Genomic DNA, 144,179 nt, shown 5'->3' with positions numbered 1-144,179 from the left:
CAATAGTTATAGGGAATGTCATGACATTTAAACTTATGTTAGAAAAGAAGTCTCAGGAGCTTGGGTGGCTCAGTCGGTTAAGTGTCCAACTCTTGATTTTGGCTCAGTTTGTGATCTCAGTGTTGTGAGATCAAGCCTCATATTGGGCTCTGTGCTGAGCATGGAGCCTGCTTAAAATTCTCTCTCTTCCTCTCCCTCTGCCCCTCCCCACCTCTCCCTCCCTACAAAAGAAGAAGAAGGAGGAGGAGGAAGAGCAGGAGGAGGAGAAGGGGGAAGGGAGAGGGGGAGGAGAAGAAGAAAAGAAGTCCCAAATGAATGATTTAGAATGAGGTGAATGAATTAAATTTAGAGAAGCTGAGGGAAGAAAGAGTAAGGAGAAGAATAGAAATTAATGAAATTGAAAACAGAAATAAATGAAGAAAATCAAGGACACCAAAAATGTTTCTTTGAAAAGCTTAATCGAATTGATATAAAACCCTCGTTAGACTTACCAGGAAAAAAAGAGAGAAGTCACAAATTCCCAATATTGTGAATGAATCAGGTGACACAACCACTAGGAATCCTCCAAACATTAAAAGGATACAGGAATATTATGAATAATTGTATGTGAAATTCTAGAAAGGCAAACCTGTAGTGACAGAAAGCATATGAGTGTTGACTATGAGTGGGCACAGAGGACTTTCTGGAGTGATGGAAATGCTTTATATCATGATTGTGGTGGTTACATGACTCCATCCATACATCTGCCAAAACCCATGAAAAAGCACACCTAAAATCAAAGATTCTTTCTGCATACAAAATAGGCCTCAATAAGTCCGATTTTTAAAGATTAAAAAATAAAGTAATGCAAACAGGGACTTCTGGGCAAAGGTGATGGATCAAACATATGTATTTTCTTTCACTTTCTCCAAAACCACACTCAAACAACAGAATGACTTGTTACATGCATATATCTACCCGACAAAGAGAACTGGAGAAGAGATGACCAGAATAGCACAACATTAGGTGGAAAAACAAGTGGACACTTGGTAACTGCTTTAGGAGACCAAAGAAAGTGTCACCCTAAACAAAAAGTAAAGAAAGCCAAGATGCAACTAGATTTATATATAAAATGGGCTGCACTAACTTCTGTTAGAGGATAGAAAGGTCAGACTTAAAAATAGGACTATTGGCTAAACATCTATTCAAGAAGCATGGAGAAGGGGGCACCTGGGTGGCTCAGTTGGTTAAGTGACTGCCTTTGGCTCGGGTCAAGATTCCAGGGTCCTCGGATGGAGCCCCGCATCAGTCTTCCTGCTTAGCAGACAGACTACTTCTCTCTCTACTCTGCCTGCTGCTCTGCTTACTTGTGCTCTCTCTCTACCTCTCTGTCAAATAAATAAATAAAATCTTTAAAAAAAAAAAAAAAGAAGAAGAAGAAGAAGCATGAAGAAGGCCAGAGTCTCACCCTGACCCCATGCAGTTGGTCTGTCTCTTCTTCCTTGTCAACAGAAAACTGGATGTTTATTCTGTGGAGAAAATAAAACACAGTCTTTGGACTCGAGGACTCCAGAACTGAGGGTAAGAAATTACCATATCTATTTATTTAACTAGTTACCACTATCAGGAACACATTTATTGATTATCTACTGTATAGCAAGGGCTGTACTAGAAACACTGGCAATAAAAGCAAACAAAAATACTAAAAATTGTCTATCATCACAAGAAGCTCCTAGTTTGGTGGGAAAGACAGAAATCCTGACAGTCCATTGTGAAATAGCAGGTTGAAAGCTATGAATGGACAGCACAATCTGTTAGGGCCCATAGAAAGGATACGGATCCCAAACTGAAGGGCCAGAGACCTGATGATCATTGTCGCTTATGCCCCCTCTAGTCTGCTTTAGGAAACCTGTTCCACGGAGAGCCACCAGAAGGGGCATAGCACCACCCCTTTAGTCATGACTGATTTGATCAGAAAATGCCTCACAAGAAATCTGGCCCATCCGCTGATTCTGCCGTGACTGAGGTTGTCTCTGATTTGAGCTGTGAGGTTTTCTGTAGTTGAGAATTTTGCATCAGGCATAGCTGAAAAATCATGATGTAGAAAGAGCAGCTAACCTGTGTGCAAGCTGAGTCGTCAGGGGAATCTGTTCTCTCCAAGGGAAGCGGAGTCCAGAGGGAACATGATGGGACCTCTGGATTTTCAGCACCCCAGCTCAGCTCTACTTTATGTACTATCTTCGGATTTTACCTATTGTTGAGTTCTTAAAGGAATTCCCCTCCTTTTTTGCCTTTAGTTGTTTGTGTGTGTGTGTGTGTGTGTGTGTGTGTGTGTGTGTGTGTTTGTTTTGTTTTGTTTTTTCTTTTTGCCTCCAGTGGATATCTTTCCTTAGGTACAAAAAGACTAGAAGTGGGATCATGGGAGACCTCCTGAAGAAAAGGATGCCCCGGCAAATCTTGAAGAACTGTTAGGGGTTAAGTCAGGCTAAGAATAGGGAGAATGGGATCCTAGGATGAAGGAGAAGCCCATACAAAGACTCACAGACCTGAGAAAGTGTGGCTCTTTCCAGAAACTGCACCACAAGTAGTTGGGTACCGTGCAGGCATGACAACTGGAGAGAAAGAGACAAGAAATGTGCAGTTGGCATCTAGGTGCTGAATGGATAAAGTGACGAAGTAAACTCTTGGCCTCATTCATGTCCTCATTTCTGCAACTCAGAGAAGATAAATAAGATGACTGGAAAGTTTGGCAAGGCAATTAAAAGACAATGAGTTGTGGTGTTCTGGTTCCAGGAGAAAAATTTACAGCAGTGTGGTTATGTGTAAATATCCTACTTAGAAAATTAATTCGGGGAGAAAACTTTCAAAATATCTTCTTTTTTTCATGAGCTCTAAGAGAGTTCATTTTAATAAATTAAATGTAAGATGAATGGAATGGTAATTATTCACAGGTCTCAAACTTTCCATGTGAATCTAAAACAAAATAATTCTGAGTCTTTGCTATCAATTGAGAATTGAAATTAAGATTAATGTTCTTATAACAGAAAAACTAATTACCCAGAAATCTCCATATTTTTGAGATTATCATACTTCTTTATAAAGAAAAATCAAGGTCCTAAACTTGCAGAATTTTTTTTTAAATTTATTTGAGAGAAAGAATGAGAAACAGCATGAGAGGGGAGAGGGTCAGAGGGAGAAGCAGGCTTCCCGCTGAGCCAGGAGCCCAATGGGATCCCGGGACTCTGGGATCATGATCTGAGCTGAAGGCAGTCACTTAACCAACTAAGCCACCCAGGTGCCCCTAAACTTATTAAAGCATGCAAATTAAAGTGGAAAAATTTGAATTTTCAGGGAAAAAATTATGAATAATTAATTCTGTTTACTCCTGGCCATATATTTCTTGATCATAGAAGTCCTTCTAGAGTTAATAAAACATATACTAAAGATTTAACTGGGGACGCCTGGGTGGCTCAGTTGGTTAAGCCGCTGCCTTCGGCTCAGGTCATGATCCCAGGGTCCTGGGATCGAGTCCTACATCGGGCTCCTTGTTCAGTGGGGAGCCTGCTTCTCTCTCTGCCTCTGCCTGCCTCTCTGCCTGCTTGTGTTCTCCCTCCCTCTCTCTCTGACAAATAAAATCTTTAAAAAAAAAAAAAAAAAAAAAGATTTAACTGTTTTAGGGGAGCCTGGATGGCTCAGTCAGTTAAGCATCTGCCTTGAGCCCAAATCATGATCTTGGGGTCCTGGGTTGGAGCCCCACATCTTTGGGCTCCCTGCTCAGTGGGGAGCCTGCTTCTCCCTCTCCTTCTGCCCCTCCCCCTGCTTTGCTCTCTGGCTCTTTCTCTCTCTCTATCAAATAAAATCTTTTAAAAAATTTAACTGTTTTAGTAAAATTAAATAAAATTAAGGTGAAGATACACTTTAATATGCATAACTTTTAAATAGAAAAAATACTTTACGTATTTTTACATCTGAAGATTTGCCGATCTATTCTTTATTATAATGCATTCACATGCACATACACATATGTTTATCTTTCTATGTCTATACATCCATCCACCGCACAACTATAGGAAACAATTCGACAGTAGGAAACAACATATTTGAAGGAACATGTAACTTTCAGTTTCTGAAGCCGTAATCAGGTCTTTGACGAACTGAAATACTCAACAAATTTATTTCATCTGGCATGGAAAATAACTAATAATATTAACTTATTTTATTGCTTGTCGCTGTGTACTGATCATGGTACTGGAGACTTATGTCATTTATGCTTTTTTTCACCCCTTTTTTACTCATTTATTTATTCATTTACTTATTTATTTATTCCTTTATTCACTTAATATTTATTGAATTCCTACCATAAACCAAGTGTTAGTATAGGCTCGGTCTACAACGGTAAAAGAACATCAATCTTCTGAAGGAGTTTAAGAGTATAATGAAGGGAGATAGATGTTAATCAAATAAGTGTTGAGAATTATATTTAAAAATTGTAATAAACACTATGATGAAAAGGTACAAGGGGCTAGAAGGTAGATACTAGAGTATCTGAACTAATCTGTGGTAGTGGAAAGATGTGGCCAAAGGAATTCCTGAGAAAATGATGCTCGGACCAAAACTTGAAACATAAGTAGGGCTTAAACAGGAAGTGAAAATGAGACCACGGACCCAGATGATTTTGAAACATGCTTACACTGGTTTTGTAACATCTGTATAGAGGAAGAATGAGATAAATGGACCACGAGCTGTAAACTGGAGACCTCTCAGGTATCCGTTCTTTATCTGCCAATTATATGGGTTCCTTTTTATACATGAGAATAATTTAAGATTTCAACATCCCCCCAACATTGCCAGAAATAGTTTTGGGATCCAGATGGGGAGACACTGGAATTAACAAGTGAAAAAAAAAAAAAACTTGAAAGGAATAATAACAATAATACACCTTGGAAATGTGATTCGAATATATGCATTTTGAAAATAGGGAGAGAAATAGTAAATTAGATGAAATATACATTTGAAAATTGATTCAAATATGTATTTTGAAAATAAGGGAGTCACATAAATGAGAAAAATTATACATCCAAAAGGAGATTCAAAAAGAAAGCAAGTCACAGAATGAGGTTGAGAAAAGAAATCCATAAAGATATTTTTTGTTTTGATTCACCTTGAGTTCTGAAGCACTACAAATAACAAGTGGTCTCTAGGAGGTTGTAAGAAGAAATTAAACGTCCTGTGCTTTTTTTGCCTCCATCACATAAAGTTATACTTTCAGAGCTATTTCATAGGAATGAATGGTTGGCAAATTAAAAAAAAAAAAAAAAAGTAATGTGAAGATTTATTTTGGCTTTTTTTACACTTTGCTCAGAATAGAGATATTTGAACTTTGGAAGTCGCAAATTGTAAACTGTATCAAAATTTTATTTTAGTAAATGATTATCCTTCTTTCAAAATAGGAGGCTGTAGACTCTGTGGATCACAGTGTTAGGTCTTTGGCAGTTGGCTTCCCAGCTCAAAGAGGAGACTGCCATGTGAGCAGAATAGGCTGGCCCTCCTCTCCAGCAGTTGCTCTATTGTAAACACAAGTGAAGTAATCCCAAGAAGAGGCAAAAAGGACTTTAAAGATTCACTCAGGCATGCTCTTCTGCTCTCTGGAACTAAGCCACGATTGAGATTGTCTAGAAAACAGCTGTTGATGACAGACCCATCTGGTAAGCAGCTGAGACACGAAGTTGCTTTTTCTGAGCAAAGGCTTAAAGCCAATGGGATCTCTAACAGGCATTGATACAAACAGGCACCTTGTAGAGCCTTGTTGCTATGTGACTCTATGACAGGGAGAAAATAAATGATGATAAATAAAAAAATAATACTTGTGGGGCTGATGGGGTTTAGGGCAGGCTGCCCCAGAATACGCTATTTGGGCATATTATTTGAAATAAAGTTACTTAAGAAACAGCCAGTACAAGAAGAAGGCTCTGACTCTCTTTTCTGACTCTCTGAAAGCAGGAAATAAATCTCCCAGGTGAAAGACACCTTCCCTGCACCAGGATATAGAGACATCCTTATTGCTAGAGAGCGGGAATTCAAAGCCAAGTAAACTTTTTGTAAACAAACTCTGCTTAGTTTCCTCACTAATGAGTATTCAAATCTAAGTTTCCTTGCCCTGCCAGTTCTTCACAAATGTATTCTTTCTTTGTCTAAAAGGTATAAAAGCTTTCTTCATTGATCACATCTTTGGATCTCTTATTCTTATGGGGCTCAGTATATGCAAAATTCAAGGTGTTTTTCTCCCATTAATCTGTGCTATGTTAATATAAGTACTGGACCAGCCGAAAGAACCAAGAGGGGTTGGAGGAAACTGTCTGCTCCCTAACAGTCCTTTCACAGTGGGCAGGATACTTATGACATGCTCCAGGGTTATAACTGAAAGATCCTAGGGCCTCTGGCTAGCACCAGCAGAAAGTAAGAATTCTTACCACATCTGCCTCCCAGGTCTCTGCAGGGTTCCATGGAAGCAAAAGTGATGAAATCCCTTTTGCCCTTTTTCTAAATTTAGATTATCAGAAGAAAATATTTGTGGAACTAGTTCCTGAGGTATAATGACTCTGGTAAAGATTTTAGATGAGTGCTGTCATTTTGTATTGATCTTTTCCTTCCAGACATGGCTACGATTTCTCTGTGTTCCTATTATGTCATTCATCATAAGGAGGAAAAATCAAAGGATAAAACTCAGGTAGAGACCCTATAAGCCTGTTGTTTGAGCTGGCCTCACAGACTGATGAGTTTACAGTTCTCATCAGACCAATGTCTGTTTATGAAAATGTTGCTGTGGGTTCCCTGTGTAAAAACGGGATGAGACTTTTCCTTTTGTCTTATTCTATGTCTTGAGCATGTGCTTTATGACCAATGAGAATATTCTTTCTGGTCTCCACCATTCGGAAGATGGACTCAGTAGGGTTCACTTTGGTGGTCATTTGAATGGACCAGGTTTCCAAGACACAAAATTACAAACAGCATTCCCTTTGTCTAGCCATGCCAGCTCTCAGGGGAATTGTCATGACAGGTCCCAGTCCATAAGGGGCCTTTGTCATCTCAACATTTGTTGTCTGCTAGTACTAAAAAGTCTCATTTCTATAGCACCTGCCTAATGTCACAGATGAGCGGGTCTGTGACTGGAGAGGCATCTCACGTTCCAATAAGAGACCAAAAACAGCATTTTCACTGCACCATCCTTATTGCCTATGTAATGAAGTCCTTTGCTTTCTTAGACTGTCAGGATCTGTGAGGGCTGCTTCTCTTGTATTCTCTTATAGGATTTTGGTAAAGCCATAAAAAAAGCTTATTGGTTTAAGTCACTCTTTGGATTAGTGTAAGAGTCTATTCATCAATGATTAAAAATGGATCCTTTGAATTGGAAAAACTACTATATTTTAGAGAACCTAATCAATTATCTTATTGGTACCTATGGAAAGACCAAATTAAAAAGTGAACACAAAATATATGATGGCTAACCTTAGGGACTCCATTAACAAGATAAAAGAATAGAAATTAAACTTAAAATTAAAGTCCACGTCCAACGTAAATTCCTCTTCTTAAAATCTCACCCCATCTCTTCAGACTCTCTTAACTCAAACTCCTCCACTTTCCCCAGAAAATCTCTTAACCCCTCAGCAGCTTGTTTTAACTTCACTTTCTCTACAAGATTTCCAGAGTACTCCAGCCAAATATATAGGCCAAGGTCTACAGGTCACTTATGTAAATGCTAAAGCCAGGAAATAAATTCAGAAACAAACAGGATGAGTAATAAGGTTCATTTTGTTAGGCTTTATAACCAGACATTGTCAGCTTCAGGTCTTCCTAAGCAATGTCTTTTGTGACTGTATCTAAAATGCTCTCCCAAAGAATTCATATTCTCTAGACAAGAGAACATAGACGTCTTTTTGATTTCAATCTTAATTGGAAATTTTTCAACTGACTGAAAAAGGCAAATTCAAAATACAGTGGTAGAGTGGGTAAATCAACTTCTAAGCACTATAATGGCAAAGCCTACCTAATTCTTTGAAGATAACTTATGGAAAGACAGATTTTTTTAAAAGTTAAAATCAATGATTTTTAATTTATGAATGGACTCTTCAGAAAAACAAAAGCATGACTCTAAGCAATCAGCATCCACTCAGATCTTTTCTTATTTGCCTTCAGACATTTGCAGATATTATAAAGAAACCAAGATATTGAAAACAAAATTGTTCTGTACTTAAGAAAAAGAAGAGGGATGCCTGGGTGGCTCATTCTGTTAAGAGCCTGACTTTAGCTTGGATCATGATCCCAGGATGCTGGGATAGAGTCCCAGGTCAGACTCCCTGCTCAGTGGGGAGCCTGCTTCTCCCTCTGCCTGCCTCTCCCCTGCTTGCGCTCTCTCCCTCTCTCTGACAAATAAATACAATCTGGAAAAAAAAAAGTTTTCAGTTTTTTACCATTACATAGTTAAGAAAAGAGAGAGAGAGAGAGAAAAAGGAAAAGTGGGAAAATTTAAATAATAATTATTTCAGGTTTCTGGTAATAGACAAATATATCTCAAAACTCTGAGGAAAGAACTTACATTGTTTTTCTGTTCCTTGAAGTTATAGATTTCATCATCATGCCTTTAACATGTAAATACAGCCCACTAACACCTGAGACTAAGGGGTCTGGGGAGCTGGAGTGTGGGTGGAAGGGTTTTGGGTAGGGGAGAAAGAGGACTTTAAAAAAAATACAAATGCTGAAAAGGCTCCTTTGCCCAAACACTAGACCACAGCTTCCTTAAGATTGCTTCCAGTGACAAATAGAAATCTGAAGTCTTCTCCACAAATAGTAAAAAGCTTTAGCTATCTGAATGGATACACTTACTCCAGCTATTTTTCCATCGGTAAACTAGCAAATTTTATATTGTTATACCTGTTTCATGACTAAATATTTCAAATTAGGGTGCCTGGGTGGCTCAGTGGGTTAAGCCGCTGCCTTCGGCTCAGGTCATGATCTCAGGGTCCTGGGATCGAGTCCCACATCGGGCTCTCTGCTCAGCAGGGAGCCTGCTTCCCTTCCTCTCTCTCTGCCTGCCTCTCTGCCTACTTGTGATCTCTCTCTGTCAAATAAATAAATAAAATCTTTAAAAAAAATACTTCAAATCAAAGCTATAGGATCTCTATTTATGTTTGTCTATATGTATGTCTATAGTATGTACATTACAAATATGGTATTTTTCTACCTCTGGATGGCACTGCCAAAGTTAATTCATAAAAGAGCTGTTTAACTGGCTTAAAATTAAGTGCTTATAAATTATTTATAATTCTCAGAAAAAAAAAAAAAGAAAGAAACTAACCCTACTGCTTTTCAAAATCACATGCCCTGGGAAAATATTTGATATTAAAGGAAGTTTAAGTTTGTTGGTTGAGTGATTATGGACATGTCTTTAGAGTTCTCAGCGTTCAACATAATGCTTTTATTCTACCTCAGTTTACTAAAAGTTAAGTAAACTCATGTTATCTCTGTTACAAAATTTGTCAGCAAGAAAAAAGCAAACCTAAGATACTTGCTAACTGCTTTAATTTCTCAAGAAATTCTCATGAGGAATCTAAGTATGATTGTTAAGAACACATGAGTTAAATAAATGCCAAGTGAAAGTTTTTAAAAAGTGAACTTTTCAGCAATGATTGCATTATGAAATGTCTACTCATAGTTTTCTGAATCTACTTGGTAACTTCCAGAACTTCAACCCTTAAGATTTTGCTAAGTTAAATTAAATTATGGGGACTTACTGAGTGTCTAGATCATTTCCAAGTAAGATGAATACTGAAATATTAATTGCTGAACAAGTCTAAGTTTACCTACTTTTGACCTCCTTTTACAAAGGAACTAAAGTGATTTGGGTGTATTAGTGAATATGTCTTGTGTTATGTTAAATAAATTGTGCTATAAGGAAATGAATGCTTCTAGAAATTATGAAATGTATTTATGTCTTGTGTTATGTTAAATAAATTGTGCTATAAGGAAATGAATGCTTCTAGAAATTATGAAATGTATTTATAATTTTGGCAATCTAAGAATACTGATGTAATAGCTCATAATTGTTTACTTTTAAATTTTCACTAGAAATTAAGGTTTCTAAGGCTTTCAAATTCTACTTAATATAATTAAGGCTACTAGAAATAAGGGAAATAACTCTATATGCAAGAAAAGTAGGATATATGTTTTTAGAAATCAAATATACAAGGAATAAAGATGCATTTCTGTTGAAGGGGGAAAAAAAGTAATTTTGTCCTAAAAGAAAGCTGATTATTTCAGAACAGGAAAGATAACAAGGGACAAATTAAAATAAACATAGATAGTTGTACAAGGTTTATGAAAAAGGAATCTTGGGCAAAGAATTTTATATGTGATCGAATTAGATACGATTGAATTAATTTGTTTTAAGGGTTTTTAAAAAATAAGCTTGAATATCAATAGTGTACCTATGTCAAATCAGAACTGAACTTTCTTTCATCTCCTAAACAGACAAATAAGTCCGCTTGGACTATTGGTCTGCTCCTCATAAAAGTTTATGCTCCTCCTAAGAGATAATAAAATGTTTTTCTTCACCTTTTAAGAAAACAAGAGTTCTATGTTTTCCCAAAACAATTTCCTGTATTTATCAGGTCTTTGATTACTAAAGAAAACCTAGTCCTCTTGATATTCAAAGAGCTAAGTTTTGCTTGGAACTATGTAAGCTTCTCCTTCTTCTTCTTTTTTTTTTTTTTTTTAGATTTTATTTATTTATTTGAGGGGGGGAGAGAGAGAAAAAGAGGCAGAGAGAAAGAACACGAGCAGGAGGAGGAAGAAGCAGACTCTGTGCTGAGCTGAGCGGAGAGCACGAAATGAAGCTCTATCACCAGACCCCAGGATCACAACCCAAGCTGACGGCAGACAACCGACTGAAGTTCCCAGGCACCCTGAGAACTATGTAACCTTCTATATTTGCCTATGAGGTCTGTAATTGGTTAAATAGATAACTAGGGATTGTTTCACAGTGACCTATGATTCTAAAGCCTTTTGATATTTTTGACAAACTTCCCCCAAATCAAATTCTAAATAGTCTTTTGACCTCAAACTTAGAGAATTTTAAGAGGATCCCTGGGGCATCTCAGAAGATTTATTCTCTCTTCTTCTAAGTGAGAAATGTCACACAAGTTAGGCTTACTTAGTATGTTAAATTACATGGGAAGCATTGTCAAATAAGTGATGATAACCCTTCTTAGGTTATATGGTATAAGTGAATGTAAATAATATGAGTGCTCTAAAAATTATAGGAAATTCCTAGAATTCTGATATGTCCTAGTATAATGTTATCAATCATAATTATATAATGTTATATATTATATAATGTTATCAATCATAATTCCAGATATTATTATCTTAAAATGTTGTGTGTCACAGGAATAAATAATCTTGTCATTGTAATGAACTGCATTGTAATGAACTCTCATCAGATATTTAATTGTGGCTATTTTAAGTCTATTTTTTTTAACTTTTAGGCTGTTATTGTTTTATTCAGATGCTTTTACAAAAGCTTCCTGCAAATTTGTTTCATCTTCAGAGAAATTCGTGTGAAGGAATCTGACAAATACTCTAGAACACAGTCTACTGATAACTTTTCAGACCCTATCACTGAACTAAATAAGAATTTATAGATGCCTCACTGGGGAAACTGATGGCTTCCTAAAACTTCTGACAAAAGACAGATCAACAAGAGTTAATTAAATGGGACTGACTGAACTGAGGAGGATGATTATAATTTTTATGATTTTTCCTTTGAAACATTGCTAATTTCTTAATGTTTTTGTCTTCCAGATCTAAGAAAACTTTTTGTCTTTTTTTTTTTTTAGATTTTATTTATTTATTTGACAGACAGAGATCACAAGTAGGCAGAGTGGCAGGCAGAGAAAGAGAGGCGGGGGGGGGGGTGGAGGAAGCAGGCTCCCTGCTGAGCTTAGAGCCAGATGTTGGGCTCGATGTGGGAATCGATGTGGGGCTCTATCCCAGTATCCTGAGATCATAACCTGAGCCGAAGGCAGAGGCTTTAACCCACTGAGCCACCCAGGCGCCCCCTTTCTGTCTTTTTCTTAAGCTTCCTAAGATTTAGACCAAAGAGAAAACATTTATCTTTTCTTCCCTACCTGATCCCTCCAAATTTGGCAACTGTCAGTGAATATTTTTCATATGTTTATGGCAATATAATTATTTGCATAAGTTCAATAAAAATCCACATTTCACATACTTTGTCATTGTTTTCATTGCATCATTTCTGTGATGTGTCAAAGACATCCTAAGTACTTATGTGGCCATCTGTTTTGTGGAATCCCAGAGTAGTCACAAGATCTACTAAAAAAAATACTTCTTTCTCAGATTCCAACATGTTGGGTAAATCTGTCTCCTAAATATATTTACTCACACAACTTCCTCCATTGATTGCAGATATTATTAGAGGATTCTTGTTTGAAGAGTCGAGATTCTCTTTTGCTGATGAGAAGGGAAAGGGGAGCAGGAAGAAAGGAAAGCACACTACTGAGTTGTGCCTGATATCCATCGATCCCCACTGGACTGCACCAAAATATAATTTGTTGAAGGGTCTGCTGCTGTTTGTAAAGGTAGTTGAAGAAGTATCATTTTGTGGTGAGAAAAGGCTTTGGAATCAGAACACTTTGGTGGGAGTCCTGGTTTCTCTATTTAATGGTTGGAGGACCTAGCCAAGTTACCTAACTTCTTTCTGCTTTGGTTTCCACATTTGAAAAATTGGGATAATAATACTATCTGTTCTGCCCATCTCAGAAAGGCTATTTGAAATACAATGAAGATCATGGACATGAAAGCACTTCGTAGGGACGCCTGGGTGGCTCAGTGGGCTAAAGCCTCTGCCTTCGGCTCAGGTCATGATCCCAGGGTCCTGGGATTGAGCCCCACATCTGGCTCCCCGCTGAGTGATCTCTGTCTGTCAAATAAATAAATAAAATCTTAAAAAAAAAATAACACTTTGTAAATTTTAAGGGACCATTAGTGTTGGTGCTGATGTTCCTGTTATAATTACTGTGGAGTAGTTGCAAACTGAAGCCAAACCATTTATTCCTAAAGGGTGAATTTGCCATTTTGGGGTGGTGATTCATTTACCCAAAAATTCCTAGGATTTCATTTTTTAGTTTCAAATTAAGTATTGGTAAGCCTAACTTGTAGATGGTACATACTTAAAATTAATGCTCATTTTTAATTTCATGCCATGACTACTGAAAAAAAGATTCCTTCCCTGAAGAAAGCTTTATAGGTTCTAACCACAGAGGCAAACAGGTTTTTTTCTTAATTGCTCCAAAGGACAATCTATCCTGAAGTGATAATTGTGTAAATTTGAAGATCTGTGTGAGGATCCAAAGTAAATGTCTAAATATACAGAACTCAATGCAAGAGAATAACCTTTTATTTCAAAATAAAATTTGAGTTTAAAAATAAAAGTCGGTGTGCTTTTTTAGAAGATCTATGATAAGATAAACAGACCCGCCCTCCCTTTCCCCAACCCTGACTATAATGACCTTCATTTCTAAAGAAATCAATAAGACTTCTTTGTTGCTTACTATAACTTCTTTTTGACCCCATCCTGACCTATTTTTACTCCCTTTACACCTCTTATTCCAAGGTGACATCAGCTTTCAGGTAAAAAGCAATATTCAAATATATTTTCATATGGAAGATTCCGAATGTTCCTTGATTCTTGCCCTACTTTCAATATCCCCTGTGTTTTTCTTTCCAGGGATATATTATTATTGTATGCTATACATAAGATAGTTTGTATATAATACAATAATTTTGCTGATGTTAAATTACTCTTTGGCTAATAGTAGAAATAAGTATTTGAAAGACATACTATTTTTTAAGTATTTTGTTTTTCTTTTCTTTTTTATTGAAGTATAATTGACATATAATATTATATTAGTTTTAGGTGTTCAATGTCATGATTCAACATTTATAGACACTACAAAAATGATCACCATAATAAGTCTAATTACCATTTGTCACCCTACAGAGTTAATACAATATTATTGTACATATTCCCTGTGCTGGACATTCCATTCCCATGATTTTATTTTATAACTGAAAATTTGTACCTCTTGATCCTCTTTACCTATCTTGCCCACCCCCCAACCTCTTCTCCTCTGGCAGTCATCAGTCTGTTCTCTGTATCTGTGAGTCTGGTTTTGTTTTATTTTGTTTATTCATTCCTTTTATTTAATAGTTTCCACATTTAAGTGAAACCATATAATATTTGTCTTCCTTTATCTGACTTATTTCACTTAGCATAGTACCCTCTGGATCCATCCATGTTGTCAATAATGGTAAAATTTCATTATTTCCCTTCCTTTCCTTTTCTTTCTTTCTTTCTTTCTTTCTTTCTTTCTTTCTTTCTTTCAGAGAGAGAAAGAGTGCACATGTCCCATGAGAGGGGGGCGGAGGGGCAGAGGAAGAGCTAGAGAGAGATTCATAAGCCGGCTCCACACAGGGCTCAATCTCATGACCCTGATATTATGACCTGAGCTGAAATCAAAGTCAGACGCTTAACTGACTGAGCCACTCAAGTGCCCCCAAGATCTTCTTTTATAATCAGATTTGTTGTTTTTCTTTTTATCGAATTGTATGAGTTCTTCATAGTTTTTGGATATTAGCTCCTTATCCAATATATGATTTGCAAATATTTTCTCCCATTCAGTAGGTTGCCTTTCATTTTGCTGATAGGTTCCTTTGCTGTGTAAAGCTTTTTTAGTTATAGTCCCATTTGTTTAGTGTCACTTTTGTTGCCCTCGTCTGTGGAGTCAGGTCCAAAAAAATATCACTAACACCCTTGTCAAGAAGCTTACAGCCTGTATTTGCTTCTAGGAGTTTTATGTTTTCAGGTCTCACATTCAAGTATTGAATCCATTTTGAACTAATTTTTGTGTATGGTGTAAGAAAATGATTTAGTTTCATTCTTTTGTATGTAGTGGTTTAGTTTTCCCAACACCAGTTATTGAAGAAACCGTCTTTTTCACATCATGTATTTTCCCCGGCTTTGTCATAGATGAATTGATCATATATGTGTAGGTTTATTTCTGAGCTCTCAGTTCTGAAAAACAGCCCTTTGAAATGATTTTCCTGCAAACAGAACAATGTTACAGTGGGAAATAATTAAGATCATAAAAAATAATCACTTGGCTTGCATAGCATCCTAGGTTTCTAAATTTTCCACCAATATTAGAACCAGTCTGTGCACAGGTTTTAAATTTGGGAATTATATTTTAAAAATTGGGGAACCATGGCTTTATTCCACAAACAGCAGGCAAATTAGAAAAGAAGAAAAAAACATGCTTATCAAATGGAATTAATTCCAGTTGGCTGTTTTTTTAAATCAAATCACCAGAATGACTGCCAGATCTATTCCTTAGGTGGCATGCCACAGACTCCTAATAGAACCAAAATAACAGGAGTGTTTATAAAGGTGAACCCCTATAGGGAAGGGAACTAAGAAATTCCAGTGGTTTACCCCCATCTTTACCCCCAAGCCTCAGGGTGACCAGGAACCCTGGTGAAATCACCCATACTTGAGACTAAAGATCTTCTGTGGGGTATATTAGACTTTCAGTGAGGCATGTGAATTCTGGGGCAGGGGAAATCGATATTATGATGTAATTTTATATTTAAAAAAGCCAAATAAAAATTTTTACTCTGGGGGCACTGGTGACTCAGCCAATTAAACATCTGACTCTTCATCTCGGCTCAGATCATGATCTCAAAGTGGTGAGATCAAACCCCATCTCCAGCTCTGTGCTGGGCATGGAGACTGCTTAAGATCCTCTCTCTCCCTCTCCCACTTTCCGTCCCACCTCTTTCCACTCATGTACATGCACACACACACACACACACACACTCTCTCTCACTTTCTCTCTCTTTAAAAAAAAATTCTGGGGGCGCCTGAGTGGCTCAGTGGGTTAAGCCTCTGCCTTCGGCTCAGGTCATGATCCCAGAGTCCTGGGATCAAGTCCTGCATCTGACTCTCTGCTCAGCAGGGAGCCTGCTTCCCCCAGCCCCTTCTGCCTGCCTCTCTGCCTACTTGTGATTTCTGTCAAATAAATAAATAAAATCTTTTAAAAAAATTCTAATTTGAATCATTTATTATTAACTTGGTTTTCCAAGAGGATATGGATTTTGAAACATTGACTTTTATCCAGACTTTTTTCACTTTTCTGCTTTCTGTGGGAATTTGCCCGACTTTTCATGCCAGGACCAAGATCTGTACTGAGAATGGGCATCGATGAGACCATCAGCTTCCCAGGGTGCAAGAGAGAGACAGAAACCCAGCCTCCATAAACTCCCTGACCCAGGACACAGATGTTCTACATCTGCCTCCACCCTTCTCCTTCTCAATAAGCCTTCCTGTAGAAATGTAAACCCAATGCCCAAGGGTCCTACATGAATCTTGAGTTATATGCCTGGACAGTGAGCTGATGGAGCTCTGGATGAGAGTTTGGCTACAAGGAGGGTCGCCATTTCTGACAGAGCAATTTTTCTTCCAAACGAATCTCCTGGGAAAGAGTAGGATGGAAGGGAAGGAGGGGAAACCTGGCCCACATTTATCAGTATGGGCTTACTTAAGCCTTTTGCTAAGTAACCATAGAAAAATACATTGAAACAACAGACTTCATTACTACAAGCAGAAAGTATTTTTTCATGATTAATTGCTTCTTAGGTTCCAATTTTTGAAATACAGCTCTGCTGATGAGAATGTGCTAATAGATCTCAAAAAAAAAAAAAAAAAAAAAAAAAAGAAAGGAAAGGAAACAACCAACCAAACAAACAAACAAAAAACCATAAACAAAGTTAAAATGCATACGCTGGAATTATCAGAAACTATTAACAACATACATGTTGTGTATTGATCATTTCTTATGGTAAAATAAAGATGGAAGTGTGTTTACCACACAGAGTAACCAATGAGATTTAACAAAAAGATTGATGAATTGGCTGGCCTTCTTGATCAATGGTGATTCCAGCAGCGTGAAGACTAAAGATTTTGTGGTCTCCGCAACCTGTAATCAAAAACGGAGCACCTGTTGTACATAGATCCATCTTTCAAGGGCCCCAACGACCCCCAGCCTTAGGAAGCTCCGGTCTGAAGGTGGTGGTCATGCCGGTCTATAGCTCATCCATGCGCTCCGTGACATAGACTCTGATTCCAGAAACCAAAGCCTCCAGGTTCCAGCATCCCACCATTAACCAGCACTGCTGAAATTATCCAATCATTACCTTAAGAATGCTTTCATTGGCTTAATGTTTTATCTATCTATAGCAACACTTTTTAAAAAATATTTTTTGTTGTTTATTTGAGAAAGAGTGGAGACAAAGAGCAAGTGGGGGGAGAGAAGGGAAGAGGGAATGGGGGAAGCAGACTCCCCATTGATCAGGGAGCCTAACTCGGAGCTCAGGGCTAGGACCCTGAGATCATGACCTGAGCTGAAGGTGGACGCTTAACTGACTGAGCCACCCACGCACCCCCTATAGTAACACTTTATTTACCAAAATGCAAATATTCTTGAGAGGAATAACAGAATATGATCTATCTAGAGCTTATAGCTCAATGGAGAAAAGTTTATGAAAACCCAGGAGCTGGTTCTGATAGGGAAGGAAGAGAGAGAGGATGAGGGCGAGGAACATCTGAAATGACTGTGATAATAAGTCACACAAATGGCACCGTGGACTCTGAAATCAGCTCATTCGTTTGCTAGCCTTGTCTTATTGAACCTTACCTCGACAGCATGCCCCTTTAGGATAGCTTAGGTTTTGAGGATAAAAGAAAGAAGCAGAAACTAGCGAACAAGATAAACCAGAATTTTGTATCTAATGAAGCAAGTGAAAGAAGATGGAAGATCTCTTAGTTAGGAGAGGATTAAAGCATCCACAATAAGTGGGTAGGCACATCTGGAGAAGGGTGTTCCAGAAAACAGGCATGGAAAAGCTTTAAGATCACGCATGGCCTTGGTATGAACGGATGCTCTGTACTACCAAAGTATTCTGGTTGCCCTGGTTTCGGCTGCATCCCAGTGTCCTCTCTGCCACCCTACCCACCTAGGGCTGTCACATCCACTCTCTAACAGCTTGTGATGTCCTCCATCCCAGGGACCCTTGGGTTCCTAGGTTGTTCTCAGAGTTCTGTCTTCAGAAAACAGTGCTCTTAATCAATATCAGCGACGTGATTGCCCAGAAGTCCTCACCAGAGGTCTAATCTACTTCCAACGTAGAGCTAGCAGGTCAGAAATAAGTTTCATCTCATCAGGCCCATGGAATCCTTTCAGACCCTCAATCTGCCTGCTTTGCTAATTCGTGAACTATTTTCATCTCCACTATAACCACTGTCATCGCCATCAAGGCCCCTACACCCATTTCTTATAGACATTCATCTGTTTGTGAGACAAGTATTGGGAGCCTGCTACCTGCCTGGCACTGGGAACACAGCAATGGTGGGAAGAGACATGAATCCCAGCCTTCCTGGCCCTTCCAGGTTCCTGGGGCGCATGCAGACAACAGGGATAATAAATAAATAAATTATATAGTGTGTGAGAGAGTGCTAACTTCTATAGAGAAGCATAAGTGGGGGAGGGGAGGGAAGTATTTGGGAGAGGTGGCTGCAACTTTAACCATGGTGGCCAAGGAAGGCCTCCCTGAGAAGATGACATCTAAGTAAAGACAGGAAGGAGGTGACGAAGGGCATCTGGGGCAAGAGTGCTGCAGGCAAAGGGAGCTGGAGAGAGCACAGCCCTGAGACCAGAGCCTGTCTGGCCTTCCTGAGGACTGCCGCTGGGAGGCCCTGTGGTTGGAGCAGAGCGGGGGAGGGAAGATGAGAGCCCATGAAGTGAAAAGGGTCAGGAGGCTGTGTCTTGGAGGTGAGAAACAATCCTTATCTCCAAATCCCACAAAACTGACTACCATTGTGAGACATTCCCCTAGAGAGCTTCTTTTGGGATTTCATATCTTTTATATCTAAGTGCAGTCAGAGGATTTACTGTCCAGATATACATGTTCTCCCTCTGTTTGGAGCTTCTGACATTTTTAGGCAATATCCTCACATATTTCATGGTTACTTCGATGGCAATTAGCTTGATAGGTTTTTATCTGGGCCTGCGTTGGCTCTCAGTTGCTACAGAGATGCAAATCTGCAGAGATTTTTTTTTTCTGTTGACTTTTCTGCCGATCAATTCAAGAGCAGAGGAGGTAAACAGGAGGGTTCACAATCAGGGATCTGGGCATTTCTGAGCCATGACACTAAGAATACGGAGATAAGGTAATGACCCGCAGAAGGTGGGAGAGGACGTTATGAGTTCTATCGGAGACACACTGGCCTACTCCTGTTGCAAGGTGTCCCCACTGCTGAGATCAGCTCATCATTCTTCCCTCCCACTGAATGAATGCCTGCTTTTCAACAAACTATTAGTACTTTGATTAAGACTCGCCATCTTTTGAACTATTTTAAACGATTTTGTATATTTCATAGTACCCAGTGTCATTGTAATTTTTTAATGAGAAGAAGTCTTTTTTTTTTTTTTTTTTAAAGCCCAAGATTGAATCCAAGGAAGCATACAGCAGTGAATACAGTTGAATTGACTCCGGAATCTAACCCCGCCCTGCATTTTTTATAACCATAATGATGTTTCACCCAAATGTTCTGTATAAAAAGCAATTACTTAGAACTTACTCTGTACCAGACCCTATCTTGAGCACATATTAACTCTTTACATGTATTAACCCATAAAAATTTTTCTGATATATTCTATTGTTATACAATTTTATAGATTTAAGAAGTTGATGCTTAGAGAGTTTAAGAAATCTGCACAGTGTTGCTATGTGTAGCTGCCAAAGGCACATATTTTCATTTATCAGGAAGAACTGGGAAAATATATTCAAACCTTAAGAAGCAATAAGCAGACTAATACCATTAGATCTGCTTGTGCTGTTTAATACAGTGTATTCCTTGATGGATATTTCTGATGGACGAGGGATATACTCCTTTTAGTGTCTTTAGGTAGAGATCAGGAACGTCATAGGAAATCTTGGCTTATTCAGATCTTACAGGCTCACCAATCGGCCTGAAAACATGGTAAAAATAGATGTAGATACATTATCTCACTTTTCCCATATCTGAGTCCAGTTTCAACTGAGGAAGTCAGAATTATGTGTATAGGGAAAAATCATGGAAATAAACTAACTGAACACTGTCAGTCCTGCTGGAGCTCATGCACGTTGCTACTCTATGACTTAGTCGTCCTTTCCTTATCTTGGGGTTAAGAAATGCAGAAATATCTCTAGGAAATGAATTAAGTAGAAAGTACATGAAGAGTTTTGGCCATTCCTCTTTTTAACCATATCAGACTAGGGAGTAACGACACTAAGACTCAAGAAGAGCTCCCCACTGGGAACACTGATGAACCCAAGGACAAATCATTTACTGTCCTTGAGGTCAGGTCACTCAAAAGCACACAGAGTGCCAAGTGTCTCAAAATCCAAAGTCCCCATGGTTTCTGCATTAAGATCTTCCACCCACTGCCCCCCACAACATTTCCTTGTTCTCATTTCATTGCCATCAACTTAAATCCATGACATTGACATAAAGTGAGTCTCTCTTTATAAGCTTGTACCATTCTAGAAAAGTTCTAATTTACACTCTTGTGCAATTTTTATAAACTCATTAATGCTGTTTCTTGGGGCATATCGTCATTTCACACACGCCCTCTCACTCGAAGAACACCATCCATGCATTTAAATTTGTATTTTAAATTTACATATTTATATATATTTAATATACATATACTATTTTATAAGCCACATTAACAGTCACATGAGGCACATGTCATGATGCCTCAAACTTTTTGAAATGTCACAGTTAAGAAGAATATAATTTCTGATAAAATCATTTTTTAGTCTTGAATTAAAGTGGGTGGGTATTTATGATAAAACATCATGGTAATAACATTTGAAAAATTCCAAAAAATTTTTTTCTTATCTCTCAATATTTTCAAATCAACATTCCTCTTCTAAACTTAAAAAAAATCCAAATAAAATCAATGTATTTAATAAATATGTATTGAGTAGTTGACATGTGCCTTGAGCCCCTACCACCTGACAGAAACCTTGGCTGGGTGATGGAAACACAATGAAGAAATGAGCACCACAAAGATGACCCTTGCCCTCATGGAGTTTAGTGTCTAACGGTGGTGCTAATCACACCAAGGAATATAACTATAAGCAAATAAAGATGAGGGCAAGATATTTAGGACTTACCAATAATTCAAACCATTTATATGATAAATCATTTTATCAATAAACTACATGAGGATGCATAGCAATTGTTTGGGAAGTATCCAACTGGTTGCCCAGCAACAGCACTTAGAGATCCAATCAGTACATAAACTTCAGTATGGCAGAAGTAGGCTCTGTATCTTGTCCCCAGACTTTCTGTTTGAGTTGGTATTCTCTTTATCCTTTCAGTTGCTTAGGACAAAACCTTGGTGTCATCTTGACTATTCCTTCTCCTGCAATTCTTTTATCCAATCCTTCAGCAAATCTGTGGCTCTAACTTCAAAATCCATATGAAATCTGACCACCACTTCTTACTCCCAGCACTGATCTCACTGAGGTCTGGACTAGCCAAATAGAAGTGATATCGAATCTTGTATGGAATTTTACAAATACCCCCAAATGGCCTGTCTTCTACATTGTCCCTGGAGACAGAGAAACATAGGAGATGTAGTGTCACTTGAGGCTTAAGGCTAAGTCACTCCTCTGCTCAAAATGTTCCAGTCCATAATACCCACCCATTAAATGCACAACCCTACAGGGGCCATTTTCCCTCTGACCTCACCTTCTGCTCCCTTGCCCCTCACTCCCTTACTCTACCATCCTGGCCTCTTGCTGATTCCCAAACTGGCCAAGAACATTCCCCTTCTAGAGCCTTTGATCCCCCTGTTCCTCCTGCCTGGAACGCTTCTCCTCATAGATCTGTATGGCTCACTTAATCCCTCACCTCCTTCAACTCTTTGCTTGAATGACATCTTTCTAATGAAGAAGCAGAATATTAGTGTGGTCCTGTCTCAGCTGCAAAGCAGGGTGTTAGTGCTGTTTTATTTTAGCTGTCCTGACTACATATTTTCTTGCTGGGGACATTGGCCCTGACTAACTGTCCAACTAACTCCTAACAGTCTTCGCAGCTGAAAGACACAATAATCTAACACCAAGTTTCTATAGTCAGAAACACAAAGTTATAAAACCAGAAAAGACAGCCTCATTTCTTATGGCAAGTAGTATAATATTGACAAACGACCGAAAGAAACAGGAATAAAAATGTATTCAATTTTGCTTTTTGGTTATCTTTTGTGAAGAAAAGACTTCAGACCAAGAATGGTGGAACAAGCATTATCATTAACAAACATTATTTATAAAATAAAATATTTGAGATATGTGAAGCAGTGAGAGAAAGGGATGCTACTCTGAACCAGTTTATCCCAACAAATTGAAGTAGTAGGCTCTTAAAATTTCTAAGCCATTTCTAGTTACTTTTAAGAAGCAAACTGGAAAATATTTGCTGAGCGACAGATGAGAGCAGAGCCGCTATAACTACAATTTCCTAAAGCAAATCGCACAAGCCGTAGTTTACCTTTAAAACATGTATGTCCAGGTACTGGCACAAAAACAGACACATAGATCAATGGAACAGAATAGAGAGCCCAAAAATACACCCTCAACTCTATGGTCAACTAATCTTCGACAAAGCAGGGAAGAATGTCCAATGGAAAAAAGACAGTCTCTTCAACAAATGGTGCTGGGAAAATTGGACAGCCACACGCAGAAAAATGAAATTGGACCATTTCCTTACACCACACACAAAAATAGACTCAAAATGGATGAAGCACCTCAATGTGAGAAAGGAATCCATCAAAATCCTTGAGGAGAACACAGGCAGCAACCTCTTCGACCTCAGCCGCAGCAACTCCTTCCTAGAAACATCGCCAAAGGCAAGGGAAGCAAGGGCAAAAATGAACTATTAGGACTTCATCAAGATCAAAAGCTTTTGCACAGCAAAGGAAACAGTTAACAAAACCAAAAGATAACTGACAGAATGGGAGAAGATATTTGCAAACGACATATTAGATAAAGGGCTAGTATCCAAAATCTATATAGAGCTTAGCAAACTCAACACCCGAAGAACAAATAATCCAATCACGAAATGGGCAGAGGACATGAACAGACATTTCTGCAAAGAAGACATCCAGATGGCCAACAGAAAAAATGTTCCACATCACTCAGCATCAGGGAAATACAAATCAAAACCACAATGAGATATCACCTCACACCAGTCAGAATGGCTAAAATTAACAAGTCAGGAAATGATAGATGCTGGCAAGGATGCGGAGAAAGGGGAACCGTCCTACACTGTTGGTGGGAATGCAAGCTGGTGCAACCACTCTGGAAAACAGCATGGAGGTTCCTCAAAAAGTTGAAAATAGAGCTACCCTATGACCCAGCAATTGCACTACTGGGTATTTACCCTAAAGATACAAACGTAGTGATCCAAAGGGGCACGTGCATCTGAATGTTTATAGCAGCAATGTCCACAACAGCCAAACTATGGAAAGAACCTAGATGTCCATCAACAGATGAATGGATAAAGAAGAAGTGGTATATATATGCAATGGAATACTATGCAGCCATCAAAAGAAATGAAATCTTGCCATTTGCAATGACATGGATGGACCTAGAGGGTATTATGCTTAGTGAAATAAATCAATCGGAGAAGGACAACTATCATATGATCTCCCTGATATGAAGAAGTGGAGATGCAACGTGGGGGGTTTAGGGGGTAGGAAAAGAATAAATGAAACAAGATGGGATCAGGAGGGAGACAAACCATAAGAGACTCTTAATCCCACAAAACAAACTGAGAGTTGCTGGGGGGAGGGAGGTAGGGAAAGGGTGGTGGGGTTATGGACATTGGGGAGGGTATGTGCTATGGTGAGTGCTGTGAAGTGTGTAAACCTGGCAGTTCACAGACCTGTACCCCTGGGGCTAATAATACATAATATGTTTATATAAAAATTTAAAAATTTTTAAAAAATGTATGTCCAATTAAGTAAGGAAAGTGTTAAGGTCTAGGCAGGAGAGATAGAAGGCCCCTGCCTCCCCTGACTTGGCTCATGCAGGGGGCTAGTGACCAGGCTCACAGAAATCCCAGATGTGGAGAAATGCTGAGGCATACAGAATCAGAGATAAGGGAACATAACGAGACTACCTCGTTTGTCCTAAATGTCAGAGACCAGATATCTCTATGACAGTTACAGCTGGACCCCTAAAAGTTATCAAACGTCAAAGAGAAAGTAAACATGGTACTATCAGCCGTAGAGACATCAAGAAGATTTCTGTTCCCTGGTCTGTTCTCCATAAAAGACTTCCAGTGAAAACCCACAGTGGCAACCCATTCGGGACCCTTCTCAGTCTAGAGAGCTTTTCGCTTTTATTTCTGCTCCCTCATTCACTTAATAAGCTTTCACTTCACTTCACCCTTTCATGTCCGCAAGATGCATTCTTGGACTCCGTGAGACCAGAACCCCACAACCCTGTGCCCTAAGGGAATAACAGGAGCCAATTAATTCATGAAGTACAGATTCATTCATTTATTCAAAAGTCACTGAATGCCCACCACATGCCAGGCGTTCAGGAAATGTCTCCTGAATTTAAAAAATCCCCACCCTCATGGAAAATAACACCATGGATTTTTGTGTTTGTTCCTTGGTTTGTTTTTGGTAACCAGGGAATCAAGGCAATGCCAGAGTCAGAGCACCTCTGGACCTCCAGAAAGCATCTGACAAAGCCTTTCATGGGCCCCTCACAGCCGATTGCATGGCGGGTCCCTGAGCGATGAACGGTGAACAGAGTAGAACACTCTGCAAACTTGTTACAGATCAATACCCCATTGAGGGAACTCAGAAGGTGACATGGGTTTGATCTGAGTGAGAAGTCCCATTCAGAGAGGCTAGAAAGGCCACTCCCCTCAGCGGAGCTCACCTCACCTGGAGGAAGGAGTTCAGTTCCATGCACCACAATGGAAAAGAATATCGTTAAACCAAGGACGAACACAAGTATGTTGAGGAGATACACAGACTGTCATGTGAGGAGCTAAGGAAGAGAAACACACACACACACACACACACACACACACAGGTGTTTGCCCTGTGTGTGTGTGTGTGTGTGTGTGTGTGTGATTCGGGGGATACATAACAGCGACCTCCATTCTAGAAAGGGTGCTACAGGGTGATGAAATCTAGGAGAAGACTGAACATCTTTGAGTCAGACCCATCTCTGGGGCATTAGCTCATTTTGTTAGGCGTTAGTTGGACATTAGTCAGGACCAGCGTCCCCCACAAGAAAATACGGAGTCAGGACAGCTAAGATCAAACAGCACTGACATCCTGTTTTTGCAGATTAGACAGGAGCACACTAATACTCTGCTTTGCAGCCCTTGCAGAAATGACTTCTGCAAAACATCCTAAAATAAGACAATCAACCACAAAGCATTTGTCACTACCACGGGCAAGGGGCAGTTAAGACATAAGGCCCTGGGTGGCTCAGTGGGTTAAAGCCTCTGCCTTCAGCTCAGGTCGTGATCCCAGGGTCCTGGAATCGAGCCCCGCATTCGGGCTCTCTGCTCGGTGGGGAGCTGCTTCCCTTCCTCTCTCTCTGCCTGCCTCTCTGACTACTTGTCAAATAAATAATAAATAAAATCTTTAAAAAAGAAAAAAAAGCCTTAAGGCCCCAGATGTCAGCAAAGAAAGACCATCGGCACAGAGACAGTAACGTCATAAGTAGATACGATACGTGACCAAAACCCTGATTGGTATGACTCAGCCCACCCTGATTGCTGAAGGGAGTCCCGCAAAAGAGCTCACAAAAACCCCTAAACTGAGAAACCCCATGCCCTCTGAGGGCAACCCTCTCTGGCCTCCCTTCCTCTCCAGGAGCTTCATACCCTCACTCAGTAAACTCCGCTCTGCTGCCCACCAGTCTTTGTCTGGCCTACCTCTTCATTCTTGTAAGCGACAGGACCAAGAACCGTGGGCACTAAGGGGACACAAAACCTGTAACAATTTAACCCTCACCTTTAGCTTTAAAGAGCCTGATCCCTGATGGACACAAGCATCTAAAATCTCTCCCGGAGCGCAGGTAGAACATTGAAAGGCATCCCTTCCGGTAGCCAGTCCCACCTTCCCAGGGTCTGAATGATGGCTTTGGTATTATTAGCTGATTGTCATTGTTTGTAGAAGTTCCAAACAGTTAACATCAGGGACGATTCAGAAAGGGAAAAAAAGTATTTGACCTTGGGGGGGGGGGCGAATGTTTAACTAAGAGATAGAGGTGAAGGAACCACTCCAGGAATCCTAAGTGACTTTGCAATCTGAAAGGACATGAGGAGTGCAGCCAGAAAGGCCACAGCAGCCTAATTCCATAGAAAATCCCACAGGGCACTCGGGGGCCTGCGCAGACACAGCTGTTGGCTGCCTTCCTAAATGGGACATGGGGCCTTTAGAAGTCTACTTGGAAAATGAGAGAAACTGGTATGCCTGGGTGGGAGAGTCCGCTGGACTTCTGCACTTCAACAAACATTTCTGAATCAGGCTTCTATTCCTTCAAGAACCAGGCTTACCTTCAAATTCATTTTGGCCTGTGGAGGCCCTCCTTACCCGCTATGCTCACAAAGAAAGGAATCCTTTCAGGGAGACCTCAGATATATATATATGAAAAAGGTCTTTGAAAGCTGTCGCAGTTTGAAACTGACTTTCAATGAGCTACTGCTGACTGCTGTGATCGGTTTAAGTAGATTCAGTGGTTTTTCTTTATTTTTAGTATTTAACAGTACATTTTTTTCCTACTCTTCTCAGATAACCTACATATTCTGAGCCTCCCGATGATCCCTTTACAAGGAAACTGACAGCATAAGGAGAAGCGTTCATTTTCCCTGGTAACGTTCCAGGCAGATTTCTGCACTGATGGCAGACCACAGTTAATGGGCATACATCTATAAGCATGACTTTAGGCACTATTCAAGAAAACGGACTTTTTACTACTTTTTACTGAAGTAGTCGCTTAGATGATTCTGGGTGGGTGGGGATCACATCCCCAGTGTGGCCCATTCTATTCATAAACTCCTCTTCCGTCCTTCCTCAGCACCTCTCAAACCAGAAGCAGGTCCATCCTTAGCTCCCCAAACGGTTCTGTGCTTGTATTAACTTTTATTAAATATTTACTACACGCCAAGCATTGAGAGTGTGAAAGGCAAAGTAAAATAGAGTCACTTAAGTCAAGAAACATTTTTTTTTTTTTTTAAAGTCAAGGAACTTTAAAATGGAGCCGGGAGTCCATTAGAAAGTGGGCTGTGTCTGCCTTTGGCTCAGGTCATGATCCCAGTGTCCTGGGATGGAGCCCCGTGTTGGGCTCTATGCTCAGTGGGGAGCCTGCTCCCTCCTCTCTCTATGCCTGCCTCTCTGCCTACTTGTGATCTCTGTCAAATAAATAAATAAATAATCTTAAAAAAAAAAAAAAAAGTGGGCTGTGAGCACGTCTTCACCAGATGGAACCATGAACTTTTAACCTGGGCCAAACCACAAATACTCCAAGGACTCTGCTTGAACACCTGCAGGTCGCTACAGGAAGGGACTTTTGCTTACTGATAGCCTTAGCAACCAATTATGTTTCGCTCAGATGAGTTTTGTTGCCAACCCGATCAAAATTCTTTGTAAAAAATGTATACGAGTCTTCCTTTTTTGCTTTTGCTTGACTTTTGCTCCCTAACTGGAACACTATGACCCCGAATTGTAATTCTTTGATCTCAGATGAATGGTTTTGCTTCATTATTGCCTCCCAACAATTTTAGGTGGACCGAGAACACAATGCAATTTAATTGGCACAGGAACCGCTCCAATGGGTACGATTTGTATTCCTGCTTTACAGAGACAGAGGCTGAAGCTTGTACCTTCTGCTTAAACAATTGGCTGGTAAGTGGTGACTCAGGCTCGGAAACCTGTTCCTTCAGGCTGCACTGAAACACTTCTCTCGCCCAGTTCCTTCCACCTGGGATGAGTCCCTAAGTGCCTACATGTAATCGGAAGTGTCGGAATGAGAAGGATAATCCCAGGTAGGAAGTGAGTTAGTGGGACCCGGAATCTCTGGCCACTGGAAACGAAAAGGAGCAGGAAACAGTAGTGGGCGTTAGGTGTGAGATTTGTTATTCTGGCTCGTTCATCCCCAGCCGTGCAACAGTCTCAGCCTGGAAGAAGAGGTCAAGACTAGCCACACAAGCACAGAGGGGAGAATCTAATGCTTTATTGTTCTTTTTCTATTTCTACCTTTTCAGACTTGTGGGCCTTGGAAAAACATCAGAAAAGCCTGAGAACAGCCTTAGGAGAACTGTTGGCAACACCCCTAGGAGTTGTTAGCCAAAAGCTTCAGCCTCCCCTCCTCATCACTGAGAGAGAGAGAGAGAGAGAGAGAGAGAGACGAGAGAGACCTGTCTGTTGGGAGCAGTTCAAGATATTCTTTCCACCAAGATAATTAGTTTAACAAAAAGGAGCCATTGTGGTTTAGAGAGCTCACCATTGATTACTAGGTCAAGATAAGGATTATTCTCTCCTTTTTCCCTCGGAGACCTTAGATAGTAAAGTACTTTTGACCTTGTGCAATAGAGATTTCTCTGTCCCCATTGAGAATAATGTGGGGAGGAGGGAAGAAGTCAACCTCCATTGTACCACTTCTCTGTGCTCCTGTGTACACCATCAGCCTTCACTCAACCCACAACCCTGTGGCCCTCACCAGTGGAATCAGGACAAAAACATAACATTCCTAAGACCAGCAATGGCCCTGAAGGGGTCAGAACACGCCACCCTGAGCTATGCTGCTTTGGCATATGGACTATTTTGAGCTGAAGACACTTGACAGACAGGAGGTGCAGGAAGCTCCCCCCTCCCCCTTTCTACCTGAAAGCATATCATAAAATTTACCATGAGAAGGATGTCCTCCCTGCACCAGGAAGAGAACATTCTTATCACCAGCGATGAATGTACAAGCAAACCTACTAAAACAATTCTTATCTTCCATTAGTTTCTTCCATATATTTTTTCATCACTGCCTCACAGTTTACTGCCCTGAGCCCAAACTCCTTTGTCTTCTCACATCCCCACAATTTATCATTCATTGTTTAAAAAAATAATCTAAGCTTCGGGACCTAATGGTTTCTTTTGGATACCATTTTCATTTTAAAGACTCACGTGTACAGATAAAAATATTAAATAAAATTTGTATGCTGTTCTCCTGTTGATCTATCTTCTGTCAGCCTATTTCTTAGACCCTGCCACAGAGCACAGGAAGGTGGCAGAAAGTTTTCCCTTCCTGAGAGCCCTCCTGGAAAGCATGGAAACTCGTTTTTCCAAATAACTTGATGACAAAACTAGGCAAACTGGTGAAATGCCTCTTCAAAATACTTTTCCTCCTTTTTTGTTCTCAAACATGCTATTCACAATCACTGAAAAAAGTCTAGAAAATACAAACAAAAAGAAAATGGGTAAATCAAAACAACTCAAAATACCACTGTGCAGAGGTAATTACCGTTAATACTTTAGTGCAGATTCTCCCAAGCTTCTTCTGTTTGAGTTAAAACATACACTCCCTCATCTACACCACATCATTTGTACATTTTTGAGTACTTGCCCATCATTATCTCCAAATCAATCACCAGAGCTGAAACCAGCATGTTTGTTAAGGTTTCCAAGACACTGTCCTCCAGAAAGATGGTATCCAGCAACATTTTCTGGAACCCACTGTTCCCCTAAGGCCCTTAGCACACCAAATCACCAGGCTCCAAGGATAATGCCAGAAGAGGGAAGAGACAGTTTTACCATTCAGCCGGGAGGCCCCTCCCCTGGGGCTCTTAGGCTTCACCAAGATAATGTAAACGATTGTTGACCCATCCCAAACATGTAAAATGAGACAGCAGCAGAGTCAAATTGGTATCCCAGAACATTGGAGAGTCCCAGGGCCTTTGGAGAGGGCATTGTGGTGATGTGCAACAAGAAAACAGTGTTGTGTTGTCAAGAAAACAGAGCAAAAGCCAGCCTTGGGTGTAAGGGGCTTTTCTTCCGCAGCTGGTAAAAGCGGCTGTGTCAGAGGCGCAGAATTTACTTACTAATCCAATATTACACCGCACTTACTAGGTGCCAGCCACTCTAGGTGCTTTTGATTCTTCTAACAATCCTGTATGAAGGCAAATAGCACCTTTAACCTCATTTGTACGTGGAGGTTAAGTAACTTCTTGGGATTAGTTCTTGAGTATGTGTGTCTAACCACAGAGCAATGTTGTCCATCAGGGAATGTCCTTGATCAAACTAAGAGCATCCCCATCCTCTCCCACATATACAGCATAGTAAATGCTCATTTTTTTCCAATCAAGCAGAAAGCACCATTTAATTGGTATTGGAAAAGTAAAAACAATGAAAATGGAAATTTGCGCACAAAAAGCTACATAATACCTAAAATAACTAGAATGATTTTAGATAGTAACATGCTCCCTGCCCCTGATTTAGCCCTGGTTTCATCTGTCATTTATTAATTTTAACTTTTTCTTTTCTGGGGCAGAGTCCATTTTTTTCCTCAATAAATCAAAATTGGACTATTTAAGGCTGTATTTTTCCAAAACCCTGTGACATATCTCATCTTATTGATGAGAAGGTATCAAGGCTTAGAAAGGCTAAGTGATTTATTTGTGGTAACGGGGCAGATCATGAACACACCTTCCAACTATTTCCCCACTCCATCATGTGTCCTGCCCTCTGTAATCCTGTAACGGGCATTGAAACCAAGCAAAAATGTGAAGAAATGTGCGTTATGTTAACAGACATAGGTAGTTAGATAGACAAATAAATATCTAGACACACGCACAACCATAATATTTCATGTATCTTGAATTCAACCATCTGGTGAATTCACCTCCTAGAACTCAAAATCACCTAATCATTTTACCTGTGCATGCACGGATGGATGGATACGGTATGTATGGATTTGTTCACTTCTAGTCCTCTTCCTCCTGCATACCTCACAGAATGGTTTTTTTTTCTTTTATTTCTTTTTTTTTAATCATGGTAAGTGTACTCTTTAATCCCCATCACCTATTTCATCCATCACCATACTCACCTTTCTTCTCATAACCATCAGTTTGCTCTCTATACTTGAGAGTCTATTTTTTGGTTTGTCTCTCTCTTTTTTCCCCTTTGCTTGTTTCATTTCTTAAATTCCACATATGAGTGAGATCATATGGTGTTTGTCTTTCTCTGACTTATTTTTCCTAGCATTATACTCTCTTGCTCTATCCATGTTGTTGCAAATGGCAAGATATTATTTTTTATGGCTGAATAATATCTATATACCTATATATCTATATCTATATGTATATCTATATCTATCTATATCTATATATCCATAGTTTGGCTATTGTAAATAACATGACAATAAACATAGAGGCACATGTATCCCTCTGAATTAATATATTTATATTTTGGGGTAAATAAGCAGTAGTGCAATTACTAAATCATGAGATAGTTCTATTTTTGATTTTTTGAGGAACCCCCATGCTCTTTGTCACAATGACTGCCCCGGTTTGCATTCCCGGTGACAACGCATGAGCGTTTCTTTTTCTCCATGTCCTCATCAACACTTATTGTTTCTTGTGTTTTTTATCTTAGCCCTTTTGACAGGTATGGGTGACCACAGAATTCCACAGGTCAAGCCCTCCTGCTTCTTTTCTCTCCGCAGTTGACAGAGAAAACTAAGGCCATCTTTCATTTATGTATTCATTTGTTCACTTATATGCATGAAACTGCCCTGGGACCTTCTACATGACTTACAAAAACACCCTCGGTCTCTTCCAACATAAACACACACACACACACACACACCTAGGCATGCATGCCTACACATGCACACTCACATGTGTACCCATGAATACACTATGTTCTGCAGTCTTGAATTCCCTCTGGTTTCTAGAGCTTATAGATAAGATGTCAAATTCTCCTTTCATTCATTAAATATTCTATTATTTCAAGCAAACTCCAAAGCCCCATATACTAATTACCTAGGTTTGACAAATCTTAACATTGTACCTTATTTTTCTCTTTTACTGAAGGAATACAGCATTATCAATACTACAGGAGCTCATCTATGCCTCTCCTTGACCCCTTTTCTTTCTCTTCCTCATTGAAGGCAACCACTAACATGACTATATCCTATAGAGGGTGCACCTTTTATTATTGATCCATGCATTAATTAACACTATTTAATCTTTTGTATTCTTAAAATTTCCTTTAAAGGCAATGCTGTAGAACCATTCTGCTTTGGAAACATATCCACAGTGATACATGTACTCATAGTTGGTTGTAATTGCATTTTAGTAGTGTGCTACCGTATGTACATGTCACAATTTGTTCATGCTGTTGCCTCTTCATGAATATGTAAGTTATTTCTAATTTTTTCTTAATTATAAAGTCTCATCTCCTGCTCCTTCATGGAAATGAAGATACTGGCCCCAAAGCTCGTAACCTCCCCCGAGACCGCTACAGACCCAGTTTACATGCTCCCTACCCCCGTGTTGAGTTATTTTTGGTGTATGGACCCTAGGGGTATCTCTTATTTTTTGCAAATTTAGCTACACATTTAAAGCCTGTTTGTCATATTTTATCCAGCATATTAGGTGTGACTTAGCAAGGGTGTTTTCTGGTTAGCAGTTCCTTCCCATTACCTGAAAGGGGAAAGCCACTCTTTTCTTTTCTAAACTTTCCTTTTCATCAGTGTCATCACATTCTATTGCTTCTCTTTTTTTTTCCCCTCTTCCCATTTCTTGTCCTTTAGATAACAGAATTATCATAAGGTTTGTCCTGACTCTTCTCACTCTAATGTGATCATTTTCACAAACCTAACTAACCCCTGTGTACTGATGACTCACAAATCAGGAACCCAGAATTCTCCAACCAGGATCTTCCTGACTTTCAGATCTGTATGTCCAATTACTTCCTGTTTATTTTCACCTGAATGGGCCACTGGCATGTTAAATTCAGTACTTCCAAAACTTAACTCCTTCCTCTCCCCAAATCGTCTCTGTTTTTTATCTCTAAGAGACAGACAATGTCATCCACCTGAGCCATGAAATTTGTCACTCTCAACTCCTCCCTTTACCTCAAATCTTGGTTTCCTACATCCCATCAGAATCATTAACCACCAAATCCACTCACGTCCACCTCCTTTCTCCTCTACTCCGCCCTCCACTTTTTTTTTTTTTTTTCCTTTTTGGGCCTTTGTCATCTCTCTTTGAGCACTCATAAGAGCCATTTATTTCTGCCCTTGTGTTTTCCAGCTAGGGTTGTCAAATTTAGCAAATAAAAGTACAGAATGGCCAGTTAAATTCGAATTTCAGGTAAACAACAAATACTATTTTGGTGTAAATATTTCCAAAATATGGATGGGAACCAGAATTTATCTGGTAGCCCTACAAACACATCTTTAACATTGCTGTCAAAGTGAGCAAAAAATTTTACCATAGTATTTCTGGCCTCATGTTGTCAACATTTCCTTGTTGTCCACAGACCGTCTTTGGACAAATCTTGACCTGGCACACAAAACCTTCCATGACTGGGCTACTCTATAAGTCTCCAATTTTCCTTACCTCTCTCCCTCATAGACTGTGTTCCAGGCACACTAGCTCTTCTCCTGGAATACATGGAGCTCTTTTCTGTCTCGGGAACATACAGGCCCATCTACCTGAATCACTGTTTCCCAGACTCTCATTTTTCAGAACTTAGCTAACTGTTACTTTTTCAGATAGCAGTGCCTGGTTACTCTTTATCTCATTCTTCCCCTTCTTCTTCTTCCTCTTCTTCTTCTCTTTCTTCACCTCCTCCTCTTCTTCCTCCTCCTCCTTCTTCTTTTTAAGATTTTATATTTACTTATTTGTCAGAGAGAGAAAGTGAGCACAAGCTGTGGGGAGTGGCAGGCAGAGGGAGAAGCAGGCTCCCCACCAAGCAAGGAGCCCAATGTGAGACTTAATCCCAGGACCCTGGGATCCTGATCTGAGCCGAAGCCAGACGCTTAACCCCAACTGAGCCATCCAGGCATCCCTCTTCATCTCATTGTTGTTTCTTTTCTTTTCTTTAAGATTTTATTTATTTATTTGACAGACAGAGGTCACAAGTAGGCAGAGAGACAGGCAGAGAGAGAGGAGGGGAAGCAGGCTGCCTGTTGAGCAGAGAGCCCAATGCAGAGCTCGATCCCAGGACCCTGGGATCATGACCTGAGCCAAAGGCAGAGGCTTTAACCCACTGAGCCACCCAGGCGCCCCTCTTGTTTCTTTTCTTAATAACACTTTCACAATCTGAGAGTATCTTGTTTGTTTGCTCATCAGTTTATTATCTAACTTTTCATTAGATCAAAAACTTAACTTGTTCACCACTGTACTTCCAAGGCTTAGTAGAGCTCCTAACACATGGTTGGCACCCAATTAAATATTTATAGAACAAATAAACAAATGAATAGGTGAATCAATGAATCAATGAATGAACAAGCAAGTGAAAAAATGAATGAATAGTTAAGCCCTCTAGTCATGAGTTCCTTTTGAGTCTTTGCTTATGCCCTATGCTTCATGCCCTATCTTAGTTTGGGTTGCCATAACAAAATACCCTAGAGTGAGTGGTTTAAACAGTAGATATTAATAGTCCCACATTCTGGAGGCTAGAAGTTGAGATCAAGGTGTTAGCATGGCCAGTTTCTGGTGAGGACTCTCTTTATGGCTTATAGAGTGTTGTCTTCTCACTGAATCCTCTCACAGTAGAGAGAGAGATAAGCAAGCTCTCTAGAGTCTCTTCTTATAAGGGCACAAATCACATCATAAAGGTCCCACCCTCATGACCTCATCTAAATCTAGTATCTTCCAAAGGCCCCAACTCCAAATACCATCTCGTGGGGTTAAGGGCTACAATATCTGAATTTGGGGAGACACGATTCAGTCCACAGCATGCCGAAAGTGTAGTGCCCACTCTTCCCTTCTGTGTGCTCAAGAATCACCATCTCCATACAGAGATTCCAGGTGAAATAAATCACTCCTTCCTTTGAACCTCACCAGCATCCTATGTACCTGTTGTACTTTATTGTAACTGCTTCCCTCTCTGAGACTGTAAGTTCCCTGGGAGCTCTACCAACACTTCAATGTACCATGTCTGGTATAATGTCTGGTACTATATTCCCAAATTTCAATACAACTCAACAAATATTCATTAACTGTATAGATAATTGGATGAATGAACAGTAGCATCTAGGAAGGCAGTATAAAATAATTTGGGTTAGATAGCCAATATTCAAAAAAAAGCTCATAAAAAACTGCTCAAGAACCCAAGAACATAGAAAATATGTTCTTGGACTCTCAAAGTCTATTTATAGTTAGTTTTCATGGTATTCATTAATTTGGTTACATGATTTTCAAGTCAACTTGCATTAGTTTGCTGGGGTGGCCATAACAAAGTACCACAGAGTGGGTGGCTTTAACAATAGAAATTTATTTTCTCACAGTTTTGGAGATTAGAAATTCTAGATAAGGTATTGGCAGGATTGGCTACTTCTGGGGGCTCTGAGGGATCTGTTTCAGACTCTCTTCTTGGCTTATACATCCTCCCTGTGTCTTCACCTCCTCTTTCCTCTGTATGTTTCTGTGTCCATATTTTCGTTTCTTCTAAGGACTCTAGTCATTTGGATTAAGCCTACCCTAATGACCTCATCTTAACTTGATCACACTCGCAAAGGCTCTATTTTCAAGTAGAGTCCATTCTGAAGTACTGGGGGTTAGAACTTCAACATATAAATTTGGGGGGGGGGGACATAACTCCGCCCATAACACAATCTCTGTAATGCAAACGAGAAAAGTGGCAGGCAGTGCTGGTCTAAGCGGTCACATATCTTCAGAGAAAGAAGTGACAGCCAATCACCTGAAACCAAAAGACAGAACATGGTGGACAAGGGGTGGGTGAGGAGTGGCAGTGGAAAACACATCAAAAAGTAAGCGCAACCTATATTTAAACTATATTTAAAACAAATATTAAACTATTAAACTATATTTAAGACAAAAAAAAAAAAAAAGAAGAAGAAGAATAGCCGACCGAAAGGCAGAGTGTATTGCTGTTCAGGATAATAGAGTCTGTAGGACAATATCTGGTTCTGTATAGAACTTAAAGGGGCAGGAAGGGCTGTAATATATTTTATTTTATTTATTTTATTTTTTTTAAAAAGATTTTTATTTATTAATTTGACAGAGAGAGATCACAAGTAGGCAGAGAGGCAGGCAGAGGGGGAAGTAGGCTTTCCGCGGAGCAGAGAGCCTGATGCAGGGCTCTATCCCAGGACACTGGGATCATGACCTGAGTTGAAGGCAGAGGCTTTAACCCACTGAGCCACCCAAGTGCCCTGTAATATATTTTATAAAGTGGTCTTTCAAGCACAGTTACATTGTTTTAAATACTGCTTCTTAAATGTAAACCTCCAGGCACATAAAAAGTTTCATTATTCAGCCCTCCTGTGATCCCAGTGGTTCCTAATAACTCCCAACTCCAGGTGAATCACCATAGATCGTAGAGTAGAAATGAGATAACAAAATATCAAGTAGTTCCCAAAAATGGGTTAAAATACAGGAATATGCATTCAGATGAGAAACATCATGTGTAAAATAAGACACTTTCTATCATTTAATTCTTATGCTTGCTCTTAATTTCTGCTTTGCCACCCACCTTCTGGAGGATCCTGGAAGAATGAATCACCATGTGTGAAGGAAACTCAAGAGTATTGGTTTCTTGGAAGTCTGGCAAGTGACTCATATTTCAGAGATTTTTCTTAAACAATTTCATTTGGAAAAAAGCTTTCACATTTCCCAAATATACAGTATGTCCGTTAAAAAATTTAAATATAAAATAAATACAGATAAAATAATACCTAGCTTGTTAAAGCTGGGAAGTATTGTATACTTTCTGTAGTACAAGATAGTCTCATTTCATTATGTTGTCTTCTACACTAATGATTTTAACCATAACTATAATCAATAATTGTGTTAATTAAAGTAATGCTAATTGCTTTGGCAAGTACATGACCAAAATTATGTTTCTGTTCAAACACAGCCACCTTGAATATATTACTGGGGACAACTCAGCTCTGTCTTTGGTGATTCTATCACTTCTATATTTGAAAATAAGTCAAGTATGAGGATACTTTCTATTATATTTCAATCAATAGAGAACTCTGTACATTGGATATTCCTGAATTCTTTCTTCTCTAAATTAGAAGGTTTGGTTTTGGTCTGGATTTCTCTATATTTCTGAAATCTCCTGGTGGAATTTTTCAACTTAGGCCAGTGTCTGGACTGAAGTAACAGTGGAGCTTACCAATTTAATGCATCACATGCCATAAATAGAGTGTTTTTGTAGCACTCCCAAAGGAATTAATTTCTACTTCTTTAAACAGCCGAGTATATTCACAAAAATGAGATATCATTGATCTCCTGGTATAAAAAGAGGTCTAATGAAATACTGTATGTAGAGCATTTAGCACAGTACTATCATCTGTAGGAAACAGCAAATAGTTAATGTACAGAATATGACCTTATACAAGTAGCACTTAGAAGGATATGTATCCAGATGTCAGCAGTGATCTGCTCTGCTTGTTCCTATTTTGAGTGTTATTTCTTTTTCCTATCTGTATTTCTCTGTTATAAAAGCATTTACAGCTTTGTAACAAGATTAATAAGTGATTTTTTTCATTTTTAAGACAATATTTTAAATTCAGTGCAAGTATTTATTTATTAATTTTTCTACATCAGAAATTCCCCCATTGATTGGTTAGTCCAAACAACCCATTTGCAAAATGGGCCTTATTTCTCCATTGAGAGTCATGTGTTGAAATTTTTGTTAGTGGCATAAAGATACAATTGTAAGCATATATGAAAGGAAATGTTTTCTTGCCTACGAAAGCAGTCATCTTTTTCCTTCATGAGGCTATATTTGGAGGAAAAGTATTAACACCAGATAACCTGATCATCATAACAGCATTTCCAATTAAGATGAGCTGAATCACTGCAGGAAAGTCGAAATAACCAGATGTGCCTGAAATTCTGTGATGGTTCCCATTCTCATCCTGTGTCTACTCTGAAGCCAAACTCAGCTTTTTGCCACATCCTCAAAATAAATCCAACACTACAATGCATTCATAAGTAATACCAATTTTACTGGTGATTTCTAGGGGAAATGAGGAAAAGAAATTACATCGCCTATCGCCAAGAAAAGCTCAAGGGAAGTTAGTCTTCACTCTTTGTTCCCACATTCCCTTTCCTTACCTGCCAATCAAAGAATTCTGTTGTCTTAACATTCAATTCCAGCCTTTGGTTTGAATTCTTGATTATCAGAAAGAAACCCAAGCAGGTGACGAGCAACGCCCTCCACAGACTATAGCCATCACCACCACAGTCAAAAAACAGATCAATAGTGTTAGTGAAGTCTCCCCTGGGGATGTTTCATGCTCCATCCCAAGCACTTTATCAAAATATTTACCCACCAAAGCCAGTGTGTGTGTGTGTGTGTGTGTGTGTGTGTGTCTGTGTGGTGGAAGTAGTCGTGAAATTCTACAGGCAAGAGAATATTGTTTCCACCAGGTAAATAAATATGCAATATTGTCATAGATCCATAAACACAGTATGAAAGTGACAAGGATGCTTTCAGTTTTGCTCCCAACCTGTCTTTTCCCCCCAGCTTTGGCTTCTGATGAGAATGAGCTGGCCAACCCAGAGCTCCTGGTGCTGGGATGAGGACTCTTTGAAGGGAAGTTCCCTCTGTGTTGGGAGCTTTCTGGATGCCCTTTCAGAAAGAACAAAGCAGTGGCTTCTGCGGACACATGGAGCCTCCCAGGGCAAGTACTTTTTAAGAAAACTTTTTTAAAACCTAAAAAAAAAATTTTTCTCTATACTTTTATATAACACACTTGACTGATCAACATGAATTTTAATTTGACATTTACCCAGCAAACTTCTACTCCAATAGTCATGTGTCCTGTTGGAATACAAAGCTGTCTATAACATAAGAGTAAGAAATCTTACCTTGATAACTGTCATGAATCCAAATTCAAGCCTTTTTCCAACTATTGACGCCATCACTCTGCAACCATTTACTAATTGCCTAGTTACTGTTTCCAAGTATGTGGGCTTTGGCTTGTAAAGTCACAGTGGGAAAGGAGGAAAACTCAGCCTACAAAGTTTCCATCAAATAAGTCTAAACTCCAGACATGTCTTGAGTCACTCTGACTCTACTTGGTTATTGAAATTATATGGAAACTTTTTCTACCCATTGGCACCGCTAAAACCTCCAGACAACTGGTTTCCAGCCTTATGGTACACAGTACTCTTTTTCCCTAATTGCTTTTTGAAACGTAAGAGAGTCTAATTCTTCCACTTTCTTCCATGCTGTTTTGAGGTTTCCAAACTTATGCTTGCATATTATCTAAGCTATTCTTATTTTGAAGTAAAGATGGCTATAATTTTAGGTTTTAATGTTCCCCTTCTTCATTTGGTGTTGCTTCTCAAAATCAAAGTCACCTGCCAGTCTAAGGCGGCCACATTTCATGGTTGTCTCAGACATCCCTGATGAACACAGCTTTCCTGCAGTGATCTGGGAACGGAAGTGCCTTTTCCCTGCCTGGCTCCAGGCTCTCCTTCTATGGATCCTTCCCTGTTATCAGCATCTTACCCTCCAAGTTTTACCTAGAGATCTCAGGCAACAATCTTCTCTAGAGATCCCCCCAAAAATACAATTCAAAATAAAGCCCATAGATTTAGGATGAATTTAACAAATCTTTGGTAGGAACAGTTCAGATTACAAAGGGAAAACACTTCAGGGCATACTTTTCAGAGGGGGACATCATACTAGAAAAGGAACGGTACTCTAAATTCTCTGAATTTCACTTGCTGCACCTGTACCTACTCTCAGGAGTGTGAAGAGAAGTGAGATGGTGTAAGTAGAAATAAGTAGTATTGTGTAAATTCGTGTAAAAAGTTGTGAGATCTGAATATGGCCAATAGGCTAGTTAACAGTATTATACAATGACATTTCCTGATTTTGATATTTTACTACAGTCATGTGAGATGTTATCACTGGGGAAAGCTGGGTGAAGGATATACTGGACTCATTGTTCTAATTTTTCAACTTCCTGTGTATCTCTAATCATTTCAAAAATACTTTGAAAAAGGGTGATAAAGAAATTTAAAGTCTTCCTAGAAAGGTACTAGGTGCTAAAGAAATAATACTAAAATCATACCTTACCTGCCTCATTTTCAGTTATCTTTTATGTCCCGAAGTGCAATGTGTATGATTTTAAAGTAACTAATAACTGGGAAACCTGGGTGGCTCAGTGGGTTGAGTGAGCTTGACTCTTGGTTTCGGTTTAGGGCGTGATGTCATGGGTCCTGAGATGGAGATCCAGGGCCCGCTCTGTGCTCAGCGGGGAGTCTGCTTGAAGATTTGCTCCCTCTGCCCCTCCCCCAACTTGTACATGGGGGCTCTCCGTCTCTCTCTATCAAATCAATCAATCAATCTTTAAAGTAACCAATAACTACCCCCTCAATACAATTCATTCAACAAGAAGCATCTTCAATCCTAAAAAAATTTTTTGGAAAACCATTAATGTGGTTTTTCTCTTTTGCTTGTTTTAAGCACAAGTATTCATCCTGACTTGCCCAAAGATGGAAGAGAGTAAAGTGAGGGAAATCAATATGTTTTTTTAATTCATTCACAAATATCAAATGAAACACTGAGGTTCTGATGTTCAAAAATAGGACTTTTCCCAGAGACCGGGTTCTTTCACCACAGATTATTATTTGGGGAAATGAGCACCTACATTCCTTGATCTCCCCTTCAACACACTCAGGAACTGACCTGACTGCCAAGACACAGAGTTTTCAGTGCAAGGGATCCAGAAGAAGGAGGGAAGGCTGCTCTTTATTGGCCTCATCAGACTGTGGAAAGAAGGAGAAAACAGAAAGTGGTGGCAGTCAGATGTGCATATCAGTTTTTACATCGCTGGGCTACTGACCAAATGTGTTAGGTTTATGACGAAATAGCTTTCAAAGGTACAGGGCAGGTGGCCAGGCACTGTGGCCCCAGAGAGGAAGCTGCCCGGAGCCCACGTAAGGCAATAGGGCACGGTCACCGAGACAGGGAGGAGAGGGAGTTCCTGAAGCTCACTTTCCTGAGCCACTCAGTTTCCCTGTGGCATGGATCCTGGTTTAGAGGCCGCTTGTGTGGGAAAGGAAATCCCACATTCGGGGGTGGGATTGGATTTCCAGGCCAACTAGATGGAGAAGATGTGGTAAGAGACTCAGAGGCTGAGGTGTCTAAGCCAAATGGAAGGACCTCGAGCTCAGCACTGCTAGAGTTCAACACTGGGGACCAGTAGGGCAATTCCTCGGCAAGGCAGAGAGGAAGGTACGTCTCAGCACAGAAGATGTCAGCCAGAGCACACTCATGGACGATGGGAAGCCAGGGTTCTCCCCCCATAAGACCACAAGGCCACCAAGTCCACCTTTCTTTTGTTTAAACCTGGACATCATCCAAGAGAGGAAAAGAGAATGAAATATTTTCATCCTAGAGTGTCCCAACACCACCCCAAAAGATTGCTTTTACATTATAAGGTCACACAAAGCTTTAAACAGGATGAGGCTTGGGTTCAAGTTTTTCCCTGTCAGTCAGCAGATGGTGACTTCTCTGCACAATGAATTAGAGCATAATGAGTTATGAGGTAGATTTTTTTTAGTCTGCTATATGCCTTGTCAACAATAGGCACTCTACAGGGTATCTGGGAAGCTATAGAAAAGAAGGAAGACTAAAGCTGAGCAGAATTTGTTCCCACTGGGATTTAACTATAGGGAGGACAAATCACTTTATTGCATCCTTATGCATAAGATCTCTCTTAAGCATAGTTTCGTACAGTCAAAGTGGGTAAAGCTTTCCTAACAAGTTTAAATGAGCGCTGACAGTTTTGCTTAGCATTTAACGAGCCCCTTCTCGACCAGACAGCTTGATCCTGTACCAGTTGCTGGTATAAAGGTGAACGAGATAAGATTTCTACTCACAACTTGCTCACAAGCATATAAGTAAATAATTGTGATATCATGAAAGTTGGGGCTCAAATTACTTTTAAGAGCAATGATGCCAACAGAAGTTCTGAAGTGAACAAAGATCCATCAGCCAGCCTTTCACCAAGACTCCAGTCAGCCATGTTATTGAATCACTAATATGTCTAGTAATAGCACCATCCATAGTGGTTCAAAGAATTACATTTTAAAATGTGCTGATTTGTATATTTTTAAAAAATGTGTTATTTTCCTGCAAGCTAATATTTAAGACTAGACTAAGTTCTTTCACATGGGGGTCTATAGTCCCAGGGTAATTTTCAGAACAAGTAACAGAGTATAGTAACGGCAGTTTTCCCTTTTTTAAGCATGTTTCATGTGTTAGCTCACTTAATCTTTATGGCAGGTAATAAACTGTCCAATTTTAGCAACAAAAATGAACCGCACAGAGTTTGTGCCGTATGCTACAGGGGCCCCGCCTTTTAACTGGTGAGCTGTACTTCCCGTTCCCTGTCCTTTCTCCAAAGCACTTGGCAAGCCCTTCCGTGTACTACTTGTTTTACAAATTGGCTCCATCGCTCCACGTTTACTAAGGATATTCTTCAGAACGCTAGCACTTTACGCACAGGTTGCTGGCCACCTTTTGTTTTAGTTACAAAGTTTTGTTTCTGGTTTTTTTTTTTCTTTTACTGAAAAAAATCCTTGGAGCCTTTGATCTATTAATGAGCACGAATAGACTTCCAAAGGATATGATCGTGTTTAATGCTTCCCAAACATATAGACCATCTGGTAATAGATTAAACCTTTAAATCAGGTTTCTCCAGAGATATAGAATCAATAAGATACACATACCAATACACACACACGAATACACACACACATATGTACCCACACATTATATATTATATATATAATAAGATTTATTTTAAGAAACTGGCTCACATGGGGCACCTGGGTGGTTGAGCCAGTTAAGCGTCTGACTCTTGATTTCAGCTTAGGTCATAATTCAGGGTCATGTGATTGAGTCCTGGATTGGCCTCCCTACCGGATGGGGAGCCTACTTAAGATTTGCTCTCTCCCTCTCCCTCTGCCCCCAGTCCCTTTCCTCTTCCCCTTCCCCTCCCCAAGCTCTCTCTCTGTCTAAAAAAAAAAAAAAAAAAAAAAAAAAGAAAAAGAAAGAAAGAAAAAAGAAAAAGAAAGACTGGCTTGTGCTGTTAAGGAAGCTAGAGAATCCAAAATCCACAGGGTGTTTCTGGAAACCCAGGGAGGAGCAAGTTTGCAGTTCAAATCCAAAGCACTAATGTTGTAGATGAAGTCTGAAGACAGTCTTTTGGAGAATTCCCTCTTGCTTGGAGAAGTTTCTGTTCTAGTCAAGCCTTCAACTGATTGGGTGAGGCCCACCCACATTACAGAGGGCAATGCGCTTTTCTCAAAGTCCACCTACGTAATGCAAATTTTATCCAAAAACACCTACACAGAAACATCCAGAATAGATCCAGCCATGTTAACACATACAGTGAGACATCATACCTGAGTAGGATTCCACAGATGTTACCTTAGAAAACCCTGCCTCAGCTAGATTATCAGCTAGAAGGCAAGACCTGAGTTTTGAGATTCTTGTATCCTTCAATATCATGATTAATTGATAGTAATAGACTGTAATTATGGTAAAAATGGAATAAGCACTGAACTTGGAGCCAAAAAAAAAAAAAATGGAGTCCAATCCTAGATTAGCATTCTAGTAAATTTGAGGTCTTGAGTAAGTAATTCCAACTCCATTCTTACCAGGTTTGGTATATGTGAACTAGGAACAATCACAACTGTGTCAAAAGATTGTGGAATTAAATAGCGAGACAGGTGAAAGTGTGTGGTGCTTTTTATGAATTAGAAAGTGTTTCATATGGGGCGCCTGGGTGGTTCAGTGGGTTAAGCCGCTGCCTTCGGCTCAGGTCATGATCTCAGGATCCTGGGATCGAGCCCCGCATCGGGCTCTCTGCTCAGCAGGGAGCCTGCTTCCTCCTCTCTCTCTGCCTGCCTCTCTGCCTGCTTGTGATCTCTCTCTGTCGGATAAATAAATAAAATCTTTAAAAAAAAAAAAAGAAAGTGTTTCATAAAGCAAACAATTATAGCTCATGACAAAAGACTATGTCAAAATATGGCAATGCCAAAGCACAACTCTGAAAATCAAAACATTCCATCTTATTTTATTTCAATGTCACCAAAGCAGGGAAGGGGTTAAACGATGTGAAATTGTCAATGTTTAGCAGTTTTTTAAACTGAATGGCAATTTCTCAAGGCTTATCCTGATACCATAATATGAATAGAGTATAAAATGCAGAGCTATACTTGGGGTGATTGCTAACAGACTTGTTATTGCAAACTAGAACTTGATACACCCTATTCATTATTGTCTCTGCCTATAAGGAGATTTTACCCTGGAACAACGTGACTTAGAGTACCTATTAAACACAACAAAAAGAAAAAAAAACTTGATCACCTTTTTTAGTTGGTTGCAACTTTAAAAATAATTTCCTTTATCTTCTTTCTTTCTTTCTTTTTTTTTTTTTTTTTTTTTTGGTAAGGTGGATCCCAGGAAATGGTGAAGAGAGGTTGTGGAGGACAAGAAAGTTTTCCTAACAGCCACACTGGATTTCTACAGCTCCTCGAGCACACCAGTCATGTGCCTTTGTAACTTCCCCCATGAATCAGCCTGGTTAATACCTTATCTCATTCAAGTCTGATTATATCTCACCTTCTCAAGGAAGGGTACCCTGACCACCTTATTTTATGTTTTTAGCAACCTGCCACCACAACCTATTTTCCTGATGCTTTTTCCTCTGATTTACTTTTTCTGTTTTTTCTTTTCTAGCACATATCACTTCCTCACACATATAATTTAATTTTCTTATCTGTTGTATCTATTATTTCTTGTCTTCTTTGCTAGAATATAAGTTTCTCAAGGGCAAGGGTCTTTGTCAAGTTTGTTCATTGATTATACAAAGCCCCGGGAACAGCGCCTGGAACATAGGAACTCAATAAATGTTGGTTGAATTAATAGATTTAATGAGAAGATCTTGAATAGGTAAGACATGTTGTCAAATGACTAGGAAAAGGTAGTTGGTTCCAGATTCAAAAGAACAGTCAAGAGAGGAAGGTATTTAGTATCAAAGTTATCCATTAAAGATTTGATTCTAAATTTCTTTTTTTAATTTTTGAAAAAATTTGCTTAACTGCCATAAGAGGTGGAGTTTGGAATCTGAGGGGATTCTTGATGAAATCTCTGTAGAATAAGCTTATTTTCTGAGATGAAATCCACAGAAATCTGGCAGAAACTCATGAAACTACCGCCAAGGCCAGTTGATCTTGAGCCACTGTGGTCAATCCATTTCCTTTTTTTGTTTTTTGTTTTTTGTTTCTTCCCCTTTCCAATATCCCAGAGCAACAGGATTAACTATGCCATTGGGTCCTCTTCTCTCCCCTTAAATTCCTTATGTGGCCATAACTTTAAAAAGTATTCTTGGACTTACCCAATGGATAGGGATTGTAATAAAATCAGGCCAAATTTAAAGATCAGGGCAACCACTAACCATGATGGGGGATGCTATTCATGTGACTAACTCATTCTGGCAGGAAATAGAGGAGTCAAACCTGCAAATCCCAGCGCAAAGAACAACCTGACACAATCCACAGATCTGAGTCACTGAGGCTATGCCTAAACCCAAGTGAAGCAAAAGCAATTGCCTGGTTAGTTCAAAATGAGTGCTTTCTATTTCCTTAGGAGACTAACAAACCTCCTAAGCACCACATTAAATAGACAAGACACTTGTAATCGTTAGGCAAATGTTCTTAGTTTCGAGAAACTGGAGAACTTTTTTATAAAGTTCATCCCTTTGAGACACAGAACATTATTCTTGAATTGAGTATGCCTTAAAAGAGGGACTAACTGGCCTCTCCAGGTGTCTTCTAGATCCACACGTCTTTAATTTATCCATGGACAAACATAATATTGTAGCAGAATTGAAGGAGTGTAGCTCTAAGTCTTGGTCCTGCTTTATGAGTCATCATCCAGCTGCCTTTATACTGTGGATCTGGGAGGCACAGTTGTACAAATTCACTGTCACTGGAAGACTGAGGTTTGTTCCTGTCTGGAAGTTTGTTCAAGCGTGAGTCCACTGATTGAGGCAGTGATTGTGGTCTGCCAAGGGTGCTGTGTAAAAAGGAAGTCGTTTCTTCCAACAGCCTTGTTTGTGTTTTCAAAACTGTTTCAGTTTATGTTCTGTTTCCATTCCCATGCTCAGCCCTCCCAAAGTAAACAGATGACAAGTAGTGGTGGTGGGATAGTGGTAAGGCAGGGGTGGGGATGGAGGTGGAGGAAGGAAAGAGATGTCCCCAGGGCAAGAGGATTTTCAAAAAACCCAAATGTAATTTGGAAATAAACTCAAGTGCCAAAAACCAGATGGGATTTATAGCCTCAAGATCAACCCAATCTATAGGCACAAATACAGACTCCTAGAAATTCCATTTACTTATTCTAAAATGACCAAACACTCCAGAACATTCTTATACTAAACTGCAGCTAAACTGGTGGCTGAAGATGAATCTTTGACATAGCAGTAGGTATACCTCTTTCTTCCATTCATCCCACCCATCCACTTCTGCTAGTCCAGAAAACTCATTCCTTTCTCAGACTTTCTAGAAGAATAGACCATGAACTCCCTTAATTCCAACTATGGCACTACAAATTCTGAAAGTTTAAAAAAAAAAAAAAGCTAAGAGTAGAAAAGAAAAAAAAAAAGGAAACAAATCCATTGAGAAAATAAACTTCCAAAATTTTAACTAATTCTGAAAAATAAGCCAACATTTAGAATTTTCTTTCTTTCCAAGTCTACTTCCAAGACCTTAGCTGACCTCACTTGGATTAGAAAGTTCTCTTTCTGCAAATGAAACTAATTGTAAACCTTGATTCAGTAGCACTGGAACTGACAAAAATCTTCCTTTAATGTACCTGTCTACCAAAATACATACAACTAAAAATAGCAGTAATATGTGGTTCCTCTGTTTAAAGGCAAATAATTCTATTGTATTAAATTATAACTCACATAGAAAGCACTTGTCAAAAATTAGTTGATCATGTATTTCTATGTCAGCAGAATAAAAAGAAAAGACAATTACATAACGTGAGATGACGTAGTTCTTTTGTCCAAGAGTAAAAAAATAACTATATATATATATAGTTATAGTTATACAATTTATATAGTATTACAATGAGCATGTGTTACTTTCATGATTCAGAAAGCATAAATTATTTCCATTTTGGTGGGGGAGAACTATATCTCATTAAACGTGGATTTTGAATATACCAATTTAGAAATCAAAGTTGTGCCAATATAGTACATTTGATTTTAGAAAATAAAACTACCAAAATATATATTTGCCCACCTCCAGGAATTTTCCCAAAAGATCTACTTCCAAAAAAATTGCATGTGAATAAGATTATTCATTGCTGTATATTTATAACTACAAAATATTGGAAAAATCTAAGAGCTCTTACATAGGAGATTGGTTTAATAAACTATGGTAGCCCACAAATTTGATGACCTAGATGAAACAGACCAATTCTTTGAAAGACAAAATCTGCTAAAACCCACACAAGAAGAAATAGATGATCTGACTAGACCTATATCTATTTTAAAAATTGAATCAATAGTTAATGACCCTTTAAAACATCAAGCACCAGGCCTAGATAGCTCACTGGTAAATTCTACGTAAAGAAGGTTTATACCAATTCTCTATTGTAAGCAACAGAGAATCTCTATAGAAGCACATAACATACTTCTAAACTCATTTCATGAGGATAACATTACCCTAATACCAAAACTAGATAAAGATATTATGAGAAAAGAAAGTTAAAGACCAATATCTCACATGAACATAGATTCAAAAACCCGCAACAAAATATTAGCAAATTGAATCCAACAATGTATGAAAATAATTGTACTCTATGACCAAGTGGGATTTATCCCAGGTATGCAAGATTAGTTAAACATTTGGAAAACAGTTAATGTAATCCATCACACCAAAAGGCTAAAAAAGGGAATATTAATAATCATGTCAATGAATAGGTATTAATAGAAAAAAGAACTGGAATAGACTAGGAAAAAAGCATTTGACAAAATCCAATATGATGAATAACTCTCAGTAAACTAGAAACAGAGAAGAACTTCCTAAACTTGGTAAAGAATATCTACAGAAAAGCTACCACTAACATCATATATAATGGTGAGAAACTCAAAACTTCCCCACTAAGGTCAAGTACAAGGCAATGATGTCCCCTCCCCCCTCCCTTTTCCAACACCACACTGGAAGTTCTACCTAATGTAATAAGGCAGGAAAAAGAAATCAAGTGTATACAAATTGGGAAGGAAGAAATAAAACTGTGCTGGTTCACAGATACTTTGATTGGCTATGTAGAACATCCAAGAGAATTAACAAAACAACTCTTGGAACTACTAAATGATTACAGTAAAGTTGCAAGATACAAGATTAATTTGCAAAAGTCAATCACTTTTGGAGGGCAGGGGCAGCAAAGCAAAGTTTATTGAGCAATAAACAAAGTGATAGGACAAAGATTCCAAGGAGGGAAGGGACCAGGAGGAGTTGCCGCCAGAGTTTTCTACATCTAGTGGTTTTTATAGGCTTGTTGGCAGACTGTTTTAAACTGATTAACTCTCCCTGTGCCTGTCATCCAATCAGATTTTTGTCACGTGAGGGCTTCCTCCAGGGTGGTGTAAAATCCCTTTGAGGGTGGTTTCCTTTTAGGGCAGGGGGTGGCCTCTTGTCACTGCTTGACTCCCTTCCAAGTTTCCTTCATCATCTGCCACTCTGAAGAAGTAACCCTAACTGCTCTTAGGGAAGAAGGTCGACAATCAATAGTAGCTACTTCCTGCTGGTCAGGGGTGTTGGATGGGGCAGTAGTTAGCATTCCTCTCATCCGGATCCAACAAGGGGTCCCCTGTAGATGTCTGGTTTTACTTCCACATGAGGCTCAATCTGAATTACCACCATTTGGAGTTTGATGACCTTTATTGGTTAGTTGTCCTTAATGATGGTGGATATCCCAGACAAGCCACCATAAATGTTGCAGGATTTTTTTCCCCATTGGTGCCTGCAGTTCTTGGTCACACCACTTCAAAGAATGAAGAGGTAGACCAGAGAGAGTGGTGGGCAGCAAAGCAAAGTTTATTGAGCAATAGCAAAGTGATAGTACAAAGCTCCCAAGGAGGGAGGGGACTCGAAGGGGTTGCCCTCAATCACTTTTCTTTATGCCTGCAAAGAACGAGTGGAACTTGAAATTAGAAACACAATACCACTTACATTAGCAACCCCCAAAATGACATACTTAAGTATAAATCTAACAAAATATGTACAAAATCTAAATGAGGAAAACTATAAAAGTGGGGGATAAAACAAAGAATTAAATAAAGGAGAAATATTCCATGTTCATGAATAGGAGAATTCAATACTGTTAGGATATTAGTTCTTCTACTTGTTCTATAGATTCAGTGAAATCTCAGTCAAAATCCCAGAAAATCTTTTATGGATATCAACAAACTGATTCTAAGTTTATAGAGAAGCAAAGTCTCAGAAGAGCCAATATGATATTGAAAGAGAAGAACAGAGTTGGACGTTTGTTGCTATCTAACTTCAAGACTTACTGTAAAACTGAAGTAATCAAGACAGAGTGGTATTGGTGAAAGAATAGATCAATGAAACAGAACAAAGAGCCCAGAAATAGACCCACATAAATATATTCAGCTGATCTTTGAAAAAGGAGAAAAGGCTATACAATGGGCAAAGATAGTCTTTTCAATAAATAGTCCTGGAACAAGTGGACATCCACATGCAGAAATATCAATCTACACAGACCTTATACCCTTTACAAAAGACTAACTCTAAATAGATCGTTTACCTAAAAATGTAAAACTATAAAACTCTTAGAAGGTAACATAGGAGAAAATTTAGATGATCTTGAATTTGGTGATGACTTAGATACAACATGAAAGTCACAATCCATAAAAGAATTGATTAATAAGCTGGACTTCACTACTGCTCTACAAAAGACAGCACCAAGAGAATTAGAAAACAGGCCACAGACTAGGAGAAAATATTTGCAAAAGATACATCTGATAAAGGACACTTACTCAAAATATACAAAGAACACTTAAAACTTAACAATAAGAAAACAATCTGATTAAAATATAGGTTGAAGACCTTACCAGACATTACACCAAAGAACATAGCAAATAAGCATGTGAAGGTTCTCCACATCGTATATAATCTGAGAAATACAAATTGAAATAATAATGAAATACAACTACATACTTATTGAAATGGCCAAAATCCAGAACACTGACAACACCAAATGCTAGTAAGGATGGGGAGCAACAGGAACTTTCATTTTTGTTGTGGGAACGCAAAATGGTAGAGGCACTTCGGAAGACAGTTTGGCAGTTTCTTACAAAACTAAAGATGGGTGCCTGGGTGGCTCAGTGAGTTAAGTGTCAGTCTTAGGCTCAGGTCATGATCTCAGGGTCCTGGGATCAAGCCCTGTGTTGAGCTCCCCATTCGATGGGGAGTCTGCTTCTCCCTCCCACTCTGCTCCCCACTTTCATGCTCTCTCTCAAATAAATAAATAAATACAATCTTAAAAAAAAAAAAAAAAAAAACTAAACATAGTCTTACCATATCATCCAACAATAATGCTCTTTGGTATTTACCCAAAGGAACTGAAAACCCAGGCCCACACAAAAACCTATATACGGAGGTTATAGCAGTTTTATTCATAATTGCCCAAGCAGAAAAGCAAAAAAGCTATCTTTCGTAGGTGAATGAATAGATTGAGTATATCCAGGCAATGGAATCATGGTTTTTTGTACACATAGTTGTAAATATGAGTAGAGACACAAATAGAGAGATCCTAGACAAGAAGATGTAGATAGAGATTGTACTTTTGTTGACTAAAGGGACATAGATTCCAGAAGTAATTATAGCACCAGTGCCCGCTAAATGGAATCAGGGCTCCTTGGAGAAATGGTTGATTTCAGAGTTAGTACAGAGAAAGTATAAGATGAGCCTAAACATTTTTTTATATCAGAAAGTAAGAAAGTGCCCTAAAAATGATGAGGATATGTCAAAAGACCCCAGTGTACTTAGAAGAGTTCCCATAGGCAAAATCTGGGGCAATTTGAGTACCAAAATAAGTAACAATTATAGTGTATTTTAATTCATTGGAATAAAAAGAATTAGTGAGTTTATACAAATAACAAATAATGAACAAATAAACACATAAAGGAAAACTTTTCCTTACAGTAAAATGCTAATAAATGTAGGAGGAGTAATGGCAGTTTAAGAAATCACCTTTCTGCAATTATCAGTTATCATAAAAATTTAATCAGCAAGAATTATTAATGTAGTTAGGGGCACTTGGGTGGTTCAGTCAGTTAAGCATCTGCCTTTGGCTCAGCTCATGATTCAGGGGTCCTGGGATCAAGCCCTGCATGGGGTTCCCTGTTCAGTGGGGAGTCTGCTTCTCCCTCTCCCTGCCCTTCCCCTTGCTTGTGCTCTCTGTCAATAAATGAATTAAATCTTAGAAGAATTATTAATGCATACTAAAGACAGTGGGTGATTTAATGAAAACCAGGGAGTTTATAGGGTCTCAAGTATCCCACACAGATAACTTACAAATTATAAATGGGAAAATACTATCTTTACAGAAGGGAAGCCGGGTGAACACCAACCTAACCAACTGATCAAATTTGGCATAAGTAACCATGGCATAATTGAACATCATGTACTTCCTGATACGAAGCTGAGAACACACCATGACCGATATCGTGTTCCTGCCAAAAATATAAAAACATCGATCTGATTACAAGGAAATGTCAGAAAACCCAATTTGAGGGACAGTCTACAAAAGAAATGACCTGGACTCATCAGAAATGTCAACATTATTTGGTAAAGGCTGAGGAACAGTTGTACATTATAAGAAACCAAAGTGGACAGAAAACAATGCAATGAACAATTCTGTTTGGGATTGCCAAAAATATTATATAGGTTATCACAGAAAATATGAGAAAACTTGAATTAGACCTATAAATTAAATAGTGTGATTCACCAACATTAAGCCCTCCAGCTACCGCTGTATTAGTTTAATGTCCTTGATCTTAGGAAATACACATTTAAGTTTCAGGGGGCAATGGGTGTGAGGTCTAGCATGTACTCTCAAAGTTCAGGGGAAAAAATGAGGAAATTAACAATTGGTAAAGCTGGGTGAAGGTTATATAAGAGTTCTTTATACCATTCTTGCAATCTTTCTATATCTTGGAAATTCTTTCTAAATAAATATTTTTTAATTTAATTTTTTCAATGTTCCAAGATTCATTATTTATGCACCACAATTTTTCAAATGCAACTAACATTATTGTCTATATTTTCAGATTTTTAAAAAATAAAACGAGCTCATTGTAAAAAAGAAAGTGACTATATAAAGTTGTAAAGTAGCAATTTCAAGACAAGGATAATTCCGTGTTTGCCAAATAACTGGTGTCCTTCCCTCAAAATGATTTCATACTTATGTATTTTTTTAATAGGATAATGATTATACAAAAGGAAGGTATAGTATCACACAACCTCTACACAAGAAAAAGTAATTTTAATTTTTCTCTGACTGAAATTTGTATTTCTATGTTGTACGCCCATTTGACCTGATAATAGAAAACAACTTAGTTACCTTCAGAGAAATTCAGAAGCAATGAGGACATTCAGAGTTAAATTCAGTTCAGGGGTGTAACCATCCTCCATTTGTCTCCTTATGGTGGAGTCTAAATTCAGGTGATCTTATCTAATTTCCAGGTTATGACGGTGCAGAGGAACATGAATTGGAGGAATTCTGTTTATATTCAGGGTATTGTTTCTGCCATGTAACTGGAAATGGTTTTCCATTTGTGTGTACAGTTTTCACTGCATGCATTTTTAAACTAAATCTTACAAGTGGAGAAAATATCTAAAAAAAACACAAAAAACAAAAACCCAGTGGCATTTAAACTAACATTTCATTAGTTGTAATTAATGGCCACATTTCATTTGATCTCCTAAGAGAAATAGTTTATTTTTTTTAAGCCATGACTTTTTTTTTTTTTTTTTTTTAATGTCACAGGATTTTTCATCACTAGCAAAGCCTTTGTCCCCTGGATCAACTGGTCTTTATATCAGAGAATCATTTGGAACATTGCTAGTCTAGCTACCCAAAAATCTGATCAATGGTATTGTCCCTCAGAAAGTATAGGATCTCCTTGATTAATAAGTTTTGAAAAATGATAAATAGACACAAAGTGACTTTTTAAAATTTTAGACAATGCCATAGGTCACAAAACTAAAAATATATCTCCCTCTCTCTTTACCATTAATTCCTACCTCTCCCCACCCCAGCAATATTATATAAATCAGGCATTGACAAAGGATAGCCCATCCATGGTTTGTTTCTTGATAAAATTTATTGTAGCCAAATCTAGCCCTCCATGTTGGTTTGCTTGTTTTTTTTTTGTAAATAAAGTTTTATTTGAACACAGCCACTCTAATTTCTTTTACATATTATCTATGACTACTTCCTTGATGTAATGGCAGAGCTAAGTAGTTGCAATAGGGACTGTATGGCCCAAGGCAATTTATCATCTGGCTCCTAAAACACAATAGCGTGCTATTTTACCTACTTCTCTGTTTAACAATAGACAAACTTTCACTATATAGGTCTACTTCTTTCTTCACAGTATTGGAATAGCATTCCATCCCATTCTTTGTTTAAACAAATTCCATAATTTGTTCAACCAGCCTTTTAGGTTGTTTTCTGGTCTTTTCTACTGTAAAGATTTGTTGACAGTTATTATAAGTGAAATTACTGAATGAGATAATGTGCTTCTTTTAATAAATATTGTCTAATTGTCAATGTAACAGTTCTCGGTATAATGTTCACCAAAGTGACACTTCTCTTGGTCTCCCTTCTGTTTAGCTAATGCTGGGCATGAAAATATAGCTCAAGATTATAAATATAATAAGGCAGGTCTCACACAGCACAATCTCTGTGCAAAAAAAACATGTGACTTACAAAATAAAATTCACAATTATAGAGATGAAAAAGCAAGAAGGAAATAATGAAATTATGCCACATGGCTTTTTAAGGAGTTAAGGAAAATTGAAAACTTTATTTTGTGATTGTTTAACAGGGAAGAATCATTTACGTTCTGCCAGAAATCATTCATATATTAAGTTAAATAACGGTTTCAAATGTGGGTAAATATGTCTTTAGTTGCAAAATTTCAGAGACAGGCTGTAATTTTTCCTGGTAAAAGTCCAGTCCAGTAAGAAGTTCCACATCGCGGACCCGAGCAATGTGGGCTTGCCATCTTTCTTCAATCCAAACAGCTTCTGGCTTATATTCCTGTGAAAGAGAAACAAAAGACTGTTTTTCACAGGGCATTATTTTTCATTAACAGAAAGACCTTTTATGATTTAGAAGTTTGCCTTTTTCCTGGGATTTTTATTGCCTTAAATCTTCACTTGATATACCTACATTTTGTTGTTTTCAAAAATATAAGGAAAACAAAAGTACGAAGTACATTAAAACAAATACCACCAGAAAGTCATAAAGTTTAGCTATTTTAATATTTACTTTATGGAAAAGAAATAAGATCTTACAGATGAAGCTAAATTCCCGATGTTCTTCTACTCAGCACTGAGCATTATCACGAGTTCACATGAATCCGGTCTGTGTTTTTAAACCTGCTGCACATCAGTATACAATACATAGCACTGACTTACGAGTTTCCAAATTTATATAAGTGATATTACAAGTGGCATTCTATAGTTACTTTCTCAATCAGTACGTTTGCAGTATATCCAAAGTGATATATCTAGAGCTAGTTAAATCTTTTGTTTTTAGCTGTGGTTTGTGGTAGCAGTTTGGTTTTTTTTTCCCCACTGCCATATTGATAGTATTTTTGTCATTATAAATAATACTGTAATGAACAACTTGGCACATGCCTCCTGTATTTGAGAATATGACTTTCTAAGATCTACACATGCGCTTGCTGGATCATAGAGTACATGCAACTTTAATTTTACCAGGTATCAAACCTTGCACTCCTCAAGGTGCTCATAGCAATTTACACTTGGCATTGGCAGTGGAAGATAATAACTGTTTCCCCACATCCTTGCCAAATCAGTGTGAAAGGTTCCATCTCTGTTTGATTTTATTACCCTGAGTACCATTATAGCTGAGCATCTTTTCAGACATTTCTTGGCCATCTGATTTCTTTTTAATTGCTTTGTTTTTTTTTTTTAAGATTTTTATTTATTTATTTGACAGACCACAAGTAGGCAGAGAGGCAGGCAGAGAGAGAGAGGAGGAAGCAGGCTCCCCACTGAGCAGAGAGGCTGGGGCTCGATCCCAGGACCCTGGGACCATGACCTGAGCCGAAGGCAGAGGCTTTAACCCACTGAGCCACCCAGGTGCTCCGGCCATCTGATTTTTAATAGGTGTTTTACTATATAAAAATCAATTCAATCATTTAGAGCCATGGATTTCTACATAATCTTTTATTTTTTATATAACAGTTTTCTGATATTCATATGGTCTTGTTAATTTTCATTTCCATTTTTTTAAAAGGAAGCAAATTTGAAAGTTTAATTAGAAGAGTGTGTTCTGGTAACTGTCATTTGATTTATGATGTTCTATATTCTGGCTAACTGAACATAAAAAAAAAAAAACTGTCATTTGACTTCAGTGTGGTAGTTAGCTTGTTTTTTAAATATGCAGGCTTAAAATAGGAAGCTATTATTTGAGCTAGAGGAAGTGTAAGAGGGAACTACGTCTTGTCTCTAACCCCCTAAGTACCCCTAACCTCCTAAGGGCTAATGATGCATGTTAATTTTTTAAAATAAATAAAATTTTAAAATAAATAAACACTGTATTAATTTGAGCTCAGATAGCCAATGGGAATCTAATTGATTAATTCGTTTTTCCCTGCCTTTACCAGTTTCCATTTCAGCAGCATTTAATGTTTCTTATCATGTTTTTCACAAAGTTCTCTCCCACTTGATTTATATTGCTCTGCTCTCTCATGACTTCCTTGGTGTCTTGCCAACTAAACATTTACTCAACTCAAAAGGTCTATTCTCTTTTGAAATTGCAATTCAATGAACCTAATAAAGCACAACACATAACTCTATTTCGGCAGGGGGACTACTCGGTACAGGGTAAGGTCACCTGCACCGACCAGTGTGAACAGAAGCTACCCATAGACAATGTACGAGCGCATTCCATCGGAACAGCAGCCTTGCATCCATGCTGTTCTTAAGAGCTGTATTTAAATACCATCAACCCTTGGACAACTTGGGCTTGCACTGTGAGGATCCATGTAGATGCAGATTTGTTTCAGTAAATACAGTACAGAACTGCAAAGGTCTTTCCCTTATGATTTTCTTAAAAACAACTTCACTTCTCTAGCTTACTTCATTGTAAGAATGCAGTACATGATACAGAGAAAGTAAGTGCTTACCAGCTGTTTATGGTATTGTCAGGCTTTCAGTCGATAGTAGGCTATTGGTAGTTTGGTTTCGAGGGGGTGAAAAGTTATACATGGATTTGCAGTTGTGTGGCGGACAGCACTTCTAACCCCCATATCATTCAAGAGTCAACTGTGTATGTGTTACAACTATTAGATGCCCCTAAAATATTACTCGCTTTGTTAGGTTTTTGAGGCAATATCAGTTTCAGTATTTTTCCACTCTAACTACTTCCTTATTTTCTCCCCTTAACCACATACAGTCTGATTATTGCTGCTACCACACTAATGGAATCGCTTTGGCAAGGATAACTTGAGTGGATTTTTTTTTTTTTTTAAGATCCTTCACTTATTTGGTCACTCCACGCTTCTAAAATTTCCTTTTTTCTAACTTCTTACTTGTTCATTGACACTTTGTTTCCTCAACTGCTTCTGATGTTTTCTATTCTGGAACTATAGACATTTTCCTCAGTTTGATCTTTGGATCTCTTCTTTCCACTTTCTTCCCTTTGGCAACTTTATTTCACTCCCATAATTTAATACCAAATCTGTCTCCACAGTTCTGGTTTCTCTTCCAAGTTCCATACCTGTATTTTCCAGTATCTTCTGAACAAGCCACAGTAATAATTGCCACTTGGACTCATGACAACATACTCTTTTATCTGGCAGGAATTTAACTATATAAAGTTGAGAGTAAAAAAAGAGAAGTGAAAAGAAGGACAGAAAACATGGAAAAATAGGGAAGGAAGAAAATAAATAAGGCTATATGAATCTAGTCTCCTGGAACAAGTGTGAGGTAAGAGTTGTGAATCTATCATTTCTAAACTGGTGTCAGTTTCTTCAGATCTCTTACAGTGGGGGTACCTCCCGCACTGAGTGGTTAGAATATTTGAAAGTGCAGTTTCCATATAGCATTCCCCTTAAAACAAGCCAACTATTTCACTGAGTGCTCAAGACACGATTACCTTTCCTAATGCTAAGGGAAATACTGACTGATTCAGACTTTTTTAGGTATAGTTTTATATGTACTGTACTTATTGGGTGATCTGATTAAAGAGGATTTTACTTGTATACAATCTCATTTTATATTGACTGTAGAATGTGTAACTAAAAGATGTGACTTCTTTAAAATGGCCACCATTTGCTTACTATGTATTGAGAATTCTTGGGGTTTTATATGAAATAACTTTTCTAATGCTCACAGCAATTTTATAAGGGAAGGTGAATTTTTGTTTTCAACTGAGGAGATTGACTTTCAGTTATTTACCCAAAGAGGCAATGTCAATAACTGAACACAGGGTGTGCAACTCCAAAATCCATGTGTTTAAGATCTATTCTATACTGCTTCTCATACATCTTCCCAGGTATTCAACTGGTTTCTGAGTTTGAAGACCACCAAGAGCAAATCCATCCTTCCCAAAAGTTGATTATCTCATAAATTTCCTAGTCAGTCATGCCTAAATTTTCAGTTACATTTGACCCTTTCTCATCTTGCCTCTCCCTTCCCTCTTGTCTAACTGATAGCCACATCTTATCCACAATCACCCTCATAATCATAGCATGGTTTAAGTTTGCTTTACACTCATCATATTTTGATGTCTCCTAATTACCTTTATAAATTTACTATAGTGCAAATTCCTTGAAATCTTAGATAATGTCCAATTCAGTAGTGTTGGTATCTTCTTCAATGGAGATGATACCCTAGTAATTTTGAGATCATCTTTACTTTGGATGTCTGAGGCTTCACACCATTTGTACCTTACCTTGAAGCCTAAGTAGAATTTTTAGCAGATGGAAAAGAAGGGCATACTAGGAAAGAAAAACATGAGCAATGATGTTGAGGAGGGAAACTCAAGATGCATCAAATAGTTTCAAGGACTTCTACAGGCCCACAACTTGGGTTTATAAGGCCAATTGAAGGTAAATTGTGAAGAGCCTTAAGTAAAAGCTAGAAGGTTTTTGTTTGCTTCTTTTTATTTTTCATTCAGGGTAGACAAAGTTTTGGGATGAGAAAGCATGTCATAATAAAAATCTGAAGTTTAAGCTAAGTTGGTATACAGAGGTGAAGGGGAGGTAAAAAGAGACAATGAAGCTACTTAGGCTGGTCTGACAAAAGGCAGGAAGAGCCTAGACCAGGGGTAGTTAATAGTTTCTTCTTTGCATACCCATTTTAATCAATCCATAGTAGCTACCTAGAACCTTCTATAAAGTACTACTTAATTCTGATTCAGTGGTAACTAGCACCACGGTGAATTAGTCACCACTTCTGCCATTGGAAGCATACATGAAGAATGATGGCTTATCCTTTTTTGGAAATACTTGCCCGCTCTAGGACTCTGAGAGAGCCACTGCTTAGCCTCTAACCTTTGCCCTCCATCTTTAGTCACTGAAAGACCATTCAAACATTCAAGTTCAAATCCTACCTTCAAGACCCAGTTAGAACGTCACCTTCCCTACTAAGAAATATTTCTCCTTTGAAATCCTACAGCAACTGTATCTGTCCCTCTTCATGCCACTTATCTCTTCTTTCTTCTATTGTACTAGGCATCTAAGGACTAGACTGTGAGCCGCTTTTGACAGAATTCATGTCTACTTTATCAGTGTATCTCCCATAATACATAGTATGGTGAAGGCAGTTATGTGTTGAACACCTGAAAGAATAGAGATGAATTCCAATCTGACCTAGAACCTAAGCTTTAATTTCCAGTCTCTACTAGCCTGTGGGATTTTCCATGTGAACACCCATTTCTGCAAAGGACATGCCTAAACTTAACTATCTTATCTACCTGCCAAAATAATTCTCATTCCTAACTTCCCTCTCTCCATTTTTTTCCTAATTACCTACATTTAAAATCTCTGATTCATCTTCAAGTCTCCCTTTTTCTTTGGCTCTTTTCTTTGGCTTTTTTTGCATCCAGTTACCAAATCTTTTCTCCTTTGAAAGTTCTTCTCAGTCCTCTCAATTTGTTCAGATTCTGCCCATTTTCAGGGCCGAACCTTATTCTCTCCTCATTTTAGATAACCCCCCTTTATAGATTATTCTAGTCAAATGTGTTTCAATCGTTGTATTACTTAGCCATTAGCCCAACTTTAGATTTAGCAATTAAAGCAACTTTGTGACATCTCATTTTTTAAATAATTTTTATATTATCAACTCACCCATTTATGTGTTTATATTTCATTTATCCTTATTTATACTTCATTTATATATCTCATTTATATGTCAAAGTTATATATGAACTCCTTGAGGGCAGAGACAATGTATTCTTCATTGGTGCATTCTAAAAACTTTTTTCCCAGTACTACGCACTTAATAGGTACTCAATATATTTGTTGAATAACTAATAAAACCCAATTACAAGAATACATATTTTTCCTATAAAAATTTATGCAAGTTTAAGTAACCATTTACACACAATTTTCCTTGATCCATAAAGATGTTGAAGTAGACTAACACACGATGTTTTAAAAAAGTGTTATTTTAACTCATTGTCTGTGCATATGTAATTGATTTCAGACCTCATGTTTCCAGCTGATAAAGTTTTTATATTTACATATTCATTCAGGAAACATTAATTGAGTGCCAACATTGACGTAGCACCATCAAGCTTCTGTGTTAAGAGGTAAAATATTAATAAGATACCACCCCTTTCCTTATGAGTGAGTGTGAATAAAACGTATATGTGTAAAATACGTGAGATACTCATATAAACACATGTTCATGTAGGCACATACATATTTAAATTTACATCAATTACATAAAGATCAGTAGTCTAAGGAAAAGTGTAAAAATGAGGTAATTTAGTACAACTCTACCCATGAAACAACTAAAAAAATATGTTGTAGTCAAAGCCACTTTTATGAAAGCTTGGAGAAGCTCATTTTTCACAGGTCCTGAGGACTCTGCGAGCATACTTACTGGGCAGCTTTCCACGTTGGTAGGTCGGTGAGGGATAATAAAGGGTAGGACATCCAGCCCCCCAGGGCAGGCATCAGGGGTGTGGCTCTGATTTTTGCAACTGGTCAGCACCACAAAGTAGTGTGTTGGGATGGGAACGCTAGTGTTGCCTACATATCTAAAAACACAATTGAAAAGATTTTGTGTTATTATATTTTTGCTTCTGAAACTTATGTCATTATACATTTTTTTTAAAAGACATGCTAAAGTAAAAATACAGTCAAAGAAAGTAAATGAACAGAAAGTACAAAATCTCATCACATATTTCTACACTTCCATGAGCCAGAACAGAACTTTCTAGAAGTCTAAATTTGGTCATCATAAAACATTACAGGAAAATATGAGAATACAAAGAAAAGGAGACCATGATATTATGCCTCTTGTGTTTCCTAGTTTTGTTAACTTTATATTTCATAGTGACAATTTGCAATAGTATAGCAGGGACTGGAAACAAAGAACCCCCAGTTCCAACTCTAGCTGAACACTTCTGCTAGATGTCTGAGTGGGTGCTAATCCTCTCACATTCTATGACTTGGTAAGTTTCCTCAACTTGAACATGGAGGTGACCTCTACAACCAACTTCACAGGGTGGACATGGGGATAAACCCATGTAACTGATATGACAGTCCTTTGTTTCGTTTTAGATAATGAACATGAAAGTGCTTTTAAAAGTTTTAAGTGCAAAATAAAGGTAGGCTGAGTCCAGTAAAAGAAATATGACTGCTGTAAGTAGTGATACTACTGTGAATTTAGGATTTCTACATGAACTCAGATGGTTTGTATCCTGGCTTTCCCATTTATTCGCTGTGGAACATAGACCAGATACTGAACCTCTCTGTACCTCAGTTTCTCCATCTCTATATGGGGGCTAACAAAATCTAATATAGGAATGTTTTGTGGACTAAATGAAATGTACGTGTTTAGAAAGTACTTAGCATGTAGTAAGGTGTTATCAAAGTGTTTGCTGGAATTATTAAATGGTGAAATATAGGATTAATAAGCACTGAAATAAGGACAAGACAAATGAAATGGGAAAAGGCCACACACTGAGTTGTCATAAATGTTACTCCATCAAAAGGTGTAGGTAGACACTGTTGCTTTACACAGTCTAGGCTCAGATAGCACAGCTGTTTAGTTTGGCCCTTCATACACTTTGATAATAAAGAGAAATCATGAGTAAAACTAAACCTCTCTATTCCTGTGTGCTGCATTTGAAGTAATTCTTAGCAACGTATTATGCCCAGGTTTAGTACAAAGATATACAGGTTAATAAGACGGGTTTCTAGGGGAAGCCTCTACCCTCCCCTGGGAGATATAGTATGAATCAACCACTATTGGTCCATATTGTGAATCCTAACTACTTGATTTTCTTAAATTAATTGCTGGACAGACTCTATATTTATTGATAGCACAGTTGAGTCTTTATCTCTTTAACCTTTACAAAATCACATTTTCCCTGTGCCCATTTGTTTAGAAATTTTCTAAATATACATTTTGTTGAGCTTTTCCTCAACATTTTTCCTTTGCCCACCAGTGTAAATTTTTGCCATATAAAATTTTTGCAATGTATTTAGACTAGCTGAACATAGTCAATGATAACAACTCTATGTAAATACATTGTGTAATATTTAGAATACTAAGCTTTTATTTAGAGTACTGAGGTTTCCCCCTCTTGATACCCTATTGCTAAATCAAAAAGCCCATGTGTTTTCAAATTACTTACTCTGTAATTTCATCTGGAGCATCAAAATGACCATCATAATTATAATCAAATACTGGCCCACTAACTACATTTACTCCATTTCTTTCCATGGCATGTTTCACAAGAAGAACACGGTGGAAGTAATCCCACATTTCTAAAAATAATAGAATAAGATGTTAAAAATATCTACCTTTGCTGAACATGGAAATATTTTCTGTTATAGAGAGATACATTTAAATAGTGTCAAATTCTGCTTCAATAATTGTCAGGGGTGATTTGGTAAATTCTGCAAAATAGTCCATGTAACAAAAATAAATAAAAGTCACACTGATGGTACTTCCTGTTGCTGATGCAGTTGCAGACTTAACATTACAGTAACAAATGTTTCCAAATTCCTTCCTAGTGTTGAGGTGCTTTTGGGACAGTGATACAAATTATGGTCAGAACATACATACTGCTTTATTATGATTCCAGGGACAAACACCTTTCACTCACTTATGGTAAAGGTCAGTAAAAAATTTTTGTGCGTGTGAAGAGCCATTTAGAACTAAATTAGGATTAAAAACAAATTACTTAAGTTCTAACCACAAGGCACCCAAAGTTGAAGTTGAAAAAAAAATCTATGTCAGAAATCCTTCCTAACTCTAAATTCAAAGCATTAAAACATAATGGCTCAATATCAGAGACAAACTGGAAAAAAAAAAAAAGATGTGTTTCGTTTATAAGTTCCTAAAGTCACTTAGATATTTTTAGATTAATCATCTAAATGTATACTTACGTTTAAAGGCTTTATACATGGGGACAAAATTACTTGTGATTAAAGCATCATATTGACTATCCAAAGTTCTATTGTTTTCTGCAAAATAAATGGATTCGATTAACTCTAGCCAGAAGAGAAAATATAACATACTACATAATAAGCAAAATACTATTACATACTAATGAAAATTTATTAGCAGTCAATACACAGGGATACTGAGTACCCTCCAGTAGAGGTTAACAATGCTGGCCGTTTTATGCATTTGATACCTGTAGGTTGAATGGTGACCCTCAAAAAGATATGTCCAAAGCCTAACCACACTGTACCTGTGAATGTGATACATAGGAAAATTGGGTCTTTGCAGACATAATTGAATTAAAGTTCTCAAGAAGAGATTATCCTGGATTTAGAGTAGGCTTGTGTTCTTATAAAGAGAGAGGAGGTTCAGAAGAGGAGAGATTCAGGGGAGAAGTCACTGTGAAGACCGAGACAAAGACTGGAGTGATGTAGCCATAAGCCAAGTGATGCCGGGAGCTCCCAGAAGCTGAAGAGGTAAAGAAGGATTCTCCCCTAATTCTCTCCTTCAAAGGGAGCATGGCCCCACCAATATCTTGATATTGAACTTCTGGTCTCTACCTCTGTGAGATAATACATTTCTATTGTTCTAAGCCACCAGGCTTGTGGTAATCTGTTCCAACAGCCCTAGAAACAAGCACTGAACCAGGATGAATGCATAGTTATTGAATGTGCACAAAATAATAATGCTGGTATAAATAACTCTTCCAAAATCAAATTTCCCTAAGGAATTGAGTTTTAACTCGATGAAGACTGCTGACGACACCACACACGACTGGTTTGAAGGACTCCTGGATGTGCAGTCTAGCATAGTGAGTGTGCGTATGTGTGCTAGAGACCCGGGGTGGAAACCCAGCTCCATGGCCCACCAGCTGACCCACTCGAACAAAGGGCTCTGTCCCTCTGTGCTTCATTGTCTCATGACATCTAGATCATGGAAATATTGTGAGGATTAAAAAAAGCTGCAAGCCTATAAATGTTTTTTAAAAGGCTTTTTGTATTTAAACTATACTTGGGTATGCTAATATTTAAATGAAAGGCCAATGACTGAGCACCAAAAGGCAAGGAAAAACAAGTTGTTGGGTTTTTTTTTCTTCCTTAAAATTTCACATGCTATTCACAGTCCTCAGAACCCTTAGAAGCTTTTTCTACTTTTTAAATTAAGCCCCGAAAGTTGGGTAGCAATCCATATAGCATTACCTCCTTTTCAGAGAAGAATAAGATTAGCGTATAATGGAATTTCTAACAAACAAATTAGTGGAGAGTTAGCAAAGAGTTTCATTTCGTGCTAAAGATTTTTTGAGACAAGTTGTTTTGTTATTAATTGCATTTTGTTGTCGAGGCAAACATTTACGTATCATCTGATGTCTTACAGCTCAACAGATACAATTTTGTATGTCAATTTAAAAATTATTAATAAAATGTTGCAACTCCTTAAGGTTCATTCTAGTGTCTGCATGAATTCGGGAACTCTGCAAATATTTTAATAAGATACATCAGTTTATTTACCCTAACTCTGTGTTAGGGGCATAAATTAATGTGCTACTTGTTTCATTGGGCCTCCCCCCGCCCCGCTTATGAATCCCTAAATTATAAATCTCTAAATTGACCTCTTAGGTCAGGGCTTCCAGAAAAAATGAAGCCAGATATTAGGAACAAACCCATTCCCAGAAGCGGAAATTGTTGAAAATCTCATGAGTGAGTTCATTAAACTGACATTTGCTGCTGCATAGGGAAGAGATGAGAGTTTAGAAAAACGACACTGGCTTTCGCATGTTCTCAAGAGAGACGCTTTCTTGAAAACAAAAACGGAAAACCTACAAACAACAAATGCAGAGTTCGTCCAGCTGCTTAACCCATGGTGTGTAATGGTTGGGTACAAGCACGCTCCGTGTGCGACAGACCCAAATTCCAGCCTGATTTCTCGCCACAGGCCAAGCGGCGTGCTCCATGCAGGCCTTCGCTTGGGTAGCAGCCAGAAAAAATGTTTTTCTAGACGCTTTGCGTCCCTCTCCAAAGAATCTTCAGTTTTAAAATTAAACTTAAACCTGCCGAACTCTCCGAACATCTGGGCCAGATTACAGCTGATGTGCGGTTCGCACTGCAAAATTTATTAGTCTTTATTATAGCTGTTGGGCTGCTTCGGGGCAACCCGCAGCCGCTGGAAAACCTCCTGGGCAGCTAGTTAGCCCAAGCAGGTAGTTTGGGCAAGGAGCGTATGTTTAAGGCACATGCCCACATCCAGCTGATGAGGGCTTTCTAAGTTGCTGCCCTAAAAAAGCGTTCTACTAACCGGGAGGATAGAGGAAGCCGTGGGTGATATTCTCGTCTGCTAAATAGAAGGAACACTTTTGGCTTTCAGAGGGAGCAACCCTGACATCAGCCCGCAGACAGTCTGGGACAGTGGGAGGAAGAGGCGATGTGTCTCCCTGTTGAAAGAGAGAAAAAGAAAAAAAAAAAAGTTACACCCACAGTTGTGGCTAACCCATTGCCTTATATGGTTTGTAACTTCCCTAGAATGTTTTTCATTTAACCTTTTCCTATTTTCTTAGTGAATCAGGTCTACGCAAGCAATGGAAATGGATGTCTTCAGTAATGTTTTCTTCTGTGGTTCCCTTCTGGTTAGGGACACTGGGAGGGCAAATCAAATACATCTTGGAAAGGAATATTTGCAGAATAAAACAGAATTGAGAGCAACCAAATAATGGGAGCTACTACTAAAAAACAAAATTCTTTTGAGGATCTAACTTTTAGGTAGCGATATATACAGTGTACTATAAGTATATATTGAAAATAAAATAAAAATGATTCATTTTTTAAAATACACATACATAACTAAAGATATTATTCTTCAGTTGGGCAATCTGAGATTAATTCAAAGAAGCTACAGTTGTCTGAACTTACTTATGTGCTGACCTAAAAAAAATTGGTAGCTGTGCTTCATTTATCATGTAATATAGGAATATGTTTTTTACAATTTTCTTTGTAACTTTATTTATTTATTTATTTTTACTTAAAGATTTTATTTATTTATTTGTCAGAAAGAGAGCACAAACAGACTGAGCAGCAGGCAGAGGGAGACGCAGGCTCCCTGCTGAGCAAGGAGCCTAATATGGGACTTGATCTCAGGAGTCTGGGATCATGACCTGAGCTGAAGGCAGCTGCTTTAGCAACTGAGCCACCCAGTGGAACTCTATTTATATTTAAAGACTAATACAATAACTTATCCACTCATAGCCATCTTATAAATATGCTGCCAAACCCAAGTGTCTAAGGTAATACAGTATTAAATCATAATATTTCAATTAGCATGTAATCATAAGTAAACATTTTGCTACACATTTCATTTTTTTCAGATTTTGATTCATATATCCACTACTGCCCACAATGTATATTTTTCTTAACAACAAAAAAAGAAGGTTTAGTTAAATTAGGATGTCCTTCCCCTATTCACTGCATTGGGCTAAAAGTGAAAATTAACTGTGGTGTCTAAAATGTATATAGTGATCATTTTATAATATATGCATGTATGAAATCATCACATGGTACACTTCAAGCTTATACAATGTGCCATGCCAATTATAGCTCAATAAAGCTGGAGAAAAAGAAAATGTATATGATCAATTCACAAAGAAAAAGGCAAAAAACACTGTGCACTATATTTATAGGCAGGAGAGCACCATGATGAGGTACAGAACAGGTAGGAGATGAAGAGCGAAGTCTGAGGAAAGCCAACCAGAGAAGGAATTTCCCCAACACACTACACGACTCCAGCTGGAAAACACTATATAGAAGTTGAGTACCCTCCTCAACTAGACTGAGCACATTTGGGGCACCTGGGTGGCTCAGTTTTTAAGCATCTGCTTCAGCTCAGGTCATGATCCCAGGGTCCTGGGATTGAGCCCGCACGAGGCTCCCTGCTCGGCAGGAAGCCTGCTTCTCCCTCTCCCTTTTCCCCTGCTTGTGTTCCCTCTCTCGCTGTCTCGCTCTCTCTGTCAAATAAATAAATAAAATCTTCAGATTGAACACATTTATCTCTGCTCCCTTCCAAAATCCCATTAAAAAAACATTAATGATGAAAACACATCATGAATAATATGAAATTTTCAGAAGCTGGAAGTCAGATCAACACTTGTCTACTACTGTAACATGACTTAGTAGACCAATAAATACTGCCAACCAGAAGCCGTGATTGGGGAAAGCACAAAGAAGTGGATTCCTACTGCCAAAACCCAAGGGTAGAACTCGGAGTCTCCTAAAGATGAATAATGTACATAGGGCCGGGAAGAAGAAGACAGGATGAAAGTCTGTAAAAGAAGTTAGATGGAAAGTTTACTCACTGGAGAGGCTGAACTGGATGGATGTTCAGACTGAAGGACACAACACAGTCCAGAGAGCAGACGTACCATATTGAAAGCAATGGGATTAAAAAAAAAAAATCTATATACTGAATGCCTATATTCAACAGTTAAAATTATAAAAATGGGGACACTAGGTGGCTCAGTCGGTTAAGCATCTGCTTTTGGCTCAGGTCATAATCCCAGGGTCCTGGGATGGAGTCCTGAGTTGGGCTCCTTGCTCAGCAGGGAGCCTGCTTCTCCCTCCGCCCGCCACTCCTCCTGCATGTGCTCTCCCTCTCGCTTTCTGATAAATAAATAAATAAATAAAATCTTTAAAAATAAATAAATTAAAGAATTATTAAAATGTTAAGGAAGGGGGTTGCCTGGGTGGCTCAGTGGGTTAAAACCTCTGCCTTCAGCTCAGGTCATGATCCCAGGGTTCTGGGATCGAGCCCCGCATCGGGTTCTCTGCTCAGCAGGGAGCCTGCTTCCCCTCTCTCTCTGCCTGCCTCTCTGCCTACTTGTGATCTTTGTCTGTCAAGTAAATAAATAAAATCTTTAAAAATAAATAAATAAATAAATAAATAAATAATAAAATGTTAAGGAAGGAAGTGTATTATAATTTTTCATGAGGCTGCAGCTGTAGAAGTTATACTCACGTAACAGTTGGGCAAAAATACTTACTATTTTCTCAAAGGAGTACAGACTTTGAGTTGGGGGACATGGATCACCATGTCTTTAGTGGGAAAGTGCTAAAAAAAGTTATACTTTTTTTGTTTACTGAAAATCTTGTTTCTTACACACCAAACCTGAACCCCTAATATAAGTGCATCGAGACTAGGAAAGACAGGATGTGGCCTCCTTTATAAAGGGGAGATTATGCAATAGGCAGCCCTCTAGAAGGATGGAGGGGAGGTATGATGACGTCATTTCTGAGTCCTGGGCTCCTGAGCAAAGGCACAGCCAACCGTCTCCCCACCTCCACACATAGAAACAGCTTCAAACCTGCTCGCTCTTTAGAGTTCTTCAGAGTTTTTTAAAAGCCAAGGGATAGAAAGTCAGGAAAACAATAAATAGAACTCAGACACTCAGATAAAATCAGAACTCCTTAGCTCTCAAAATTCTTCAAGAGAAGCAGATGATGAGCATACACAGGAAAGAGAGATGCTTTCATTCCTAGTCTGGCGTGGGGTTAAAATAAAACTTGAACAGTGGGTGAAATTATTTTTATTGAAGTTATAGACTCTCTTTACCTATAGGCTGAACATAAAAGCTAACGTTATTTGTTTAAGATAGAATTGTTACCATCTGGTCTTATGGTAAGAATAATAACTATATACTTTTAAAATTATTTTTATGATCCTGGTTTTTTCCTATAGGGAAAAATATTTCTTATAGTTCCCCCCCAAAATGTTTACGATACATAGTAATGTTCCTAGTTTTTTAAAGAATCATAAAACATATGATTGAGCCATAATTTATAGTATTAGCGCTGACAAGCTTTGGAAACAAAAAAGGCTATTCAAAAATCCAATTATATGGGACGTGTATACACATATAGATTGAGAGAGAGGAAACATTTTTCACGTGTGCTCGATTTTCTTCTCTGAAAAAGTGCTTTGATTTACATTAGATTTATAATTTAAAATTTATAAAACACAATCATAATTCTTGCTCTTAATTTCAATTTTTCACCCAGCAACAGAAAGGGCAGTTCACACAGCCCTACTCGATGGGCCCAGAAGCAAAACCCATATACAGTCTAATCAACCCTAATAGTTTTGAAGCTGTTCTTGCAGGACCTTGATTTCAAATCACAGCTACTTCTCCAGAACCCTTTTGTGATAACAATAACAACAACAAAAATTAGAAAACCCACCAAAACCAAAGAAAAACAAAAGCTTCATAAAACTTAAAGGCACAAGCCAATTGGGCCCATGCTCCAAAAAGCGCTTATTTAAAGTCTGATTTTTCAAACACAGGGCTGATTTACAACATTTTTATGTGAATCTCAAAACATCCTTGTATGTAATTTTCTTGAACCACAACATACTAACAGAGTAATTTCTGAATTAGAAAGCAGAAAATTGCTAGAATTCCATCCTGTCTCATGGAAGGAGAAATGCACAAGTAGTTCTGTGGGATCAGTGAAAGGACAGGAACTTTTGGTAACAAAGAAGCTAGTTTTAAAACAATAACAAAAAAGAATTGTACTAAACTCCTGGTCTGGGCCCACTTAAAACCTCTCCGCCTCTGGTTTCCGCCAAAGCTCATATAAATTCAGGAATGCAAGACAGCAGGGGAAAGTATTAAAAACATAAACATTCCCCTTAACTCCACACAATCCCTGCTACCTGAACTTTTCAAAACAGAGAATTGAATAATAACACTGGCCTTGGATCTACTGCCCTTCTCAAAACCAAAAAACAAATAGGAATTATTTTAAGGAATAAGTAAATTCATACTGTTGTTCCACAGTATGTGGAGGAAAGTCACAAACTGAAGATTTCACATAATAGGAAAGCGATGTTGCCATTAACCAGACACATGAACTCAGGTAACTGTTGGTAAAATATTTGCCCACATTGGGAAAAAACATCAGTGCTCTCCTACCAGGCACCACAATTAAACCATTGTCAGCAGTAGAGTTGGTGTTCAGAACACACAAAGCTTCAGTTAATAGTAGGAAAATATGCTTATTTTTCTCCAGAAATCTTGGATTGGAACAAGAATAGTAAGTAAACCAGATACAACCAATCACTTCTTGGCCATAAAAAAAGTGGAGGGTCTCTACCCTTAACAAGAAAAGTAATAGGTTGAAGTTTATCATCTGAGTCTTTGGATCTAAGATATCAAGATTTTCTCAACAAGAATAGCTCCCTGGGGCACCTGGGTGGCTCAGTGGGTTAAGCCTCTGCCTTTAGCTCGGGTCATGATCTCAGGATCCTGGGATCAAACCCCCGCGTCGGGCTCTCTGCTCAGAAGGGAGCTTTCCTTCTCTCTCTGCCTGCCTCTCTGCCTACTTGTGATCTCTCTCCATCAAATAAATAAATCTTAAAAAAAAAAAAAAAAAAAGAACAGCTTCCTGATTATTTATTTACCCTTCTAGTTGAAAGTCCTGCTTTCTCCTTAAGTCTTTAAAAATAATGGTTTGGGATTAATTTAGCCAATGCATTCATTCAGGAAACATTTACTGGGCAGCTCTATTGCGCTGGGATACATTAAGTAGAACCATCCCTGCCCCAAAGGGGTGTTTTGACTGATTTTTGGCAGACTTTGATTTTTGTTTTCATTTCTGTTTCCCTGATTGTGAATGAGGTTCAGCTGCTTGGTGCATAGTCGCTGCCCATTTATTAACTAAGATGTTTGCCATTCTCTTGATTAGTGGAAGAGATTTATTAGCTATTCTGGATCCTAATTACCATTCTGGATACTCATCTCTTGTTTCTTATGTACAATGCAAATACATTGTCTCATCCATAACTTTGTCTTTTTGTCACGTATTATATTAATATAGCCAAATTAGTCAATTTCCTCTGTATTTTTGTTGTTGTTGTTGTTGTTCTTGTGTCCTTCTCTATCCCAAGGCCATCAAGATATCCAGAAAGGAAAATATGGATTTGCTGTTCACATTTAGATCTATCAACCCAACAATTTAATTTTGTATATGGTGTGAAATAGAGATCTATTTTCTTTCTTTTGGTAGCCCAATGTCCCAGGGTCACATATCAAAAGAGAGATTGCCAGACAGTGAAAAAGAAGAGAATTTCAACAGTTGGATTCTCAACTCTAGTCTAAAGAGATATATGACATAGCCCATCCATAACTGTAAGTCTAGCCTGACCTATTAGAGTGCTGCATCCTTCAGGGATGGATTACGTCTTCCTCACACTACGCTCCTTGTGCCCACCATAACACATAGCAGATAGAAAAGTATTTGTTAAACAATCAAATAAATATAAAGCCCTTTATAATCTAGTTAGCCTCACATTCTAGGTGCACCTACCTAGGTGTACTTAGGATAGATGAAATAAATAGTGTGCCTCTATATTTCCTATTGCTTCTCTTGGAAAACTTTTCTACCTGCCTTACCAACTGGTCTGTGAACACCTTTTAATTTCTCCAGGCAAAACACAACGTGTTCTCTTTTGCACCGACATAGCACCTATAAATACGTTTAAGGAATGCCTGGGACCTTGTTTTACAAGATACAGAGCAGTTAACACCCTTTGGGATCTCCACTGAAAATCAAAAGTCAATTCTGAGAATATTTGAGAACTACAAATCTTTTCCATCCTTCAGGGCTCAATGGACACAGGAACTCACTGGTTTCTGTACTGTATAGGAGCTCCAAATGGGCATCTTGAAAGCTTTTCCAAATCCACTGACATATTCCCTATGATAGAGAAGACAGTGTTCCTTGTTCTTCTGCATAACCTTGGGCCTCCCAAATGGCAAATTTAGTTTCTCTGTCACTGTTACTAAAATGAAAAAAAAACAAAAAAAACACAAAAAAACAAAAAAAAACATAAAATAAAAATGTTTGTAAAATTAGCAAATATTTCTATGCATAAAACTATCATCTGGTGTTTTATTATGTGCCAGTCACTCTGATAATTACTTTTCATACTTAACCTCTTAATTCTTGTAATTCTGAGGCAAGTGTTATATTCCATTCTATATATTACAAAACTAGTTTAGGGTTTAGAAAAGTAATCTGGCCAAGGAGCTAACAGCTCACAGGACATATTTGAAGAGATACAACCTCAAAACCAAAAGGACATACTTTGTAACAAAGATGACCTACCTTAATAATTATCATAGGAAAGATTATGCAATTTTAAAGAACAGTATGTCCTAATGTACTTATTTATTTTTATTTGCCTATTATTTCTAAACACCCATCCATTATTGATAGTTTAAAAACCTACAAGGTATTTATGCCATGTAGCAATATGCAACAGATTATAAAAAGATTATCAGCCAACCTAGATATTTACTGAATTCTTACTGTGTGCCAGGCACTATTCTAAGTGCACACATATATTAACTCATTTAATTGTCCCAAAAACTCTATAAAGAAGGTATCCCCATTTTATAAATGATGAAACAGGCTTAGTGAGTTTAACACAAGAATACTTAAAAGATAACAGGTAATAATAATATTGCTGCGGCCAGGCACTATTCTAAATTATTTCCATGGAGTAACTTTTTCAGTCTTTACAACTGCATGAGGTGGGTGCCATTATCATAGATGAGGAGACTGAGACCCAGAGAGGTTAAGTGATTTGGCGCAGTCACACAGACAAGAAGCAATAGAGGTGGGCCATTTGGGCTACTCACATCTAAGAAAAGGAACACGCACAACCATTTCAAGGAATTTGTTGTGTTCTTGGGAGCACTGTAACTACCCCAGGCTTGTGATTGTTATTTAGATCTAGTTTTGTGGGTTTTTTTTTTCTTCCAGTATATTGGCAATATAATCTTTATGTTCAAAAGCCTCTATGAGTTTATCTTAAGGAATCCTGAAAAGGCAATATTGTGTTTTGTTAGGCTTAAACACCAAAGACTTGACATGTTTTCTATTGACTTACTTTCATCTTGAGAGAGATTTAGCATTTGATTCACATGTTCTAGACCAATATCCTGCAAAACAATATGGGGAAGAGAGAAAGTGAAGTCAAAGTGATAAGACATGTTGTAAGGGGATCAGGATTATTTTTGCAGTAATACCCAAATGTTTTACTACTAAGCAAGGAAGCCAGACTAACTTGAGTTTAAATTCCAACTCTGCCACTTGCTCAGAGACGGAGATTCTACTACTGCTTGGGATACTTTGTGTGGGAGTTAACAAAGATAGGATTGATAAGGAGGCAAAGTTATGACCACAGCTAGAATCAACTACTAAATTAGAATGACAACATCTCTGGGTTTCTCAGGCTTTTAATATGAATACAACTCACTTGAGGGGCTTGTTAAAATGCAGATTCTGATTTGTAATCCTGTGCCCAGTGGGGCCCGAGTTGCTGGATCTCTAACCAGCTTTCAAGAGGCAGATGTTACTCCTGTGACCACACTTGAAATAGCAAAGGGCATTCTTTACAAAGAAGAATTTGGAGGTTTGTAGTCAGGTAGATCAAATTTCTGTGACCTTGGACAGTTTATCTAGCTTCTTCTAACTCTTTGTTCCTAAAAGGGAGATGAAAACACCCACATTTTAATGTTTAACATTATTATTATTTTAAATGGTGGTTCCATCCAGGTAAGCTGTAGGTAAGAAACCCACACCCCTACTCTGATCTGATCAAGCTGTGGACTTGATTTTTATTGGGAATCTTGGCTGGACTTTTGTCCTTTAAAGCCTCTTTTGGTCAGCATTTCTCTATATACTTATTGATCTATGTGGCATAATGTTATTTTGAGGATTAGAGAAAAGTCTTTGCTCGCTCCTGGCCATAAGGAGTAACTCTTACCCGAGACAGCAGGTACTTATTTAACTCTACAACATTTTTAACCTGGCATCAAATGCACCTTGACATTGGTTTTAACTTGATCGACTCCTAATAACAGGCCTCCAATTCTATCCTGAAATCCCAGCCCCCATCCCTGTGCTCTGGTTCTCACAGGGAGGGTTGGTCCTTGGATTCTGAGCTCCTGTTCTGACTCCTTGCCTTCGGGGGGGTGGGAGGACTCCTAGCGCCGGAATCTCCCCAGCTGTAAGAGGATAAGTTTACAAAGGAAACCAAAGACAACTTCAAGATTCTACTGCTTTGAACCGTTAAGGACACTTAGCCCACAAGGGAATTAATAATGTCCAAAGAGTGCTTTCCAGTTTACAAAGCATAGTCACATACTTAATCTTACAGTGCATCTCTCATCTCCAGACAAGCTTCAGAGAAAGCACATACACTTACTTAGTAAATATCTGAACTAGAACACAAACCTGGTGGTCAGCTACCCCTATTATAACCCTGGTTATAGATCAACTTGCCCCTTCACATTCTTATGAACATGTGAAGTTATTACTTACGTTCTGTAGCTTGGGGCACAAACAGTCTAGAGTATCTGTGGGCAACGGAGTAGTAAAGCCACAAACAGAAGGCTTTGACACTTCCTCTGCATGGACTGGCTCATAAAAAGGTGCCTTCAGAAGATGGTTTAAACTACCGTGGGTGCCATTGTTTGGTGCTGGTTGAATGTGTAGAAGATCTGTTTTTAAAAATAAATTCAAAGTAGTTTTATTTTTTTTTAAGATTTTATTTATTTATTTGACAGAGAGAGAGATCACAAGTAGGCAGAGAGGCAGGCAGAGAGAGAGGAAGGGAAGCAGGCTCCCTGCTGAGCAGATAGCCCGATGCGGGGCTCGATCCCAGGATCGAAAGCAGAGGCTTTAACCTACTGAGCCACCCAGGCGCCCCTCGAAGTAGTTTTAAATTAAAAGGCAACATCTGTCTAGCATTTGGAAGGAAACAAAACTTGCTTTAATAAATTCTGCTATAACGTGGTCTTGTATTGCATATGCCTTTAGGTTAGTGTCCCTTCCTTCAGGGATTTCTTTTGGGGGTGGGGGTGTGGCAAGGAGGGAGAGAGAGAGAGGGGGAGGAGAGAGAATCCCAAGCAGACTCCCCATGGAACACAGTCCATCCAACGTGAGGCTCCATCCCATTACCCTAAGATCATGACCTGAGTCAAACCCGCTTAACCTACTGAACCACCCAGGCGCACATGCTCCCTCACCCCACCTCCCTTCCATAGTTTCTATCGCCTCCTCTTTCTGGACAATGGGAACATTTATTACATAAGCTACACACACCTTCAGGAACTGTTTCTGCTCCTCCAGAGAAAAGTATCATTGTTTAAATGGTCACTTTGTTCCTTAAGCATATCCTGGTTTTCTAGCATAAAAAGCTATATTTTTATCAGGAACAATTTTGAAGAATTTAATTTACAATCTTACTGATAGTATATTTACTTAGTTATATGAAACTTCTTTAAGGACAGATATCTTTAAAAATTAAACTCATAAATTCTGTGTAATATTTAGATCACTTTTTCTACATTTTCCCTACAACAACCCAATATACAGATATTTTACAAACATAGTCTTTTAAGTGGTTCCTGGTGAATGCCACCAAATAGAACTCTCTTAGAGCTGAAATCCTATCTGGTTCCTTCTAAGCCTCCTCACAAAGGGCCAGCATCCTTGACCACAAACTCAGCTTGGGATCTGAGAGTCAAAGTCGTTAAGGCTACAACACATTATTTTAAAATGGATACTCTTTGGTTTCTAAGTCATATTCAATCACCACAGGCCTTTGGCAAGATTAGGGATGACAATTTTGAGTGAATTTACGTCAGAATTCCTAAAGCTCAAGGTGAAATTACAACTTACCCATTGCCTTGCCAAGACAAATGATTTAGTAGTACAATGCTCTTGAAGTAAGCATGTAGGCAGAAAAGTAGGGGAGATCCCCTAAAACTCTAATTCTTTAAGGTGTTTTTTTTTTCTTTTTAAATACTAAGTGTAATCTGAAGCATCTGTCCAAGAAAATACTTCCTATCATCCTTTTATGCTGTAAGTTTTTCTCTCTAATTACAAGAAAATACTTGTGCTTTTAGGGGTTCTTTGCCTGCTTTGAGAAGTTAGAAATGTAATTTTATTTATCTAAGTTTTATGAAATTTTCAAATAGTAACTGACAGAAAAGCTTGTCTCTGAGAGCTAATGTTTATCATTACCAACGAACAGAAAGACTTGATTCTTATGCCTGAATAATTCTGAATTTGATGATTCATTCTCATCTTTTCTCCTTTCTGTCTTCTTAGGGCAAAGCACCCATCTCTGGGATTCAATTTATTACCAATTACAAAACACATATTTTTAAAACTATATCCATATTTTGGTGTCAAATGTAAATAGATATACTCACCACACATTAGGTTATAGATTTCAATATTTTCAAATGGCTCAATTTCAGTCTTCTCTTTGAAACTTGGTCCATGTGCCAAGAAGATAGCCTAAGTGGCAACAGTCTATTGTTATTAGATGCCATCTAAACTCAAAAACATATGTTAGAAAAGACCCAATTTTCCCTCTGTCCTAGCTCCCCAGTTGTGTCTGAGGCTATTGTAAGGAATTCTTGAAAATGATTTTTATATCATTTGCACCTGTGATTGGGATTCCAACCATCCCAGTCAAATATAATCTATATTGTATTTACTTTTGCTAAATGGACCTGCTTCCACAGCCCCTCTTATGTCAACAGATGAGGAGAAACAAGCAACAACAGACAACCAGGGTCAGCACAGTTCTACCGTATCTATGGTATAAATTAGAAATTCATCAAATAATACCAGATATTCTTCCACAGTCCTTTCATGTCATTGTTCAAATATGTTAGTAAGTGACAAAAACTGTTGAAGTCTCTAAACACTAAATTTTTTTTTTACAACTTATACTAACCCATTGATGTCTCAAATATATCTCCCCTCTACTTTTAAGAAGAAGAAACCTAAATACTTTTATTTACATTTAATTAATTCATGTTAAATATATTATTAATAACACATCTAATACTTTCAGACTGTAAATAACTAGAAAAAAAGTGTCAAACATAAATAATTATTTTTTGGTAATGGTGTCATATATCTTTTTTCCCAAGATAATTAGCAAAGAACAGGAGGCATAAGTGTTTCTTATAGTAATTGGTTTAATTATCAAGTATCAAATACCAGTAGTATTCTGCATCTCTCTGTCTCCAGAGACTTTTCAAATGTTTACAAGGATCTATAGCTCATCATGACAATGTTAAAAGGCAGTATATTCAGAAAGAGCCCAAAACATTTTCTTTAATTGGGAAGGATGTGTATATGTGTGTGTATGTGTGTGTGTGTGTGTGTGTGTTGTGTGTGCGTTATTATTAATGGAAATAGGTAAGACAGCCAGTTGCGAAAAGTCATAAATGAAGCTTTATCTATGGGGGAGTATCAGTTATACTTTATTCAAATAGTCTCTTCCCTGGGTTTCCAGGACACACTATGCTCCTCCTGGTTTTCTTCCTTCGTTATTGGCTTTACTTCTAAGTGTCTTTGCTAGTGACTCTTTTTCTTTCAACTTCTTCAAGTAGAATTGCTTAGAGCTCAGTCCTTGGTCTTCCTTTCTACCTATATTCCCTCAGTTTCTGAAGACTGTCTCTAGTTGTGTATCTTTTAACTAATTTACACACCTAAAACTTAAATTTTTAAAATCTCTGAATAGACAGACTCTCTTTAGGTGCCCATAAAACTTCTCCACTTGAATGCCTAATAAATATTTTGAACTTAACATACCCAGTTGAACCCTCACTCCTTCCTCTCCAATCAGCCGCAGCTGAACATCCTTCCAATAGCCTATGACTCTCTCATCCCCAACATGTCAGGCACACTGCCACCTTCAGGCCTTTGCACTGGCTGTTTCCTCAGCCTGGGACACTTGTCCCCTGAATATTTGAAAGGTAAATTCTATCAGCTTCTTCAAGTCTCTGTACAAACATCATAATGAATCTCACGCTCTCCACCTTGTGTAAAATAGCACACCACTCCCATGGTTCGCTGAAACATCCCCAATGTCTGCCAACTCTGCTTTACTTTCATTTCCCATGGTACCTACCTCTAACATACCAAATAATATACTACATTATTAACACCAATAGTCTATATTCCTCTGTTAGAATGAAAGCTTCGTGAGGGTAGGGAGCCTTAGCTGTTTTGTTCAAAGCTGTATTCAAGAGTCCTGAAGACTGCCTGTCACAAAGCAGCTACTCAATAAATATTTGTTAAAAAAAAAATGAAGCAGTAAATTACCTCCATGCTCTTAAATTCGTTGTTATAACCATGATTGCCTCCTCCACAGGATGAATATGCTTTACTCCTTTAAAGAAATAATAATGTTACATTGCAATAAATACATGGATATGAAATCTTACTCTTAACCTGAGCTTTAATGGATTTTTATGTACCTTCTGCTTTTATAGAAGTAAATTTTTCTGTCAACAACAGCATAAACATAGTTCTTTTCATGCTCAAATTCATAACCATAGAGGAACAAACAGAATGGTAGGAGAGAAGGAAGGAGAATTCCAGAATCTATAAATAGAATTCAAAAGCCTTTGACACTTAGACATTGACAAGATAAAAACAAAGGCATAGGTTAAAAAAAAAAAAAAAAGAATTCAAAATGTAACATTGTGTCAGCTACACATCAATAAAAAATTAAAAATATAAAAAAATTGTCTTCTAGCTTACCTGTATCTTTACACATTAATTAATGTCTGTGTGATTCAGAACAGTTTGACTAATATGCTACGTAAAGCATTTCAGTACTTTAGAAATAAGTTTGAAACTGGGAAAAAATATTGATTCCTATTAAAGTATAAAGAATATGGAGGGGAAGTTAATTCTAACACTTGGTAAGAAAAAGCTAGTATATTCTTATAAATTCAGTTTATTTTTAATTTGGGGGCCATTCTTCCATAGGCTGTTGCCCTATTACTTGAAGGACTTTTTAAATGTAGTCTTTTGCCCACCTTCTCATACTTTAGTATTTGAACTGAGCAGTATTAACAATTTTATACATAGTTGGTTTTCATACATGAAAGCAAAATGGCAACAAATAAACCTAGATTTTTTTTTTTAAAGCAACAATGTCATAGGGGTTCAAATTAGGTCTCTAATGGAAAAAAAAGCCTCCTCTTCCCAACAGTTGGCCTTAAGATATTTTTCTCATTTGCTTTCTCACTCCTACCTCCCACTCCTCAGGCAAATACATGCACGCAGTGTTTTTGTTTGTCTTTATGTCGTAGGCAGGACTTAAGTGTCTTAAAAAATTAACTTTTAGAACAGTCATAAATGACTCCTACTCAGCTTAAATAAAAATAAATCACAAATTAAAAAATAAATCACAACACTGAGCAGGCTACACTCATCTCTACCTAAGAGATGAAAGAAAGGAGAGGGTAAGAACTAGCAGGAGTGGGAAAAACAAGAGGAGTTCTCTTCAAATTCAATTACCCAAGGTGCCAGTTCATTACTTTGGTTAATTCTAATAAAATATCGGACAGAAGGAAAGAGTTGTTTAAAAATATTTTTATCCTTATTTCAGTGATATTTGGTTCCATCAGATTATTGGAACTATATGGGGATAATTAAGTTTTAAATTCTGTGTGGGAGGCTAGAGGATTCATTAATTAAAGGGAAAAAGAGGTCTTTAGAACCAAGTCATTGGTAAAATTTTCTGAAGTTGATCCTTCCTTTATCTTTTATTTTCAGAAAAATATTTAGTATTTTCAACTTCTCACCGAACTCAATTAGGAAACTAGTCGATATGAAAGTCAATACTTACTCGGAAGTAAAAGGTAAAAAAAATAGTGTTCGAAAAACACGATTTTCTGTCCTTCTCAAGTGAAAATTCTAGAAACTGGCTTGCTCTTCCAACTCTTCCAACTGGTCCTGTTTATGCTTTCCAACCATTAGACTGGAAATTACATATGGAAAAACAGAAGCCAGCATTGGGAAAAGAGGAGTTGATTTTATCTATCCTGATTAAGCTCAACTTCCAGGTACCATATGAAATCTTCTGGAACAAATTCTCTTTTATCTTCTCCACGTCTAATTAGTAAAGTTGAAATCAAGGCCAGTTTCTCCACCACCAGTTGTGTAATGACATAGGTAGGAGATGAGCAAGGCCTCTTTCCTGACTCTCAGATAGCTGCCAAGTCCCATGCACCTGCGTAGTCCCTTTCACATTTTCCCCTGCTCTCCTCTTCTGCCGTGCTCAGCTAGATCCTTGTTACTTCTGGCCTGAACAAAGTTCCTAATTGGTCTAATTGGTTATCCTGACTGTGAATTTCAGAGTCTTCCCACATCACACACACGCACACGCACACACACCTCTTAGCCATATTGACACTGAGCTCTCTGAAATGCAAATGCTCATATCCACATATTCACCTCTAGCCATCCTGTATCTACCAATGTCTTGCTTCCTTAACTGTCAAAAGTCACAGATTTTAGTCATGACAGTTCCTTTAGGAAGAGACCAACTCCATTCTCCCAGGGCTCTAGTGATGCAGAACTACTTGAAATTGCTGGAATCTAGTCCTTCAGCCTGTAAACCTGTTTCTACACTTCCTTGCCCCAGAGCAGCTTCTGGCTTTAAAAAGGTGCCCCATTGCTCTGGGCAGAGAATTTTGAGAAAGAAGCACCTCTGTGAATACAGCCTGGCAGTGCTCGAGGCTTAAGCTGATGGATGCCTTCCAGCAGAGTAAAGTGGTCTGTTTCCTCCTGCAGACATAGCCCCCTATCAGGGCTCAGTGAGCTGAGCAAGGGTTGTTTTCACTGCCTCTCTTCTTGGCAGAGTGCCTCTGGGCAGTGCACAGATTACACAACTACCTGGGGCAGACTGGCTGCATGTGACAGCATTTAGCTATCCATCCTGAGTCTTCAAAGCCCAGAGCAGTAATCACAGCCCCCAGGAAGCTTCCTCTGATGTTCTCTGACACCCGCACCTGGGCTGTGTAATCACTCTTTTTGTTTCCTTGCACATTGTACTTGATCCTCACACAGCAATCCTCACGCAGCATTTATAACAACTGATTACAATTCTTGTCTTTCTCCTTGCCTGCACAAAGATCCTTAGGGTGGGGACTGTGTCTACCCCCATTTCTTAGAAAGGTACCTGGGAGGGACACCTGGATGGCTCAGTCAGTTAAGCGTCTGCCTTCGGCTCCAGTCACAATCCCAGAGTCCTTCAACAGAATCCTGCATTGGGCTCCCCACTCAGCAGAGAACCTGTTTCTCCCTCTACATCTGCTGCTCCCCCTGCTTGTGCTGTCTCTCTCTCTCTCTGACAAATAAGTAAAATCTTTTAAAAAATAAAATAAAATAAAATGATTTTTTTTTAAAAAAGAAGAAGAAGAAAAAGAAAGGTGCCTGGGAGGTATTTGTCACTTTTCAATCATAAAATGAAAAGCTATTATTCAAGTTCGTTTAGGGAGCACTTTAACAATACTTCAGTTGTAGTTTCAAATAATTGGGTTTCCTCAAATTAATAAAATCCAACACATTTTAGGCAAAATAAGGATGATGATGGTGAAAGATTACACTAAACGATGATATTTGCTATAATTCTGGAAAGGAGATCTAATCTAGTTATCAAATATCGGACATTATAACTAAAAACAGCATACTGTAATGTAGAGACCAGGCAGCCTGACACTCATGTGTTAAGGGTTGGAGGTAGAGCGAACCCAGGGCTTGATCAGATGAGACTCCCTGGTGGCTCAGGTTTGGGCTGTCGTCAACATTTCCCTTTGATATAAATGAGTTTACTTTAATATCAAGAGACTAATAAAACCACGCTAATTTGGTGTTACAGACGATGAAGATGAAGTCCTGAGACATTAATTTGTTTATGTTCTCACAGTCTATGTGTGGAGGCGGGTCTTGAACCCTCAGCCTTGAACATCTTGCTGCTAGCGGTTACATTTAAAAAGCTCATAATTTGAGACTAGATACTAATGTGTAATACCCAGAGGTATTCTGGTGGCTGGACTCTCCTTCTATAACCCATCGGTCATGTTATAGGATGCATGGGCACTTCTGCATTTGTTACCAGTGACCTCTTTATTTCTTCCATCTCATACTCTCAACAGTAAATATTTGGAGCCATTTACCCACATTTGGACATATATTTGCTCGCATGATACATGCCTACATTACTAAAAGCTTTATATACTTAATATTAGTAAAGCTTAGTCTTTTTAGTTCTTCTGGAGAATGCTACGGTGAGCCATACAATAAAGCCACTCATCCTCGCAAAGGATTGTAAAACCCCAATCCCAAGGAGAGAGGCCAACGCCATCTAGTGGTCAGATGCAAGCACGCACACTCTCTGGCCTAACCGTGTACTGCTTAGGTTTCCCGTTATCTCATAGAACAGGTTTTGCCAAAACCCCAGTTCCTCATCCTGTACCCACTCATATTAGAGCCCAACTGCCTTATCTTTCTCTTGTTTCCCCTTTGTTAAACATGTCTTTCAGCGTCTGTATACCCACTGTCTTCTGTATCCTCTGGCATTACACTGCACACAAATAAGGCCAGAAAACAATATGATCCTGATTCCATTTAAACCCATGTATGCACATGGAAAAACCACCACCACCACCACAACACTGGAATGAAATAAAGAAATAGGAAACATTAGTTGCACTACCAGAAAGTGTGTATGTATTTGTTTGCTGGCTTATTATCAGTCTTCATCATTGGACAAGAATCCTGTCTGTTATCCCTCAAATGCCTGAAACAAGGCCCAGCACACACAACAAACAGCAGTGATTTTGTGAAACCAATCAATGAATTGGTTATCTTGGGATGAGGGGATTCAGAATGGTTTTTATTTTCACTAAACACAATTATAATTTACAAATGCTCAACAATCAACATGCATGGTAACTAGAAAAAAAGACCAAGCTAACCAATAGGTTAGCTTGGCCTCAGAGCCATAAAGGTGCTCCTTCATAAAAACCACAAAGATGACAGAAAGTGATCTCGAGGAGCCACCCAATCAGTAACTTACTACCAACCTTCAGGACAATTGATATCATCTTTACATCCTGTCTACCACCTTAAAATGACCTGAGTGGGGGTGTGCTGGTACTGACAGTTTCCGGAACAGTCTACATTGTCAGTCTTCTTCCTCTTGCTCGTCTGTCTTGTGAGGATTAGGATGCTAAGACTGGCCCCCTAAGAACAGGCGTTTCAAATGCAGAAGTTCTAGGTGGCATGTAAAAAGTCAAGGAAATATCAGTACTCAGGAAAAAAAAATCACAGGATCATAATAGCAGGGTAAAATTAAGTAAAGAAATGAAATCCTGCCATTTGCAACAACGTGGATGGAACTAGAAGGTATTATGCTGAGCGAAGTAAGTCAACCAGAGAAAGACAATTATCATATGATCTCTCTGGTATGAAGAACTTGAGAGGCAGGGTGGGGGGTTGTGAGGGGAAAATGAAGCAAGGTGGGATCCGGAGGGAGACAAACCACAAGAGACTCTTAATCTCAGGAAACAAACAGGGTTGTTGGGGGGGGTGGGAGGGGTAGGGAGAGGACACTGGATTATGGACCCTGGGGAGGGTATGTGCTATGGTGAGTGCTGTGAATTTTGTAAGCCTGACAATTCACAGACCGGTACCCCGGCGCAAAAAATACATCATATGTTAATATAAATAATAAAAAAATTAAGGTAATCTATATTGAAAGACGGCTGTTAAAAGCATTACAAGACAAGTGAATAGATGCACAAACCTCACAGCTAGCCACTGCCGATCCACCAAAAGATGAACCTTGTCAATTCTAATATTTTTGGCAAAGTGGAGTCGTTTTGGCAAATCAGGAGTCAAATAGGGTTTGAAATGCTGATCAGGTTTCCGGCACTAAAAAATAGGTAAATTCTTTCTTCATATAAGTTATAAAATATGCAAGCTAATTCAACAATAACATCTTCTAAGACAATTAAGCACTTTTTAAAATTAAGAGGATTTAAATTTGGCTTATAAAATAAGGATATGAGGGGCGCCCGGGTGGCTCAGTGGGTTAGAGCCTCTGCCTTCGGCTCAGGTCATGATCTCAGAGTCCTGGGATCGAGCCCCGCATCAGGCTCTTGGCTCAGCAGGGAGCCTGCTTCCCTCTCTCTCCCTGCCTGCCTCTCTGCCTACTTGTGAACTCTGTCTGTCAAATAAATAAATAAAATCTTTAAAATATGATAAAATAAGGATATGAAACCTAGTATCATTGTGGTCACATTCCCCAATTATGTTGTTTTTATTGTTGCAAGTTGTTGATTTAAATTATGAGTTGGTGTTTGATGTTCTAAGTTTTTCACCATAAACTTCCCCTCCTTCTTTGACAGACACTAGCTATGTCGAGATTTCGAGTGGCAATTACAACTTTTGGATTTAAATTACATATGAAGACTACATAACACAGTAAATATCACTAAAAATTTTAAGACTCAGTTTAATTGCACCAAAATCCTTTTACAATGGATTCAATTTACCCTTGAAATAACCTACATTTGCTTACTTCTCAAATCAAGTCAAAAGTTTCTGATACCTGGCACAGGTTCTTTATCTTTAAAACTCATGGATCTCTTACAAACCAGAGGGAAATGTTCCCTTAATAATTAAATAATTAATAATTAATAACTACTGCAGTAACTTGGTGGCATATTTTAAAACTGTGTAAAAATGCAACTCGGGGCACCTGGGTGGCTCAGTGGGTTAAAGTCTCTGCCTTTGGCTTGGGTCATGATCCCAGGGTCCTGGGATTGAGCCCCACATGGGGCTCTCTGCTCAGCAGGGAGCCTGCTTCCTCCTCTCTCTCTTTGCCTGCCTCTCTGCCTACTTACGATTCTGTCAAATAAATAAATAAAATCTTAAAAAAAAACTGTATAAAAATGCAACTCATAGACATCTAAAAAAAAAGGTGAGGAGACGAGAACTAGAACTAAAAATGAACTTTTTCTCCCTCATGACCTTTTTGAGAAACAAGAGAAAAAAATACAGGTAAGAATATGGGGAAATTAAATTTTTTCTACTTCCTCATTTTTATTTAAGTCTCAATCATCTCACAAATACTTTAAGTTTGTACTCATTAGTATTTTGTGCTCAATTTATAGAAGAAAAAAAGACACCATGAAATTGAACAAAAAAAAATTAAAAAGGAAAATGGACAATAGAGCAAGAGAGTTATAGGATGAAAAGGGGAAGAGAAATTATTTATTGCACACATATTTTGGCCATTTTTTTTCTTGCCTATTTTAGTTTCTTTACCAGGCCTCCTCCTCTTCTTTTTTTTTTAAGATTTTATTGATTTATTTGAGAGAGAGAAAGAGAGCATGAGCAGGGGTCGGGAGAGGAAAAGCAGGATCCCCGCTGAGCAGGGAGCCTAATGCAAGGCTCGATCCCAGGACCCAAAGAACAAGATCTGAGCTGAAGGCAGAAGCTTAACTGACTGAGCCACCCAGGCACCCCCATTGTTACTTCCTTCAGAAGCCAATATTTTTGTAACATTCAGGCAAGTACTTGATGGCAGCTCTTGGGTACGCAGCTTCCTCAAAGATAACACAGGACTAGGCTGTACCCTCGAGGACCACAGGTCACGTGGCAGTCACACTCTCCTAGCTGGTATGTAGCCAGAGTAAATCCCAAGGAAATGGGAGGCATGTTGCCAACTTCTGAAGGAAGAATGGGGTTATACTTTGCATTTGAGAATTTAGGCTGAAGACCCTAAAGTTGGGAAAACTTAGGTCATTTTATCTAAGAACAAAGTTGATGTTGCTTTCTGTCATGCAGCCACAACACTGTTGAGCTAAAGAGCCACCCGTTCATGTTTGGTTATGTTTGTCCAATAAAAGCTCAATACGGGACCTGGGACCAGCATTACCAGAAATATATATTGCACTGTCAATGCAGTATTTCCTGGGAATAACAGATGACTTCATGAAATGGTGGTCCATTCCTTCAGGGTGCTGTGGCTCCAGGCCCAGCCTATTCTTACAGTGCCAGGTAATGGGTTTCCAAAGACTGTGGTAAATTCCCTGCACCATCAGAATTGTTAGAGATTTGCCCCTCCTCACCAACACAGCTTCAGCTATAGGGCTCGTGAGGTGATGAGGAAAGAGCAACACCATGTAGTTTTAGAGAGTCCACACACTGAAAATTCCCAAGTGCCCTCCCAATCAGCGTGGACACACAGCCTCTCCGCTTTTCACCAGCATGGGGTGAGATTGCCTACCCTGCGTACTCAAGATCAGCGTATCAGAAGGTGTAAGAGAAAAATGAGTGATTAAGACTAAAGAATTGCTGCTCTAGTGGTCATTTCAAAAATTTTTTTTTAGATTTTGTTCATTTATTGGACAGAGAGAGAGAGAGAGATAGAGAGAGAGCACAAGCCTGGGGAGTGGCAGACAGAGGGAGAGGGAGAAGGAGGCTCTCCGCTGAGCAGGGAACCCAGCACGGCTCTATCCCGGGACCCTGGGATCATGACCTGACCTGAGCGGAAGGCAGATGCTTAACCAACTGAGCCACCCAGGGGCCTCGCTAATGGTCTTTTCTACATCAGACGTGCCGTGGGTCCCAGGAGACAGTAACATTGCTCCCTCTGGGTTTTCCTCACTTTCAATCATTCACATTTCATCTTAACATTTTTTACTATAATTGCATGCCGCCTATACTTAAATAAACCTAGCCCCATCCCAAGCAATGATAGGGTCATGAATCTCAGGTAATAGATAATATACTTGGGAATATGCCTTAAATACAGAATTATTAAAACTATACTTAAGAATTCGTTAGGCTTCTCCAGGAGCAGCGAACATCACTTTGAAAAGCCCAGATGGCTTTGAGCTAGGTATCTGGAATTTGCCCTGCTCCTTTACTCACAACCCAGAATGTGGGAACCAATCAAAAGCAGTTGCAATTATACTTAGAGGGTGAAGGGATGATTTTTCTGACTCGTATGAAAAGAACGGTAAGAGTTCATGATTCACTATTTTCCAATATTAAGTCAATTAAAACATGTGACAGGCAGTGCAGCCTGAGGCTCCCTGGCATGTCTCTTTTGCAGGGGACATCAGCCTGCTCAGTGAAAACCAGGAGCCCCCCAGACTAATCTCCTGGAGGGGTGACAACTGCAAATGGAAACACCTAAGATAAAAGCAACCGATATGCATGTAAAATAATGTCAATGGAGGGTTTCATAAATAAATGACAAGGGGCTTGGGCTCAGAAGTATAGAATAGATTTCTTCCAACTCAGATTTTAAGGACATTCTATTACCTTACATATATGTATTAGGACACTGTATACTTACACTGAGGTTCCTAACAATTTCTTCAGAATTAACTGTTTCAAAAGAAAAAAAAAAGAATCACATAACAAATGTGAACAACTCAGATGAATTTGACATATACATTTATTAATGACTATGAGCTGGTAAAATTGAGTAAAAAACTATTTTAAGCAAAGAATTATTCTAGAATTTAAGAATATATTTTAACCTACAAATAGTATACATCTTAAACTAACAATTAAGTAAACTATATTAAATTTTATTAATATTACTATTTTAATTTAATTAATTGATGTTTTAATTAATATAACTAGGATCATTAATGTAAGTAGACTGTATTTCATTATATATTATTTATTATAAATATCTACTTATATGGCTATAAGTAGAACATATTTTAACCTAACAATTAAGTAGAATATATTAATATTTTTATTATTAACATTTTGTTTTCATTAATACTTTATCAATATTAACACAATTAAATAGAATATGTTTTAATTTGAGAATATTAAATATTACCATAGACTTTACAGGCTGACTATATTTAAACAAGGAAGGGGATTTCTCCTTTGCTTCTGGATGGTCTTCCCAAGAAGTCAGAAGAGGGGCCTGGAAATCTCTACATCCTCAGAACCATAAGGTATGGTTATTCACTTTCGATTTTACCTTTTTTTTCACATGGCATCAGCATCTTCATACTTACAACTGTAAAAGTCATGAGGTATATTACGAGCTCTGATACGAGGGGCAGGCCCTTGGTACATGTAGAAGTTTATTTGAGGAAAATAATTAGTCATATATTCCATTTTGTCACAGTAAGTCTGATCCATTCCTGAATTTAAAAAAAAGTATGTATACCACTGAGTATAGATAGATAGATAGATAGTAACAGATGGTAACAATCTGTTGTCTTTGACCATTTCAAATCAGAGATATTCTATGTTACAGATCTCAAACCAAGTTTCACTGAGCACCTATACAACTGACCCTATGATTTTACTCTAAATGGCAGACTTTGAAAACCCTGGCAGTGGAGGAGAAGGGTCACATTTATAAGAGAAGAATAAACAAGAATTATGAACAGATCATTTGTTCAACATAAATCAACTAACTTCAAAGAAGAAAATCCTCTGGAGAAATTTAGTTATATTTTAAGTACATTATTTAAATTTATATAAGCAGCATGCACTTTAAATTTATTTTGTTTTTTAAATTTCTTTTAACAAAATGGACATTAAAATGGTTCACTTTCATTTTAAAAACAGTAGGACAATGTGTTAAGAAAACATTTTAGAAATTTTTAAAATATATTACTCTGTTTCTCGTTACCTTGATGTCATAAAATATGAACAAAAGTTCTGTACACATAAAATCCTTTTCCTCCTCTCCTCCATGCCTCATTTCTTCGGAGTCTTTGGAGCTAAGCTTGACTAACCTAAGGAAAATCACCCCATTTCTGCTTTATGTACCTCCAAATACACCTTATCTAGTAAAGTACTTGACATTGAATAGGCACTCAAAAAATATTTGATTGAACAATAACCCAGCCATATCCCTTACTTTTTACAGAAAAGTTAAGTATATGGATGGATTTTCAGAATGAATGTTAGAATAAACTATAAATTTTAGTTTTAGTCCTCTATTCCTCACAGCCTACCACAAAACTTGTTCCTCGCTCATTCAAGACGTTTTAAGACTGGAAGTAAACTCTAAAACATCACTATCCTTTTCGCATGTTCCTTGAAATGATAAGACATAATCAATGATAAAATATGATTTAAAAATAAAAGTATAAAAGAAAAAGAAAAGAAAGTGTACCATGGTCGGCCAAAAGGATTATATTGACACAGTTGTGTAAGTTCCGCTGTTTTAAGCCTTCCATCAACATACCAAAAGCTTTATCTACCAACTGTAAGGCTTGAATTACCTGAGGGGAGAAAAATTAGAGTTAAGATTTTCTTCATGTGGGCTCCTGGGTGGCTCAGTGGGTTAAGCCGCTGCCTTCAGCTCAGGTCGTGATCTCAGGGTCGTGGGATCGAGTCCCACATCTGGCTCTCTGCTCAGCAGGGAGCCTGCTTCCCTCCCTCTCTCTACCTGCCTCTCTGTCTGCTTGTGATCTCTCTCTGTCAAATAAATAAATAAAATCTTTAAAAAAAAAAAAAAGATTTTCTTCATGAATTAAACATTAATTAATGAAATCACTATCTAAGGGAATAAAAATTGAATAGATGTCCTCTGAAATTTCTGGATTTTGAAGTAGGACATCAGAGTCTAGCATCCATGCTACCACATGGATTCCCTAAATTTCTATAAGCAAATTAAAAAAAAAAAATTAAACTATGTTTCAACAAAGGAAAATAGACTATTGGCCAATAAATATCTAAGAGAAACATTCAACCTCTGCAACATTACTCAGCTGCAAAGGCTTTCATGATCATGCCCAGTGTTGGGGAGGGGTTGTCCATGGACACCTCTGTAGAAGTCTTCATGGGTGCTGGGGGAATCACGTGACAATGCCTAACCAGAGAGTTAAAAAGACGCATACCCTATAACCTAACAGCTAACTTCTGGGCATTTGTCCTCACAAACACTGAGAGTACAAATGGAGATTTATACCTAAGCAGGGAGCCCTTTGTGGAGCTTCATCCTAGAACCCTGAGATCATGACCTGAGCCTAAGGCAGATACTTACCTGACTGAGCCATTCAAACACCCCTCATTTTTAAATATATTTAACATTTCTCAGCAAACATCTTTGCACAGAAAACGAAAAGGAAATATATCAAGATAGTATTAATAGTGGTTATCTCTGAACAGTGAACTGGAGTTCATGTCTATTTTATTGGTTACGTTCTTTTGTGTTTTTAAAATTTTTCTCCACTTCATCACCCTAGTGCATTGGACTGACAAGGTTTAAGTGAATACATTTTAACTGACATAATTATTTTTTCAGTGACTAGGAAAATGTAATAGCAAGGGATTGGGAAAAAATGTGTAATCTCTTATAGTACTATTATAAAATGATAGCTTTTTTTCTCTTTTTTGAGAAAGACTTTTACAAGCCAATTACTGTCAAGAGCTTTAGTATATTACCTCATGAAATTGTCATGGTAATACGGTAATATGGTATGGTAATATGGTAATATGCATGGATGGTGTTATTTCCACCATCTGGAATTTCCAGGAGGAAAGACCAGGAAACTTGAGGTTTAAAGAAGTTAAGTAACATGTTCATGGTCCCACAGTTAATACGGGACTTGAATTCAAACCGGTTCAATCTACCGCTAAATGCATCAACTCTTGAGTTGCTTTCCTGACTCCCGTTCTTTTCTTTTCTCTTCTTTTCTTTAAGATTTTATTTATTTACTTGGTGGGTAGAGAGGCAGAGGGAGAGGAGGGACAAGTAGACTCCCTGCTGAGCTGGGAGCTAGCTAGGAGGCTGGATCCCAGGACCCCAGGATCATGACCCGAGCCAAAGGCAAATGCCTATCCCACTGAGCCATCCAGATGCCCATCCTGATTCCCATTCTTAAGGTGACCATGCACTCTGGTTTGTGATCATGAGTCACAATTCCCACCTGTTATGGCATAATTATGCCCCCTTTTGTGGTCATTCTACTCACTCTTCCCAGCTGTACTAACAGCCCCCGTCCTCTGTCCTCTCCCAGCCTCCTGGCATCTGCTGCCATTGGACTTTCCACAGATTGAAATCATCTGTGCATGCGTCTGCCTCCCCAGGAAAGTGTGAGCTCACGCAGGGAAGAGACTCTGCGACCTAACTCATCACATGTTTCCCAAGCACAGAGTCTTTCATAAAGTATCCACTCAACAGATGGCACATTTTACTAAATGTTTAGTGTCTAGATGTTAGTCCCCTACTCTAGCCCAGACAAAGGAGAGAAACAAGAAATCTCTGTGACAGGCAGTAAGTGAACAGTTTTTTGGATGGTAAGGTAATAAATAGGAACAGAAATGTTTGAAGCTTCGGGAAAACCAAGTTCAGATTAGAAAACCTTGCTTCTTCCCCACAGAATCGTGATCATTCACTTTCGGAGTGGGTACTGTGGAAACAGCAGAATCAGTTCCGACACAATGAGCTAAATGGTTAGACTCTGAATAAACAACTGTTTTTTGGATCTAGAAGTTCCTTATTATAAAATGAAATTCAAGGTTGCAGAGGAGAATGCTAGTAGGAAGCTCTATGCAGCCTTAACACCATTGGCTTTTCAATAGGTAAAACATCCTTCCTGTGTATTCTGCCTCCACGTGCTTCCCCCAAAAGTGGAGGCCCTTAGTGCTCTAGAATCATTCTGTCCTGTTCATGAGCATTATCAACAATTTAAGTTGATTTGTACTTAATTCTAGGTTTCTTTTCCAAATTGAATTTTTCTTTTCAACTTTTCATTCCGTCTAAGATGTAATACTTTGTTTTTCAATAATGAATTAACAGCTGAAACTTGTTCAAGTATTAGACCATTATTTAAAGCTACCCAGGACCAGTCAGGACATTCTGCACCTAATTCAACTTCCGTACTAGAGAATCCTTGGAACAAATTTGGTATCAAGAAGTTGCTGGTCTCACCAGACTTTAAATGTTTCTCTTACCATCTTCTACAACCTCATTTCATAAAGCCCTCTTCACTTATACCAGGCCACCATCAGCTTCCCTTTTAAACACTGTTTAAGCTATCACATTTTTAAGGTTTCTTAAAATAAAAACTCCTTATACATTAACTCATTATTTCTTTTATTTGCCCCTTCCACATGGTTTCTGGGTAATGCCTCATTTTCTTCACCCCTAAGAATGTCTTACACAACATTAGGTCCACCAGAAACTGTTCAAAGTAGACTTTAAAGGGATAGGGGAGCAAGAGCAAGACGGTTTTGATGAGCGAAACATCTAGAACTTACTAAGCTTTCAACAACGTGAGTGAGCAAACTAAAACAGACTTTTTGATTTCAAGTTATGTCATAACTCTGAATTAAAGTATGTGATTAAAAATACCAGTAACAATAATAAAGCCATGAAGGCATCCAGTTTCTCCATCCACTTTGCCTCTTCTTTTAACTTTTAAACGAGGTGTGGTCTTCATCATTCTTTTGTTTTCACTCTTCACTTTCTCCCTAGGAGCTCTTTACTTCCATGCACCATCTACATGCTGCCAAGCTGCTCAATCTTCATCTCCTCTGAGCTTTAATCCATGTTCAGTTGCCTTCTGGGCATCTTCTTTTGGACATCACAAGCAGCTTAAGCACACCATGATCTTCTCCTCCAGAATTAACCCCCTTCAGTCACCTCACTGGTGTAAATGGAAACACCTATAGCAGCTCATGATAGAAATCTGACAATTGTCCTTGATCCACCACCCCAACACCCAACTCCTAGAAAGCCATGCCAAATCTATTCCCAAATCCACCTCAAATGATCTCCTACCTTCCGTGATGGTTGCCTCTACCCTAACCCTAGACACAATGATCTCTTTCCGGGGAAGTTGTAAAAGCTAACTTGTCTCCCCTCACCTTCTCCGTTCCCTCTAACCCATTCCTCTCATACAGTAAAACTGATCTTTAAATACACACACATCTGATTATGTCACTTGCCTCGGTGTTTCCATTACACATTCCATGGCCAACAGGGATGTGCATGATTTGGTGCCCTGCCTCCTTCTCTAGATTTCCCCTTAGCCCTTGCCTCTGGGCTACTGCACTCTAGACATTGGTGAGAGATAATCCCCACACAGGGATTCCAACAGTGCCTGGCACAGAGGCGCACACAGGAAGAGTTAACTGCTATGGTTATTAACTATTATATCATGTAGTCCATTCATCTAACCATTGGTCAATTTGCCTGTCTGTTCATTTGTTCATTCTGTGCATTCCTCGACTGTAATCAGCGACTCCCTCAACCAAGTCATTTGTGAACTTTTCTCTTTTTTATTATTCAGAGAACTTTCTAAGCAGCCCCAGTCCCCACTCCACCATAGACTAGGTTAGGACCTCCTCAACAATCTGTCAGGGTACCCTGATCTTTTCCTTTGCAGTACCTTTCAAAATTATACTTAAAATTTATTTGGGGACCAAACTAGAGCATTGACTAGAAGAAAAAGATATGGTACTTAATATTAAGTCAGGAGCAGGGGTCAGGCAAATGCAGATTATAGTGTCCCCTCTCAAATAATTATATCAAATATGGTTAAGAATTAAAATAGAGGGGCACCTGGGCGGTTGAGAGTTTAACTATTGAGTTTGGCTCTGCTCATGATCTCAGGGTCGTGAGATCAAGCCCTGTGTCAGGTTCCAAGCTCACTGGGGGATCTGCTTGAGATTCTCTCTGTCCCTCTTACTCTCCCCCTCCCTTCCCCAGCTCACATGCACTTGCTTGCTTTCTTAGTCTCTCAAAAAAAAAAAAAAAAAAGAATTAAAATAGAAAAGAAGTGCTGAATATACTTCAGATAGGTACTATGCCACTCACCCTTAAAATAGCATGATTATATGTTAAATTCTGGGATATAGGGGCTCAGTGGGTTAAGCCTCTGCCTTTGGCTCAGGTCATGATCCCAGGGTCCTGAGATCGAGCCCCGCATCAGGCTCTCTGCTCAGTGGGGAGGAGAGCCTACTTCCCCCTCTCTCTCTGCCTGCCTCTCTGCCTACTTGTGATCTCTCTCTCTAATAAATAAATAAAAATCTTAAAAAATTTCTGAGATATAGTCAAAAGCAGTGTTGGAATGCAAAGGATGAAAAGGTTTAAAGTGGTAGGACTTGAGCGGAACCTTGTATAAGGAATCATTTTGGTTTAATGGGAAAAAGTAAGAAGGACACTTCTGATGAACCACAAAGTCAGGGTGCCAGAATAAACATGCTTGTATTCCAACGGAGGACAATTGTTACATTAAGCTTCTGTGAAGCAGGAAAATGCCATACTCATGGAGGCCTCCACAGCTTTACATTATGTCCAGGACAACAGGGTCTTCAGTGGACTTTGGAGGACAGATGACTCTATTTTTTTTAAGTAATACTTAAGGCTTACATTCCTATAGTAAAAATGTAGCATAATGGTTTAGATAATTTAGATGTTTAAAAACTAGTATTTAAACATCGACTTCAGGGCTCCTGGGTGGCTCAGTTGGTTAAGCAACTGCCTTCAGCTAAGGTCATGACCCTGGAGTCCCAGGATTGAGTCCTGCATTGAGTCCCACATCAAACTCCCTGCAGGGAGTCTGCTTCTCCCTCTGACCCTCCTCACTCTCATGCTCTCTTTCTCTCTCTCACTCTCTCTCAAATAAATAAGTAAAAACCTTTAAAAAAAAAAGTCAACTTCAATAATACAGGCCCAGGAGGAGAGGAAGAACTCTGCCTGAGGCACTAGCATATTAAGTCCGATTATAAGGACCTTATGAATGGAAAAAAGGGCATGAATAGACAGCTGGGTAGTCCACTACGGACTTGTAGGTGACTTAGCTTGGAATGAGTGGCATTTCCATGCGGAACTGGCAGGCAGTATCTAGCCTTGCTGCTTCCACTGTATGAAATAACAGTGCAGCATCTAAGTCCCCAGCAAATGTCTATCAAATGAATCACGATGTAGCAAATAAAGCAGGTATCTTTTTTCCTAGACTTTTAATTTTTTTATGGTTTAATAAGGTAGACATTCTTTTAGACTGCTCACTATTTTAATGTCTTAATGTTTGTATCAAATACATTTTATTTAGTGGGAATTCGAGAATATTTTACATTGTGGGTTAGGGCTAGATCATTTTACACGTTGTTCAGTCAAACACACTTACTTTGCCACTGACTGGCCCACTGTTATGTCCTGCAGAATCAGGCTCTTCCACATAGATGGTATAAAAAGCAGGCCTAGGGGTAAAAGGGAAACGGAGAAAGCCATTATCAGCTTGGAATAAACTTGCAGGTGGGATCTGGGAAGTGTATACGTTTAGAACTTGGTGGCAGTTTCCTTCTCTTCCTCTGGCCTCTTTCTCTTGGTCCAAGCCCAGTGGTCCAGCTTGGCCCCAGCACAAAGTTCTTCTAACAGGAAGTCAGTGAGACCTTCTTGGGTGTGAGTGGGGCTCTGACTCGTTTAGGAAAATCTGTCTTGCTCTTGCTGCTGAGTCCTCTCCCACTGTGCCCAGGCCTTTATATTTGCCACCCTCTTGACTTTCAGCCCACTCTTTGTTCTGCCATTCTCCTTCTTTCTTTAAATGTCTGGTTTCTGCTGACCTGCTGCTTCTTGCACGATGCTCTGACTCCAAGCCTTTGCTGGGGCCCTGCTCTGGCACCTCGGGTTCCCTGAGTCTGTCCTTATAACAAAGGTTCTGCTCTGCTCTCCATTCTGCCTCCAGGCTGTATCTGGTTCTGTGATACCTGCCTCTACTCTCTGTTACTGGCTCCATCTCTATTGCCCCATAATGCCCATCACATTCTCAAGAGCAAATAATTCTTGAAAATTTCTTAAAAAAAAAAAAAAAAAAGACATCCAAGTTTCTTTCAGAAATGGTCATTTGCAGTAAAGAAATAATTTTATATTATACCCACGAATATCCCAATAGGATAGTACTTCTCTGATACTAAATAATACCTTTCAGCTTTGGGCAGGTCCAGCCATTTTAACAAGGTAAAGATCCTTTCTTCATATGAGATACTTCTGAAGAGGAAAAAATAATTTTCAAAAATTAATCAAATTAGAAATAATTCCATTATATTCCTACTCAGGAAGACAGGTTGATATTTTTAGATACCCATTTTGTGTTCATATGTGATCAGAATACTGAAGGGGACTCAGGATTACTCAAAGGGATGCCTGTTTTCAATAATTATATAGAGATATATTTGTTTCAATATAAATTAAATGTATATTGTTCTCTTTCCTTCTTATCCTTCCCTCCTGCAGTTTTCCAACTGAAATAAAAGACCATTAATTATTATCCATTCATCTAATTTATTTTTATTTACTTCATTCATTTATACATTTATGTTATATTGAGCATCTAGTGTCACACACTATTAGTTCAATTTAAACAAAATTTATTAGTGGGTAAACCAAAGATGCTTTCCTTTCTAGAGATGACATTCTAGTGAAGACAAACAATAAACAATAGATCTGATACACAAATAAATTATATAGTGTATCACAAGGTGACAAGTGTTATGTAGAAAAGATAAGACTATAGCACAGTAAGGGCACTACAAAACCAGGGTGGGGATGGTTTGGAGTTTGAAATCTTTGATCAGACCAAGACAATACTGGGAAAGTAATTTTTGTGCAACAGCCTCAAAGCGTTGAGGGAACAGGCTGTACAGATACATGGAGTGAGTTATCTCAGGCAGAGGGAACAATCAGCACAAAGGCCCTAAGTAGAGCAAGCCAGGTGTGTCAAGGCCCACCCAGGAGGTCAGAACCTGGTAGTGGGAGAGGAAGTCTGAGACACAGGGGATTGGTTAGGGTCATACCAATAGGGCCCTGCAGGTTTCTACTGTGAATGGGACAGGGGGCCATGGAAGTTTTTGGTGCAAAGAAGTGTCCTAAGTGGACATGTTTTTTTTAAGTTACCATGCTGGTTGGTGGATTAAGAGTAGATGATAGGAGACAAAAACAGAAGCAGGGAAATGTGCAAAGAGGCAAGTGCAGTAATATAGGCAAAAAGACAATGGTAGCTCCAACCACAGCAGTAATGCTGGAAATAATAGAAAGTTCTCAGACTGCATATATTTTGAATTATAGCCACAAGCATTTACTGACAGACCAGATGAGGGATGTAAGAGAGAGGAATCAATGATGACTTCAAGATTTTTGACCCAAACAACTGGAAAAACAGAATTACTATCAAGCTTATGACCAAAAATGTCCTAATCATGGCTGCGTAGGTGGGATCATCTCTGCAAACACTTCACTACCTGTTGTATATCTTATATATGGAAGGAAAGGACCCATTGACAGCCACGTCTGATCCAGGCCAAAAGAAGCTACCAGCTTTTAAACCTTGATACATTGCTGTCAGCCAGATCTGTAAGAAGAAAAAATTTAAGGTAAGTGAAGAGAATAATTAGTGTAGACTGGTAGGAATAGTGCCATTTTTTTGAAATTAAACAGTATTGACAGTTGCAAAATTTAATTACCCAGGGATCTACCTCAAAAATCAAAAACATATTAAGGCAGTAAGAAAGATCTTTTTTTTTCCCAAATTGGTGAAATTGTACAGTTCCTCCTTCCCTTTTAAAGGATCATAAAACAAAATTGGAGTGGGGGGCATTAACAGAAAATCCTTTGAGAAGTTTCTATATTGATATGTAGAATCTTCATGATTCAATGAATCTTGGATTCACTGATATGAATCCAAGTTTCGAAAGAAGGCAAGTTAGGTGAGCAATCATACATAAGTGGTGAAACACCTTCCCACCACCCTCCACCCTTAGAAATTAGAAGGATAATGCAAAAGTGGAGAGGGGGAGTGTGATCCACCGTAACACTGAAGAATGGAGATTATTTTGGAGTCACATGTAGAATGCTACATACTGGTTGTCCTTGCCACCAAGCGGGATTATTTTTCTCTTTTGATGAAAGTGAAAAATTCAAGTTGAGGTTTACATCGTACATGTTATTGTCGATGATGCCGTGGGATTCTGGATATAATCCCTAAAATGATCATTTCAAAAACGATTTAGAATAAATTGATGTATCAATAAAACACAGTTAAATTGAAATAGTGTAAGATCTATAACTCAGGTCTTGGAAAGATGTCATATACCTTTCAAAATAAAACCTCTGGGTCTGAACCCAAATACCAAATATATATATGTGCATGTGTGTGTGTGTGTGTATGTACATACATAGGTATTGGTGTTAGGGTAGGTATAGGTGTAGGTATAAGTATAGGTATTTATACACATGTGTAGCTATTCTGGCTCTACCATAGTCTAGAGCAGAAAATGAATGACATTAGGCAGATGGCTTGTGCTGATGATGTTAATACAACTCTTATGTGATTAATTACTGTATATTAAAGTTTCCTGCATTATAATAATGATCAGCCACTGGTTATATTGGCAAAAATAGCAAGAAATGTACTACTTGGAAGCTTTTAAGTATCAAATATCTTGGATAAAGGGGTTAAATGTGTTACTAGCACTTTAGAATGGACCCTGCCTAGTCTCTAACCATCTTCCTTTCCACCCATCAATCAATCCAATAATTCTTACAATACGATCACACATATTTCTTTTTTCTATACATTCCACTGAATGCCTATGATAGCTCATGCATTTATAACCACTTTTAGGTAGATTAATTTAGAGATATTCCTTCAGAACATAGAATACATACATACAGTAAGTTATTAGCACGTATGTATAATCCCTTATTTATATATACATGTTATATGTGTGTTTACATATAATGTATATATATTTATGTATGTGTCCATAGGTACATTCAATCCTTTTTTTATTGAAGCATAGCTGACATACTATGTTATAGCAGTTTCAGGTGTAGAATATAGTGACTTGACAATTCTATTCAGGTGTACAACATAGTGATCTGACAATTCTATACATTACACTATGTCTACCATGGTAACTGTAGTCGCCATCTGTCACCATACATTATGATCTTATTGTTCGCTATACTCCTCATGCTGTAGTCTTTTTTTTTTTAAGATTTATTTATTTGACAGAGAGAGATCACAAGTAGACAGAGAGGCAGGCAGAGAATGAGAGAGAGAGAGAGGGAAGCAGGCTCCCTGCTGAGCAGAGAGCCCGATGAGGGACTCGATCCCAGGACCCCGAGATCATGACCCGAGCCGAAGGCAGCAGCTTAACCCACTGAGCCACCCAGGTGCCCCCTCATGCTGTACTCTTCATCCCTGTGACTTATAACTGGAAGTTTGTATCTCTAAATCCCCCTCACTTATATTATTAATCCCCCAACTCCCTCCCCTCTGGCAACCACCACTTTGTACTCTGTATTTCTGATCTTGTTTCTGTTATTTTGGCTTTTGCTTGTTAGTTGTTCATTTGTTTTGGTTTTTAGACTCCTCATATAAGTAAAATCATAGGGTATTTGTCTTTCTCTGTCTGACCTATTTCACTTGGCATAATACCCTCTAGGTTTAACCACGTTGTCACAAATGGCAAAATATCGTTCTTTTTTATAGATGAGTAATAGTCCCTATATACCATACACAGTGCAATATTACTCACCCACCAAAAAAAGAAACCTTGCCATTTGCAACAGACACTTAAATACTTCTGTAACTTGGCTATTGTTGTAAATAATACTGCAACAAACATAGGAGTGTATGTCTTTTCACTTTAGTGCTTTCATTTTCTTTCCAGATCATATGCTATTTCTATTTGTAATTGTTTGCAGAAACTCCATATCGTTTTCCACAGTGACTGCACCTATTTACATTCCTACCACCAGTGAATGAAGTTTCCTTGTCCTCCACACCCTCGCTGACATTTGTTATTTCTTGTCTTTTTGATACTAGCCATCCTGGCAGGCATAAGGTGGTATCTCATTGTGGTTTTTATTGCATTTCCTTGTTGTCTCTAGTAATTACGTTCTATAAAGTTGCTGCAAACACTGAATTAGTGAATACTGAACCACTACCCTTAGAGAAAATATAAGGATAGGTTCCTGTAAGCTTCTAGTCATAAGACTTTTGTCCGCTGATCAATACATAATCTTGTTTTTGTCTGTTTTTGTTTAAAGATACCTTATGTACCCTAGGTTATTGGTTCACTATAACTCAGGCCTGAATGTAACTTATCTAACACACATGTATCTTCTCTATGAGGCACATCACAGCCATTTTGCTCTTAGGAACACCAAACAGTGCTTCAGCACTACGCTGGAGGGCTATTTTAAGCAGCAATTTAAAAATCAACAAAAAGCACAAACATGTAAAAACTCTGACACTAAACAGGCAGTAGACTGTGGAAACAACACTAGTTTACTGTATGAGAGTTACCATATGAAAGACAGAGTGTCGCCTTGGTAGACCTCAGGGGGGAGTATGTGAGCTATGAAATTTGAGTATTTAGGAAAATCTGCAAGTATATGTATGTATATATGCACTCATGTGTATAAATGTTTGTGTATATATATGTATATACATACACAAACAAGCATACATTCATAAATTACATATTATTACTTAAGAGTTAAAATTTAAATATTATAGTTACTGTTCCATAGCAATAAAAGTATAAATGCAAAGCAATAAATAAAAGTAATAAAGTAATAAAGACATAAATATCTTTGTGTCTGGAAAGTAATACAAACACAATATCCTTTGGCCTTTGGTAATAAAGGTTGAGTGAAGGACTCCTTAAGATGTGTTCTAGATCTATAAAAGTTATATAATTTTCTTTTCTTTTGAGTTCATTTTGATCATTTCACTTATTTCTTATCACCTGAGAACTCACTTGCTTCACCTGCTTTATCTAAAGAGATCTAACAGCATGAATTTATTTGAAACAGAAGGCTTTGTCAAGTTAAATATAATGAAAAGATTAGGAAAAAAAGAAATTTCCTACATCAAAGTGGCTGTCCCCACACATACCTACATTTCCCAGAAGACCTTCAGATAAATGGAGGCAAATCCAAAGATCAAAAGGAGAATGTATTTCTCACCTCTGAGAAGCTATCCTAGACTGTCACACAGGTGAATTAGCCTATTGCTGGGACATTCAGTCATACTTCACACCTCAGAGCACTGGACTGGCCTTGCAAATGAGATGCTACCTCCTAGCCTGAATGAAGCCATGAACTTATGAAACATGTAGCATGGGGATCAGCCACTTCCTACCTCAGTGGGTCTGTGGTGACCAGTTGCCTGTCTATGGGCTGTCTGACTTGCCACTGGGCCAAGCACTTACCGTGACAATCGTGTAATGATTTGGGAAGGTTTTGGTTGGATAGACAGCTCTCATGTACTTTGAATGAATTCCACATGTTTCTGCAACAAAGCACAACAAGAAATTAAGAAGCTGCAGTGCTCACAAAACCCTACTTGTAGTAGCTGTGGTGGCAGCAGCTCTCTGGACCCAGGAAGCCCATAACCCCAAAGGTGAGGACCTGGGCTGCTTGGTGGGAGGCAGAGGGTACCTTGGCCCCCATCAACAATGGGTACCCCCCCACCACCATATTGGACTGACTCTAACTCAAAAAACCCCCAGAGCTACCAGCTGGGTTGAGGGAAGGGATCCATCGTATTGTTCAGAAGCACCGAAGCACCACCTCCCTCCCCTAAATCAGGCTGAGAAGGAACCACCCAGCTCTTAACTCTGCCTGGTTGTTTTTCTTTCCCACCCCAGGTTATTTTTTGTCTACCCTCTAGCCCCTACCTCTGAAGCCATTTTATAAACTATCATGCGCCACCCGAGCCTACAGTAAAAACAAAAACAGGCTTTCCCCATGGGGTGGGGGGTAGAATTATTTTTTTCCTCAGAAGGTTATTTTTATAAATAAAAACTTAAACATACAATTTTCCAGAGAAATAAAAAACTAAGAGTGGATTAAAGATGGAAAGAGGTCAAATTCTGACGTCTACAATTCCTCCATCCCAAGGAGTGTCAGTTTTTAGTAGAGAAATGAGTCAAATCAAGGGTCTACATTTTTCTGTAAAGACCTGATAATAAATATGTTGGGCATTGCAACTCCATATGGTCTGTTGAGGCCCAAAAGCATCCACAGGCACTACGTGAACAAATAAGAATGGCTGTCCTCCAATAAAAATTAATGGATGTTGAAATTTGAATTTCACATAATTTGTACCTGTCACAAAGTATTCTCTTCTTTTTCCCCCAACCATTTAAGAATGTAAAACAATTCTTACCATTTAACAGACCACACAAAAACAGAGTGGGCCACATTTTGACCACAGGCCACAGCTTGCTGACCCCTCAGCTAAGCGTACCCTAAATTATACACTACCACCAGCTTTGTTTTTACTGCTCCCCTCCTTCTGAACCAGATCATTAGGATGAGAATTTCTAGATCACATTTGCATCTCAGCTAATGGTTCTTAAATGACAATATCCAATATGACAAAAGTCAACACAACTATCCAGGCAACTGAGAAGGATTTGACTTGTATCAAGAGCATAAGCCCATGTCACGTAGTAACATTTACCAAATGAGCTAACTTCACTACTCATTATTTTTACCACGGTTTCCATCGGATCACTACAGTTTCCTGCTCTGTTTTCCACAAAGCATGGCGTCAATTTTGCTTTCAAATGTTCTGTTGTTTTTGGTCTGTGCAATGACCCTGCTGAAGGAGGTCAGAACCATTACAACATTGCTGTTCCCTCTGCAACAGTGACTTGTGAGAAATTTCCCATACTCAAATTCTATAAGAAAACTTCACCATTATTGATTCTATATAGGTGAAAAATAAAGCAAAAATGATTACTGTAAAGCAAGTAACAAATTTAGCAGCTGGAAATAATGAATGTTTGCTCAAATAGCCTTGGAGTTGGTCCAATATGCAGTGTTCCCAATATGGAAATTTCATATTGGGATGACCCCTTCAGAACCACCTTGGGCTATGTATCAAGTTTACTAAATAGGACTCTAGTAGGAATTGAAGGGTAAGTGGAAGGTGAAGAAAAGGGAGCTCAATCAATCAATCAATCAATCTACATTTGTGGTTAGCATCCCAAGTGGTTCTGATGTACCTAAGTTTGAGGTATGCCTTGCAATTTGATTCTTAAGTTTAATTAAAGATTAAAATAATCTTTTTCTTCTTTTTTTAGTCAATACTACCAACAAATAAATCTCGACCTCAGAGAAAGGTACATGTATTATTGTTAGTCATATGGTAAGAAAATAAAATGAGACCCAATTGATTATACAATGAAAAGAATTTAAGTAGGGGAAAAAACATAAAAAATAAACAGAAATACAAAGTCAGTTTCTGTTTTTATTTCCTTCAAACATGGGTAACGTAATTAAACGCTTACATGCCTAAAGGCACGGAGTATAAAATAAAATATAAACTAAGCTACTGGTAATGGAAGGACATGACACCTCCCTCTTGAGAATGTCCCAAATAGGCCACACCTGCTAACTATCCATGACTCAGACTACCATTTGGATCACTGGACTTTGAACCAGAGCTATTGTAGAACAGCTCACAGAAAGCAAAATCTTCAACTGTTTCTTCTAGAACTTAACAATCTAAATTAAAGCTAAAAGAATAATTCTGGAAGGGCACACAATAAACCAATAATAGTCACTTCTTTAGAGATAAGCTAGAAATCAGGAAAGAGTTTTATTGTTTGTTGGCTGGTTGTTGTTTTTCTATTATATACATATTTTTCCCTACTATATACATTTTAATATTGTTTTTAAAAGTTTATCATTTGTATAATTTGTTCCTTAAAAAAACTTTTTAAAAGGGATGTACCAACCAAAAAAATCTGAAAATATAAATGGAATAAACACATACTCCCAGTAACTATAAACTGTAAGGAGCAGAAAACTAAATGGATGAGTAGGGGAACAGCTGACAGAAGTAGCAAAAGCAGTACTAGGATGGAAGTGTATAGCAACAAACACCTACGTTAAAAAAGAACTTTTAAATAAACAACCTTACTTTCTACCCCAAGGGACTAGGAAAAGAACAAAAGGAACCCAAGCAGAAGGAAGGAGACAATAAAGATTACAGCAGACATAAATAAAATAAAGAATAGAAAAATAATTTTTAAAATTACAAAAACTAAACTTGGTTTTTTGAAAAGATAAAATTAATAAACCTTTAGCTAGACTACACCTTTCAAAAGAGAAAAGCCTAAGATTAGAAGACTTCGCTGCTGAATTCCATCAAACATTTAAAAAGAATTAATTTCAATCATTCTTAAACTCTTCCAAAACATTAAAAAAAAAAAAAAAACACCCAAACTCATTTTACGAGGATGGTGTTACCCTGATTCAAAGCCAGACAAAGACACCACAAGGAAAGGAAACTACAGGAAAATACACTTGAGGAACATAGATGCAAAAATCTTAATGGGATATACCACATTAATATAATACAGCATAAAAATCACATGATCATATCTCAACAGATGCAGAAAAGGCATTTGATAAAATTCAATACCCTTTCATGATAAAAACTCTCAACAAACTGGAAATGGAGGGATAATAAAGGCCATCTCTGGAAAGCCCACAGCTAACATCATACTCCACAATGAAAAACCAAGCTTTTCCAGTAAGATACTGGAGGCTTTCATACACCACAAACAATAACTAACTCAAAATGAGCTAAAGACTCAAAATATAAGGCCTGAAACTGTTAAAGTCTCAGAACAAAAGAGGAGGAAAGATTCATGACATTGTTTTAGTAATGATTTCATGAATATGATACCAAGAGCACAAACAACAAAAGCAAAAATAGACTAGCAGGACTATATCAAACTAAAAAGCTTTTGTGCCACAGAGGAAACCATCAACGGAAACAACATATGGAATGGAAGAAAATATTTACAAATTGTGTATCTGATAAGGAATTGATTCCTAAAATATATAATGAATTCTTACAACTCTAGAAAAAAAAAACCCACTTAAAAATGCACTAAGGATTTGAATAAACATTTCTCTGAAGAAGACCTATAAATGACCAATACATAAGGAAAAGATGATCAGGGATGCCTGGGTGGCTCAGTTGATTAAGCATCTGCCTTCAGCTCAGGCCATGATCCTAGGGTCCTGGATCGAGTCCTGCATTAGGCTCCTTGCTCAGCAGGGAGCTTGCTTCTCCCTCTGCCTGCCACTCCCCCTGCTTGTGCGCACTCTCTTTTTCTTTGACAAATAAATAAATAAAATCTTTTTTAAAAAAGAAGTACAATGTTAATTTTAGCCATTCTGACTGGTGTGAGGTGGTATCTCATTGTGGTTTTGATTTGTATTTCCCTGATGCCGAGTGATGTGGAGCACTTTTTCATGTGTCTGTTGGCCATCTGGATGTCTTCCTTGCAGAAATGTCTGTTCATGTCTTCTGCCCATTTCTTGATTGGATTATTTGTTCTTTGGGTGTTGAGTTTGCTAAGTTCTTTATAGATTTTGGACACTAGCCCTTTATCCGATATGTCATTTGCAAATATCTTCTCCCATTCTGTCAGTTGTCTTTTGGTTTTGTTAACTGTTTCCTTTGCTGTGCAAAAGCTTTTGATCTTGATGAAATCCCAATAGTTCATTTTTGCCCTTGCTTCCCTTGCCTTTGGCGATGTTCCTAGGAAGATGTTGCTGCGGTTGAGGTCGAAGAGGTTGCTGCCTGTGTTCTCCTCAAGGATTTTGATGGATTCCTTTCTCACATTGAGATCCTTCATCCATTTTGAGTCTATTTTCGTGTGTGGTGTAAGGAAATGATCCAATTTCATTTTTCTGCATGTGGCTGTCCAATTTTCCCAACACCATTTGTTGAAGAGGCTGTCTTTTTTCCATTGGACATTCTTTCCTGCTTTGTCGAAGATGAGTTGACCATAGAGTTGAGGGTCTATTTCTGGGCTCTCTATTCTGTTCCATTGATCTATGTGTCTGTTTTTGTGCCAGTACCATGCTGTCTTGATGATGACAGCTTTGTAATAGAGCTTGAAGTCCGGAATTGTGATGCCACCAACTTTGGCTTTCTTCTTCAATATTGCTAAAATTAACAAGTCAGGAGATGACAGATGCTGGCGAGGATGCGGAGAAAGGGGAACCCTCCTACACTGTTGGTGGGAATGCAGGCTGGTGCAGCCACTCTGGAAAACAGCATGGAGGTTCCTCAAAATGTTGAAAATAGAGCTACCCTATGACCCAGCAATTGCACTGCTGGGTATTTACCCTAAAGATACAAACGTAGTGATCCAAAGGGGCACGTGTACCCGAATGTTTATAGCAGCAATGTCTACAATAGCCAAACTATGGAAAGAACCTAGATGTCCATCAACAGACGAATGGATAAAGAAGATGTGGTATATATACACAATGGAATACTATGCAGCCATCAAAAGAAATGAAATCTTGCCTTTTGCGACGACATGGATGGAACTAGAGGGTATCATGCTTAGCGAAATAAGTCAATCGGAGAAAGACAACTATCATATGATCTCCCTGATATGAGGGAGAGGAGATGCAACATGGTGGGTTAAGGGGGTAGGGGAAGAGTAAATGAAACAAGATGGGATTGGGAAGGAGACAAACCATAAGTGACTCTTAATCTCACAAAACAAACTGAGGGTTAATGGGGGGGTGTGGGGGGTTGGGATTATGGACATTGGGGAGGGTATGTGCTATGGTGAGTGCTGTGAAGTGTGTAAACCTGGCGATTCACAGACCTGTACCCCTGGGGATAAAAAGATATTATATGTTTATGAAAAATAAAATTTAAAAAAAAAAAAAAAAGTACAATGTCACTGAACATCATGAAAATGCAAATCAAAACCACAATGAGTTATCACTGCACACCTGTTAGGACAGCTATTATCAGAAACACAAAAAACGAGTGTTGGTAAGGGAATGGAGAAGTTGCAACCTTTTTAACTTTTATTTTATTTATGTTATGTCACCATAGAGTACATCATTAGTTTTTGATGTAGTGTTCCATTATCCATTGTTTGTGTATAATACCCAGTGCTCCATGCAAACATGCCCTCCTTAATACCTATCACTGCGCTAACCCATCCTCCAACCCCCTCCCCTCTAAAACCCTCAGTCTCTTTCCCAGAGTTCATGGTCTATCATGGTTCATGTCCCCCTCTGATTTGTCCCCTTCATTTTTCCCTTCCTTCTCCTAATGTGTTCATGCCATTTCTCATGTTCCACAAATAGGTGAAACCATGTAATAATTGACTTTCTCTGCTTAACTTATTTCACTTAGCATAATCTCCTCCAGTCCCATGCACGCTGATGCAAAAGCTGGGTATTCATCCTTTCTGATGGCTGAGTAATATATGGACCACATCTTTATCCATTCCTTTGTTGAAGGGCATCTCTGATCTTTCCACACTTTGGCTATTGTGGGCATTGCTGCTATGAACATTGGGGTGCATATGGTCCTTCTTTTCACTACATCTGTATCTTTGGGGTAAATACCCCAAAAATGCAATTGCTGGGTCATAGGGTAGCTCTATTTTTAATTTTTTGAGGAATCTCCACACTGTTTTCCGAAGTAGCTGCACCAACTTGCATTCCCACCAACAGCGTAGGAAGGTTCCCCTTTCTCCACATCCTCTCCAACATTTGCTGTTTCTTGCCTTGTCAATTTTTGCCTTTCTAACTGGTGTAAGGTGGTATCTCAATGTAGTTTTGATTTGAAATTCCCTGGTGGCTAGAGATGATGAACATTTTTTCATGTGTCTGTTAGACATTTGTATGTCTTCTTTGGAGAAGTGTCTGTTCATATCTTCTGCCCATTTTTTGACTTGTTATTTGTTTTCTGGGTGTTAAGTTCTAGAAGTTCTTTATAGAACTTGGTTATCAGCCCCTTGTCTGTAGTGCCATTTGCAAATATCTTCACCCATTCTGTGGGTTGCCTGTTTGTTTTGTTGACTGTTTCCTTTGCTGTGCAGAAGTTTTTTTATTTTGATGAAGTCCCAAAAGTTCACTTTTGCTTTTGTTTCCTTTGCCTTTGGAGATGTGTTTTGAAAGAAGTTGCTGTGGCCGATGTCAAAGAAGCTACTGCCTATGTTCTCTAGGATTTTGATGGATTCCTGTCTCACATTGAGGTCTTTCATCCATTTAGAGTTTATCTTTGTGTATGATGTAAGCAAATGGTTAAGTTCAACCTCTGTATGCTGATGATGAGACTACAAAATAATATAGCCACTGTAGAAAACAATATGAAGGTTTCTCAAATCATTAAAAATACAACTACACTATGATCCAGCAATCCTACTTCCAGATGTTTATCCAAAAGAATTGAGATCAAGATCTTGAAGAGCTATTAATACTCTCATGTTCAACATAACAGCATTCACAATAGCCAAGATGTAGAAACAATCCAAATATCCATCGACAGATAAATGCATTTTTTTAAAGATTTTATTTATTTATTTGACAGAGAGAAATCACAAGTAGGCAGAGAGGCAGGCAGAGAGAGAGGAGGAAGCAGGCTCCCTGCTGAGCAGAAAGCCCGATGTGGGGCTTGAACCCAGGATCTGGGATCATGACCTGAGCCGAAGGCAGCGGCTTAACCCACTGAGCCACCCAGGCGCCCCAGATAAATGCATTTTTAAGTGTAATATATAATAATGTATTTCATCCTTAAAAAAAAGAAGGAAATTCTACAACGTACAACCATATAGATGAACCTTGGGGATATTAAAAAAAGACAAATATACATGATTCCACTTACATGAGACATCTAAAAGATTCAAACTCATAGAAGCAAAGAATAGAAGGGTGGTTGCTAGGGTCTATGGGGAGGAGAAAGTGGAGAGTTGCTAATCAATGGGTATAAAATTTCATTTACATGAGATGAATAAACTCTAGAGATCTGCTATAAAACATTGGGCCTATAGATAACAATATTGCATTCTATATTTAAAAATCTACTAAGTGGCTAGGTCTCATGTTAAGTGTTTTTACCAAAATAAATTTAAAAAGGAAGAGGAGGAGGAGTCAGACAGATAATGGCATCTGGAGAATTTGTTCTGTTGTTCATGAATTTTAAACTTGGTAACTTGGTAAGTCTAATCTTCAAAACTCAGCAAATGTTGCCTGCTAAATACACCTGTTCTACTAGTCTTAGTCTATCCCCAGTTTCTCACCCAACTTTCAGGAAACCTGACTTAAGCCAAATCACCTCTCTCTTACTTGACAGTTTCCTGTTCTTGGGCCTCACTCTTTTTTTTTTCCTGCTCCCACCCACACAGACAAGACAATGACCTGCTCACTGGAGTTGAGTCAGTCCTTTTAACTATCACAAATTTGACTCATGGTGCTGTGCGGTATTAGCTCATGTCAGTTTCCATGACCACTGTCACTGTCACCCAACCCAGGGGGCTTGATGGGATACTGGAGATGGGGTACTAGAAGGTTCTTAAAGTGATGCCTGTTGTCACGTACCTCACCTCAAGCCTACCATTTGCAGGAGGTACTAATCCTAAGTCTTATCACATCTACTCTCAATGAGGCCTCCTGAAAGCTAATAGCCCATTTTGCCTTGGTAGGCCCAGTTAGTGATGTCTACACATTGAAAGGATCAAAATCTTGTCTGCGTGACTTAAAAAATACATATTAAACCTTAAAAGGGAACTCTCTCTATGGCCCAATATTTCACTGGTGTCACTTCCAACTCCGAGTGGGATGAGCAAATCAAATAATTCTACTTCAAAAGGGGTTCGGCTAAATTCTCTTTGGATACAGAATTTGATATCCAGCTCATTAATGAAAATGCAGATAAGGAAATAAAATGTGTGGGAAATATTAATTAACTTTCTGGGCCAAAATAACTCAGCGTTTCAATGGCAAGCACCGAATTTGGAGCCAGTTCTGTCAGAATCCCAAACTCTTCATGTTTTTGCTAAGGCTGTATCTCAGAGAGTGAGAGAAAAGCTGAAGCGACAAAGCACCTTGTGTTAGAGGGGGAAGCAGTCCAACATGGGATTTTATAGCTGGAATAAACAGTAGAGATCATTAGCACTAACCCTCTCATTTTACAAGTGAGGATACTAAGACCCAGACAAGGGAATGGACTTACTCAGGCTCAAATAGTTATTTTTAATTATTTGTAGAAAAATAAAAAGAGACACCAGTAAAATTGTGATAAACTTTGAGGCTCTTGGAAGCAAAAGAGGGCCTGGCAGAAGGGAGACAAAAGAAAGAAGGGGTAGGGAAGCCTATAGACCCGGGAGCCAACCCTCTGGGCCCTAACTGATACTTCTTAGCTCTGTGTCCTTAGGTACTTGGTTTCTCTTTATTAATAACCTTATAACATCATATGAGGACCAACTTTCCTGAAGAGAAGTGTCACATCCTGCTTAAGATGACAATAAGACCAATAATCATAATAGGACCTTAAAGTCATTCAGTGTGTACTACATTTATGTTCTCACAGTAGTCCCAACAGGTAGGAAGTGGCCATTTTACAACTCAAGAGAATGGGCACCAGTAGGTGAGATAAGCTTGCCCATGCTCTCACAGCTAATAAGCAGTGGAGCCAGTTTCCAGGCAGTTTACTTCTAGAATCAGACATAGATACTGGACCTTTTGCCTTCTGGAACACTGGTACATGCTGGCTCGGTTCTGCACTCAGGCTCCTTCAGGATCCTGTCCTTGCTGGTCACGTTGCTAAGACCCAGGACCCAAGTCTGACAAACACCGCTTGTGAGACAGTGTATGTGAACAGATTTCCATAGGATGGAACTTACATTCAAATACAAAACAAATCACAATAAACAAAAAGGTGAACGGGTTACAAAAAAAGGAGGAGCCTTCAAGTATGAAAATAGTTACTGTGAGTGGTAAATTCCTCAGGATCTTCAGAGGAGCTGGGAGAAGCCAAATGACTAATAAAGAAGGTCAGGAAGGAAGGTACCCATCAACAAATTGGCAAACTATTGTCCTTACCCTTGTGTGCCTATGGTTGTGGAAGACTTACTCAGTTTATTAATATTAGGTATGAGGGTGTGCCATGTCTGCAAATATTCAGCTCTAAATCCATCCATGGAAAACAAAATAACTGGTGGTAGTTCAAATCTGAAAATGGAAAACAAAATATTAGTCTATTATTTTGATTGTAAAAAAAAAATAAAGACACTTTGCTGTACTACTTACAATTCTCTAAATTAGAAAATGCTTAGAAAGTATGCTAAGAAAACAATCCTGGGTCAATTTTTTTCTTTCTCTTTTAAAAAATTGTTATCTCTTGGGGCACCCGTGTGGCTCAGTTGGTTAAGTGGCTGCCTTCAGTTCAGGTCGTGATCCCCAGAGTCCCAGGATTGAGCCCCACATGGGGATCTCTGCTCAACAGAAAAGTTTGCTTCTCCTTCTGACCCTTCTCCTTCTCATGCTCTCGCGCTCTCTCTCTCTCTCAAATAAATCTTTAAAAACAATTTAGAAATAAAAATTGTTATCTCCCTTAACCATCAGTTCTTCCAGTATGTAAGGAACCTCTAATTAGCTGCTAGTAATGACAGCAGGTCAGTAATCCCTTAGCTTCATTCAGTCTTTAGCATCTATTGAACCCTAAGCAGTTACTTGAACTCTCATAACGCAGTCCTGACCCACTCACCTAATACTTTGGAATCACTATAACAGAACATTAGTATCATTGCCTTACCTCAAATACATTTAGTATTTTACAGTGGTAAGTATACATGGAGCTTATTAATGGCAATTTTTCCACAGAGGTCAATTATCATTCTAGCAGAACATTAATAAAACATCCCCAGAGATGGGACTGTTAACCTCAGACCTTTCATGGACCTGAGTTTGCTAAAGAGTCAAGAGTTATGATTACTGAATTCAAGGCTCAAACTCAAAATCTGTTGAGGTTCTAATTCTACTGTATTTCAGATATAAGTATGATATGAAATTTATGAACTCTACAGCTTATGAGGTTATTATTTTAAAGTGCTACCCTTTGATTCTCTATCTAATATCCCACTAGATTAATATTAACATCAAAAGTATTACAATCTTTTTTTTTTATATCCATATTTAAGCTAAAGTGATGGAAGGTTAACTCTTAGGATATAGCCAGAGGTTGTCTTTTCTTCGTTTAATTTTTTTTTCACTTTTAAAATTTTACTTGTATATAATTTATATACAGACACACCCACACGCACACTTCACAGATGTATAGTTTGATAAATGTTTCCTAATTTCCTAACTGAACTCCACTGTGAACTTGATCACCCAAATCATGAAACAGAATACCAGCACCCTAGAATCCTCTCCTCAGGCTCCTTTCCACTTAATAGCCTCTGTAAACCACACCCCCACCAAGGGTGAGCAGAACCTTGACCTCAAACAAATAGATTTATATTTACAGGGGCGCCTGAGTGGCTCAGTGGGTTAAGCCTCTGCCTTCAGCTCGGGTCATGATCTCAGGGTCCTGGGATCGAGCCCCGCATCGGGCTCTCTGCTCAGCAGTGCTCTGCTCAGCAGTGAGCCTGCTTCCTCCTCTCTCTGCCTGCCTCTCTGCCTACTTGTGATCTCTCTCTCTCTCTCTCTGTCAAATAAATAAATAAAATCTTTAAAAAAAAAGATTTATATTTACATGCACATGGGATAATACAGGATGTATCCTGGCGTGACTGGCTTTTTTTTTTTTTACTGAACATTATGTTTGAGATTAATTCATACTGTTACATGGAGCTGTAGATCATTCATTCTCATGGCTGTCTTGTATTCCAGTGAATGAATAAACCACAACTTAGTCATCCTACTGTTGCTGGACATTTAGGTAATTTCCACTTTGGAGCTATTAGGAATAGAAGCTATAAACACCAACATTTGTTTTAAATTCCAAATACACTGCATGCAACTGATAATGTGAGGCTCATATTTCACTTTAGATGTGAATTTTAAATTTTTATACAGGGGGGAATTGGGTGGTTGGGTGATGGACATTGGTGAGGGTGAGTGCTGGGTGTTACGGACCTGTCCGCCTAAAACAAATAAAACATTATATGTTAATTTAAAAATTTTTTAATTAAAAACATAAATTTTTAAACAAAAACACACTTTTCCAAGAAACTTGATTGGAATTGTCCTTAAAAATTCTGATGAATATCCAATATTATTATGGAGAAAATTCTGAATGCTAATATAAACTATTTCTTTAAAGATTTATTTATTTTAGAGAGAGACTGAAAGAGTGCAAGTGAACAGGGGGAGGGGCAGAGGGAGAGAGAGAGAGAGAGAGAAAGAAATTCAAACAGACTTCCTGCTGAGCACAGAGCCTGATGTGGGGCTCACCCACTACCCATGAGATTGTGACCTGAACTGAAATCAAGAGTCTGGCACTCAACTGACTGAGCTACCTGGAAGCCCTTAATACAAACTATTAATAAGAAAAATAATTTCTATGCTTTTCAAGGTGCTGAGTAAAGCTAGAAAAATATCACCCTGGCCATCTAATTCCACACTGTAAGAGAAACTGAGGAGAGTTTGGAGGACAGGTCTATATGGTTTCCCAGAATACACATTTACTGTAGAGTAATTCATTTAACAAATATTTGAGTCAGACATTATACTAGGTATAGAAAATAAAGGCATGAAGGGATTACAGCCCTAACCTAGGGGATGAAATTGAGAAGTAAACAGGAGTGGTTAAAGGTGAGATTTGATTACACAATGCTACTCAACTACATAGGGGATGTCAGATTTGACCTTTGTAAGGTAAGAACAGACACATGAACTTGGCCTTAAAGAACGAATAGAAATAATATGAAAAGAGAATGGGACCAATGTGTTAATCAGAAAAAAAATATGCTGTGCAAAAGCCCATGTGAGAGATATGGTACACACACGCAATAACATTTATGAGTCTCAAAATCACTGGATTAAGAAAAATGACACAAGGGAACATATGGGATGATTCCATTTATATGAAATTCTAGAACAGGAATCTATGGTGACAGATATTAGTACATAAGGCATCTTTCTGGGGTGACGGAAATATTCTTTATTTTGGAAATACTCTTTATCTCTGGGTTATATGTGTTTCTGGATTTCCAAATCTTATTATACTGTAAACATAAATGTGAACCTTTCAATATATACAGATTATATCTCAAAACAAAATGGAAAATTAAGATTGTTTTAACTACAATATATAGAAAACTCATCAAGAAGTTCAAGCAGTGCAGGGGCGCCTGGGTGGCTCAGTGGGTTAAAGCCTCTGTCTTTGGCTCAGGTCATGATCTCAGGGTCCTGGGATCAAGTCCCACATCAGGCTCTCTGCTCAGTGGGGAGCCTGCTTCCCTGCTCTCTCTGCCTGCCTCTCTGCCTACTTGTGATCTCTCTCTGTCAAATAAATAAATAAAGTCTTAAAAAAAGAAGTTCAAATAGTGCATTACAATTTGCATTGGAAATACTTATTTTTCATAAATTCATTAGCATAGAGCTGTTAAAACTTTTATATTCATAAATATGCCATCAAAATAAACTTGTGGCTTAAAAACAAGGTCAGACATCTAAGAGATCAAGATGTTGACTTCTCACATGAAATCTTCTGAACTTGGCATTATGATTATGATAATGATTTTTACAGTTACTAATACTATTTTATAGAGGAAGCTTAGAGAATTGACTAGAGCAAAGATACTCAAATATCCATTTTATTCTAATTTTTTTGCTCTTCCACCCAGAAGCCACTGAACAGGGCAGCTGGATCTGGGGATTGGGAAACCAAAGTCACATGGTACAAAAACAGACAGTATCCACACACATTCTTTAAATAAAATAATACTATCTAAAAATGACTCCACCAATACTTTCTGTCGCCAGATATTCCATTTTTCTTTATCTCACCATCTTCCTTCCCCTCCTCGGGCCAAAAGAATGAAGTTGGTGAAGGGCAGAGGGGCAACTGGACAGGAAATCCACCCTGACTGAGATGATGTGGGGCGTGTTTCCACAACTGGGAAAAGTCCAGCAGCAGCCATTATAAATATGTGAAGGAGATGTGCGGGAGGGGTGAGGGGGTTTTGCCTCATGCGTTCCTCACTCATGTACATGTGATAAAGTCCTTATCCACTTTCCCTTGTGAGGCCTTCAATGGACAAACTTTCCTTTTCCTCAGTGAATATCAATTCAAAGTTCCAGGAGATCAGTAGGAAAGATTCTGCATGGAGTAATTCAGATCTAAATCCTAATCCTGACCAGAGGACCTTGAGAATGTTAAAATTTAATACTTCACCTATTTTTTAAGTCATTTTTATAAGACATGAATGTAAAAATTTAATTAAAATTGCTTTTGTAAACAATGATGTGAACAAAAGTCCAAGTTTGAAGCCACCAGGAATCCTAATAGTTGGTTAGGTATATTGGCTTTTCTGGTTTTGTTTTGTTTTTTAAAGATTTTATTTATTTATGTGTGTGAGAGAGAGAGAGAGGATGAGAGGGGAGAAAGTCAGAGAGAGAAGCAGACTCCCTGCTGAGCAGGGAGCCCAACATGGGACTCAATCCTGAGACTCCAGGATCACGACCCGAGTTGAAGGCAGTGCTTAACCGAGTCACCCAGGTGCCCAAGTGTATTGTTTTAAAATATAAATAAAATGGAGGAAATGTAGCTACTTCTCAGCTACATTCCATGTTAAAGGAAGATTAAAAACTCCGCATATTCTCACCCTTCTGGACACTGAGACTGTTGGGCTGTGCCACACTCTTCTTTCACCCATGAGGTTTCTCCTGAAAAACAAAATCGAAATCTTTAGACAGGTGCACCACAGAAAAGAAAAGAGAAACAAATGTGCAATGAACTTGATCTTTCCAAACTACTTCATTCTTGTTATTCCAATGACTAAATTCTTCTAGAACGTGTTAAGTGCCATTTCGCATGTTGAAAAGATCAGTGTGTCCAGAGATTTGCACAGATTGAATACCAAGAAGCTCATCTTTACCAAGAAAAACAAAGGGCATTCTTTTAGCTGGAAAGGGACAATTAGAAAAAAATGACTTTAATAAATATAGATATACCATCTAAAGAATAGAGAAAAGAAATCATGGCAGGGTTGGGGGGCACAGAAGCAGCCAATGAGAGTAACTGATTTCAATTGGGAAAAATTGAACCAAGAAATTTTTAAGATCTTAACTACAAAATTTTTACTTCAATGTTTCTGTTTATAGAACATTCCAGCTAACCAATGAAGTAGAAATGATAGAGTATAAATATCATCACTTGTATCCCTTGATAGATACAGGCAATGATCATCAATGGCTAACATCCCAGAAAAAGCAACAAGCAGACAAGATGTGTCTCTTAACAGAAGTAATACCACCATCTATGGTGTATACTTGCAAAATAAATAAACACATTTCCTTTTCTAAAAAAAATATTTTATTTATTATTTATTTGACAGACAGAGATCACAAGTAGGCAGAGAGGCAAGCAGAGAGAAAGGAAGGGAAGCAGACTCCCTGCTGAGCTGAGAGCCTGATGTGGGGCTAGATCCCAGGACCCTGGACTCATGACCTGAGCCAAAGCCAGAGGCTTTAACCCACTGAGCCACCCAGGCACCCCTAAATAGATACACTTCTATTAAATTTCAGCAATGTTATGCAATGAATCCACTGGGAGAATTTACCATATGACTCAAGGATCAGTCTTGATATAAAAAGTTAAAAGAGTTATATATTTGAGGTAGAAAGTGGGAAAATAGGGGCACCTGGGTGGCTCAGGGGGTTAAGCCTCTGCCTTCAGCTCAGGTCATGATCTCAGGGTCCTGGGATCGAGCCCCATATCGGGCTTCCTGCCCAGCGGGAGCCTGCTTTCCTCCTCTCTCTGTCTGCCTCTCTTCCTAATTGTAATCCCTCCTGCTGTCAAATAAATAAATATATTAAAAAAAAAAAAAGTGGGAAAACAGAGTGGTCAGCGGCAGTGTGGTCAGTGACCTTATAGAATTAAGCAAACAAGAAAGCGCAGTGCCCTCATGAATTTAGCAGAATTTTTAATGATGCACTATTAAATGTCAAACAATAATTACTTGGAAAAGAAGTTACCATTTCAGGCATCTATTTTTCCTTTTTGATAGTTCTTTTTAGTTGCTTTCAATTATATTTTCTAATAAAAATTGACTCATTCATTAGTGTAAAATCTATTTTCTACTAATATGTTATAGTTAATGTTTTTTCTATAACATTTTCTTCCTATTCGAGAAAAATCAGAATTCAACCTAATCTCATTCTTTTGGTCTAGAAATATTAAAAGTATAAGTTACTTACTTTTATTGGTTGTGGTATTATGAAAAAGGGGTTGTTAACTTGAAGCAATTTTGTTGCTGTGTGTTTATGTGCACTTTTTATAAATTTCATTACATGTTCCGAGGGATTGGTAATTTAAAAATATATATATCTGCAGTATGTCACTTACAGCTGGAACCAGGAGTTGAATAATCTGTATCCTTATCTTGGCTCTGCATTAACTCTCCAAAGGTCCCTAATCAGTCATTTGATCACTCAGGACACAGTCATCGGAACAGTAACATCGGTTTAATGGACTGCTAGATGGGCCAGATAACCTCTTTCATCAACTCTGCCATCTGGTATCTCAAACCACAAATATTTCTAGCAGAGTTATTATTGGACTGGAGAAGACCTTGCTTTACCAATGAATATGGAACTTTTATCTTTCTCTTCTTTTCTATAGTATCTATGCTATGAGCTCCCTCTCTGTATAGTGAACAAGCCACATTTTTTGCCATAGTAAACATGTTGTCTCCGACTTGATTCAATTTATGCAGCCTGGGTCAGCCAGCTCTGGGGTCAATGAACACACAGAAGCGAACAGGTCAACCTCCTCTGCTTACCTTGGCAGACACTCTTGTAGTCAGCACAGCAGTCTTTCCTCTGCAGACAGTCATCCGAACAAGAGCAGAGGCTGGACTCTAACCTGGTCTCCCCACAACGGAATCTATTGCATGTCCATATTCGAGCTGGAAAAGCACACAATTCAGTTCCCAGCATTTAACTTAAATACTTTAGTATCCAATAGCAAACATAAATTCCATGCATCTATCTCTGGATAGTTGTAAAGTCAAATTCTTGGCTTCTCTGCATTAATAAATGAAAATAGGTAATACAAACAAGGGGGCAATGCATCCCTTGTCTTCATTTGGCATGAGCAGCAGAGAGAAAGGCGGTTTTATAAGCTACAGCCCTGGTCTGCCTGGCAGGTACATCTCTGAGTTTGGAGAGACTCTGAACACTGGCTCTATTCCCATCCAAAAGTAGGAGCTCCCAGTGGAGATGACCCACTAGTGATGGGTACCACCCAAGAGCAGTTTTGTTTAAGGACAGGCAGCAAGGAAGAGGCAGTGCAACAGAAGTAACAGGAAGAGGGTGAGGTCTTAAGAAAGTAGGCAGGTCAGGGCACCTTCCAGCTGAGGGTGACAGAGGGCAAGATGAGTCTCCACCAGGCCTCTGCAGCTCTCCCAGGCTACGACGTGCTCAGTATGAGATCAGTGTAAATAAACATCAGTGCTAAAAACAGCAAGAGGCTGTCCCATGGCTGTTTCCTAGCACTGTCTGCTAGGAATCAGTGTCTAAAATCAACATCAGCCCTGTGCTTAGACAAATGCATCAGACAGATGACTGCTGTGTGTTTTGTCTTGCATAGAGTTCTTCATTGTCCATTATTTATCATTTACTTAGGAAGGATTTGGGGAGATTAAGTAAAGGGAATAGAGATCTTATCTATACTAAGTTATCCCTTCCCCCTTGCCCTTTTCAGAAAATATAATGTAAGAATCTCTACTATTCTAATCTTTACTCTATGAACCACTAGCCAACCCCCTACATACATGCTTTCACTGATTTCTTAAAAAATTAAACATTGAGAACTCTCTCTTCTACCCAGAGAACAGCGTTTCTCAAGTTGTGTTCTGTGGAGTGCTGGCATCAGAATCACCAAGGATCACCAGCTTTCCAAGTAAGCCTTACGCACCCTGAAACCTAAGAACCACTGCCCATGAAACTGATTAAGATGATTAACTTGAGCCATAGTGAAACTGCATCGAGATGTGTACTTCCGGCAACACATATGGCATTTTGTCTACTGGAGACCATTAGTCCTCAACCTCAGTCAAATCAAGTGTGAACTCTGTTTAGCACTGCAGAAGGGGAAACGATAATCCTGTACACAAGCTGTTATGGGCTGAATAGTGTCCTCTCAAAACGCTGGAGTGCTAGCCCACACTGCCACGGATGTGACTTTGCCTAGGAAAAGATCTTTGTTGGGGTGCCTGAGTGGTTCAGTGGGTTAAGCATCTGCCTTTGGCTCAGGTCATGATCTCAGGGTCCTGGGATCAAGCCCCATATCGGGCTGCTTGCTCAGCATGCAACCTGCTTCTCCCTTTTCCTCTACTGCTCCCCCTGCTTGTGCTCTCTCTGCATGTCAAATAAATAAATAAAATGTTGTTTTTTTTTTTAAAGAGCTTTGTAGATACTCAAGTTCAAATGAGGTCATTACAGTGGTCCCTATCCAGTGCAACTGGTATTCTTATAAAAAGGGGAAATTTGGACATGCGCGCGCACACACACTCACAGGGGAGACTGTGAAGACACAACAGAACTCGGTGAAGACAAAGGCAGAGTTTGGGGTTATGCTGCCAAAAGTCAATGACCGCCAATGACTTATAAGCCACCAGAAGTTAAGAGAAGGGCAAGGAATGGATCTCCCTCATAGCCCTTAGGAAGAACCAACCCTGATGCAACTTGCATCTTGGATTTCTAGCCTCTAGAACTGAGAAAAAGAATTTCTGTTGTTTAAGCCCCCCAGATTCTGTGTTATGGCAACCCTAGTAAACCAATACACAAGATGTGTGGGGAGCACTTAGACATGCGTTAATGACAGCACAACCAACATGCTAGAGTGAACTTATCCTCAGAATCCATACTTGATTCCACACAGGTGTCTTCAAAATCCCAGCAGCAGTCGCCTCTGTGTTTGCATTCTGTATCACACCGGCAGTTCTCCAGTCCTCTAAATGAAGAATCGAAGCATTTCTTCCTGCAACTGCCTGTAGGAGCTGAGGAAATAAGGAAAACAGCACTTAGAAGTGATCTGAGGGGCACCTGGGTGGCTCAGTCAGTTGACCACCCAACTCTTGATTGTGGCTTAGGTCATGATCTCAGGGTTGTAAGATCGAACTCATGTCAGGGTCTGTGCTCAGAAGGGAGTCTGCTTGAGAGTCTCTCCCTCGCCCTCTACCCCTCCTTCCATGCTTTCTATCAAATAAATAAAATCTTAAAAAAAAAAAAAAAGCTATCTGATGTCTCGGGGCTAGGTGGTAGAAGCACACAGAAGATATACCTAGTGCAAACTAGGTCAGACAAATAGACATTTTTTAATTGTGATGTATGATTTATCAGTGCAAAGTGATAAATAGTAGGTGATTTTTCCCCAGGACTCTAGAGAGTACCCAGACTCAGAACACCAGGCACCATTAGGTGAAGGTAGGAGAGACAGGCAGAGGCTTAATAAAGTGAAACTGATTTAAAGTATGGAGATGGAGCACCAATGATCCACCCCACCTCTCACTTGATAGAAGGCTTATAATCTAGAAGAATTTAGGAAAAGTAGCTTTCATCACAGAGGCAGACATAGAGAACAGCTAGGATGAGAAAAGATGAACACGCCATACTCACAAATGTGAACAAATGGTTATCAGACATTTGAAGATAGCGAAACACAATCCAACATAAAAACAAAGACCAAAACAAAAAAGAAAACTTGACTGAAAAAGAAACAATTTAAGGAACAGAAGAGTTAAACACACACACACACACACACACACACACACGCACGCACAGCTAATAGTGAGATCTTCAGAAAAGACAATATTGTATCCATGAAATGAGAAAGCTATAATTTCAAAAAGAGAAATAATGTTCAGGGTACTCTTCGAAATAAAAACATGAAAGCAGTAACGAAAAATTCAACAGAGGGGTGTGGTAGGCAGAATGATGGTTTCAGAGAAGATTTCACACCCTAATCCCGAAGACTGAATATGCTACATTGTTTCACATGGCAAAGAGTTATTGCAGATACAATCAAGGCTGCTACACAGCTGACCTTTAAAAGGAAGGTAGTACCTAAAAGTGAAAACAGAGAAAATAACATATTATAAAATTTCCCAGAACTGAAAAGTATAAATTATTACATCAACTTTTCCCAGGCCAAAACTCATACAAAGGTGTCAGAACAATAGGTATAAAGAGATCTTGAAAGTTCCCAGAGAGAGATCATGAGCAATCTATCAAAGATCACAAGTCAGAATTGCATCACATTTCTTGAAAGCAACAGTGAAAACCAGAAGATGGGAAAGCAATGTCTTCATATTTCTAGAGGAAATTTATGTTCATCTCAGAATTCAGTGTCTAGCCAAACTATCAAGTGTTAGGTTAGGATGATGAAAATGTCTTTAGATAGATAAGAACTCAAGCTGTATCTTTTATCAAAGATATAGTATCCTATTTTAAGAAGCTATTAAAAGATGTTCTTTAGCAAAATGAGGAAGTAAAACAAAGAGATCCAAAAAATAATGAGATCCAACACAATGGAGGGTCTAAGGAAACAGCAAACAAACCAAGAGAGCAACCAACACAGACTGGAGCAGCAGGGCAGAGAAATAAAAGTTAAAGTAAAAGATATCACACTATAACTAAGTTCACATTGCCAAAAATGAGAGAGCCAGATAATGCCAAGTGTTGCTGGAGATCCATGGTAAAGACAGAGAATAAGCCATTCCAGAAAGTACACTGGGGCTACTCACCCAAGTTAAAATACAGACCCTAAGACCTAGGAGTCTATTCCTGGGTAGATGATGGATGATGAAGCAATCTCACACAGGTCCGTAAGGGAACCTGCAGGATGGATGTGATATAAAGGAACTAAAATCAACCTGGGTATCCAGCACTGGTTGGGGGGGGGGGGGAGGCTGCGCATAGGTCAAATAGTATATTGCTATACATGCTAAAAAGTAATATGTAGTTGGGATGCCTGGGTGGCTCAGCTGGTTAAGCGTCAGCCTTTGACTCGAGCCACAATCCCAGAGTGTGGGATTGAGTCCCACATCAGGGTCCTTGCTTGGCAGGAAGCCTGCTTCTCTCTCTGCCTGCTGCTCCCCGACTTGTGCTCTCTCTCTGACAAATAAATAAATAAAATCTTTTTTTTTTAAAGCTCTACTCTAGTAAGTAGATAGATGCCAAAGAATAGAAGAATGCATAACAATTTAGATGGATCTTAAGAAACATTCAATGAAGAGGTAACCAAAAAAAGTTTATATATCACTTGTACATAAGGCCTTTACATTTTTATATTCACTGTCCTACTTTGAAACATTTTCTGCACATGGCTTCCAGGACACAACAATCACCTGGCTTTCCTCCCACATCCCTGACCAATTCTTCTTAGAATTCATCCATGCCGCACCCCCAACCACATCCTCCCTATTTTTAAGGTTAGTGTGTTCCAGTCATGTTGCTTTAATTCCACATATGATGCTGATAACTGCCACACTGCTTGTCCATATAGGACCTCCATTCAAAGTCAACCTCATATATCCAACTACCTTCTGGCTTTCACTTGGACACCTAGTAGATATTTCAAACTTAACATGTCCAAAACAGAGTTCCTGATTATTCTCCCCAAATCAACTTCTTCTGTAGTGTTCCCCATCTCAATTTTGGGAATTCTGTATTTCCAGATGTTCATACCAAAAATCTTGAAGTCATTCTTGATTTCTCTCTTTCTCCATATCCATTCTGTGGATAACATCTGTCTACCACATCCAAAGATATCCAGGATCCAAATACTTCTCACAGTTACAATGTTACCACCCTAGTTCAAGACATAGAGCTTGTGTGTATTATTGCAATAATTCCCTAACTGGTGTCTCCACATCTGATTTCACTCTGCCATTTACTCCTAACACAGCAGCCTAAGTGCGTGCGTGAAAAAGCAAACCACCGCATGTCACTTCTCTGCTCAAAACTCCAATCACTTCCCATCACTCTCAGAATGAAAGCCTACAGCCAGAATGGACCTGACAACCTCACTGGCTTGCCTTCTCTTCCGTCCTTTGGTTGATCTCATTTTATGACTACCCTCCTTCTTGTCCTCTTAGTTCCAACTCACCAACCTTGTTATTCTTTAAATGAACTTGCCAGGCAAGATCCTGCCTTAGGCCTTTGCCCTTGTCCTTTCCTCCTGCCTGGAATGTTCTTCCCCCAAATATCTCTATTTCTCCCTCACTTTAGCTCTTTACAAAAGTCATTTCACATACAGCCCCCATCCCACCCTAACTCCGTATTTTATAATCTTTTCAGTTTTACTTATCCCTTAGCACTTTCCTTATCATACTATACATATATTTGGCTTATTTATATTTTTAGTGTCTGTCTTCCTGCTGGACTGTAAACTCTCAGATGGATGTGTCCATTTTCTTCACCACTGCATTCCCAGTAATTAAATTGTACCTAGCATACAGTCAAGTGCCCAATTGTTGAAGAATAAGTAAAAAGGATGTGGACATAAATGGATAAATTTGTAACAATACATAAAAACTCAAACCAGAAAAAGAGCTTAAAAACTCACACCAGAAAAAACATACTACGCTTACAAAAAGTGGGTTAATTGGAGTGGAGAATGGTGAAAATGGTCCAGGTTGGAGATTAGGAATCAGTCATGGAAGAATGAGGGGATGACTATTTCAAGGAAGCTGGCAAAGGAGGGGCTGGAGTTAAGTCCCAAGGCCCTGGGTGGGAAGGGGTGATGCCACATGAGGGCTGGTAACCTGAGATAAAAGGACAAGAATAGGGAGCAGTGACACTGGGAAGCCAGCCAGTAGGTGTACTGAAGTAAGGAAGGGAAAGAAAGAGCCAAAATAATCAGAGATTTTGTTCAGAGATTGCTATATTCCTCTTCCAATTAATTTACATGATTTGGGGGTAAGACAACCAAGAAGTGATGCATTCCTGTGCACACGAACATCAGAATAATATAGCAAAGTGGCCCACCTACCTGTGTCAGGTCTAGGACTGGCACCGTAGTTCAGAAACCCAACAGCCAAGCGACCCCAAAAAAGACAGTAATTTTCCAGGTAAGGCCCACCTTTCCAGTTCCAACGTGTTCCCATGTTATGCCACGGGTACTGAGTGTTAATTCTTAAGTGAAAACATACCTGGAAAAGTGGCTATTAATCTCACCAAGAGTCTCCCTAAACAAAGAAGCAGTAAGACCTTCCCCAAGAAAGTCAAACCAGAACTTAATCAACCAAATTAAAAAGGAGAGTTAATTACCTAGCATTTGACCTCATACCTCCCCTTTGTAAAAGTACCAAAATGATATATAATAAGATTTAGAAAATACTTTTCATAGAGTCGCTTATAAATGGTTTATGTACTGTTCATACTGATCAGATATGGCAAAAGAGATATGACCTCTATCTCCTATTTTTTTCTTTGCCTTTTTTTTTTAAAGATTTTATTTATTTATTTGACAGACAGAAATCACAAGTAGGCAAAGAGGCAGGCAGAGAGAGAGGAGGAAGCAGGCTCCCTGCTGAGCAGAGAGCCCAACAGGGGGCTTGATCCTGAAACCATGACCTGAGCTGAAGGCAGAGGCTTTAACCCACTGAGCCATCCAGGTGCCCCTCTTTGCTTTTTTTTTTTTTTTTTTTTTTTAATTCGTTTTTATGACAAAAGGAGGGTGGAAGGGATAGCACAGAGGGAGAGGGAGAAGCAGACTTCCCACTGAGCAGAAAGCCCGTTGCCCGGCTGGATCCTAGGATCCTGAGATCAAGATGTGAGCCAGAGACAGAGGCTTAACCCACTGAGCCACCCAGGTGTCCCTTTCTCTGCTTCTTGTGAGGAAAAATAAATAAATGTGAAGCTTTTACTCTGTACTACATTTAAGACTGTGGGATTGCCTAACCAAGAAACAGTGAGATTTCAGGGAGCGTGCAGTACTAACAGGGCAGGAGGTCATGGGAGGGAAGCAACCAAAACTTTCGAGACCAAGTTTATCAGCGGATAAGAATGCGTAGAGTAGGGGCTGGGACGGGAGTCTTTGACCCAGTTATCAGAGTCCTCTACAAAGGTGAGGACAAATAAGAGGAACAGACAGGAATGATAGGAATCTCAAAGGAGCAGGGGTGAGGGCAAAAGGGTAAAGTCCAGAAATGAGAGGGGATAACGCTGACCACATTGTGGGCTCCTAGGAAGGGCAACGTGGGAAAAGGAGAGGACTAGGAAGAGAATGCTCCCCCGAGAAGAGCAGAGCTCCAGAAAGGGGCACGTTCGGTTTCAAGGGGTAAAGGGGAGGAGAAAGGAGATATAAGGAACTGTGTTGAGAAAACACCGAGAGTATACCTTGCTCTTCTTGTTGCCTGAGTCCAAGCCCCAGCCCCAATCCTAGTGACACAATCACCAACAAAGCAAGAAGAACCTATTATGAAAAAAAGGAAACGTAACCTTTACAATTGAAAAAAAAAATGTAAAAAGGTACAAAGATACCCTCCTCCCTCTCTCAGTCAATATTAAGGACACAGAGCACACCAGCTCCAACAATGATAGGGGCATGGACTTTTTTTTTCCCCAAAGTTTTTTTTTTTAGATTTTATTTATTTATTTGACAGAGATCACAAGTAGGCAGAGAGGCAGGCAGAGAGAGAGAGAGAGAGAGAGAAGGGGGGGAGGAAGGGAAGCAGGCTCCCTGCTGAGCAGAGAGCCCAAAGCGGAAGCGGGGCTCAATTTCAGGACCCTGGGATTATGACCTGAGCTGAAGGCAGAGGCTTTAACCCCCTGAGCCACCTAGTCACCCCACTTTTTTTCTTTTTAATGTCTGAAAATAAGAAAGCTTTGGGAAGAATTTTAAAATGCTATTATTACAGAACTTCAAATTCAAATACATTGGTTAGCTTAACCAATGGTTAGCTAACAGTCCTGGTTAGCTTAACCCCAAATAGAGTTAAAGTATGAATGAAACCATGAGAGCTATTTACCTTTGCCCATTTCTCATTCTTAACTAGATACCGATTTGGAGATCATTTATCTAAAAGCATTCCTCAACTGTGAAATTTTAACTACCTCACTCCTCAGGAGCAGAGGTTCCCACCTCCCCCTTCCCTGCCCAGCTCTGTCCTACCGAGGTACGAAAATAACTAACGCATGTAAAAATACAGTTTCAAATAATTAACTGACAAATGATCTGTTATGATCTATAGCTCAGACCAATGAGGTGAAAGTTCTGTGAAGAAAGACTGTGTGTGTCATTTATTATCTCTACTGTTGGCCAGGCTCTTCAGTGTAGTGCAATTTATGCGATACCTGGAATTAAACTGTTATATAGTTAAGGAGAATTCTCCCCACTGACCTTTTTCCCCACCCAGTAAGTCCAATGATAAGTACGCTGGATAACAGAACTTGCATAACATACAGCCATAAACTATGAATGCAACAGACCCACCAATTACTTAGGAAGGTATCTTAAAACACTAATAACCTTCATTCTGACTTAAAAAAAAAACTCACAACATCAAAATTGCTTAGATAGTAAAAAATCTACGTAAACATTGTGTTTGTTTTCATTTTGAAAATCAACTGGGAAAATATATGTTTATAAAAAATAAAATTAAAAAAAAATCAACTGGGAAATTAACCTAGGTTAACTTTTACCATAGAAATGGATTCAACAATTGAGAAAATACTTTAAAATGCTGTAAAAACAATTTTTTAGTGAAATCTGAAAGTGAACCCAAGTTTCAGTGACCTTCCAGCAGGTATGGATTCAGTGGAGAGAATGGAGGGGGAAAAGTGAACATAAACGGTTACTAAGTAGCATGACTAGTACTTAGCCCCTCGTTATGATGCTCAAAAGCCACAGGTGACCAAGACTGGGAACACAAAGTAGCGAAACAGGGAAATAGTCCTACCATAAACCTCATGCATGGATTTACCATAGTCCTGTGGTAAACCTCATATATTTACATATTGGTATTATTTTGGTTTTATATCCTATCTTTGGTCCTTTTGCCATTCAAATTTGATGGAAAAATAAACAGCATCTAGCTGTCCATAGGATCCTTTCAAACTTCCTCCTGTTAAATCTTCGTGTCTGTTTCATGATTGTACTTTTTCCATACATTTTTTACTTCTTCCCTGCATTATTCTGTAAGTTCCTCAAGAAAAAGGTTCATTTTTAATCTCATATAATCATTACCTTTAAATATGTAGTAATTCTTAATAGGCTTCTCTTTTTTTTCTTTAAGGATTTTATTTGTCAGTGGGGGGATGGCATATGCAACAGAGGGAAAAGCAGGCTCCCTGCTGAGCAGGGAGCCCAATGTGGGACTCGATCCCAGCACCCCAGGATCATGACCTGAGCTGAAGGCAGACACTTAACTAGCTGAGCTACCCAGGCATCCCTGGAATAAGCTTCTTGATATTGAGGTGCATATGTATCTTAAACTATCGACAAGGTAGAGCGTGGAGAAGCTCTGGACTCCAAAAACCACTGAGAATCCAATATTTGGCTTTAGATGGCTGAATAAAGAGTGTTAAAAACACAGTAGATACTGGTAAAGTTTTTTAAATGAAGCTTGTGTTAAAATTTGGAAACAGGGTACTTTTTTTTTTTAAGATTTTATTTATTTATTTGACAGACAGATCACAAGTAGGCAGAGACGCAGGCGGAAAGAGAGAGAGAGAGAGAGAGAGAGAGAGAGAGGGAGAGAGAGATTGGAGGAAGCAGGCTCCCTGCAGAGAGCCCAACAGGATCCTGAGATCATGACCCGAGCTGAAGACAGAGGCTTTAACCCATTGAGCCACCCAGGTGCCCAATAGGGTACTTTTGAAACTATGATTTTATTTATTTATAAAGATTTTATTTATTTATTTATTTGAGGAAGAGACAGTGAGAGCGAGCATGAGAAAGGAGAAGATCAGAGGGAGAAGCAGACTACCTATGGAGCTGGGAGCCCGATGGCGGACTCGATCCCCAGACTCCAGGATCATGACCTGAGCCAAAGGCAGTCGCTTAACCAACTGAGCCACCCAGGTACCCTGAAACTATGATTTTAAAATGTTGAGCTTCTATTATAGATAGTAGTAAACCATTAGAAGGATACAAGGAAGGAAAATGAATGATGTCAAAATTTTGCTTCCAAGCAGTTTATAATTTCTTAAATTTATAAGATGGCATAAATATAATAAATGGCATAGAAGTGAACACTCCAAAGTTCCCAGAAGGATAATGAATAAATAGAATATCTTGACAGTTTACTTCGTTATAGTTACTGGGCTCAATGTTTACATACACGGTTTCACTTGCTTCTACAAACAATGCTTGAGGGACAGAATGGTGGTGACATTAACTAACATAAGGAACTAAGGAGAAAACTGCAACCTGATAAGTGTGAGAAATTAATCAGTTGGTTTTTGCCTTGTGATACTGGACAATAAGTCAGCAAGAAAGGGTTTGAAATTGTGTGACTCAAACTCAGTGAGAAGTCAGACCTCCTGGCTTGCTTGAAATTCTTGGTTGAGAATGTCACTTTTTTAAAAATCATGAAAAGATGAGGGGCATCTGGGTGGCTCAGTGGGTTAAAGCCTCTGCCTTTGGCTCAGGTCATGATTCCAGGGTCCTGGGATAGAGTCCCACATCGGGCTCTCTGCTCAGTGGGGAGCCTGCTTCCCCTTCTCTCTCTCTCTGCCTGTCTCTCTTCCTGCTCATGATCTCTGTCTGTCAAATAAGTAAATAAAATCTTTAAAAAAAAAATCATGAGAAGATGAAATCACCTACAGAGAAGATCTTTAAACAGGGTTCAGTGGAAAGAGAAGAGAAATCAGCCAAGAATGAAGATAAAGAGAAATGTCATGAAAGTAGAGCCTATCAATGCCATTAGGAAAGCAAGAGGAGAGAATAATTTGAGATGAGGAGATGAGAAAATTATAATAATAATCACCATCATCATCATCAACATATGCTATAGTATTATTGTTATGGAGATGCAGCAGGACAAGGACAGAGGAAGGACTATCAGGACAGTAATAACAAGCAGAACAGAGAATGGTTGGGTGGTGAGAAAACCAAGGCAGTGGATGACTACTCAGAGTAACTCTCTACTCTTAAAGATATTCATGCAGTATAAAAGGATGACTTGGGGGGCTGATGATAATCATACTAAAATCAATGCTGCAAAGTGTTTCACCACAGATCCCCACTTTTTAGATTGATCAAATATTAATTTGTTGTTACTCATATTTCTTAAGCAAAACATGATTAAAAATATTAACTGGCATCACAGTTGTCAGAAGGTATAAAGCTACGTATAATCACTTAAAAACTTTACACTTAAATAGCAACACAAATATAAATGGGGATTTATACACTTAACATTGTCATAAAGCTACAAAGACTAGGGGTATCTGGGTGGCTCAGGGGGTTAAGCCTCTGCCTTTGGTTGAGGTCATGATCTCAGGGTCCTGGGATCTAGCCCCACCTCAGGCTCCCCAGGGAGACTGCTCCCCACTCTCTCTCTCTGCCTGCGCTTCTGCCTACTTATGACCTTCTTTCCCTCTGTCAAAAAAAAAAAAAAAAAAGGCTACAAAGACTATCATTAAAAATTATACTTACAATACAAATTATTTTATATTTCTTAACACTGCTCCTCTCAACAGGCCGTTCCGTTGGTAAAGCCAGCATAGACTCCATTAGCCGTAGAAACCTGTTTTACTAGAAGACAGCTGTACTCCTTCCTCTCTCTAGCCCAGCAAAGAGAAACTGAATGAGTTACATGGCTGTGACTAACTTTTAAGTGTTTGGGAAGATTATAGCTCTTCAGTGATTGGACGATCAAAAGAGAGGGAAATATTCAAATAATATTAGCATCAAGAGATGAAAGTCCTTTTCTGGGACACTGTAGACAAACATTAAATACTAATCAAAACACAGGTAACAAGAATAATACTATAGTCAAATTTTAATATGATCTGGCTATTTGTTTTCTTCTAAAATAACCCAAAACAAAAAGCCTCTTTAGGGAAATTCCAGAAGGTTTCTATATTTGTATAAACTTCACAGCACAGCTAAAAACCAACATATTAAAAAAAATGCTTTAGGGATGCCTGGATGGCTCAGTCGGTTAAGCGTCTGCCCTCAGCTCAGGTCATGATTCCAGGGTCCTGGGATGGAGCCCCTGCATGGGGCTCCCTGATCAGTGGGGGATCTGCTTCTCCTTCTCCCTCTGTCCTCCCCCACAGCTTGTACTCCCTCTTGCTCTGCTTACTCTCTCTCTCTCAAGTAAGTAAATAAAATCTTAAAAAAAAAAAACCACATTATTTGGATGCCTTTGGCACATAGTTCTCTGCACTCGATAAACTTAGAAACATCCAGAGTACTCTTTTAATTTTCATTTTTATTTTTGAAATTCTGAGGCCCAGGCCCCACTTCAACTGCATTAGAATCTTCTGGATTTGGGGCTAAATTACCCCAAAGATGCTTAACCAAGCCATTTTATATGTAGCCAAGTTCAGTGGAGATACTTCACTTTGAGCAGTGCACGCACTTTTGAATTCTCTCCTGCAAACATTTACTCTGGATTCTATTTAAACTTGCCAATTTTGCAGATAAAACTAGAGGACCTCTAGAGCTTGAGTAGTTGCCCAAGGTCACCTTGGGTAGCACTATCTCAGAAGTGAGACTCCACCTGGTATTGAAACTCCTTCAGGGGATGCTATTGTTATCATTGCTGTAGTGGCAAACTGAGAGTGAGAAAGAAAAATCAAGTGTACATCACAATTGGCATCAAAATTAGGAGATTCCTAGTAATTAGGGCCATTATTTAGTCATCTGACATACAACTTCAATTCTTCTATCTGCATTTTTGACAACCTACTCAACCCGCCTTGACTCCCATCAACAGTTCTGCTTTTACTATCCTTTCTATGATGGTAGTTTTGTGCAACAATTTGGCTAAGCTATCATTTCCAGCTATTGAATCAAAATCGAATCTAGGGTGTTGTCACAATGGTATTTTGTAAATGTGTTAACATCTACAATCAATTGACTTTTAAATAAAGGGGAATACCCTCAATAATGTTGGTGGGTTTCACCCAAACAGTTTAAGGCTAAAACAAGAAATTTTGCCTCAAGACTCTATACCATTAGTCCTCCTTTCCAGCCTATCAGCTCGCACTGCCCTTTGGATTTCAGACTTGCCAGCGCCAACAATCAAGGGAGTCAATTCCTTTTTTTCTCTCTCCCTCACTCCGTCTTCACCTTGTTCTGTTTCTTTGGAGGACTTTGACTGATATATCTTTTGAACATTTCAGATTTTTCCTTCTTTTTAAGACTTTGCTCTATTTTAACCTCTCCTATTTGGACCTCCAGAATCTGTTATCTTGGCTTCTGTCTTCTTGATTTTTTTTTTTTTTTTTAGATTTTATTTATTTAGGGACGCCTGGGTGGCTCTGTTGGTTAAGCGTCTATGTTCAGCTCAGGTCATGATCCCAGGGTCCTGGGATAGAGTCCCACATTGGGCTTTTTGCTCAGTGGGGAGTCTGCTTCTCCCTCTCTCTGCCTGCAGGTCCCACTGCTTGTGCTCGTTCTCTCGTTATCTCTGACAAATAAATAAATGAAATCTTTTTAAAAAGTATTTTTAAAAAGGATTTTAAAAAATTTTTATTAAAAGATTTTATTTGTCAGAGAGAGGGAGGAAGGGAGTGTACATGTGTACGAGTGTTGTACCCGAGTTTTTGCATCCAAGAGACCACCAAGGAGCCGACACCGATGCAATCATTCATTCAACAAGCTTAAGCTTGGGCCCAAGTATACCCAACACAGAAGAGTAGGGACTTGGACCCCCAGCTTAGTTAAGGCAGGGGTATTTATGGGTTCCTGTTACTAAAGCAGGGTGGGGATTCCTGTTACTAAAGCAGGACGGCCGTTCCTGGAACCAAAGCAGGGTGGGAGTCTCTGGAACTAAAGCAGGGTGGGGCTTCTTAGAACTAAAGTAGGGGAAAGTTCAGCCCTTGGGCACAGGGGTCTGAGATGGCTGCTGGAGCTAAGATGGCTGTGCTTATGCTAAGGCTAAACCTGAGGTGGGATGGCCTTAATTTTTCTCACCTCCACAGGAGTTGGTGGCGGGGGGTGGTGCAGAGGATGAGGGGAAAAGCAGACTCCCCGCTGAGGGGGCTCATTCCTAGTCCCTGAGATCATGACCTAAGCTGAAGGCAGATGCTTAACGGACTGAGGCACCCACATGTCCTTCTGTCTTCCTGATTTTTAACTGTTTGTCTTGATATTTTCTACAATAATTTATATACCTCGACTCCAGCATGCTTACCTGGTACTGATTCCCCAGCTGCGCTCAGATGCGGCTTCCAGGTACACGCCATGATGTCACGTGATCCTATACTAGCTTTGCTCACCAGAGTATCACTGACTCTGACTCCCTATTTTTATTATGGTCGTGCCCGCGCTGCGAAGGCTCACACCCGAGTTGGATCTTTCCACCGTGTCAGCTTTATTCAGTCATAAAGCAAAGTTAAACCACAAAGATAAAGCAGGTTCAGGATTCCAGACTCAATGAAAGTTCACCCTGCTATTAAACTCGTCCTCCACAGCGCACGGAGCAGGACAGAAGGCGAGTCACACAACAAACAAGGTAACAGAAGGGTGGGTGGAGGAAGGAAGTGAACAAACTCCAAGTCCGCCTGCGGGCGCACAGCGGAGATAAGGCCTGCAGTCCGGGTCTGCTCTGGGCACTGACTGCTTCTGAGGTTCCAGCAGGGAAGGCTCCGGGTTCTGTTCGGGGGTGCATGCGGCAGAGCCTTCAGCCGCGGTTGCCCTTTTTAAGTGGTCAGATGTAGACGAGTCATGCTGAAGAGTCCGACAGTTTGCTGCCCAAATCCTCCCCTTTTTAGAGGGATTTGATCAGTTTGGGGCCTCTGCAGATGTCCTCTGGTTCTGCTCCTTATCAGCTGTGGGGTGTCAGCTGACTTGGTCTGGGTGTTACCTTCGAGCTAGTTTAACCTCTTAAGTCGTGCCTTGACAAGGGCTCCTGCCTGATGTGAGAGACTCCATTTTGCTCTCTACGATTATATAATTCATTGCCTCCCCCCACTGCCAAAACATCCTTCCTCTCTTCTTCCACCTTCATCTGCCACCTCTTTCAACACGGTGAACACAAAAATACTAGATAAGAAAGTCAAGAGGCCTCTGATACAATCTTGTCTTTCTCACAAGTTAACTGACTCTTGACATTATTCATTTTTAAGGGGGTCTCAGTTTATCTCTAAATTACTAAATTAATGGAAAAATAACTTAGTGCTTTAGGTCCTGAGGTGAGTAAACCTCAGGGGCTCTACCTGGGGCACACACATGCAGTTATGGTAGAGATGTTATTAACATCTCTAATATCTCTAACATCTACTGTAGCAATTCCCCTAAATGAGCCCTAAACCCCAACCTCTTTTGAGTGTCCCAAGTCTTAGAAACTTAGTCCCAATAGTTCACCTGAGCACTGGACACTGACCAAATAAATCTACAACCCCCACAATGCAACTTAGACTTCGGAATACACTGTCTGGTTACCTTGATCGGATCCTATGCTCTAAGTCTCTTGAACCTTGAAAGCCACGCTATTCTTTTCCCCTATAAACTTTATTTTAAGAAATATATATAATTATTTATTTCTTTGACAGAGAAAGACAGACAGAGAGAGACAGAGACAGAGACAGAAGCAGGGTGAGTGGGAGAGGGAGAAGCAGGATCCCCACCAAGCAGGGAGCCCAATGTGGGGCTCAATCCCAGGACCCTGGGATCATGACTTAAGCCAAAGGCAGGCACTTAATCGACTGAGCCACCCAGGTGTACCCCCCACCCTTTAAACTTTAGAACAATCTGCACCTTCTGGGTTCTGAAATCTTCTTCCTAGAACATTTATGCTCTGGTAGGCAGCTATCATTACATCTCCCACCAGTCCTAAATATTTCTCACACTCTACAAGGTCATCATGATTTCTGAGAGCTTTTCTGAAACCACAGAAAACCTATTTGCTGCTGTATCGGGAAAGCCCCAGGGACTGCCAGCATCAACTTTCTTAAGTCACGTAAACCTGCCCTTTCTGGTTCCCACCCTAGACCTTGAGTGGTAGTTGGACGAGCCAGACTGGGAAGGTCCAGAGAAACTAGATCCACTGAGAGAGGTGGGGGAGGTGAGGTAGATACTAGGCTCAGGTCCAGCAGCAGGAAGGAGTCTGTCAAGGTTGAGAGACCTCAAATAATATAATAACAAGGGGGCAGGTGGCCAGCTTCAAGGAGGGCCTGTCATAAGGAAAAGGCAGAAAAACACAGAGATACTGATGAGCATGCCTAGCAAGCAGAAAGTTACACAAATGGGCAGTTAGTATAAGAAGGGCAGATGCCAGACCTTGGCAAGTAAAGATCCAGCACTGGAGCTCATGCTAGGACTAGCAGTCCAGGTGGGACTGGTGTTAGCAAGGCTGAACCAGGGCTGAGAGACAAGATTTTACATGAAGGTCAAGGTTAAAAACTTGGCATGGGCTATAGGACCCAAGTTCTTGAAACCGAAATATAAGTAGAGTGTCTGGGTTATTAGACATCCAAACAACGATGATGATAAAGTAGAATCAGAGCCTATAGATTGATATCAGTATTTTGCAATACCTATGAGTGTGAAAAGACATTTTCCAAGATGAAATACATAAAATCTCATTGCTAGTCAACACAGTTGAACATTTATGATTAACTTGGAGATAGAGAATGGTCATTTTGAACTTCGGTTAAACAAAAATTTTCTCCCAACCCTGGAGGGGAAAAGAGAGTTCCATACTTCTTATCAGGAAACACTTATTACCAAGAAGGGGGAAAAAAAAGGTACCCTATTATTATTACTTTTTAAATTTTATCAATAAAAATTTGCAAGGATTTATTTCTTATTTATAAATACATACACATCTCTGATTTTATACACATAACTACATAATTTCTTTAGTTTTGCTTTTGGCCCACAAAGCATAAAATACTTACTAACTGGCCCTTTGTAGTACTGTTAATACCTAATCTACCCTGAATTTCTTCCATCTTTCAAAGGCTGCCACTAATGTATTTGGCCAGAGAAACTTGAGCCAACTTGTCACTTGAGCCACCAATTACTACCTCTTATGAATCAGAAGTCAGAAACCTGGCTGATGCCTCCTATGGCATTTCTGTTGTTTTCTACTGAACAATCAACACTTCTAAGGTTGTCTCTGGGACCTGGAGCACTGTTTCTCTTACTTTGCCTCAAGTGCATAAATAAAACCCAGTAATGTAAGAATTTTAAGAGTCTTTCTTATTTGTTTCAAAACTCATAAATAATATTACTGCCAAAAATTTTCCAAGTTCTGATAGGCTCTTCTTATTTTCAGTGTTCTCAAGTAGAGATCATTTGTGACTAAAATTCTGGAGACATATCCAGAAAAGACAACCTACAACCAGAGTGTTATCATGCTACCTGAATTCTCCAAGGCTCTCCAAGGTCCATGAAAGTATAGGCTGTGGGTTCATTCTACTTCCCTGAAACCTGGCAGGAATGGATTATTTCCCAAGACTCTGGAATCTCTCTGGCATGCAGGAACAAGTTCAGTTTTGGCTCCCCACTTGGTCCAGTATCTATTATAATGCCCAGCACCTAGAAGACATTCAATAGACACTTGTAAAATAAATCATTAATGGTTTCAAAAATAACCTAAGAGGACTAAGCCCACCCTCATAAATGTCTAGTAAACCAAATTGTAATAAATTATAACTTATCTAGATATAACCTTGGATGTGATCCAAATCTTTTCCTATATCCAGCATCTCAGAAATAGCTATCATTTCAAAGGTAAGACACACTCGTGAAACAAAGGCCCTTTATTTGGTTGATTTTATTCAATTCAGAGTAACAAATAACAACTGAGCACCACCAAGCCCCAGATTTTATGCCAGATGATCCAAGAATGTTTAGCATCTACTCTAAAGAGCTTCAGTCTGGTAGAAGAGACAGTTGCAACCACGATACAGTGTGATATGTGCTACATGAGTGGTATTAAAGAAGTGCCAGGGGAATAGAGGAGGAAAGAACTGAACTTTTATAAGAGAATTCAGAAAGGTACCAACATGAGTTTGCTAGGGCTTCCATGACAAAATACCCTAGACTGCACAATTATATAATAACGTGTGTGTGTGTGTGTGTGTGTGTGTGTATGTATGTGCATGTGTTAGCTGGAAGTCCAAGATCAAGGTGATGTGGAGTTGGCTTCTCCTAAGGCCTCTCTCCCTGATTTGGGACACCTTCTCTCTATGACTTCCCATGGCTGGCTCTCTGTGCATGCATGCTGTCTTTGTCTATGTTCCAATCTTCTCTGCTTATAAGGACACAAGCCATATTGATTAGGGCCTATGCTAATGACCTCATATTAACTTAATTACCTTTTTAAAGATTCTGTTTCCAAGTACAGTCATATTCTGCAGTAGTAGGGCTTCACCATATGAATTTTAGGAAAACAAATAATTCCATAATGTAATAGGTAACATTTCTAATAAACATTATGTAACTTAAAACATAATTCAAACACTGTTGCTGAGTAGCAGGATCATGATTCCCATCACCCATGCCAGTTATGTTTAGAGCATAGTTTTTGCCAAGCTTTCAAGCACTTGCATGTATAGGCTTCAGGGGAAGTTCTGTGAGCCACTTGAAATTACACGCAACCTTGATTTTGTGAATATGTGTATATATATGCATATGGGTATACACGTATTTTTTTTCTTCATAGCTTACATCAGGCAAAGAGCTAAACCTTCTAAAAACCAACACTTTAATTTTTTAAAAGATTTTATTTATTTATTTGTCAGAGAGAGAGAATAAGCAGGGGGAGGGGCAGGCAGAGGAGAAGTAGGCTTTGCTGAGTAGGGAGCCTGAAGTGGGGTTCTATCTCAGGACCCTGGGATCATGACCTGAGCCAAAGGCAGACGCTGAACGAACTGAGCCACCCAGGCATCCCAAGAAACAACATTTTGAAGGATAGGATGGGACCAATATGGCATGAGAAATTAGACAAATCCAAATTGCGGAACGTTCTGCAGAACAACTCTGTGCAATCTTCAAAAGTGTCAATTTTATGAAGTGGGGACAGAAAGGATAACAGAACTGCAATCTCAAAGGAGTAACCTAACAACTAAACGCCATGCAAGATCCCTGATTGGATCCTGGAAGAGTAAAATGGAGGAAAAGTGGAAGAAAAAAATGACAACTGAAGGACACTACTGAGACAAGTGAAAAAATGTGAGTATAGATGCATTCCACATAACAGTACTGTATTGATGTTTAACTTCCTGAGTGTGATAAGTTTATGTGGTTAGGAAAGTCAGGTCCTAGGTGCATTGACGTACAGAAGGCACATGGTAAAATATTTCAGAGCAAAGTTATGAGGTCTGGAAATAAGTCTCAAATAGTTCACAGGGATAGAATTAGATTGGGAGAGGGACAGAGAAAAGAGAGAGAGGAAGAGATAAAGAAATAGTATATGTGGTAAAATGTTTAAAATATGTGTGTCGATTGTAAAATTCTAATTTTTCTCTAGGCTTTAAATTTTTCAAACTAGTTTGGGGAAAAGAAATAGTCTTTTGAGAAAGATAATGGGAGATATGCTCTCCTCCATCCCCCAAACAAGGGAGTAAATAGAGGAAGGGGAAGGCATGAAGCTGAGCACACAGATGTTACATAGGAGAGGGCAAAAGACAATCAACAGGAACCTATCCCCTGGCCAGGAGCCTTGAGGCAGGTGTAGAGAGCAGACAATTTGGACAGGCAAAGGATCCAGGGGAATGTCCCCAAGGGGAAAATAAGTTGGCGAATACTCTGTGGCTGGTTCCTGAGAGGAGATTTAGGACTCAGAGTTTTCTGCATGAATCAGTGATAGGCACATCCAAAACTAAGCAAAGAAAAAAAAAATTAGACAATTATTAACTCTCAAAACAAAAAGTGATATAGAAAAGGGAAATGTAATCACAGTGCACTGTGTTGCTAAGCTGTAAATAATAGCTACAGAGTCGGAATGGTATGATTGGTCTGAATGGTATGATTGGTCTGTAATTATGTGCTTAACAAATTCTGATACATGAATAGGTTGGAGAAGGAGGAAATGTGAAGCCTATCAGGGAACAATACATATTCCTCTTTCATGGCAACTTGAAATATAGTCTCTAAAATGGAATTAACAAGAAATAGTAGAATAAAGCATGTTATTTAGAAAAAGAATTGGAAGTGGCTAGGTTCTGGGAAATGAGAGGTGGGGAGAAGTTTGGTTGAAAATGTTTTTTCAATACAAGCTTTGGAGAATTATTCATCTTTTTAATATTTACATATAGTGCTTTGAAAAATTGTACAACAAAAAGGAGTTAAGAATTATATTAATAGTATTACCAATTGATTTCACAATGTATAACCAGAAAATTAAAGTTTTTAATTCTGGGGGGTGACTGGGTGGCTCAGTGGGTTAAGCTTCAGCTTTCAGCTCAGGTCATGATCCAAGTGTCCTGGGACTGAGTCTCACATCGGGCTCCCTTCTCAGTGAGGAGCCTGCTCCTCCCTTTCCCTCTGCTGCTCCCTCTGCTTGTGCTCTCTCTCTCTCTGTCAAATAAATAATAAATAATCTTTTTTTTTTAAAAGTTTTTAATTCCAGACAACACAATGAACACTACCAGTATGAGTTACAATACTATCTGAATCAAAACATCTCTATACAAATAAAATGATGCAGGAAAAATGAGGTTTTTGCAAGGCAGAATAAATATAAGAAACAGAATTCTTTAGGATGTGAAATCTATATGGTCAGATTTAAAAAATAATAAGCTTGAAGTTGAAAAGCCATTCTTTCTAAAGAAAAAAAGGAAAAAGGAAAGAAGTAGCTTGGGTTGAAGAAATTTAAATGTGAGTCTTTTGCCACAAACTTAGTGGCTTAATACAACATAAATTTATTTTATAGCTCTGTTTGTTACAGGTGTGCTACAGGTTTCATTAGGCTAAAATCATGGTGTCCATATGACTGGGTTCCCTTCTGGAGGCTCTAGGGGGAGAATTTGGTTCGTTGCCTTTTCCAGCTTCTAGAAACCACTCACACTTCTTGGCTAATGGTTTCCGTTCTCCATGTTCTTGGCCAGAAATCTTGTGTCTCTTTGACTATTCTTCCTTAGTCATGCCTTCTGGTTCTCCTCCTCGGGTTCCCTCTTCTACTTTTAAGGACTTTTTTGATTACATTGAGTCTATCCAAATAATGCAGGGTAGTCCCCCTAGGTTAAGGTCAGCTGATTAGCAACTGTAACTCCATTTGCAACTTTAATTCCCCTTTGCCATGAAATCTAACATCTTTTCAGTTTCTGGAAATGAGGATATGGACATCCTTGGGGGGCTATTATGTTGCCCACAAGAGACAAAAATACTTCTATACTTTCTCCTGATGCATGCAAGCACATACCTATAAAGACAGATAGTGGTTGACATTTTCTTTCTTCTCTTCCTCCGTCCTTCCCTTCTTACCTCCTTCCCTCCCAGGCTTTCTCCCTTCTCTCTTCTCTTCTTTCCTTCCCAACACAAGTGGAATTGTAGTGTGTGTAGTTAAAAGGGGCAGTCCTCGGGATTATCTTCATCTCTGACACCCATTTCAAGTTTGGGAGTCCCCAAGACAACACTTAGGTTTGATAATTTTCTAGAAAGACTCATGTTATACCCATGGTTGTGGTTCATTATAGCTAAAACATACATATGGCAATCAGCCAAGGGGAAAAGGCCCATAAGACAGAGTCCAGGGAAGCTCCAAAAAGACTTTCCAGTGTCCTGCTCCCATGGAGTTGTGGGCAGCATTACTTTCCTGACATCAATACGTGACAACATACATGAAACATCGCTAAAGCTTACTTAAGTCCAGTGTCCAGAGATTACTGGGGCTCCACTGTGTAGGAATGCTTGATGCCTACGTAGCTGAATTCAATCTCCAGTGCCTCCAGAGGTTGACCTCATGGGAGAAACTTCTTTACCCCAAATCACATTGTTAGACTACCTAGGGTATCTCAAGGGCTCCAGGGAAACCAAAACACAGCACAACATTACAAGGGCTTCAATATTATCCTTCAGAAGTCAAGAGCAAAGAGCAGATTTTCATTTCATTGAGGAATCCATGAGATTATTTATCTAACTTGGAACCCGAAACCCAGCTTACTCTCCACACCTTCCTTTACAATCTCAGTATTCCTTTATTCATCATCCATCCATTCATTCATTCATTCATGACATTATACTAGAATTTGGAAGAGAAAACATGAAGATACACATGGTACCCTTATGTTGTTCACGTGTTGATGGGGTATGTCTCCTCTCTACTCCCATCCTCCAAAGACCCTAAGCTGTTTCATCTCCACCCGCGAAATCTAGGGTTCCCAGCTCCCCATTACATTTGCCATATCCTATTCCTTAGGGAGGTAGGTAGACCCCTGGACCCTCAAATCTAGCCTAGTATTTCTTCTAAACCATGTGCTTGTTTTTTAAGTTTTTTTTTTCTCTTTGCCTTTCTTTTTTCTTTTTCTTTTGTCTTTTTTATAGCTCACCCCACTATTTACAAACCCAAAACAAACTTATCATTAGCTGCTGACTCAGACTACCCACCTGGGCTTTCAATTCGGAATGATGCCTGCCCTGGCCTCACTCTCCAGGTGATTCAAGTCTTTGTCTTGAGTCCAGCACTCAAAAAATCTGAATGTACCAGCCTTTTTCACAGAGACGTCCTAGGTGTTCTCAGTTTGTTCCATTCTTACTGGTCACCTCTACCTCCATTTATGCCTTTACTTATTTCCTCAACTTCTGACTTAGTTCCTGTTCCCAGCACTAAGCCTCCACCTGGAACCAGTACAGCTGCACTGGTTTGATCATTAGCACACTGGCTTGGGTGCAATTACATGTTCATCTTTTTTCCCACTCTCTTTAAGTTGCTCCAGGTAATTATTCTTCCTGCTGAAGGTTTGGTCATTTTTGAGGAAAGCTAAGACAGTTGATATGTTACACATTCAAGCAGATCTCCAACCAGTCCTTTCCTTAATACATTTTTTTTTCCCTTCCTTCTAGTGAACACTTAGTGGCTTGACATTTTTTTTTCTATATATATATTTTTTTTAAATTTATTTTCAGCATAACAGTATTCATTGTTTTTGCACCACACCCAGTGCTCCATGCAATCCGTGCCCTCTCCAATACCCACCACCTGGTTCCCCCAACCTCCCACCCCCCGCCCCTTCAAAACCCTCAGATTGTTTTTCAGAGTCCATAGTCTCTCATGGCTTGACATTTTCTGCTGAGGGAATTATGCTCCATTTTATAGAAATTTCAAGATAAGGATTTAGAAGACTATTTTAACAGAATGGACCAATTCTTGATTATGGCATATAGAATTAACAAAACCACTCTCTCACTTAGGGCTGTGATCATCAAATATTGCTGAAGAAATAAAAGAAGACCTACTTAAATGGAGAGATCTACCATATTTGTGGACTAAAAGACTCAATATTGTTTATGTAACAATTATCCCCAAATTATTCTATAGACTCAATTTAATCCCAATAAAAATCCCAGTATTGTTTTTTTGTCAAATAGACAAGCTGATTCCAAAATTATATGGAAATGCGAAGGGCTTAGGATAACCAAAATAAGCTTGAAAAAACTATTAAAATTGGAGAACTTAGGCTTCCCTACTGTAAGACTTGCTATTAAGCTACAGCAATTGAGACAATATGATATTGGCATAATAATTGGAACTCTCACACATTTGTAGTATAAAACGTATAAAATGGTAAACACCAGTTTGGGGAGCTATTTGACAATTTTTTATAAAGTTAAACATATACTTACCACATGACCCCGAAATTCTGCTCCTAGGCATTTACCCAACAGAAAAGATAACATATGTCTGTAGGAAGACTTGTTAAAGAGTGTTCATGGCAACTTTATTTTTTTTATAATTTTTTTATAAACATATAATGTGTTATTATCCCCAGGGGTACAGGTCTGTGAATTGCCAGGTTTACACACTTCACAGCACTCACCATAGCACATACTCTCCCCAATGTCCATAATCCCACCACCCTCTCCCTAACCCCCTCCACCCGGCAACCCTCAGTTTGTTTTGTGAGATTAAGAGTCTCTTATGGTTTGTCTCCCTCCTGATCCCATCTTGTTTCATTTATTCTTTTCCTATCCCCCAAACCCTCCACGTTGCATCTCCACTTCCTCATATCAGGGAGATCATATGATAGTTGTCCTTCTCCGATTGACTTATTTCACCAAGCATAATACCCTCTAGTTCCATCCATGTCATCGCAAATGGCAAGATTTCATTTTTTGATGGCTGCATAGTATTCCATTGTGTATATATACCACATCTCCTTTATCCATTCATCTGTTGATGGACATCTAGGTTCTTTCCATAGTTTGGCTATTGTGGACATTGCTGCTATAAATATTCGGGTGCATGTGCCCCTTTGGATCACTACGTTTGTATCTTTAGGGAAAATACCCAGTAGTGCAATTGCTGGGTCATAGGGTAGCTCTATTTTCAACTTTTTGAGGAACCTCCATGCTGTTTTCCAGAGTGGTTGCACCTCATGGCAACTTTATTCACATTATTCAAAAACTGAGAATAATGTAAATGTCCACCAACAGGTGAATTGATAAACAACCTCTAGTATACTCATAGAATGATACATGTGGATGCGTCTCAAAATATGCAGTTGTGTAAAAGAAGCTAGACACAAAAGAGTACAGACTGTATGATTCCAATTATATAAACTTCAAGAACATGCAAATTAATTAGTGATTACAGGAATTAAAACGGTGTTTGCTTCTGGAAGGGAGATTGGCTGCAAAGTTACACCAGGAAGTTCCTGGTGTGATGAAACTGCCCCATATCTCAATTGAAGGGGCAGTTAAGCCAGTGTAAATACTTATCAAGATTCACAGGAGCTGAACATGTAAAAGTTAGGTTATTTCCTTGTTTATGGATTATACATCAATTGAAAAAAATGATTATTGGGGGGAAAACACATCAAGATCTGGGACTAGGTGGTCAATTTTTATTCAACGGATGAAGCATCAGCAAGCATGATATAAAAATTAAATTATATTTGGTTATGAAAAAAGATATAATTCTTTCCTGACCACTGTACCTTTTTAACCATGCAAGCCCTGGCTAATATTAAGGTTTGCTAGCGTTTCCTGAGAACATACTGATTTGGAAACAGCATGGAGGCATGGAAATCTGCCTGACAGTAACTGAAAACTCTTAGAAGTGTTACCTGATTAAAGATAGTCCAAAATAAAATAATGTGTTTAACATACAAAAAAAAAGAAAGAAAGAAAGAAAGAAAGAACACTAGATTGTTAGGCTACTTAGATTTTAATAATTCTGGCTCTGTCATTCTTCTGGCTGGGACATTCTACAAAATTGATTCCCGCCAATACAGTTCATTAAGTACTTAACATTGTGTCTAGCACTGAGCAAAAGGCGAACATGTATTTCATACATGGATAACTCCACTACTAATGCACTAAGGAGTTTTATGAGGATTAGAAAGAGACCCTAAATCAAGTTGAACGAGGAGGGCAGGCTTCCAGAAATAGGTCAAACCGATGCTTGGAAGATCGCGGCTGTGGGGGGCACTCTCCCACGATGCACTTGGCCATTGATCTGACCCGCCAATGGATCAACCTTCCCATCTGCCAACCATTCTCTACCCCTACCTTCACCAAAGATGCTCTAGGTATTCAGTAATTGATAAATATTATTTTAGACGATTATAACTAAAAACT

The 144,179-nt window shown here is 38.8% G+C and overlaps 1 protein-coding gene across 2 annotated transcripts; it reads right to left on the bottom strand.

The window, feature by feature from the left end:
- Positions 1–54,506: 54,506 nt before the first annotated feature.
- LOC111147510 (ectonucleotide pyrophosphatase/phosphodiesterase 3) lies at positions 54,507–130,056 on the bottom strand. 2 transcript variants are annotated; one of them, XM_022503533.1, is made up of 25 exons: positions 129,915–130,056; positions 125,651–125,726; positions 120,175–120,306; positions 118,087–118,212; positions 115,909–115,969; positions 111,210–111,307; positions 101,500–101,579; positions 98,135–98,254; positions 97,516–97,625; positions 96,200–96,265; positions 95,406–95,478; positions 89,441–89,549; positions 88,326–88,454; positions 87,641–87,672; positions 84,074–84,201; positions 78,574–78,640; positions 76,662–76,749; positions 74,764–74,942; positions 73,328–73,379; positions 72,060–72,214; positions 65,687–65,822; positions 63,337–63,414; positions 62,580–62,712; positions 60,818–60,974; positions 54,507–54,773 (listed from the first exon to the last, which is right to left on the bottom strand). In XM_022503533.1, the coding sequence occupies exons 1-25, from the start codon at positions 129,990–129,992 to the stop codon at positions 54,603–54,605; spliced, it is 2,634 nt and encodes an 877-aa protein (XP_022359241.1). In that variant the 5' UTR covers positions 129,993–130,056; the 3' UTR covers positions 54,507–54,602. The 2 variants fall into 2 exon arrangements, with proteins under 2 accessions (XP_022359241.1, XP_022359242.1); XM_022503534.1 differs by having other exon boundaries at positions 54,520–54,773; positions 120,175–120,297; positions 129,915–130,042.
- Positions 130,057–144,179: the final 14,123 nt, after the last annotated feature.

Source organism: Enhydra lutris, unplaced genomic scaffold, assembly GCF_002288905.1.
Source record: "Enhydra lutris kenyoni isolate GAN:26980312 unplaced genomic scaffold, ASM228890v2 scaffoldscaffold17, whole genome shotgun sequence".
NCBI lineage: Eukaryota > Metazoa > Chordata > Mammalia > Carnivora > Mustelidae > Enhydra > Enhydra lutris.
Note: the sequence above shows the minus strand (reverse complement) of the source record. Positions and strands in the feature narration are given on the sequence as shown.

Coding starts and splice junctions, on each gene's coding strand:
- LOC111147510 (XM_022503533.1), bottom strand. CDS start 129,992: ATGGAGTCTATGCTGGCTTTACCAACGGAACGGCCTGTTGAGAGGAGC. Junction 111,308..115,908: donor CAGTCTCAGTGTCCAGAAGG/GTGAGAATATGC, acceptor TTCCATTTTCAG/ATTTGAACTACCACCAGTTA. Junction 95,479..96,199: donor GACCTGCCCAAAGCTGAAAG/GTATTATTTAGT, acceptor TTTTACCCCTAG/GCCTGCTTTTTATACCATCT.